At 42.0% G+C, this 106,117-nt stretch overlaps 4 protein-coding genes across 6 annotated transcripts; 2 read left to right on the top strand and 2 right to left on the bottom strand.

Annotated features, from left to right (window-relative positions):
* The first annotated feature begins 2,485 nt into the window (after window positions 1–2,485).
* On the top strand, window positions 2,486–12,099 carry LOC141790516 (hyaluronan and proteoglycan link protein 1-like). The gene is made up of 4 exons (XM_074670415.1): window positions 2,486–2,789; window positions 8,810–9,154; window positions 10,040–10,342; window positions 10,491–12,099. The coding sequence occupies exons 1-4, from the start codon at window positions 2,699–2,701 to the stop codon at window positions 10,778–10,780; spliced, it is 1,029 nt and encodes a 342-aa protein (XP_074526516.1). The 5' UTR covers window positions 2,486–2,698; the 3' UTR covers window positions 10,781–12,099.
* A 3,218-nt stretch (window positions 12,100–15,317) lies between these two features.
* Window positions 15,318–63,280, bottom strand: vcana (versican a). The gene is made up of 12 exons (XM_074669730.1): window positions 63,169–63,280; window positions 61,453–61,818; window positions 60,260–60,434; window positions 60,028–60,155; window positions 57,552–57,845; window positions 22,083–22,196; window positions 21,869–21,982; window positions 19,411–19,569; window positions 19,157–19,239; window positions 16,578–16,722; window positions 16,266–16,448; window positions 15,318–16,174 (listed from the first exon to the last, which is right to left on the bottom strand). The coding sequence occupies exons 1-12, from the start codon at window positions 63,278–63,280 to the stop codon at window positions 16,023–16,025; spliced, it is 2,025 nt and encodes a 674-aa protein (XP_074525831.1). The 3' UTR covers window positions 15,318–16,022.
* A 10,163-nt stretch (window positions 63,281–73,443) lies between these two features.
* LOC141790866 (DNA repair protein XRCC4-like) lies at window positions 73,444–98,421 on the bottom strand. Of its 3 annotated transcripts, none has more exons than XM_074671005.1 (8): window positions 98,294–98,421; window positions 94,484–94,625; window positions 93,529–93,731; window positions 81,257–81,423; window positions 80,429–80,584; window positions 79,189–79,277; window positions 76,424–76,559; window positions 73,444–74,405 (listed from the first exon to the last, which is right to left on the bottom strand). In XM_074671005.1, the coding sequence occupies exons 2-7, from the start codon at window positions 94,620–94,622 to the stop codon at window positions 76,432–76,434; spliced, it is 882 nt and encodes a 293-aa protein (XP_074527106.1). In that variant the 5' UTR covers window positions 94,623–94,625; window positions 98,294–98,421; the 3' UTR covers window positions 73,444–74,405; window positions 76,424–76,431. The 3 variants fall into 3 exon arrangements, with proteins under 3 accessions (XP_074527106.1, XP_074527105.1, XP_074527107.1); XM_074671004.1 differs by having other exon boundaries at window positions 73,445–74,507; window positions 98,294–98,420; XM_074671006.1 differs by lacking the exon at window positions 73,444–74,405 and adding an exon at window positions 75,647–75,970.
* Window positions 98,422–98,434: 13 nt separating this feature from the next.
* On the top strand, window positions 98,435–103,284 carry tmem167a (transmembrane protein 167A). The gene is made up of 4 exons (XM_074671007.1): window positions 98,435–98,544; window positions 100,529–100,638; window positions 101,924–101,958; window positions 102,057–103,284. Exons 1-4 carry the CDS (start codon window positions 98,542–98,544, stop codon window positions 102,125–102,127), a joined length of 219 nt encoding a protein of 72 aa, XP_074527108.1. The 5' UTR covers window positions 98,435–98,541; the 3' UTR covers window positions 102,128–103,284.
* Window positions 103,285–106,117: the final 2,833 nt, after the last annotated feature.

Genomic DNA, 106,117 nt, shown 5'->3' with positions numbered 1-106,117 from the left:
AGGGACACCAGCTGCTTATCTCCATGAACCAACCCTTTGTACTTGCAAAACAGAACAAAATAAAACTGCAAGTAAATTTGTTTTCCTTTTACAATGTCAGTTAAAATGTGCTTCAACTTTGGTCTGCGTTTCAAATTCAGGGTAATTTTTAGTTGGCAAAGGCATAAAACGTAAGTTCTCCAGACAACAACCGAACTCCATTATGTGAGTCAGTAGTATCATGTCATGCTTACAAAACATGACTTGGCTTCTGAGCATGATGTGTCCTTACATGATTCTGATCAAGCAAGGACACGAAAAGAAGAGAAGGACCTGCTCTCCCCCTAATCATCCCTCTATCTATCTATCTATCTATCTATCTATCTATCTATCTATCTATCTATCTATCTATCTATCTATCGATCTATCTATCGATCTATCTATCTATCTATCTATCTATCTGAAATGAACTCTTGTGATACAGTCACACTGCTGTTAGTGCTGTGGGAGTATCCCTTCATGCAGCTGTTAATTACAATAATTACGTAAGATTTCATCATTCACACTGAGCAGAGAACTCTGGGGAGGAGTTTTATGTTGAGCTGCAATCTCACATTGAGTATGAGCCTTGTATTCTCTCCATAGTTGCACCGTTCTTCTCATGTAAACTGCCAAGCTCTTTGAGATCCAGTCGTGTTGCCTAAATAAATATTTAGACTTTTGTAATTCGATACCTACAGATAGATTTGAGACCAGTGTGGTCATGTGATACTCTTTGTTTAAAGCCTGGTTTCTTTTAAGTCTTAACCAATCTTAGACAGCTCATCTTAAGCTTCTGCACCCTGTCCTTTTCTTTTTTGACTTTGGTTGTCAAGCAGGTCTGCATGGGAATATTGTTCCACAAAGGTAGTTTTCTTCAAACACATGTTTACCAGATTTTTCTGTTTGCACAAATGACTGGTTGCTGGGAAGGAAGGAAGCGTCTGCTTTGATGCAGCAATCTTGGCGTTAACAGTTAAATTGCTACAATTGCCTTTGAAATGCTCAGAGTACCTCACAGATGCTGCCATGATGCAGTAGGTGAACGGTTTAAACTCACAGTCCGTGTCAGGAGGCTCCGTGCCCTCACACCGGGGCCATGCATTTTTATAATTTTAGCCTTTGTACCATCTTATGCAATAGTTTTCAGATCTCCAGAGGGTTGGGGGGTTTGAGGGGAAGGGGTAGAGGGGATGTACCCGTTTCAAGCTGGGACTTTAGAGTATACAACAGGGGCCCACCATGTAATCTCTGCAGGGTTTGAGGGATTGATAGACAGGGTAGGGAAGGAAAGGGAGAGACAGAGAGCAAGAAAACTGTTTGGGTTTTCCCAGCTGCAATAACTTCAGTGATGGAGTGGTCCAGGGCAGCATCTGCAGCTTGTCTCTGCACTCCCTGACTTGCTATCCTTCAAAGACAACGGGGACGGCTGAGAAAACGTTTAGAGGAGACCACACAGGCCCCCTCTGCTCATAACTGGTCGCACATACATGTCCCAATCCCCCAGATCTACTCCTCTATCTGAGCTCTGTCACAGAATGAAGAAAGACAGTGAGTAACGTGCACGCCCAGTTTACGGTGACTCTGCAAGAATCAAGCTGTGGAAAGGATGGGGAGGGTGGGGTTATGCTGACTCGGTTACAGATGTTGAGAATGTTCGAATAAGATGAGAACAAAATTGTATGAGGAGAACAAATGCTGTGGGGGATAAAGGAGAAAAGGAGCAGAGTAATAAATAAAAGAAGCAAAGAAGTACAAGCTGCTGTACAACCTGAAGGCAGACTCTCTATATACATCATTTTTATGACCCTTATATATATGTAATGGCATTACATCAAACACATGTTTAAGCCAACAAGGCTGCAGAGTGAGTGCAGTTGTGGGTGTGTGTGGATGGCAAAAAGAGTTCATACTACTTGGGAATTTGGTTTTATGTACTATAGAAAGATTTAATGATGAGTGTATTTTTTTTTTTTTTGTTTTTGTTTTTTATTTTTTATTCTGACAACTGGAGCGGAGACCATAAAAAAGACAAGTTATAGGTTGTTAAACCAAAATACATGTTGGAGAATGAGAAATTCCTTAAGCCATGAAACAGAAGATGATGAGTGTCATGCAATTTGATTTATTCAAGTTAAGATCATATATCAGTCACAGCCTTCATTAAGAATAAAGGTAAAACTGATTGATTAAAGTTTTATCAAAAGTTGTGTCATCTTTTACCATCCTCTTAACATTAGTCATCGCAGTTTTAATTCAGTCTGATTTTTTTTTCCAGAAAAAATATCTGCAAGCTAATTGCCTGGAGTGTAACTCCATCATACATTCTCCCAAGAGAGAGGAGGGAGTTTTTCAAGATAATGTGGCAGAGGGGAGCCAGTATAGAGCTATGCATGGTGATGAGGGGAGGGGGAGTGGTCTGAACCGTGCTAAGCTTCAATAAAAGGCACTTGTCTGGACCACTGAAGAGCCCAAACTTTCCAGTAGCACCACCGGCGGTTGCTGCACAAAGACAGAAGAAAGGACAGCTTGATGAATAAAACTTGATAGAAAATTCAGTTTGTTCAAAACTAAAATTTAGCTCTTCTGAATTATTATTTAAAACTTTGATTACATAGTTCTTCAAGTTTTATATTTCCACTTTTTAAAGAGGGCCCCGTGTGTGTGAAAAAAAGAGAAAATGACAAGTCTGCTGTGCATCACAATATTCATGCTGACTGTTGCTGGCAGTGCATACAGCATGTCGATGAACCCTCCCTTCTCACTATCAGGTAAGATTACATTTATGCAAAAATAGATTGAATGTCTAGAGGTATGTGCATGCTATCTTATTTTGTAGATGCATATAATGTGACTGTGCATGAGGGAAAAGAAGCTTATTAAAATTAGGTGTTTTAAAAGTGTAACCATTGCTCAGGGCTCTGTAACAACAGGGTAATTGTAGAAGTGGGTAACATAGTTGTCTCAGGGGTAAAACACACACACACATGCACGCACACACACATACATAGACAAACACACACACAGACAGTGAGTCACCACTGACTCACTGACCCGCTGCATACAGACCAGCACAGCATTGACTGGCTGTTGAAAACTCTAAATCATCCTGTCATTCACTGGGGCTCACACAGCCAACTGTACTGAATGATGGCACACCACTGGTGCTTCTGGTTTTACCCTTAAAAATAAACTCAATATATAACACTGGGACAGCAGAGTTTTCAACTTTGTAAAAATTAAGTCTAACATGGGTACAATAATGGTCAAGAACTTCACACGGTTAAGACTTTGGCCTTTGTATTTTTGTTCTGAGTTTTTTTTTTTTAATCAGCTCTCTGTCGTCTTCTTTCTGAAGCAGAAAATTGAAACATAAAAAGATTCCCTATCTAAAGGCACCTGTACTCCATCACGAGCCTGTAAAATTCGAAATCACACCTGCATCAGCATGAAACACTGAAATAGCACGTTTTTTCTGCTGTGGTGAAAGGCAAAAAAAATCATCCAGCTGCAGAGGAAGCTCTCATGCTGTACGAGTGATATTTGATGTGCTTTCAGCAGCCTTGAAGGCGGACTCATTAGATGTCAAATTAGGGATTTCTCAGCCCTATTGCGTCTGAGAGGAGAGAAAGTAGCTCAGAGTTAGGGGAGAAACATTCACTGTGAGTGGGGGAAGTCTTTTTTTTAATCAAAACACAAAGTTTCATCCTATTGGCCGGTGAAGCCACACGTGTTTTTGTGTATACTCTATACGTATGTTTATATATGACCTCACTGTCTGCGTTACGTAAAAGCTTTGGCTCAGCCTAATCATTGTTCCATACAGTATATCTTTTAATAGCCATATGTGGAGTGTATTCTCTGTCTGTTCTTTGGGCGTGGGCTGTCCTTATACCTACTGACTCACCCTGGCACTGAGAGATTTTGGACATCTGCCATGGTAACAGGCAGCCTGACAGGAGCAAAGTTAAGATTAACGACCCGCAGCCAAACATATAGAGCCCCATGCTGTACACTGGCCAAATGACTCTATTTTTCCCTGTGAGGTAATAGTCTGTTCAGTCTAATGCCCACTGTGGTTGTTGGTTACTGAAGCTTGCCCTGGTTGCTAAGGGCTGGGTGGGAAAGAGAGCTTGACTGAAAATGAGGTTGGGGGCTGAGTTTAAAAGTATTTAGGCCAAAAGATGCTGTGTTACGATTTCATATATGTGGATTCACAATCACTGATTTTTTTTTTTGCCAGGAATTCTCTATTAAATATACCCATCTGAAAGATACACACATCCTTTGCTGTTTGTGCTTGTATTGTATGACAGAAATGTAAAATAAAAGAGATCAGAGGGATCAGCATGGAGGGCTGGCTGGCTGCCTTTGTCCCAGCTGTGCTTGTTAATTCCTCCTCCAGACTGACACAAGCAGGCCAGCAGCAGAAGAAGAAAATACAGCTATGGGATATGGAAAAGCATCATCTCAGGCTGCTCTGTAAAAGGGTGTGGCATAATGTGCACAAGCTGGCTAAAAGCATGCAGTGAGTGCTTTGCTTACTTGTATAATTTTATGGAAGAGGGATGTGAGTCAGTTCACCAGCATTTTGCTTTTTCAATAACCTAAAGCGCAAATTACACCTAGGGATTTAAGAGCATAATTAGACTCGTGTAGTTTTAGAAAATGTAGGTCACTGAGCAGACTTGGACCACTGTATTGTTGTTAATTTACAATTCAGTGTTGCAAAGGAGCAGATGGTTCCAATCACTCCCCAGCACAACTCTTAGGAGAGTGAAAGAGGATTGTGCTTGGTCATAAAATTGCAGTAGGTCTTGGCTTGAGATGCAGAGTTTTTTATTGTCATGCACATGTGTTCATTTACGTATTTGCTGCAGTAAAAAATTCAGATAGAAACCATTCAGATTGATCTGATGAGCCATTTTTATGCAAAACGCATCAATTTAGGACCACCTTTGACCTCAGGGAGTCTTACATAAATAGGATGTGGTGTGAGGTGTGACAAAGAAAAGAAAGGCTTCCTTCTCTTCCTCAAAGGCTAAGTACACACAACAGGCTGTTACTTTATGAGTGTAGAGAGCCCCACACGGTTGGGGCCACATTCTCCTGTGGGACATATGTCTGCAGCAGCAGGAAGAGAGTGTGGAATTACTTTCAACATGCCTGTTCCTCTGTCTGCGACTACCGTCTCACAGCTATGATTACCTTTAATGTCTTCCAGAGTACAACATAGGTCTGCAGAGGTTTTTGTGTTGGGGTTTACGTAGTGTAAGTTAGAACACACTTGTGACATAAAGCCTATTAAGCAGTTAAACATCACTTTTGCAAATCAGCACTAGATATGTTAGTCAGCTTAAATAATTATTAATATTCTTAGTATTGTGGGCAAGAAATGCCAGTTATATGTTGTGTTGAAGTTGTAGCGCAGCTATTGCCACTAGCTGGGGCTGTAGTTCCACTTTGGGCCCATTTATACTCCCTTCATATTCAAAAAATGTATATGTTTGTTTTAAAATGATGTTACTGTCACTGCTCACATATTTCCATGCATCCTTACATTGGCATTGTTGTTAATTAGTGACGGGCAATTACTTGTATTGGCATTAGGTATTGGGCTAATTATCTTAAGGTTTTGGTACTTGCAATGACTGCGATACCAGCAGCTGATACTTAAGACAAAAAAATCTTACATCCTGTTAGTCTTCCTCGCCAGTAGGTGGCACTATATTGCTGTGGTTTAACACCACAGCAAATGTGTGTCAGGTCCCATTCAGATAACATGAATGAGTCAGAGGAGCGTTAACGGTTAAACAGTTTTATTTTGCTCTTCAGTTTATTTTAAAAATTACTAAAACTCTGACAGTTGTTAGTTTAATTCCGCAAATGATTTAATTGCGGAGTGACTGTGCTGTCTTTTTTCAAAATGATCTGGCACTGTTCACTAAAATGTATCAAAAGTACCAGTGGTATTGATACTTGGTATTGGTGAGTACTTAAGAAGGAACACTCATACTGTTATTGGACTGAAAAAAGTGACACTGAACAACCTTACTTTTAACCAATAGATCCACTAGGGGGCAGCCAAGAGTCAAAAGTTTATGACAACAGCAAACTCAAAAACAAACATGGCGGCTGTGGAGGAGGTATTGTTAATGTTCCTCTAGCTTAGAAGACTAAAACAGAGATGGTGGTCAGTGAGGCTGTGACTCGCAAAGTTTTTCTTCAAAAAGCTTTTCCATTGTTATTTCTTGTAAGTGTCTCACTAGACCCACGTATTGAGTAGTAAAAGCAACACTTCCCATGGTTTTTGGTGGTACTGTTCTGTTTGGCTCGTATCTGAAAGCCTTATGCAGAGCATGGACAGAAGGCTCTGTCCAGATCCAGATCCTCATTGAGCAATGAGCATAAATGGACCTTTGATGGTTACTGGCATAATGCCAAAATGCTCTACTACCCAGATGTAGAAAAGCACAGACAACAGATGACAGCGTGCAGTTTGGCAGTAATTTAAGCAAGAACATGGAACTAAAGTTGTAATTAGGCTGTACATGGTTAAACACTCAACTGAATAATACCCACCATAGTCATGTGGTTGTTACAAGAAGTATGGGAAGCTGGTCATATCAGCTTAGCTAACATTAGCAACACGCAACAGGCCAAATCAGCATGGCTTACCCCAAGACTCAGTGATCCCACTTTTAATGAGTTGTATTCGGTTTTGACAATTTCTTATTTTTAGACTTATTATTAGATTATTAGATTTCTGTTCAAATGACAAGAAAATTATTTACTTTGGAAATCCCTGTTGAATACAGTAGTTCATCTAAAGATAGTTTGAAGGCGTTATGCTGTAATGACTCATCAGTTGCTTCCTTACATCTTACATAAAAATTGTTTCCATAAGACCGCACAATGCACTTTTATTCTGGTTTCAAGGAAAGATGCTGGGCGTCAGTGTTGGGTGGTATGCCATCCAGTGAGCTAACATTGACGTCACTGTCGCCCTCTCCTTTGCCAGGACATTTGATGAGCAGTTTAATCATTCTGGACCCCTCAGGTTCAATCACACTTTATCCAACTGCTACCCATGCTGAGAGTTTATGAGGCACAGGGAGCTGTGAGTCATTCTTCTGTGACAGAACTGGCATTGAGGAATTGCGGCTGCTTTCGAGGACATAACTAGCAGTGGTAATAGGGTGTTTCTCAGCACATAAAATACCTGGCAACTTATTGACCAGCCAACAGGCAAGTGAAGCTACTGGGTGGCACGATTGGGTAATAGAGGTAGTCTTTGCCACATTGGACTGCAGAAGTACTGCAGTCTAAAAAAAAGATGGAAGAAAAAACTGGCATGATGTTAGACTGAAGGGTAGATTAGGTCTGTCAGCAGTGCTTCTGCTAATTAAATCCCTCTGAAGGAAAGCTCAATATTAATGATCTGTGCAATGCTGAACAGAGCCCAGGCAGGCTTCTGCTGTGGGTTTAGACTGGAGGACTGGGACAGTGTTAACACTGACAGTTTGATAAAAGTTGGGGGGTACTTCTGGGTTCAGGGGCAGGTTATGGGTTGATTAAAGTGAAATCCAGCAGACCAGTGGCTGCTTTTTTAAAAAAAATTTTTACTGTACTTCTATGCTGTCATTGTGTAGGACTGCAAAAATGAACACACTATTTTTATTTATAGACTGACTGGTTTGGACAGATTATTCACATTGAGCAAGAGGGTATGAATAAATCTGAAAATGAGCAGCTCAGGGGTTCTTACTGACCATGGAAATGCCAACAGAAACTCAAGAGACTAAATCAAAATCAAGCCAAAAACTGCTTGGTTGCATAACACTGTCATTTCTGTCTGCTGACTAATCTATGCTCATTGGTGTAATAACTATATTATCTTACAACTCCTGTGCACAGCATAATCTGAGTCGACTTCCAAGGTTGGTTTTTCCAAGCCCTACCTGTGGGGGGATGGGTGTCAGAGATCACGTCCATCCGTCCATCTGGTGCTTATTATTGCTTGGCACAGGCCACCCCTCGCTGGCCAGGGTCTTCTTAACTAAGCAAGCCCTGTGAGGTCTAAACATAAGGGTCAAGGAGATTGTGGGAACCCACGGCGAGACACAAATGACCTGCTGTTTTGATTTAAAGGGTGGTCCAGCTTAGACAGAAAGGATAGAATGAAAGTGCACAGAGCAAATACACAAAAGAAAAAAAATAATGACAACAGCTGAACCCTGTTTGTCATTAACACTGCTTTATGATTACTTTCCTGTTATCCACTTGGTGCATGACATACCTAATAAAAATCAGATGGAGCAGATGAGAGATAAGTACTTTATTTTGAGGTTAAATGCTGTTGAATTGATGGTATGAAGTGCCAGCGGTGAGAGGAGCAGGAAGGAGACTGAAAAGGCAGACTGGCTCTGGGGGCTTAAGGCTGGCTGTTGTCCAAAGCTGTATCTAATAAACCAAACAGGATACACCCAGACTCTTTGATAGCATCTGTGACCAAATGCTTTCACCAGAATTGCATATGTGAAGTACATGCATTACACGCATGCCAGAACAAACTGTGAAGCAAACATACAAATATGTAAGGCCAAACCGTGGGAACAAAAAGCAGAAAGTGGGTACTCTTCCATTTTTGGTTTTATCTTAAACTGCCTCACTTTGCTTTCTATGGGATCAGTACTTTCAGTACCATACTAGTATGTGCAACTTTGAAACACTTATAAACAATTCACCACCAAGCCCCTGTTAAGTTGTATCTTGTTTCCCTTTTTTCCAGTTAAGGTCATAGCTGACATTGGCGCCAATGTCACCCTGCCCTGTCGGTTCTCGATCAAGCAGGATTCACCCTTCGGTAACACTGGTTTCAAAGTCAAATGGACAAAGGTGGCAGATGACGAGTCCCAGAATGAAGACGTGTTGAAGTCGATGGGCTTCCACAAGATGACCTATGGGAGCTTCTCAGACCGAGTTTTTCTGCAGGAGCAAGACCCTGAAGATGCCTCTCTGATAATCACTGAAGTTTCCAAGGAGGACACAGGAAAATACCGCTGTGAGATCATCAATGGGGAGGAAGACATCGTGCAAGACGTAGACTTAGAAGTTGGAGCTATTTTCAATGATGGTAAATCCTTTTCTTTACATGTGTTACAGGCGTAGCTTAGGGATGGGCCAAAAAGTGAAAGCTACAATGTGAGTGTGGATCGCATTGGAGCCTTCACACCAGGAATTTAATATTTCCTTTCTCGGGATTGAAAACATGCACAGTTGATCATCTCCCATGGCACTTTTCTTGTCTCTAGTTATTGAAAGCATTCACATTTCCTTTTTAGCGGATTAAAAGAAAAGGGAAAGCAGACAGCTTGTGCTGATTTATCTAAACCACTGTGATGACTCAGTCATGACTATATTTGAACTTTGATCAAGGCTAAAAAAAAAAAAGAGCAGAAACACTTCTTTCTTCTTTTCTGGCCTATATCCTGAAACCCCAGACTTACATATCAGAATAATAATGTTTAACCTGTCTACTTCTATGAGAGATTAACAAACACAAATGTCTTAAACCTTGCACGATAACACAATGAATCGGTGACATTTGAGTAGCTCTTTTTCAGCCCAGGGGCAGTGCCCATCCACTTTGACTGGTTCTTTTTCACATGTGACGGCTCACCTGGACACTCCAATGCAGTTTTAGAGGAAAGCAGTGTAGACAAAATCCTCCTCTGCCACTGATAGAGCTTCCAAAACTCCTTTGTAATTCTAAAAAACAGTTAACGATGTATTAAATCTAGGAGTATTTTAACCAGCAGAGCTTGTCTGATAAATACTTAGCCATCACGGACATACTGGCCCTGAATAACATCACACTGACGTTCATGTTCAGTTTTAAGAATGGATCACACACATTACCAAGACTATTAGGCCTATTTAACTAACATTGTACTGACCATTTACTGATAAGAAGGTCAACATACCGTCATATCCATGCCATCTTTTCTGCCTGACACAGGTGTTGTGTTCCCATACTCCCCCAATGGTGGCCGTTACAGCCTGAACTACGCTGAGGCTGTCCAGGCCTGTGAAGATCAAAATGCTACTATTGCCACCCACGAACAGCTTCACGAAGCCTGGAGGAACGGTCTAGACTGGTGCAATGCTGGCTGGCTGGCTGATGGCACAGTGCAGTATCCCATCATCAAGCCCAGAGGTCCTTGTGGCGGAGCCAACAGTGTGCCTGGAGTTAGAAACTATGGCATCCGTGACAAATTACTGGGCCGCTTTGATGTGTTCTGCTTTGCTTCTGCACTTCAAGGTGAGTATAACATGTGAATGATGTTAAGTAAAAAAAAAAGAAAGATGGATTGATTTTGTGAAAAAAAAATGAATATACCAAATGCATCTTGAATTTCCATCACCAGAAACATCAGTTGACAGTCTGTTTCATTTTTTTTTATTGGTAGGACGTTTCTATTGGCTGGTTCAACCTGACAGGCTGACCTTTGATGAGGCTGTTCAAGCTTGCGTAGATGATGGTGCAGAGATCGCCAAGGTGGGCCACATGTATGCCGCCTGGAAGTTAGAGGGCTATGACCGCTGCGACGCTGGATGGGTGGCCGATGGAAGTGTTCGTTACCCAATCAACAGGCCTCGCAAGAATTGCAGCCCAACAGAAGCTGCAGTGCGCTTCCACGGATTCCCTGACAAAGACGTCAAGTCTTTTGGTGTCTACTGCTACAAAGACGAGCAGTGAGGGGGTAGTTAGAGGTAGGGAAACCATAACCACCAAAGAGCTCCAGCAAACACATCCAGTAACATCAGCTATAAAGCTTACAAGCTTTGGATCGTAACTAGCATGAACTCCATACTTTCCTGAAACTGTGATAACCATTGTAACTCCTAAAAAGCCAATACTGTACATCTTACACCCATACGCAATGAATGACAAAGTATTTTGTAGCTATTAAGTTTTGTTTTTCACTAACTGTGCATCCATTAATTTTAAAGAAAGACTGTTGAGGAAAAGGCATCAGTGCCAATGTGTGAGTGACATGACAGAGACAAGAACTTGATGGTTGTTGAACACCATGTAAGTTTGGTTTGTCCACAGAATAATTAGACATGTGAAGTTCAGGGTTGGGAGTATTTTTCGCTCATGTGCAGATAAAATTTGTTGCTTGGGAATCAAGACCTTGGGATGATTCAAGTCATGAACAAAGCTTAACTCCCACTGTCAAGCTTTGGGTTTGAAACTGCCATTGGTTTTCTACTCAATTGCTTTCTCAGGCACCGGTGAAATAATTTTTCACCTCTTGAAGAAGAAAGTAGGATGCAGAGAGTTTGTTCAACCTGGGTAGCTGTGATCAAATCTAACATTTAATAAGAAAATGAATGTAAATGGCTCACTGGGCTGTGACTTTATTCTGCACCATTAGTCGAACTCCCAACATCATTATGAAATTCTTTAGTGTTAGTTTTAACCTTCTTTTTTATTTTTGACAAATAGATAGTGTCTTTATTTTCTACATGTTAATATTTTTTCTTTATTTTTCAGACAACAGGTTCTGCTAATTAAGTGTTTTTTTGGAAAAACTTATAACAGGCACATATTAAAAACAACAGCTACTCAAGAGGTCAGCGCAGAACGAGCACCAATCCCTGGAGGTGATACACTTTCATTTTTTTAAAAGACCAGAGGAATGCTTATAATCACTTCCACTTCCACATAAAGATTAACCAACAGTCGAGGTGTAGTGAAGGGATCAGAATGACTGTTGTCAAACATGCCAAAACAGGAAGACCACAGCCACTTAGGTGTATGTTGGAAAACATAACAACAGAGCAGAAAAGACATAGTCCCTTATTTTTACTTTTCCTAACCCTTGGCACTGACAACGATATTTACTGCAGGCAACATGTGGTAACATGATGATGCATTGTTTGTAAAAGCAAAACTTAAAAAAAAAAACGTCTGTTATATTTGTGCATTTGTACACACTTGTGCATGAAAAAAGGTGAAGGTATTTTTGTATCCTGTTGCCGTGTACCTTTTTCAACAAGCAGTTTGAAATAAAAAATACATCTTTTGAATAAATTTTGCATGTTTCATCCTCACTATGTTTTATCTATGATGAAAAAAAACATGTGAAGAGGTTTACAGCGGTATTTAAATTGTATTGTTTAAGCTGCCGTGGCGGGGGGGGGGGGGGGGGGGGGGGCGGGGGGGGGGGGGGGGTGGGGGGGGGGGGGGTGGGCATGTGTCTGGCATTCTGCTGAGGGGATTTAAGATTGGACTCCCACCCAGTTTATTTATTCACAGCCTTTTTTTCAGCCTAATACCAGGCTGCCAGCCCACTACCCAGTTGGACAAAAGGGAACAGTGCCCCAGTCTTTAAGGGTGCTTGTAGGAATGCATGGGAATTGGGTCAGATGTAGGGTGATGTAGCAGTGCAGTGGTAGATGAATGTAAATGTCTGTGATAGTGAAACGTCCTTTGATGCAGGGTGTCTGTGAACAGGAACCCTTTCGACCTAAAAGAGAAAAGGAGAGGCTGCACAGGACATTTTGTACTTTGTTCAACATAGACCATGAAATATAACTGTAGGGAAAATCTGGGTAGAACACTATACAATTATAAACTTGAGGTAAGCTGAAAAACGTATATATTTTACCAAATCTGTGGTTTGTTTCTGGGTTTAGTGAAACTGAAGCAAAAGTAAACATGCAGTTGCTTGAGTGGATGACCACTGCTGTAGGAATTATCAATTTTGCATATGTGATGATAAACATTCACTTCAGTTGGCTGCTCCTTCTTAACCACTGAAAAGCTGAGCTGACTTCTCGCAAGTCTAATGACGCTACATCCCATAAACCTGCCACTCACAAGGATCCAGATTGAGTTACTTGACAAGGAAATAGCAGGGTAAAGGCTGAATGATAGACACATTGTGCAGACTACATGGAGTCTGAGGTGCCTGTCAAGCCCAAGAAGCTATCAGGAAGAGACAGGGTGCCTTTCATTTCCAAAACAAACCATAGAAAGCTTGTTAAATCCACCGGTGGAGTGGTCTAGGTTTTTCTGCTGATTACCAAGGAGACATCTGAATTTCATGAGACAAAAACTTAGGTTTTACTCTCACAGGGGCATCCAGAGGCTGCCTCTCATCACAAGCCAAGTCTTTTGTAATGACAGAGTGGGCAGTCAAAGTGAAAACCACATCAACCCTTGCCTCCATAAAGATTGCATAGACAAACTTGTTGTTATTACCCTGATAATGGTGCTTTGTGATATTAGACCAAGTCAATGCAAACTTCAAGTCACCAACATACAGAGGCCTGCTGGGAATTGTAGAGATTTAATGCACTAGAGGAGTCTGTGTGTTTCTTTTATTGGTACAGCCATGCAGGCTAAAAAGTATTTGACATTCAAAAGAAGCCACCTGCAGCTCTGCAATAAACCAAACAAACGGTAGAGCGGTATACTAATGCAGCATCAGCCGTTTCAGCATATGCATCACTTTCCCCTCCTCCTGGATCGTGGGCTCAGTGCTTACTGTGATTCACATTACCATTCCCTATCTGCTCCTCCTGAATAAAACGTTTGTCTGCCAACACTGGTAAAGCTGGTCTGATATGAGTTTTAGAGGTCTGATTTATGTACCACACAGTGAGTCACTTCAAAAAATGTAGATGTTTATATGATGAATAACAGTAAAGCATGTAAGTCTGTGCATTATGTGCAGAGGAAAATAAACCCCTAAACCCCTAAACCCCTAAACCCCGTACCCTGCTTAAGCAGGCAGAGAAGTCTGGCTCATAGTTTATAGTCTGATAGCACAACCTGCTGGACAAACTACTGCACTACCTCCTGGGTACAAAATCACTTCTCGTATGGGAGGGGATACTTACAGAGCATGCAATAAGGATATGCTTGTTACTGGACACCCCCCCCCCCCCCCCCCCCCCCCCCAAAAAAAAAAAATAAATAAATAAATAAATAAATAAATAAATAAATAAATAAATAAATAAATAAATAAAATAAAATAAAATAAAATAAAATAAATAAATAAATAATTAAATGAATACAAATAAAATTAAGTAAATAAATAAATAAATATACAAAAATAAATAAATAATATGCTCAAAAACCAAATACCTTTTAGTGTTTTCGATGCTTTTTGTAAAACTTCTCTGTAACAAATGCAAATCCTGTTTCTATGTAATATCAATATATTTATTTTATTTCTTTGGTGGTTTAAAGCAGGAAAATACAGTTTGATCTCATTAAAAAAACATCCCAGACATTCACATTGTAAAATTAAAACAAACTGTTATAAATATAAAAAGATACTTTATGCACATTGAGGCAAAACACAGACAGACAGACAGACAGACAGACAGACAGAGCACATTTTTCCATTTAAAACATGCCGGAGACACACAAAACCATCCACATGTCAAAAACAAAAATGTTAAAGTTACGGGCTGTTATTGCAGCTCAATGTTCTTTGGTCCACTGTTAGCATTGAAGGTGTGTAACCCCACTTATCATTGTCTCATCTTCCCTTTTAAACAGTTTGTGACTGTGGCCTGTCTCTTGTTTTACACACAATAAAAACATGTAGAGCACTGCTGGGCTAGTCGTCAGCATCATATTTAACATGTAAGTATAAACCAAGTGAGTAGATCAAGAGCAGCTTGAAAATAAATTATATGCATCTCTTCCTTACGTTCAAGTCATTTTGTTTCATAAAATACATTCTCTCATTGCTTGATTCCAATTGACTGGAACAACAGGTACCTAAAGTTTACAGAGGACAGGAAATCATCTTAGGCTACAGCGAAAGCACATTAAAAGCAAAAGTCTTTGGTTTGTTGCTATGTACAGCATTACAGTTATTGTAAACATGCTGTAGTATGTTGTTGAAGGTTATGCAATTAAAAAAAAAAAAAAAAAAACACATAAGCAGAAACTACAGACCACATGACATGCAGCGCATCCCTTCTTTCATTTAAAAATGACAGATATCCGAGTCCATCAGCGGATAAAAGCCTGTCAATGCTTGGAAAGCTCTCTTATAACAAAATTCTCTATGGTATATAAAACTATATCTTTTTTTTTCAGTTCTCCATAGGTAAATAAAGTGAGTTTATCCACAAGCAACAACTGTACCTAACAAGACATCAAAGATCCAGTGACAGCTGGAGCTTATGAAGTTATCTATACTTTGAGAGCTGCCACCACAAGAGCAATCTGCTTTAGTAAACACAGGCAATTAGATGAAGGCGTTTCTTGAAGGCGACTTGTATTTTTGCTGATTAGGCTTGAAGACTAGAGAAAGATTTGAAGGATCATTTTCAAAGGCATAAATGTAAACGTTTTTTTTTTTTTTTTTTTTATCCATTTTTACCAATGATGCCCGGCCTGTGCTCCAGTAAGCTAATTTTGAATATCTTGACAGAGTTATCAGTAAGATATTTGAGGACTTCATCACTTGTATGATATCAAAGTCCAACTGAAAGAAACAGGACAACATCAACATAAGCGCTTTAATTTAATTTTTTTTTCTCTCTAGAATAAGGGACACTTACGGTGATTTGAAAATAGCACATTCAGTGCAGAAGGGCATGAGACAACAGTCATGAGTGAATTATCCATCAAGCTAAGGACAGAAAAGAAGCCTTTCTGCAGTTAAAAAGAGCAATTTGTGTATTTCTTTCATTTTCCAGTAGCCAGCTGAAAGTATCTGATCTTCCTTGGCATTGTTATAAAAAAAACAGCGCCCTTTGGTAATAAAAGTCATTTATTTATAAATCTCTACTCAAAGGCACTTCATAAGGCTCCATCGTTGTCCAAAATGCAAGAAAAATGCAGGTTATCCTCTTGATTTCTTTCACAAGTTTCCTCTTGTGCCTTCCTGTGAATCCTTTTCATCTCTCCAAACACACATTAACTATGTGTCCGCGACGCAGAGAAGTTTTGCCTTGTTCGGCAATCACTTTCTTTTCCACTTATGTCCAGTCCTGTCTCTCCTTGACCTGTAAAGCTGTAAGCGGAAGGCCTCATTCGGCCATCTCTTGAAGTTGTTGATGCTGTAGAGACTGTTGTGTTGATGTCGTCTCAAAAAGGTCCTCTGATAATTTGATGCTGTTAAAGAAAAATCAGCCATTAGATTTATAACAGCAATGTTGCTGTTTAAGGCAGAGGATGGGGATGATCAAAGTGTTTGTGTACTTACGGTTCAAGCAGCTTATTTTAGGAACGTCCCATTGTCCATTCCCGCGACAACGGATAGTTGGGACATGCCTTTGAATGAAGCCTGTCCGGCACTGGTATCTCACCAGTGAGTTGATCTCATATCTCTCACGCATCTTTCCAAATGTGCGTGCATTCTCCACCAGAGGGGGCTGGCTACAGGCAACTGGAAAAAAGAAGTGATAATAACACAAGAGTGAGAATTTCTCTGGTAACAGAAAATTCTTTCACATGTGTAGTTTTTCCCTGAAATACATGCATGAAATTTTGTAAGAAACAAGCTGTTTTTTTTTACTTGTGCCCTTCTTGCAGGTGTAGGTGAGATGGTAGTTGCAAGGAACGTCATTCCATTGACCATCTTCATGCCAAATCATCACTACACAGTCCTCGCCAGAGGAGAAGAAGCTGTCAGGCTGGCTGGGCCTCCAGTTTTCATATTGCTGAAATGAGAGCAGAGGAAGACATCATGATGGATTTTGCAATCTTACGAAGATATTTGTCTTTAAAATAAATGTGCATCTTTAAAAATATATTTTAAAAAAACAAAACACAAAATGCGATATTACAACAATGTGAAATGAGCACTTAAAACACGTTAAACTATAAGGAGGACCAAGGCAGATGGTGCCAGCTCTGCTCATGTTTTCACACTTGGCAAAACTAACATTGCTTCCTCACAAACTCTGTGGTCCTGTTTTTAGCCGTGTTAAACACAATGTTGTCTGATACCCCTTTCTCCATCAAAACAACCAGGTGCTCTTTCAGTGCTAGTGCTAGCGCTTAGTTGGTTCTAACCTTGTTCTTCCTAAGAACCACTTTTGTTTTCTGTTGGCAAGGAACCAAGTTGGAGTTTGAAACATACCATACAGAAGTCCACAAAGCAATAACGAAGGAGCTCAATGAATGCATGCACTGCTGCCTCAATTTTGCCGACAACTTAAGTTTTGAACGAAAAACTCCAAGACAATAACATACAACTTGCTTAGCAGTTGTTGTTTTTTTAATGGCTGTTTTTTTTTTACCCCCAATCATTAGTCACAGTATAACCCTGCCCCTGGCCCCTGATGTATTTGGGGCTAGACTCTTGCCCAGCAGTTTTTGGCATCTGGAACTGGTGCTTTGTCGGTGAAAACACAAAGAACCAGTGATAAGTCAGGCTCTGGCCTGGAGCCAGCACTTGCACCAACTCTGTCGAAAAGGGGTATGTTTTCATTGTGCTTTCTCACCTTCAGAAAAGTTGTTTTTTGGGAAACGAAATACTAGTACAGTAGTAGCTTACTAACATCGCAAGTAATTGTTTTGTGCCTGATCTCACACTGGTTATGAATGTAAGACTTACTGAGTCAACACAGGTATTGTTACCACAACATACAGCCTTCTGAAGAGGTGATCTAAGACCCTGAATCACTTTACTCTGATTAACGTGATGAATTAAAAGGGAGCACAAGCAATACTGTAGCCACCAAGTTCATTTTAGCAAGGTGTTAAATCACCCTGCCATTGATCATTATGGATGACACACTTACTTTTGATTTCTTCACTCATAATTGGTAAAACGCTTGTAAGTATTACAAATTCTAGACCAGAAGACTTTATGTCAGAAGTTTAATACTATTGGTCTTTATCCCTAGCAAAAACATGAAGTTGTTCAAGCACAAAAATCTGTTTACACAAAAATGCAGATTTACACATTGTATACACACAGCTGTCCTGCTGTGGGGCTTTTGACCAGGAACTGATGCTACCTGCAGTCTTTCAGCGCACTCTTGGTTCAAACAGGCGCTTCAAAGCTGTGACCCCCCCCCTTCACTCAACCAATCATGCCCCAAGGCCCTGCTACTCTGTCATTATGGTTAACAAATACACAACTACTTCCTGCTGACTCCAAGTTAACAAATGAGTGACCTTTCAACTACACAGCAGGTCTGCATCCTCCTCAAAATAATCAAACCAACTTTGATCGCCAACACAAAATCCAAAACACAACTTCTGTGTTTCAGTGCCCTGATGTGATTAGTTTTAACAGTTTTTCTTAGAAAAATTCAAAAGGTAAATGTTTCATAGTTGTTAAAAATAGTTTCATTAAGTAATTAAAAAATTATTGCTACATCTTAATTCACTGGAGGTGACCACCCACTCAGGCCTGCTCAGCTTCTTCTATCAACATTTTTTCAAAGCACAGGTGTTGTCCATCTGTGTGTCAGCCTGCCTGGTGGCCCTGCCCCCCCCCCCCCCCCCCCCCCCCCCGGGTGGCCCTGCTGGCTGGACTCTGTGGTACTTGTGGGGGTGGTCAGAGGATCATACCTGTCTACGCCTGTCCCCTCAACAAAGTGTCACTCAAACAATCATCCACGCTCAAGCTCCTAGAGAAGCAGGGGTCTCCAACCCTCTGGCAGTCTTTATAACTTACCCTTATCTCTGCTCCTGGTGTGTTATCTATGATGTGAGGATATCAGACTTCACAACACACAGTTGTATAGCACATGGTCAGAATTTGCCACTTTTGTCAAGTGAGGAAGCTCTCAAGCAGACAATCACTATATCACACAAAGGTTGACTTCTGCGCTGTTTTTCAAACTGAATTTAACAGAATGATACAATACGTGTATTGTACCGAGCCTGTTGATGTTTTTTGTCTTAATCTGCTAATGACTGAAAAGTATGTTCCCTATCAAATTTATGACCAGAGCAGTCATTCACTAGGGTGTAGGGATATGAGGTAGGGTTAGTACGTCATGTGAAAGTCACTACAGGCAGGAAAAGAATCACTCTCCCTGAATGACCTTGTTTGTAAACTGCATCTCTTTATGAATATTTTTATATCTTTGCCATATTTGTCAAGATAAAAATGTAGGACAAAGCAACCTATCTTACCATGGGCTTGCCATCAGTCCAGCGGAAATCACTATCGTACATCTTGTCATTCAGGCCGATCCACTGGTAATCCTGTCCAAGACCTACCAAGCAGAGTGAAACATAACAAATCAAGTTTCTCTATTGTCATGTGTCCTTTTTAAGTTCTGCTAAAGAAAGTGCAAGATGAAAACAGAGAGACTCATTTCTGGAAATCAATACTACTTACAACACACTCCCACTCTTAAGATTGACTTTCTACAAGTCTAACTTACGGTTAACAAACTGTTGCTCCTCATGGGAGAGAATGCTGGTGAGATGAGCCCCATGGATGCGGCACTCTCTCTCTGCTGAGTCCCAGTTCTTTCGATGAGGGAAATGCTTGTAGCAGTGGCCCTGAAACTTGTGCCAGCCATAGTCGCATGTCTCTGTATCTGATGGAACAGAAACACAAGACAAATCAAATGATTGGAAACTAAAAAAATAAATAAATTATGATGTATTTATTTCATTAATGACATCCTAATCGCACAATAAACTTTAATTTACAATCTGACTGTATCACCCATTCAGGCCTGTTTTTATCTCTGACCAATGACAATGCACAAGATAAACTAACAACAAGTAATTGATTTATTATGGAGAAGAAGTCACCCCAGCACTTTAGAAATGTGGAGGTAAACAATGAGACATTGGGTGAAAACCCCAAGAACAACTTAAATCTGCTAATTTCCTGCTAAGCTGACTTCTGTTTTCTGTGTTACTTGTCTTTTTATCAGCTTTTGAGGCATCAATGAGATGCAGCCTTGCAGCTGTAAAAAGAAAATACAAATTCAAATCTCTTGATAAAAGAGATGGTGGCAGTTGAAAAGAGGCGTTGGTGAGGTATTTTGGTCAAATAATAATTCAAGCCACATCCGCAGCAAATATGTCAATAATCCTATCAAATATATTTAAGTTTTCTTTAGTATCAAATCATTATTAAATGTTCATAATGATTAATTTAATAATTCCACACTTTTTGAAAAATGACTTCTTATATATATATATATATATATATATATATATATATATATATATATATATATATATATATATATATATATATATATATATATATATATATATATATATATATATTTATTTATTTATAAAGATTCATAAAGTCAGTTTTTATTCCATGCTGTCCTTTTCCAATTTTATTTTCATTTTATTTTTTTCAGCATTATATTTTGGTCTGTCAACCAAAGCTTAAAGGAGGAGCCAGTTGGGTGAGTAGCTTATCCTTCACACAGACATTGCAGCAGCACTTGCAGTATTGATTCAGACATGGAGACTTATCACTAATGCTAAGAAAACTGAAAAAGCTGAAAACAGGCGTGACACATTTGAGACAGAATGGCTGCAGGAGAGAAGTCAGTTTCAGAGTTGCTCTTCAAGCAGCTGAGAGTGACGGTCTGTAGTTAGACCCCCCTTAAACTAATTGATTGATAGACCAATTCATTCTGATGAAATAAAAAGGCCATTGTTGAAAAGGTCATCATGAAATAAAAACTGACTTTGTGAAAAATGTTATTTATTTATTTACATTTTTAAAAAGCATGTAGATTAAAAAAAGAAAATATTTTTAAAAGTATAAAATAGTTTAATTGATTATTATTAAATTATTAATTATAATAAGTAGATATTAAAGAGTAATAAAAAGTATTTCATAATCATATTGCCTTATTTTCAATTTAGTTGCCATACGATATTTTTGTCTATTATTTACCAAAATGGTATTTATTTCAAAAAAATTTTTGATTTATTTAATCATGAATATTTTGGGATTCCATACATCTGAACTCAAGTATTATTTTTTGTTTTGTAACATCATTGACTCTCATTTGACTCCCACTTAGCTTCTGAAATGAACAGAAAAAATGACTCCCACTCCCCATGCTGAGCCTCTTTCAGCTACTTTTCCTTTCTCTCTTCTGGCATCATTTTGAAGACAGCAGCTGAGTCTAAGTACACAATCTGGGTGTGATTCACCCATGAGTGATCCTGACCAAATTTAGGGTGTAGACATTGTTCATAAGAAATCCTCCCAGAAACGTGATGCCTGGCTTCACAACAATTGGACTGAAAATGTGGCACAAGAGGGAAACTTGGGTTAAAGCACAGGCGTATGGGGGCTTGTGAAGAAATGTATATATTTATACTTGGAGAGCCCTAAATAAAAACACATTGCTTTGGAATACCTTTGTGTTCTCTACTTTTCTGTGCTCAAGATAAAAAGTGATTTACAGTCTGGCATATATGTTGTGAATAACTGATTGTCTAAAACAGTTCACATGAAAAATATGTGACTGTCTCTGTGTCTTTAACTCATTTAAATTAAAAGAGGAGTATGTTTTAAGTAACACAGCATTAAAGATGACATCCAAGGGGTTCAGGTGAGTGATTACATGAAACGTCATGTCAACGTTGAAGTCTCAGCTTCTACTGTGGTAACATTATGTCATCCAGCCCATGAGTGCTAATGTTTGATGGTTCTTAATACTGCTGTCCTATAACTACTGTCACTATTTAGCATAATCCTTACCTAACACAATGAGACGACTAAAGAGTGGTATTTATAAGTGCACTGTGCAAGTAACAACATGAATGAAATTAAAAGTATTAGTCAATCTGATGTTCAGAAACTTAGAAAAAATAATGAAGAATTTGAGACATAAATCACAAACTTACCCTCCTCACAGTACACCCCAGCATAGCTTGGAAGACACACACATGTGATGGAAGCCAGCCCATCAACACATGTACCTCCATTGCGGCAAGGATTTGACTGACACTCATCAATATCTGTAAAAAAAAAAAAAAAAGAGAAGTCAGAATTAATTAAATGGAAGTGCAATAAAACTAGAGAGATTTCATTAGGATATCTTATAACACAGTGGCCTACCTGTTTCACAGCGATCGCCACTGTACCCAGGAGCACATTTACATTTATAGAGGCTTCCTCTCTGGTAGCAAGATCCTCCGTTCAGACAAATGTTTTCTGTACATGGGTTACCTTCTGTATATAAACAAAAATAATACAGAAAGAAAAAAAAATATATTTTTTAGGACTAAAATACTCTTACGCCTTCTTAATTGGTAGTATTCTTATCAAAGCATTTCAAAGAAAAGTACCTGGAATTTCAACAGCCTCGCCAATGATAGTGTGACCAAAGTCTAAGCTGGGAAGCACAGTTGTTTCATCTGCCTTCTGTGATGTTTCTCCTTCAGTAAATGGTTGAAGTGTAGATAAGTCGCCGGGTTTAGTATTCTCCTCAGGAAGTGATGACACAGTAGGAGCTGTGGTTGTAACAAACACTGGCTGGTCGTGTTCCTGGGTTGTTGTCGTAGTGAACTCTGTATGGTCCCTTACAGGTAACACAGGGGGAGGAGAACCATCTTCCATACTAACAGACTCTATTTTCGAAGCTGTGGTAGTATCTACCTTGTACACAGTCTTGATTTCATCCAGGGCAAGGGACTGATTCTCTATGCCACTGAAATGTGATTCCTCTGAAGATGTTGTTTCTCCAGACAAACTTTCAGAGCTGACAGACTCACTCTCAGAGCTGATGGATCCATTTTCACCCTTGGTGCTCATAATGAGTGGTGACTTAGTTGTAACAGATAAATGTTCAGAAGTTGTGTTCTCAACCTCATCACCATGGAGTTTAACAGTGCCAACAGTGGACGTGCTTTCTTCTGAGCTGCTAATGCTATCTAAACCCCTGTCAGAACTAGAGGATGTGACATCGAAAGGAGCGGAGGGAGAGGGCAAGACAGTGATAGCTTCTCTTGACACTTCAGGCAACACTGTTTTATTTTCTTCTGAGCTACTCTCACCACTGCTCACTGAGTCAGCAGGATGACCCTCAGATGTTGAAGAAGCAGCAGGTGGTATTGTTGTGAAAATAGTCACTCCTTTCAGTGTTGTACTTTCAATGAGTTGTGGAGCTCCTTCTACCACTTTAGGGTTTAGTGCATCATAATCTGGGGGATAATCTGTACCATAATCTCTATACTCCATTTCTGTATCTGGAGTTGGTTCAGTCTTCTCGCCACTTGGTGTCTGATCAACCCTGGGCTTATCTTTTCCATCTTCCTCTGATATAGTTTCGGTTCCAGATGAGCTTGCATCTGTAGTGAAATTCATCACTGGGCTTCCAGTGCTGAACAGTGAAGACTCAACTGGAGTTGGATTTTTTTTTGTTTGCATTGAAAATGAAGTTGTTGTTACCGGAGTTGGTTCAAATGAACTATCTGCTGGGGATTCAGTCACAACAGCAGCAGTCTGTTCTTCTCCAGATCTTGAAGAGTCGAAAGCCTCGAATTTTGGAGTTGTGTTTTGAGCCCCGGGATGCTGTGTCCCTGTGGAGAACTCTGATTCATCTGTCTTGTGGGAACTTAAAGCATGAGTTGTAACTTCTATCATTATAGCTGATTGGCCTGGTAATATCTCTGTCTTTTTTTCTTGTGGCAAGGTACCAACTCCAATCGAGGTTGTCAGCTCATCAGAATCCATGTGTTTAGTTATTTCCTCTCCAGGTAACATTGGGCTGGTTGTTGACAAGACAGTTTTCTCAGAGATGTCAGCGTTGGGATGATGAGTGAATGTAATCTCTGATCTGGCCTGCTGAAACGACAAATCAGATGGCGTTGTATCTGGCTCTGGAACAGAGGTGGTGACAAACTTGACCATGACTCCAGGCTTCATTGTACTTTGTACAGGAGGCACTGGTGATGTAAAAGTGTATATTTGTGGAGACATGGATTTGATGTGATCTCTAGTGTTAATTTCATGTGCAGAGGCTGAGGTTTCTTCATCGGTAAGTGATGAAACTGTTACAGTCAATGATGCATTCTGTACCTCTGAGGTTATTGCTTTTTCATGGGCAATAGTAGGGCTCACAGAACTTAAGATTGAAGAAACAGTAGTTGTTACTTGTTTTCCAGTTTCCGTCCATTCATCTGAAGATAAAACTGAGATGTTCTCTGTGATTTCAATGACAGAGCTTTCATCATCAGTTGGTTTCACTTTGACAGGTTGAGTTGGCTCAAGGTATTGTGATGTGACAGACGCTGGAGGTACAGTAGATTGGGTGGAAATAATTACACCTAAGTTTTCCTCTGTTGTACTATAACCTGTGGACTTATCGGCTGTAATTGGAGAGAAGGTGGTTTCTCCTTTTTCCTTAGCTGTGCTGACCATGTACTCCTCACTGGACACCAGAGTGACTGAGCTTGTATCAGATTTTGCAGTCAATGTTTCAGATGGGAAAGATGAGGAAGTGGTGAGCTCATCAGCAGACTTTTCAACAGCATCAGTGTCCTCACCTGATAAATCATCTCCAATGAGATCTGGAGTTGTTTTGGTACTAGTCTCAATGGGAAAGAGCGTATGCAGTGTAGTAGAATAATATAAATTTTCAGAGCTTGACTTAGTGGACACAGCAGTTGCTAGGGCGGCCTCTGGTGTGACTGGTTCTTCACTGGATGTCCCTCTACCAGATGTACCTTCAAGAGTGGATGTTTTTGAGGTGGAAAAGTAATAAGGGGATGCTGGTGTTAATGTTGGCGCTAATGATAAATCTTTGGCTGAGGTTGCATTCAAAGTCAATGGGGAAGATGTCGCACCATCTGTCCCTGACCCCTCTAAATCTTCTGTCACTACAAAATTTTGTGTCATTGTAACTGCTGTGGCGCCTCCAGCTTCCTCTGTCTGGATAGTTGGGTAAAAGGAAGAAGAGGATACCATAGAGATGGTATCTACATCAATAATAGTGTTGTCTTTAATGAGAAGCTCTGTGGTGGAGCCACCTTCCCTTAAACTTTCTGTAACTGTAGAAAACAGGTCATCTTCATTGTTTGTTTCCTCTGTAAATATAATTGTTTTGCTTGTTGATGGCTTAGAAGTGTGTAGGACCATCGTAGGTGTAAGTTCAGTTAAGTCCGTATTTGCTTGGCTACCACTCGAAGTGACAATCACAACCTGTTGGTCTGTTACACTATGATAAAGAATTGAGGGAAAGGGGGTTGGCAGTGTCATGAAATCGTCACTTTTTTGTTTACTACTGGAACTTGTTGTGACAAAGTCTCCTGTAGTGTGTTGTCCAACTGATGCTTCAGTTGAAAGGGGGGATACCTCGGTATGGGAAGATTCCATTATGTGCTCAGCCACAGTAACAATAGTATCAGCAGGTTTCAAATCAGGAGTCTCTGTGGATTCATCAATGGTAGGGCTTTCTGTGTGGATAGAACTTTCAACCTCTTGAGAGGAAATAATATCCAAGGTTGGTGTATTTGAAACAAAAGTTTCTGTTTCACCTGTTGCCTCTCCAAAAGAGGTACTCTCAATCCCTGGTGGTTTTGAGGTAGTCATCTCAGCGGTTGAGTGACCAGAAAGTTTGTCCTCTGTGAATGTAGGGGCTGGTCGTGTTGTTGATGTTTCATTAGTAGAATCAAAGTTTATTTTTGTTGTTGCTGGTAAAGTGCTGGTTATGATGGGAGAACTTGTGACTGGAAAAAATGAAGATGAGGATGACTGAGAATCAATTTTAACATCATCATCGTCAACCGTTCCATCGTCCTTGAAGGCCCCACTGCCCTGTGGTGTTTGAGATGGGATGATATATTGCTCAGTAAAAACTGTACTTGACGGAGTCGAAAATACAGTGCTAAGAGTATCAATTGATCTAAAGGAGTCATCTATTTCAGTCTCGTCTGTGAAAGAAGTGAATTCACCTGAAGAAGTGCGACTAAATTCAGTTGATCCTTCAAAACCAGATCCATCTGAACTTGACTCCAAATCATTTTCATTGCTTGAAGAACCAGAACCTTCCATGTCAATGTAGGTTGAATCATCCTTTGGAGAAATATAAGCTACACTAGGAATGTTCAGGGGTGAAGACATATGAAAGTAAGAAGTAGTGAAAGTGGACCCAGTAGATGATACCCCTTGGGACACTGTTGTAGCTGGTTTGCTAGTGCTGGAGACTGATGATTCAGCTGTGACAGGGGGGGTTTCAGTGAACATGGTTTGGGTCTGGAGCCCTGAGCCTTCTTCCTCTGCTGGAGTCAGGAGATAACTTGGCTCCGCTTTGCCAGTCAAGGGTGATGTGGAGGAACCTTGTGTACCCTCTGTGACAGTGCTGTCTAGTTCAGTGACTGGCAATGTTGTAGGTTTCTCTGTGCTAACCAGTGAGGAGGCAGTAGGACCTATGCTGGCCTTGGTCAGGACTTCTGTTGTCTGCCCTCCAGTCCGATCCTCTTCTGCTGGAGGTGAAGCTGAACTTGCCATTTGTGTAGATGGGAAAATCTCTTCCTCACTTGTGCTTGCAGTCTTGTCTGTTCCAGTTGATGCTGAGGTTGGTTTCTCCGTACTGTAGAGTGAGGAAGCTGCTGTTGCTGCTGTCTTTGGAGACTCACTTGCTTCAGTTTCAAGTGAACCTGTGACTGAGGGTGACTCTGTGCTTGCACTCACTGCACCAGCACTTGCTGGGATAAGCGACTCATCAGTGATATCAGAAGTGCTGTCTGTGGAATCATCCAAATCATCTGTCATGGGGAAAGATGTACCTTCAGCTCTTGTGCTGGACTCACTGAATGAAGCACTGGTCTGCACTGTTTCAGTTTCCCCACTGACACTTCTAACATCATCATCTGAAGCAGTGGATGAAGCCCCTGGGGCCACTGTTGTAGCTGCTTTGCTAGTGCTGGAGACTGATGATTCAGCTGTGACAGGGGGGGTTTCAGTGAACATGGTTTGGGTCTGGAGCCCTGAGCCTTCTTCCTCTGCTGGAGTCAGGAGATAACTTGGCTCCGCTTTGCCAGTCAAGGGTGATGTGGAGGAACCTTGTGTACCCTCTGTGACAGTGCTGTCTAGTTCAGTGACTGGCAATGTTGTAGGTTTCTCTGTGCTAACCAGTGAGGAGGCAGTAGGACCTATGCTGGCCTTGGTCAGGACTTCTGTTGTCTGCCCTCCAGTCCTATCCTCCTCTGCTGGAGGTGAAGCTGAACTTGTCATTTGTGTAGATGGGAAAATCTCTTCCTCACTTGTGCTTGCAGTCTTGTCTGTTCCAGTTGATGCTGAGGTTGGTTTCTCCGTGCTGTAGAGTGAGGAAGCTGCTGTTGCTGCTGTCTTTGGAGACTCACTTGCTTCAGTTTCAAGTGAACCTGTGACTGAGGGTGACTCTGTGCTTGCACTCACTGCACCAGCACTTGCTGGGATAAGCGACTCATCAGTGATATCAGAAGTGCTGTCTGTGGAATCATCCAAATCATCTGTCATGGGGAAAGATGTACCTTCAGCTCTTGTGCTGGACTCACTGAATGAAGCACTGGTCTGCACTGTTTCAGTTTCCCCACTGACACTTCTAACATCATCATCTGAAGCAGTGGATGAAGCCCCTGGGGACACTGTTGTAGCTGCTTTGCTAGTGCTGGAGACTGATGATTCAGCTGTGACAGGGGGGGTTTCAGTGAACATGGTTTGGGTCTGGAGCCCTGAGCCTTCTTCCTCTGCTGGAGTCAGGAGATAACTTGGCTCCGCTTTGCCAGTCAAGGGTGATGTGGAGGAACCTTGTGTACCCTCTGTGACAGTGCTGTCTAGTTCAGTGACTGGCAATGTTGTAGGTTTCTCTGTGCTAACCAGTGAGGAGGCAGTAGGACCTATGCTGGCCTTGGTCAGGACTTCTGTTGTCTGCCCTCCAGTCCTATCCTCTTCTGCTGGAGGTGAAGCTGAACTTGCCATTTGTGTAGATGGGAAAATCTCTTCCTCACTTGTGCTTGCAGTCTTGTCTGTTCCAGTTGATGCTGAGGTTGGTTTCTCCGTACTGTAGAGTGAGGAAGCTGCTGTTGCTGCTGTCTTTGGAGACTCACTTGCTTCAGTTTCAAGTGAACCTGTGACTGAGGGTGACTCTGTGCTTGCACTCACTGCACCAGCACTTGCTGGGATAAGCGACTCATCAGTGATATCAGAAGTGCTGTCTGTGGAATCATCCAAATCATCTGTCATGGGGAAAGATGTACCTTCAGCTCTTGTGCTGGACTCACTGAATGAAGCACTGGTCTGCACTGTTTCAGTTTCCCCACTGACACTTCTAACATCATCATCTGAAGCAGTGGATGAAGCCCCTGGGGACACTGTTGTAGCTGCTTTGCTTGTGCTGGAGACTGATGATTCAGCTGTGACAGGGGGGGTTTCAGTGAACATGGTTTGGGTCCGGAGCCCTGAGCCTTCTTCCTCTGCTGGAGTCAGGAGATAACTTGGCTCCGCTTTGCCAGTCAAGGGTGATGTGGAGGAACCTTGTGTACCCTCTGTGACAGTGCTGTCTAGTTCAGTGACTGGCAATGTTGTAGGTTTCTCTGTGCTAACCAGTGAGGAGGCAGTAGGACCTATGCTGGCCTTGGTCAGGACTTCTGTTGTCTGCCCTCCAGTCCTATCCTCTTCTGCTGGAGGTGAAGCTGAACTTGCCATTTGTGTAGATGGGAAAATCTCTTCCTCGCTTGTGCTTGCAGTCTTGTCTGTTCCAGTTGATGCTGAGGTTGGTTTCTCCGTACTGTAGAGTGAGGAAGCTGCTGTTGCTGCTGTCTTTGGAGACTCACTTGCTTCAGTTTCAAGTGAACCTGTGACTGAGGGTGACTCTGTGCTTGCACTCACTGCACCAGCACTTGCTGGGATAAGCAACTCATCAGTGATATCAGAAGTGCTGTCTGTGGAATCATCCAAATCATCTGTCATGGGGAAAGATGTACCTTCAGCTCTTGTGCTGGACTCACTGAATGAAGCACTGGTCTGCACTGTTTCAGTTTCCCCACTGACACTTCTAACATTATCATCTGAAGCAGTGGATGAAGCCCCTGGGGACACTGTTGTAGCTGCTTTGCTTGTGCTGGAGACTGATGATTCAGCTGTGACAGGGGGGGTTTCAGTGAACATGGTTTGGGTCTGGAGCCCTGAGCCTTCTTCCTCTGCTGGAGTCAGGAGATAACTTGGCTCCGCTTTGCCAGTCAAGGGTGATGTGGAGGAACCTTGTGTACCCTCTGTGACAGTGCTGTCTAGTTCAGTGACTGGCAATGTTGTAGGTTTCTCTGTGCTAACCAGTGAGGAGGCAGTAGGACCTATGCTGGCCTTGGTCAGGACTTCTAATGTCTGCCCTCCAGTCCTATCCTCTTCTGCTGGAGGTGAAGCTGAACTTGCCATTTGTGTAGATGGGAAAATCTCTTCCTCACTTGTGCTTGCAGTCTTGTCTGTTCCAGTTGATGCTGAGGTTGGTTTCTCCGTACTGTAGAGTGAGGAAGCTGCTGTTGCTGCTGTCTTTGGAGACTCACTTGCTTCAGTTTCAAGTGAACCTGTGACTGAGGGTGACTCTGTGCTTGCACTCACTGCACCAGCACTTGCTGGGATAAGCGACTCATCAGTGATATCAGAAGTGCTGTCTGTGGAATCATCCAAATCATCTGTCATGGGGAAAGATGTACCTTCAGCTCTTGTGCTGGACTCACTGAATGAAGCACTGGTCTGCACTGTTTCAGTTTCCCCACTGACACTTCTAACATCATCATCTGAAGCAGTGGATGAAGCCCCTGGGGACACTGTTGTAGCTGCTTTGCTTGTGCTGGAGACTGATGATTCAGCTGTGACAGGGGGGGTTTCAGTGAACATGGTTTGGGTCTGGAGCCCTGAGCCTTCTTCCTCTGCTGGAGTCAGGAGATAACTTGGCTCCGCTTTGCCAGTCAAGGGTGATGTGGAGGAACCTTGTGTACCCTCTGTGACAGTGCTGTCTAGTTCAGTGACTGGCAATGTTGTAGGTTTCTCTGTGCTAACCAGTGAGGAGGCAGTAGGACCTATGCTGGCCTTGGTCAGGACTTCTGTTGTCTGCCCTCCAGTCCTATCCTCTTCTGCTGGAGGTGAAGCTGAACTTGCCATTTGTGTAGATGGGAAAATCTCTTCCTCGCTTGTGCTTGCAGTCTTGTCTGTTCCAGTTGATGCTGAGGTTGGTTTCTCGGTACTGTAGAGTGAGGAAGCTGCTGTTGCTGCTGTCTTTGGAGACTCACTTGCTTCAGTTTCAAGTGAACCTGTGACTGAGGGTGACTCTGTGCTTGCACTCACTGCACCAGCACTTGCTGGGATAAGCGACTCATCAGTGATATCAGAAGTGCTGTCTGTGGAATCATCCAAATCATCTGTCATGGGGAAAGATGTACCTTCAGCTCTTGTGCTGGACTCACTGAATGAAGCACTGGTCTGCACTGTTTCAGTTTCCCCACTGACACTTCTAACATCATCATCTGAAGCAGTGGATGAAGCCCCTGGGGACACTGTTGTAGCTGCTTTGCTTGTGCTGGAGACTGATGATTCAGCTGTGACAGGGGGGGTTTCAGTGAACATGGTTTGGGTCTGGAGCCCTGAGCCTTCTTCCTCTGCTGGAGTCAGGAGATAACTTGGCTCCGCTTTGCCAGTCAAGGGTGATGTGGAGGAACCTTGTGTACCCTCTGTGACAGTGCTGTCTAGTTCAGTGACTGGCAATGTTGTAGGTTTCTCTGTGCTAACCAGTGAGGAGGCAGTAGGACCTATGCTGGCCTTGGTCAGGACTTCTGTTGTCTGCCCTCCAGTCCTATCCTCCTCTGCTGGAGGTGAAGCTGAACTTGTCATTTGTGTAGATGGGAAAATCTCTTCCTCACTTGTGCTTGCAGTCTTGTCTGTTCCAGATGATGCTGAGGTTAGTTTCTCGGTACTGTAGAGTGAGGAAGCTGCTGTTGCTGCTGTCTTTGGAGACTCACTTGCTTCAGTTTCAAGTGAACCTGTGACTGAGGGTGACTCTGTGCTTGCACTCACTGCACCAGCACTTGCTGGGATAAGCGACTCATCAGTGATATCAGAAGTGCTGTCTGTGGAATCATCCAAATCATCTGTCATGGGGAAAGATGTACCTTCAGCTCTTGTGCTGGACTCACTGAATGAAGCACTGGTCTGCACTGTTTCAGTTTCCCCACTGACACTTCTAACATCATCATCTGAAGCAGTGGATGAAGCCCCTGGGGACACTGTTGTAGCTGCTTTGCTTGTGCTGGAGACTGATGATTCAGCTGTGACAGGGGGGGTTTCAGTGAACATGGTTTGGGTCTGGAGCCCTGAGCCTTCTTCCTCTGCTGGAGTCAGGAGATAACTTGGCTCCGCTTTGCCAGTCAAGGGTGATGTGGAGGAACCTTGTGTACCCTCTGTGACAGTGCTGTCTAGTTCAGTGACTGGCAATGTTGTAGGTTTCTCTGTGCTAACCAGTGAGGAGGCAGTAGGACCTATGCTGGCCTTGGTCAGGACTTCTGTTGTCTGCCCTCCAGTCCTATCCTCCTCTGCTGGAGGTGAAGCTGAACTTGCCATTTGTGTAGATGGGAAAATCTCTTCCTCGCTTGTGCTTGCAGTCTTGTCTGTTCCAGTTGATGCTGAGGTTGGTTTCTCGGTACTGTAGAGTGAGGAAGCTGCTGTTGCTGCTGTCTTTGGAGACTCACTTGCTTCAGTTTCAAGTGAACCTGTGACTGAGGGTGACTCTGTGCTTGCACTCACTGCACCAGCACTTGCTGGGATAAGCGACTCATCAGTGATATCAGAAGTGCTGTCTGTGGAATCATCCAAATCATCTGTCATGGGGAAAGATGTAACTTCAGCTCTTGTGCTGGACTCACTGAATGAAGCACTGGTCTGCACTGTTTCAGTTTCCCCACTGACACTTCTAACATCATCATCTGAAGCAGTGGATGAAGCCCCTGGGGACACTGTTGTAGCTGCTTTGCTTGTGCTGGAGACTGATGATTCAGCTGTGACAGGGGGGGTTTCAGTGAACATGGTTTGGGTCTGGAGCCCTGAGCCTTCTTCCTCTGCTGGAGTCAGGAGATAACTTGGCTCCGCTTTGCCAGTCAAGGGTGATGTGGAGGAACCTTGTGTACCCTCTGTGACAGTGCTGTCTAGTTCAGTGACTGGCAATGTTGTAGGTTTCTCTGTGCTAACCAGTGAGGAGGCAGTAGGACCTATGCTGGCCTTGGTCAGGACTTCTGTTGTCTGCCCTCCAGTCCTATCCTCTTCTGCTGGAGGTGAAGCTGAACTTGCCATTTGTGTAGATGGGAAAATCTCTTCCTCGCTTGTGCTTGCAGTCTTGTCTGTTCCAGTTGACGCTGAGGTTGGTTTCTCGGTACTGTAGAGTGAGGAAGCTGCTGTTGCTGCTGTCTTTGGAGACTCACTTGCTTCAGTTTCAAGTGAACCTGTGACTGAGGGTGACTCTGTGCTTGCACTCACTGCACCAGCACTTGCTGGGATAAGCGACTCATCAGTGATATCAGAAGTGCTGTCTGTGGAATCATCCAAATCATCTGTCATGGGGAAAGATGTACCTTCAGCTCTTGTGCTGGACTCACTGAATGAAGCACTGGTCTGCACTGTTTCAGTTTCCCCACTGACACTTCTAACATCATCATCTGAAGCAGTGGATGAAGCCCCTGGGGACACTGTTGTAGCTGCTTTGCTTGTGCTGGAGACTGATGATTCAGCTGTGACAGGGGGGGTTTCAGTGAACATGGTTTGGGTCTGGAGCCCTGAGCCTTCTTCCTCTGCTGGAGTCAGGAGATAACTTGGCTCCGCTTTGCCAGTCAAGGGTGATGTGGAGGAACCTTGTGTACCCTCTGTGACAGTGCTGTCTAGTTCAGTGACTGGCAATGTTGTAGGTTTCTCTGTGCTAACCAGTGAGGAGGCAGTAGGACCTATGCTGGCCTTGGTCAGGACTTCTGTTGTCTGCCCTCCAGTCCTATCCTCCTCTGCTGGAGGTGAAGCTGAACTTGTCATTTGTGTAGATGGGAAAATCTCTTCCTCACTTGTGCTTGCAGTCTTGTCTGTTCCAGTTGATGCTGAGGTTGGTTTCTCGGTACTGTAGAGTGAGGAAGCTGCTGTTGCTGCTGTCTTTGGAGACTCACTTGCTTCAGTTTCAAGTGAACCTGTGACTGAGGGTGACTCTGTGCTTGCACTCACTGCACCAGCACTTGCTGGGATAAGCGACTCATCAGTGATATCAGAAGTGCTGTCTGTGGAATCATCCAAATCATCTGTCATGGGGAAAGATGTACCTTCAGCTCTTGTGCTGGACTCACTGAATGAAGCACTGGTCTGCACTGTTTCAGTTTCCCCACTGACACTTCTAACATCATCATCTGAAGCAGTGGATGAAGCCCCTGGGGACACTGTTGTAGCTGCTTTGCTTGTGCTGGAGACTGATGATTCAGCTGTGACAGGGGGGGTTTCAGTGAACATGGTTTGGGTCTGGAGCCCTGAGCCTTCTTCCTCTGCTGGAGTCAGGAGATAACTTGGCTCCGCTTTGCCAGTCAAGGGTGATGTGGAGGAACCTTGTGTACCCTCTGTGACAGTGCTGTCTAGTTCAGTGACTGGCAATGTTGTAGGTTTCTCTGTGCTAACCAGTGAGGAGGCAGTAGGACCTATGCTGGCCTTGGTCAGGACTTCTGTTGTCTGCCCTCCAGTCCTATCCTCTTCTGCTGGAGGTGAAGCTGAACTTGCCATTTGTGTAGATGGGAAAATCTCTTCCTCACTTGTGCTTGCAGTCTTGTCTGTTCCAGTTGATGCTGAGGTTGGTTTCTCGGTACTGTAGAGTGAGGAAGCTGCTGTTGCTGCTGTCTTTGGAGACTCACTTGCTTCAGTTTCAAGTGAACCTGTGACTGAGGGTGACTCTGTGCTTGCACTCACTGCACCAGCACTTGCTGGGATAAGCGACTCATCAGTGATATCAGAAGTGCTGTCTGTGGAATCATCCAAATCATCTGTCATGGGGAAAGATGTACCTTCAGCTCTTGTGCTGGACTCACTGAATGAAGCACTGGTCTGCACTGTTTCAGTTTCCCCACTGACACTTCTAACATCATCATCTGAAGCAGTGGATGAAGCCCCTGGGGACACTGTTGTAGCTGCTTTGCTTGTGCTGGAGACTGATGATTCAGCTGTGACAGGGGGGGTTTCAGTGAACATGGTTTGGGTCTGGAGCCCTGAGCCTTCTTCCTCTGCTGGAGTCAGGAGATAACTTGGCTCCGCTTTGCCAGTCAAGGGTGATGTGGAGGAACCTTGTGTACCCTCTGTGACAGTGCTGTCTAGTTCAGTGACTGGCAATGTTGTAGGTTTCTCTGTGCTAACCAGTGAGGAGGCAGTAGGACCTATGCTGGCCTTGGTCAGGACTTCTGTTGTCTGCCCTCCAGTCCTATCCTCTTCTGCTGGAGGTGAAGCTGAACTTGCCATTTGTGTAGATGGGAAAATCTCTTCCTCGCTTGTGCTTGCAGTCTTGTCTGTTCCAGTTGATGCTGAGGTTGGTTTCTCCGTACTGTAGAGTGAGGAAGCTGCTGTTGCTGCTGTCTTTGGAGACTCACTTGCTTCAGTTTCAAGTGAACCTGTGACTGAGGGTGACTCTGTGCTTGCACTCACTGCACCAGCACTTGCTGGGATAAGCGACTCATCAGTGATATCAGAAGTGCTGTCTGTGGAATCATCCAAATCATCTGTCATGGGGAAAGATGTACCTTCAGCTCTTGTGCTGGACTCACTGAATGAAGCACTGGTCTGCACTGTTTCAGTTTCCCCACTGACACTTCTAACATCATCATCTGAAGCAGTGGATGAAGCCCCTGGGGACACTGTTGTAGCTGCTTTGCTTGTGCTGGAGACTGATGATTCAGCTGTGACAGGGGGGGTTTCAGTGAACATGGTTTGGGTCTGGAGCCCTGAGCCTTCTTCCTCTGCTGGAGTCAGGAGATAACTTGGCTCCGCTTTGCCAGTCAAGGGTGATGTGGAGGAACCTTGTGTACCCTCTGTGACAGTGCTGTCTAGTTCAGTGACTGGCAATGTTGTAGGTTTCTCTGTGCTAACCAGTGAGGAGGCAGTAGGACCTATGCTGGCCTTGGTCAGGACTTCTGTTGTCTGCCCTCCAGTCCTATCCTCCTCTGCTGGAGGTGAAGCTGAACTTGCCATTTGTGTAAATGGGAAAATCTCTTCCTCGCTTGTGCTTGCAGTCTTGTCTGTTCCAGTTGACGCTGAGGTTGGTTTCTCCGTACTGTAGAGTGAGGAAGCTGCTGTTGCTGCTGTCTTTGGAGACTCACTTGCTTCAGTTTCAAGTGAACCTGTGACTGAGGGTGACTCTGTGCTTGCACTCACTGCACCAGCACTTGCTGGGATAAGCGACTCATCAGTGATATCAGAAGTGCTGTCTGTGGAATCATCCAAATCATCTGTCATGGGGAAAGATGTACCTTCAGCTCTTGTGCTGGACTCACTGAATGAAGCACTGGTCTGCACTGTTTCAGTTTCCCCACTGACACTTCTAACATCATCATCTGAAGCAGTGGATGAAGCCCCTGGGGACACTGTTGTAGCTGCTTTGCTTGTGCTGGAGACTGATGATTCAGCTGTGACAGGGGGGGTTTCAGTGAACATGGTTTGGGTCTGGAGCCCTGAGCCTTCTTCCTCTGCTGGAGTCAGGAGATAACTTGGCTCCGCTTTGCCAGTCAAGGGTGATGTGGAGGAACCTTGTGTACCCTCTGTGACAGTGCTGTCTAGTTCAGTGACTGGCAATGTTGTAGGTTTCTCTGTGCTAACCAGTGAGGAGGCAGTAGGACCTATGCTGGCCTTGGTCAGGACTTCTGTTGTCTGCCCTCCAGTCCTATCCTCTTCTGCTGGAGGTGAAGCTGAACTTGCCATTTGTGTAGATGGGAAAATCTCTTCCTCGCTTGTGCTTGCAGTCTTGTCTGTTCCAGTTGATGCTGAGGTTGGTTTCTCGGTACTGTAGAGTGAGGAAGCTGCTGTTGCTGCTGTCTTTGGAGACTCACTTGCTTCAGTTTCAAGTGAACCTGTGACTGAGGGTGACTCTGTGCTTGCACTCACTGCACCAGCACTTGCTGGGATAAGCGACTCATCAGTGATATCAGAAGTGCTGTCTGTGGAATCATCCAAATCATCTGTCATGGGGAAAGATGTACCTTCAGCTCTTGTGCTGGACTCACTGAATGAAGCACTGGTCTGCACTGTTTCAGTTTCCCCACTGACACTTCTAACATCATCATCTGAAGCAGTGGATGAAGCCCCTGGGGACACTGTTGTAGCTGCTTTGCTTGTGCTGGAGACTGATGATTCAGCTGTGACAGGGGGGGTTTCAGTGAACATGGTTTGGGTCTGGAGCCCTGAGCCTTCTTCCTCTGCTGGAGTCAGGAGATAACTTGGCTCCGCTTTGCCAGTCAAGGGTGATGTGGAGGAACCTTGTGTACCCTCTGTGACAGTGCTGTCTAGTTCAGTGACTGGCAATGTTGTAGGTTTCTCTGTGCTAACCAGTGAGGAGGCAGTAGGACCTATGCTGGCCTTGGTCAGGACTTCTGTTGTCTGCCCTCCAGTCCTATCCTCTTCTGCTGGAGGTGAAGCTGAACTTGCCATTTGTGTAAATGGGAAAATCTCTTCCTCGCTTGTGCTTGCAGTCTTGTCTGTTCCAGTTGATGCTGAGGTTGGTTTCTCCGTACTGTAGAGTGAGGAAGCTGCTGTTGCTGCTGTCTTTGGAGACTCACTTGCTTCAGTTTCAAGTGAACCTGTGACTGAGGGTGACTCTGTGCTTGCACTCACTGCACCAGCACTTGCTGGGATAAGCGACTCATCAGTGATATCAGAAGTGCTGTCTGTGGAATCATCCAAATCATCTGTCATGGGGAAAGATGTACCTTCAGCTCTTGTGCTGGACTCACTGAATGAAGCACTGGTCTGCACTGTTTCAGTTTCCCCACTGACACTTCTAACATCATCATCTGAAGCAGTGGATGAAGCCCCTGGGGACACTGTTGTAGCTGCTTTGCTTGTGCTGGAGACTGATGATTCAGCTGTGACAGGGGGGGTTTCAGTGAACATGGTTTGGGTCTGGAGCCCTGAGCCTTCTTCCTCTGCTGGAGTCAGGAGATAACTTGGCTCCGCTTTGCCAGTCAAGGGTGATGTGGAGGAACCTTGTGTACCCTCTGTGACAGTGCTGTCTAGTTCAGTGACTGGCAATGTTGTAGGTTTCTCTGTGCTAACCAGTGAGGAGGCAGTAGGACCTATGCTGGCCTTGGTCAGGACTTCTGTTGTCTGCCCTCCAGTCCTATCCTCTTCTGCTGGAGGTGAAGCTGAACTTGCCATTTGTGTAAATGGGAAAATCTCTTCCTCGCTTGTGCTTGCAGTCTTGTCTGTTCCAGTTGATGCTGAGGTTGGTTTCTCCGTACTGTAGAGTGAGGAAGCTGCTGTTGCTGCTGTCTTTGGAGACTCACTTGCTTCAGTTTCAAGTGAACCTGTGACTGAGGGTGACTCTGTGCTTGCACTCACTGCACCAGCACTTGCTGGGATAAGCGACTCATCAGTGATATCAGAAGTGCTGTCTGTGGAATCATCCAAATCATCTGTCATGGGGAAAGATGTACCTTCAGCTCTTGTGCTGGACTCACTGAATGAAGCACTGGTCTGCACTGTTTCAGTTTCCCCACTGACACTTCTAACATCATCATCTGAAGCAGTGGATGAAGCCCCTGGGGACACTGTTGTAGCTGCTTTGCTTGTGCTGGAGACTGATGATTCAGCTGTGACAGGGGGGGTTTCAGTGAACATGGTTTGGGTCTGGAGCCCTGAGCCTTCTTCCTCTGCTGGAGTCAGGAGATAACTTGGCTCCGCTTTGCCAGTCAAGGGTGATGTGGAGGAACCTTGTGTACCCTCTGTGACAGTGCTGTCTAGTTCAGTGACTGGCAATGTTGTAGGTTTCTCTGTGCTAACCAGTGAGGAGGCAGTAGGACCTATGCTGGCCTTGGTCAGGACTTCTGTTGTCTGCCCTCCAGTCCTATCCTCTTCTGCTGGAGGTGAAGCTGAACTTGCCATTTGTGTAAATGGGAAAATCTCTTCCTCGCTTGTGCTTGCAGTCTTGTCTGTTCCAGTTGACGCTGAGGTTGGTTTCTCGGTACTGTAGAGTGAGGAAGCTGCTGTTGCTGCTGTCTTTGGAGACTCACTTGCTTCAGTTTCAAGTGAACCTGTGACTGAGGGTGACTCTGTGCTTGCACTCACTGCACCAGCACTTGCTGGGATAAGCGACTCATCAGTGATATCAGAAGTGCTGTCTGTGGAATCATCCAAATCATCTGTCATGGGGAAAGATGTACCTTCAGCTCTTGTGCTGGACTCACTGAATGAAGCACTGGTCTGCACTGTTTCAGTTTCCCCACTGACACTTCTAACATCATCATCTGAAGCAGTGGATGAAGCCCCTGGGGACACTGTTGTAGCTGCTTTGCTTGTGCTGGAGACTGATGATTCAGCTGTGACAGGGGGGGTTTCAGTGAACATGGTTTGGGTCTGGAGCCCTGAGCCTTCTTCCTCTGCTGGAGTCAGGAGATAACTTGGCTCCGCTTTGCCAGTCAAGGGTGATGTGGAGGAACCTTGTGTACCCTCTGTGACAGTGCTGTCTAGTTCAGTGACTGGCAATGTTGTAGGTTTCTCTGTGCTAACCAGTGAGGAGGCAGTAGGACCTATGCTGGCCTTGGTCAGGACTTCTGTTGTCTGCCCTCCAGTCCTATCCTCTTCTGCTGGAGGTGAAGCTGAACTTGCCATTTGTGTAGATGGGAAAATCTCTTCCTCGCTTGTGCTTGCAGTCTTGTCTGTTCCAGTTGATGCTGAGGTTAGTTTCTCGGTACTGTAGAGTGAGGAAGCTGCTGTTGCTGCTGTCTTTGGAGACTCACTTGCTTCAGTTTCAAGTGAACCTGTGACTGAGGGTGACTCTGTGCTTGCACTCACTGCACCAGCACTTGCTGGGATAAGCGACTCATCAGTGATATCAGAAGTGCTGTCTGTGGAATCATCCAAATCATCTGTCATGGGGAAAGATGTACCTTCAGCTCTTGTGCTGGACTCACTGAATGAAGCACTGGTCTGCACTGTTTCAGTTTCCCCACTGACACTTCTAACATCATCATCTGAAGCAGTGGATGAAGCCCCTGGGGACACTGTTGTAGCTGCTTTGCTTGTGCTGGAGACTGATGATTCAGCTGTGACAGGGGGGGTTTCAGTGAACATGGTTTGGGTCTGGAGCCCTGAGCCTTCTTCCTCTGCTGGAGTCAGGAGATAACTTGGCTCCGCTTTGCCAGTCAAGGGTGATGTGGAGGAACCTTGTGTACCCTCTGTGACAGTGCTGTCTAGTTCAGTGACTGGCAATGTTGTAGGTTTCTCTGTGCTAACCAGTGAGGAGGCAGTAGGACCTATGCTGGCCTTGGTCAGGACTTCTGTTGTCTGCCCTCCAGTCCTATCCTCTTCTGCTGGAGGTGAAGCTGAACTTGCCATTTGTGTAGATGGGAAAATCTCTTCCTCACTTGTGCTTGCAGTCTTGTCTGTTCCAGTTGATGCTGAGGTTGGTTTCTCGGTACTGTAGAGTGAGGAAGCTGCTGTTGCTGCTGTCTTTGGAGACTCACTTGCTTCAGTTTCAAGTGAACCTGTGACTGAGGGTGACTCTGTGCTTGCACTCACTGCACCAGCACTTGCTGGGATAAGCGACTCATCAGTGATATCAGAAGTGCTGTCTGTGGAATCATCCAAATCATCTGTCATGGGGAAAGATGTACCTTCAGCTCTTGTGCTGGACTCACTGAATGAAGCACTGGTCTGCACTGTTTCAGTTTCCCCACTGACACTTCTAACATCATCATCTGAAGCAGTGGATGAAGCCCCTGGGGACACTGTTGTAGCTGCTTTGCTTGTGCTGGAGACTGATGATTCAGCTGTGACAGGGGGGGTTTCAGTGAACATGGTTTGGGTCTGGAGCCCTGAGCCTTCTTCCTCTGCTGGAGTCAGGAGATAACTTGGCTCCGCTTTGCCAGTCAAGGGTGATGTGGAGGAACCTTGTGTACCCTCTGTGACAGTGCTGTCTAGTTCAGTGACTGGCAATGTTGTAGGTTTCTCTGTGCTAACCAGTGAGGAGGCAGTAGGACCTATGCTGGCCTTGGTCAGGACTTCTGTTGTCTGCCCTCCAGTCCTATCCTCTTCTGCTGGAGGTGAAGCTGAACTTGCCATTTGTGTAGATGGGAAAATCTCTTCCTCGCTTGTGCTTGCAGTCTTGTCTGTTCCAGTTGATGCTGAGGTTGGTTTCTCCGTGCTGTAGAGTGAGGAAGCTGCTGTTGCTGCTGTCTTTGGAGACTCACTTGCTTCAGTTTCAAGTGAACCTGTGACTGAGGGTGACTCTGTGCTTGCACTCACTGCACCAGCACTTGCTGGGATAAGCGACTCATCAGTGATATCAGAAGTGCTGTCTGTGGAATCATCCAAATCATCTGTCATGGGGAAAGATGTACCTTCAGCTCTTGTGCTGGACTCACTGAATGAAGCACTGGTCTGCACTGTTTCAGTTTCCCCACTGACACTTCTAACATCATCATCTGAAGCAGTGGATGAAGCCCCTGGGGACACTGTTGTAGCTGCTTTGCTTGTGCTGGAGACTGATGATTCAGCTGTGACAGGGGGGGTTTCAGTGAACATGGTTTGGGTCTGGAGCCCTGAGCCTTCTTCCTCTGCTGGAGTCAGGAGATAACTTGGCTCCGCTTTGCCAGTCAAGGGTGATGTGGAGGAACCTTGTGTACCCTCTGTGACAGTGCTGTCTAGTTCAGTGACTGGCAATGTTGTAGGTTTCTCTGTGCTAACCAGTGAGGAGGCAGTAGGACCTATGCTGGCCTTGGTCAGGACTTCTGTTGTCTGCCCTCCAGTCCTATCCTCTTCTGCTGGAGGTGAAGCTGAACTTGCCATTTGTGTAGATGGGAAAATCTCTTCCTCGCTTGTGCTTGCAGTCTTGTCTGTTCCAGTTGACGCTGAGGTTGGTTTCTCGGTACTGTAGAGTGAGGAAGCTGCTGTTGCTGCTGTCTTTGGAGACTCACTTGCTTCAGTTTCAAGTGAACCTGTGACTGAGGGTGACTCTGTGCTTGCACTCACTGCACCAGCACTTGCTGGGATAAGCGACTCATCAGTGATATCAGAAGTGCTGTCTGTGGAATCATCCAAATCATCTGTCATGGGGAAAGATGTACCTTCAGCTCTTGTGCTGGACTCACTGAATGAAGCACTGGTCTGCACTGTTTCAGTTTCCCCACTGACACTTCTAACATCATCATCTGAAGCAGTGGATGAAGCCCCTGGGGACACTGTTGTAGCTGCTTTGCTTGTGCTGGAGACTGATGATTCAGCTGTGACAGGGGGGGTTTCAGTGAACATGGTTTGGGTCTGGAGCCCTGAGCCTTCTTCCTCTGCGGGTGTCAGGAGATAACTTGGCTCCGCTTTGCCAGTCAAGGGTGATGTGGAGGAACCTTGTGTACCCTCTGTGACAGTGCTGTCTAGTTCAGTGACTGGCAATGTTGTAGGTTTCTCTGTGCTAACCAGTGAGGAGGCAGTAGGACCTATGCTGGCCTTGGTCAGGACTTCTGTTGTCTGCCCTCCAGTCCTATCCTCTTCTGCTGGAGGTGAAGCTGAACTTGCCATTTGTGTAGATGGGAAAATCTCTTCCTCGCTTGTGCTTGCAGTCTTGTCTGTTCCAGTTGATGCTGAGGTTGGTTTCTCCGTACTGTAGAGTGAGGAAGCTGCTGTTGCTGCTGTCTTTGGAGACTCACTTGCTTCAGTTTCAAGTGAACCTGTGACTGAGGGTGACTCTGTGCTTGCACTCACTGCACCAGCACTTGCTGGGATAAGCGACTCATCAGTGATATCAGAAGTGCTGTCTGTGGAATCATCCAAATCATCTGTCATGGGGAAAGATGTACCTTCAGCTCTTGTGCTGGACTCACTGAATGAAGCACTGGTCTGCACTGTTTCAGTTTCCCCACTGACACTTCTAACATCATCATCTGAAGCAGTGGATGAAGCCCCTGGGGACACTGTTGTAGCTGCTTTGCTTGTGCTGGAGACTGATGATTCAGCTGTGACAGGGGGGGTTTCAGTGAACATGGTTTGGGTCTGGAGCCCTGAGCCTTCTTCCTCTGCTGGAGTCAGGAGATAACTTGGCTCCGCTTTGCCAGTCAAGGGTGATGTGGAGGAACCTTGTGTACCCTCTGTGACAGTGCTGTCTAGTTCAGTGACTGGCAATGTTGTAGGTTTCTCTGTGCTAACCAGTGAGGAGGCAGTAGGACCTATGCTGGCCTTGGTCAGGACTTCTGTTGTCTGCCCTCCAGTCCTATCCTCTTCTGCTGGAGGTGAAGCTGAACTTGCCATTTGTGTAAATGGGAAAATCTCTTCCTCGCTTGTGCTTGCAGTCTTGTCTGTTCCAGTTGACGCTGAGGTTGGTTTCTCGGTACTGTAGAGTGAGGAAGCTGCTGTTGCTGCTGTCTTTGGAGACTCACTTGCTTCAGTTTCAAGTGAACCTGTGACTGAGGGTGACTCTGTGCTTGCACTCACTGCACCAGCACTTGCTGGGATAAGCGACTCATCAGTGATATCAGAAGTGCTGTCTGTGGAATCATCCAAATCATCTGTCATGGGGAAAGATGTACCTTCAGCTCTTGTGCTGGACTCACTGAATGAAGCACTGGTCTGCACTGTTTCAGTTTCCCCACTGACACTTCTAACATCATCATCTGAAGCAGTGGATGAAGCCCCTGGGGACACTGTTGTAGCTGCTTTGCTTGTGCTGGAGACTGATGATTCAGCTGTGACAGGGGGGGTTTCAGTGAACATGGTTTGGGTCTGGAGCCCTGAGCCTTCTTCCTCTGCTGGAGTCAGGAGATAACTTGGCTCCGCTTTGCCAGTCAAGGGTGATGTGGAGGAACCTTGTGTACCCTCTGTGACAGTGCTGTCTAGTTCAGTGACTGGCAATGTTGTAGGTTTCTCTGTGCTAACCAGTGAGGAGGCAGTAGGACCTATGCTGGCCTTGGTCAGGACTTCTGTTGTCTGCCCTCCAGTCCTATCCTCTTGTGCTGGAGGTGAAGCTGAACTTGCCATTTGTGTAAATGGGAAAATCTCTTCCTCGCTTGTGCTTGCAGTCTTGTCTGTTCCAGTTGACGCTGAGGTTGGTTTCTCGGTACTGTAGAGTGAGGAAGCTGCTGTTGCTGCTGTCTTTGGAGACTCACTTGCTTCAGTTTCAAGTGAACCTGTGACTGAGGGTGACTCTGTGCTTGCACTCACTGCACCAGCACTTGCTGGGATAAGCGACTCATCAGTGATATCAGAAGTGCTGTCTGTGGAATCATCCAAATCATCTGTCATGGGGAAAGATGTACCTTCAGCTCTTGTGCTGGACTCACTGAATGAAGCACTGGTCTGCACTGTTTCAGTTTCCCCACTGACACTTCTAACATCATCATCTGAAGCAGTGGATGAAGCCCCTGGGGACACTGTTGTAGCTGCTTTGCTTGTGCTGGAGACTGATGATTCAGCTGTGACAGGGGGGGTTTCAGTGAACATGGTTTGGGTCTGGAGCCCTGAGCCTTCTTCCTCTGCTGGAGTCAGGAGATAACTTGGCTCCGCTTTGCCAGTCAAGGGTGATGTGGAGGAACCTTGTGTACCCTCTGTGACAGTGCTGTCTAGTTCAGTGACTGGCAATGTTGTAGGTTTCTCTGTGCTAACCAGTGAGGAGGCAGTAGGACCTATGCTGGCCTTGGTCAGGACTTCTGTTGTCTGCCCTCCAGTCCTATCCTCCTCTGCTGGAGGTGAAGCTGAACTTGCCATTTGTGTAGATGGGAAAATCTCTTCCTCGCTTGTGCTTGCAGTCTTGTCTGTTCCAGTTGATGCTGAGGTTAGTTTCTCGGTACTGTAGAGTGAGGAAGCTGCTGTTGCTGCTGTCTTTGGAGACTCACTTGCTTCAGTTTCAAGTGAACCTGTGACTGAGGGTGACTCTGTGCTTGCACTCACTGCACCAGCACTTGCTGGGATAAGCGACTCATCAGTGATATCAGAAGTGCTGTCTGTGGAATCATCCAAATCATCTGTCATGGGGAAAGATGTACCTTCAGCTCTTGTGCTGGACTCACTGAATGAAGCACTGGTCTGCACTGTTTCAGTTTCCCCACTGACACTTCTAACATCATCATCTGAAGCAGTGGATAAAGCCCCTGGGGACACTGTTGTAGCTGCTTTGCTTGTGCTGGAGACTGATGATTCAGCTGTGACAGGGGGGGGTTCAGTGAACATGGTTTGGGTCTGGAGCCCTGAGCTTTCTTCTTCTGCTGGAGTCAGGAGATAACTTGGCTCCGCTTTGCCAGTCAAGGGTGATGTGGAGGAACCTTGTGTACCCTCTGTGACAGTGCTGTCTAGTTCAGTGACTGGCAATGTTGTAGGTTTCTCTGTGCTAACCAGTGAGGAGGCAGTAGGACCTATGCTGGCCTTGGTCAGGACTTCTGTTGTCTGCCCTCCAGTCCTATCCTCTTCTGCTGGAGGTGAAGCTGAACTTGCCATTTGTGTAGATGGGAAAATCTCTTCCTCACTTGTGCTTGCAGTCTTGTCTGTTCCAGTTGATGCTGAGGTTGGTTTCTCGGTACTGTAGAGTGAGGAAGCTGCTGTTGCTGCTGTCTTTGGAGACTCACTTGCTTCAGTTTCAAGTGAACCTGTGACTGAGGGTGACTCTGTGCTTGCACTCACTGCACCAGCACTTGCTGGGATAAGCGACTCATCAGTGATATCAGAAGTGCTGTCTGTGGAATCATCCAAATCATCTGTCATGGGGAAAGATGTACCTTCAGCTCTTGTGCTGGACTCACTGAATGAAGCACTGGTCTGCACTGTTTCAGTTTCCCCACTGACACTTCTAACATCATCATCTGAAGCAGTGGATAAAGCCCCTGGGGACACTGTTGTAGCTGCTTTGCTTGTGCTGGAGACTGATGATTCAGCTGTGACAGGGGGGGTTTCAGTGAACATGGTTTGGGTCTGGAGCCCTGAGCCTTCTTCCTCTGCTGGAGTCAGGAGATAACTTGGCTCCGCTTTGCCAGTCAAGGGTGATGTGGAGGAACCTTGTGTACCCTCTGTGACAGTGCTGTCTAGTTCAGTGACTGGCAATGTTGTAGGTTTCTCTGTGCTAACCAGTGAGGAGGCAGTAGGACCTATGCTGGCCTTGGTCAGGACTTCTGTTGTCTGCCCTCCAGTCCTATCCTCTTCTGCTGGAGGTGAAGCTGAACTTGCCATTTGTGTAGATGGGAAAATCTCTTCCTCACTTGTGCTTGCAGTCTTGTCTGTTCCAGTTGATGCTGAGGTTGGTTTCCCGGTACTGTAGAGTGAGGAAGCTGCTGTTGCTGCTGTCTTTGGAGACTCACTTGCTTCAGTTTCAAGTGAACCTGTGACTGAGGGTGACTCTGTGCTTGCACTCACTGCACCAGCACTTGCTGGGATAAGCGACTCATCAGTGATATCAGAAGTGCTGTCTGTGGAATCATCCAAATCATCTGTCATGGGGAAAGATGTACCTTCAGCTCTTGTGCTGGACTCACTGAATGAAGCACTGGTCTGCACTGTTTCAGTTTCCCCACTGACACTTCTAACATCATCATCTGAAGCAGTGGATGAAGCCCCTGGGGACACTGTTGTAGCTGCTTTGCTTGTGCTGGAGACTGATGATTCAGCTGTGACAGGGGGGGTTTCAGTGAACATGGTTTGGGTCTGGAGCCCTGAGCCTTCTTCCTCTGCTGGAGTCAGGAGATAACTTGGCTCCGCTTTGCCAGTCAAGGGTGATGTGGAGGAACCTTGTGTACCCTCTGTGACAGTGCTGTCTAGTTCAGTGACTGGCAATGTTGTAGGTTTCTCTGTGCTAACCAGTGAGGAGGCAGTAGGACCTATGCTGGCCTTGGTCAGGACTTCTGTTGTCTGCCCTCCAGTCCTATCCTCTTCTGCTGGAGGTGAAGCTGAACTTGCCATTTGTGTAGATGGGAAAATCTCTTCCTCACTTGTGCTTGCAGTCTTGTCTGTTCCAGTTGATGCTGAGGTTGGTTTCTCCGTACTGTAGAGTGAGGAAGCTGCTGTTGCTGCTGTCTTTGGAGACTCACTTGCTTCAGTTTCAAGTGAACCTGTGACTGAGGGTGACTCTGTGCTTGCACTCACTGCACCAGCACTTGCTGGGATAAGCGACTCATCAGTGATATCAGAAGTGCTGTCTGTGGAATCATCCAAATCATCTGTCATGGGGAAAGATGTACCTTCAGCTCTTGTGCTGGACTCACTGAATGAAGCACTGGTCTGCACTGTTTCAGTTTCCCCACTGACACTTCTAACATCATCATCTGAAGCAGTGGATGAAGCCCCTGGGGACACTGTTGTAGCTGCTTTGCTTGTGCTGGAGACTGATGATTCAGCTGTGACAGGGGGGGTTTCAGTGAACATGGTTTGGGTCTGGAGCCCTGAGCCTTCTTCCTCTGCTGGAGTCAGGAGATAACTTGGCTCCGCTTTGCCAGTCAAGGGTGATGTGGAGGAACCTTGTGAACCCTCTGTGACAGTGCTGTCTAGTTCAGTGACTGGCAATGTTGTAGGTTTCTCTGTGCTAACCAGTGAGGAGGCAGTAGGACCTATGCTGGCCTTGGTCAGGACATCACTATCTGAGGTCAATGCTGTTGTCATCACAACAGAAATATGACTGAAGTATTCAGTGAATGATGACATTGTAGTTTTTATCTTTTCAATTGCACTGTATAAAGGAGAGGCAGTTGTTGAAATCGAATCATAAAAAACAGTCATTTTCTCTTTTTTTTCCTCTTTTAAAGTTGATGTTAAATCATGTTCAGGTTTTGTTGTTGTTTGTTTTTGGATACTTCTATTGGTGTGAATTTCAATGTCGCTCTCTGATGTAGCTGTATCTGTTACCATCAATTTTGTTCTCGATTCCTCAGTCCCTTCAGTTGTATATGATCGAGGGCTGGTCATTATATTCATTGTCTGAGCAGCTGAAGTCTCCTCCTTAGTTGTAGTGGTATCATCAGTTATGACATCCTCTGTTGGTAATATGGATGGCAATTGTCCTTCTGTATCATCTTTATGACTTACGACTGTTGCATCTGAACTTTCTAATGTGGTAAATGCTTTAGATGTTACTGATTCAGTGCTGCCCTCATCTATAGCTAGGGTTACTTTAGTCTCTTTTGTTGTTTCTGCAGAGAAAGAAACACTTGATACCGAAGGAGCTGTTGTACCGAAGGGTAGTTCTTTTGGGTCTTGGGTCTCTTTCCTCCCCTCTAAATCTTGAGTGACGCTCTGTGAGTCACTTGCTGTTGCTGTAGCTGTTTTCCCATCAGCGTCATCAGAGGAGGGAGGGTACTTAGTCTGTAACATAGACAAAGTGCTATCTTCAGCAGCTGGAGTAGCAGATGTGCTCTTTGCTTCCCCTGTGGTTTCAACCTCATCTCTGTCTGAGTAAAGTTTGGTTGAAAAAGTAACAGGGGATTGGTCCTCAGCCAAATTTGTCTGAGTCACTTCTGACTCACTTTCTTCATATGTGGGAGTCTTCTCTGACTCGCTTACCTCTTCTTGTACAGATGTGCTTATGAAAGTGGTAGTTTCCTTAGTTTCTTTTGTTTGGGTTTCTGTGGTAGATTTTGTCATCTTTGGCCCAGCTGGAGTAGCAGTACGAACAAAGTCAGCTGAAGCAGTGATATCACTCACCCTCTTAGTTGAATCAGCAATTAGACCAGCATCAGTAGCCTCCATTCGTGAAGTTGATACAGGGGTTATGTCTTTCTGTGTTGGGCTTTTTGTGGTCAGCTCATCTACCTCAGGAGCAAAGTGAGGAGTGGATTCAACAATTCGAATCATATCTGTCTCATATTCATCAACATCTGGGCTTTCTGTAGATGTCATAGTATCCATTGTTTCAGTGGGGCTAACAACAGGAAGATTTGTAAAACTATAATCAATGACTGTAGTTGTTTCATTACTTGCTCCCAATGCAGTCACATTTATCAAAATCTGTGTACCTTGGACCTCCTTATCATCAAGACTCTTTGGCTCCAGTATGATCTCACTTGTAGCATTAATAAAGCTAACATTTGGGGTGATAGTTGCAGCAGTTTGGGAGTACACATCTGGGTCTCTGCTATGCAGGATTGGCCCATCAGCTTTGGAGGGAACTGAATCATCAACTGGTGTGGTAGAAGTCTGGGAAACTTGTGGAAGTTGTTCAACTGAAAAGAAAAAATAATAAAATAAAATAAAATAAATTAAACACTGTAATTGGATTGCAAAACAATAATCCATATACTGAAGCCATTAGATATCTGTGTGATATTTTTTGTGGTACACAAAGAGCTGATGCATCATGAAGAAGATTCACAGTTCTAAACAGTACATGCAAGTTCATTTAAAAATGCTTAATCGAAAATAGTTCTCAAGAACGGAAATTGCTATATGCTAAAAGCAATCTCTTATAAACATTATTTTAATAGCTCAAAAGAGCAGCCATGTGGAAATGGTGTTGTTTATGTTTAAAAATAACACATTTTAGCATTTAAACATCAAGTACTCTACAGTACATTGACATGTCAGCAACAAAGTGTTTTCATGTGAATAACAAGTGACAGTGTATCGTATTCACTCTTTAAGCCCAGGCCTCTTATGTGGGTCTCTGCTTGAAAAATGACAAACCCAAAATTAAAAATACATCTCTGTATCTACAAGGTTTCTCTGGTGTCATAATTAAGGGAACACTCAGAAATTTTGTTCAACGATGTCAGTATTGGTGTTTATGTCACAGGCTCAGAATAATAACTCAAGTTTTTGTTTTGTTTTTCTTTGCCTTTTGTTGTGGAACGACCGCAAAGTCCCCCAATGGGAGGACTTTCGAATTTAAAGGATTTGAAGGGTTAACACTCCTAGCAATTGAAGACCATATCCTGATGTACAAGATTTATACTTCAACAAATTCAAAACACCATATCAATTCCAAACACTAGAAAATGGGCACCAGTTGGGCCAAGTGTTTAAAATAGCACATCCCATCCACAGAGGCTAAAGTCTTTGTAGAAGGCCTCGCAGGTCCAATCTTACCTTTGGCCCTTGACCTTGACCATGTCATTACCATCTCTTTTGCCCCAGTTTCCGACTCAAATTACTGTCTTAACCTTTCCAAAGAGGCATACAAGCCTCAAAATTAACTTAAAAAAATAAGATACCACAATGATTTTCATCTCCAAAGTAGCTTGGCGGCTATTACATTGTTTTAAATGTGAAATATTTGAATCGCAATAGTTATACAGCAATAACAAATGAGATTAACACACATCAGCAAACATAATACTGGGATCAATTGAGCATACTGCATCTGTGCATAATGACACTGCGGCCAAAATACATCTTTCATCAGCTTCAACTTAGTAAACACTTAGTAAAAATGCTTTTGTCTGTTAAAATCAAATTGGTAATAATGTGGCAAATATGTTTACTTCAATTGGTGGCATGGCCAATGCTGTCCGCTCAGTATGCCAACTTTGGCTGCTGTAAAAGACAGCACACAATACAGAATTCATTCACTGTCTCTGAGGTGACCCACCCTCACATTCTCATTCATGAGTTGAAAATGGAGCCATTCACGTCACTGCTCGGCAAAATGTGAGTGCACTCCTTTCACACATTCACAGACCACCATTGTTGTACATTTTCTCCAGAATATTTGAGTACATGTCTAACTTGTTTCAGATACTGGCATCTGTCTGCCTTTTAGTCAGACAAAAGTAGATTTTATTTTCTTTAGCAACATACAGTCTTCCGATATTATTGGTTTATTGCCTGTAGTACATGCCAGACAACACAGGATTACTGGCATTATTTTAAGTTGAGCACTGTGGATGCATAGGCAGGGCATTGTAATTTGGCTGCTTAAATGCGGTTCTCTCAAAGTGTATCAATATCAATTAAGATGTATGCTGTGTTCACATATTTATTTTTCGACTGCTTCACCCTGCTTACAGTCCTTTCTCGACAGGATATTTTAAACAGTTAAAAGTCCTCCTTCCATCACATGCAACCAGAATCTGCAAGCTGCAGTTTCTTATTAATAGAAAAAATATCTTTGCATTTATATGATTTCTATTTTGATAACAATGGCGTATATGAAAGATCAAACATCAAGCAGATAAAAATGAATGATTCTGACAAAATGGTAAAATTCCATAACCACTGAAGATAAGGTAAAGGCTGGCATGGTAAACTGCTAAACTCTGATAAGTACCAAGCACAACAGAGTTTCAAAAAGTAAAAGATCATTTTAGACTGACAGAAGAACAAACCTTCATCATCCAAAACAACACTCTTTTTCCCTCTCTTCCACAGACTCATGCAAGGCCAGTCCCCACAACATGCAATTTATTTTTCTTTTTGCCTTTGTTATTAAAAGTATTAATATTGAGCCATATCATCAAGCTAATGTATAAGGAATATAAACCAAAGAAAAGTGCAAAAAGTTGTTTTGAAGATAAACTGTTTGGTCCATTGTGCACCTCTCTCTTTCCTCCTTCTTCACCACTTGTTCCTTTTTCTCTGTGTTTCCCACAAACGGTGATCTGGAAAGATTATTGGTTACAAATAGGAACACCTGCACTAGCTCAGCTGTGTAGAAAGACATCTGTTTCAACCCCAAGCCCTGCATGGGAACTCCAGCAATACATGGACCCCATCTGACTAAACCACAGTCCAAACTCCAGCATTAGTTCATCTCTCTTTCTCTCTATCTCTCTTCCTCTCAAACATAATTACTCTGCCCATGCAGGTCGTCTTTTTTGTGGTTGTTTGGCTGTCTTAAAAGTCTTGAAGTCAAATTAAACAAGATTCCAATAAACAAAGTAAAGCAGAAAGGCTAGTCTAAGCTTATGTAAGTTTATTTATTTATGACTTAACCCAATACTGGGTGCATACATTTGCAGTAATAGGCTTTTTCCACCCACTGTTAAAAAATTGGATATCCTTTTGTATATCAAAAATTGAAATAATGGTTCAGTTCATTGACGATGCCTAGTTGTTGACTCCTTTTTCAATTTAACAAGTTTGAAAGTTGGTGGTTGTAGTTTCAACAATGTCAACTATGCCATCAAGTAACCATAAAGCTTCAGTAAAATAAATGTTCAACAAAAGTATTTTGATAGCAGTAATGTATTGTTGCTGGTTCTGTGAGATTTTTTGTGGACACAGCTGAAAATTTCAAGTCAAATTTAAATAAAAACATCAGGTTTTATAAACAGTTTGTGAAAAGTGAATGTAAATGTTTTAATCAGCAACATGTGACTAAGAGGTTTTTAGTCATCCTCTTATTCTGCATTGTTTTGCAATGCAGACAAACACTCTACTCTCTGCTCTACTTTTACTCTACTGTCTGCTCTACTATAATTTTCACGTACTCGACCCACACAAGCTGGAAGGACAAAAAGAGACCCAGGTGTCTCAGCTGAGCCACATCCCATGATGTAGCAGTAAAAGTAGCTATAATCACTCACTTCAGTCAGGCAGCCTCCAGCTGTCCTCACAGTGAGGGGAGACTTTGTGTTAGAAATGACATCACTGTTTGAGGTGGTGTCCAGTCTATGCTGAACACAGCCATGCTTACTCAGGTCGTCTGCCAACATAACTCTTTTATTGCCAGCCTGGCTGTCAGTAAGCTGGTGCAGGCACACACACAAGGAGAGGAATAGTTCTAATGAAGAGGGATTTGCAGAAGAAACATATGCCATATACAAAGAAACAGTGATTTTGTACAGCTGTCTATTCTACAAACGTTGTGGCTGATGTGAACACAAACACAATACACACAACACACAACATAATAATAAACGCTGATCAACACCTATAGTTTTAGTTCTCATCATCTGAAATGCCTAACAAGAGTCAGACAACATTAAAAAGCTGCAAAATGACATTTGTACACATAAGTATCTTATCAAATTCCCGCTCCGTCATGAGTCTGTCTTCACAGAGAAGTTATGAGCTGCAGCTCTCAGCTCCGACAGTGTTCATTAGGGGATAAATCTAAAACTAAATTCTTAAACAAATATCACTCTAACTGTACTGGTCTTAATGCCTGATTGTATCAACAGCCTGTGATTCAAAGCTTTGGAAGAAAGCTTTGTCTTTGTGTAATTTGAAAGAACAACATTTGCTTCAAGTGCTCATCTTTAGTTCCACATTAACTTAGAGTATGAAAACTCTGCAGTCACTTTAAGGACATCTGCTCAGCTGGACTGACTGAGGAGGCCCCAAGGCAAATAAGTCTTTCAGCATCAGTTCATACACAGAACACACACAAACACAGGCCGCAGGGAACAGGAAGATGAATCACTCAAATTTGCTTCATTGTGGAGGACCTTTACAAATGACTCTACATGTATACACTAGCAGTCTCACAAAGTCTCAGCTTGTTTCTATAAAAATTAGATAGTTACTTAATATCATATTCACTTTGAAAGCCAGCCATCTCATCTTAACACAGATTTAAACAGCTGAGGAACAATGGTGTTTTAACACCTGGTGTGGGCTGTCTGGATGTACATTTTAAGAAATGACACCAGAAAAAGGTGCAATGAATTGCTTACATTTACCACTTTGACAAATGCACTTGAGAAAGCAGTCTGCTGTTTGCAAAGCGCTTAATCATAAATCTCACAGCATTAATTTGTCCCTTTTTATGGGATGGAAGGGTTTTAAAGGAGGCCAAGTTGACATTAAAGCAAAGCTGAACATGTCAGTTTTTAAAACAAGAAACTCAAGATAGCAGGGGAAAGAGAGTCTGACAGTTTGATGGGAAGATGAGTTCCTATATCATCGCTATGTGTAACTTGCATTCATTGTAACAACAGACATTTCAAAAAAGATTGTGTTGGTAAAACATGCAAAGGGATTGTACTGTTTTCATAATATATACACCTCATCAGCCTACATCTTTGATTGTGCTGATTATACCTATGAATTTTACCCCCTACATTCACATATAGGCTCACACCAGCTTATAGCAGGAACTTTACCAGAGGACTAGCAGCAATGAGTCAGTGTAAAGTTGAGTTGAAAAACACTTGTTTGGATTCATACACACCACTAAAAAAAATTCAAGAGTCTAACATATGTCCATTAACTTCCACAGCTCTACATTGTTGTTGGCAGCGGCTCAAAATCTCTTTTTCAAATCACTTCAGCACCCTGGATAGCACCTCCTTCCCCCTCAACTTATATGGCTCTACTTTCAAACTCAACATAAACCAACTTAAAACTTAAGCATCTGAGTGTTTACAAAACAACTATCATGACATCTCTCACACCTATTTCCTTTTAATGCAGCAACCACATCAAATCTAGAACTGGCTCTTCCTATTTCCAGTATCATATTTACATTTGCTTTTCTGCATCTTATAAAAGATATCACATGATCTTCAAAAATCTGAAGTATAATTTTTTTTTCTTACCTGATGCATTTTGTGCTGCAATCACAGTCGTCCCCTCCATTGACATTGTATCTGGTCCCCTTGTTCCTGTAGCAGTGGTCTTTTTAGTCACAGTTGAAATCCCAGGAGCAGATGTGAAGTACTCTTTTCCTTTTTCTGCTGTGGTGGTTTCCTCTGTCAGGTTATCCATACCATGCATTGGCAGCTGAGTGGCGGACTCGTCAAAGACGTGTGCACTTGTTGATGATGTCAAATCTTCAGATGAGGTTTCACTGTCAACCAGTGCGGTGGTCATTGCTATCTCAACAGCTTGCATCTGAGGTGTGGTTTTTGCCGTCATACTGATATTCCTTGGTAGTCCTGTGGTAGTTATCCCCACCTCACTGCCAGGCTGGGTGTCCAACATAAAGGTGGTTTCAGCTACCTCAGTAAAATCCGTGCTGTCTGTGGTTCTTGGTAAAAGGTCTCGTTCAAAAGGCGGAGAAGGTGGCAGAGCCTCTAACTTATAATCAATGTCAATATCATCAATGTTGGAATCATAGCCAGGAAATAGGTCAGTCGGTAAGGGTGTGAGCTCTGAGGAGCTGAACACTTCCTCGCTGGTTAGTTCAGTTGATTCTGTTGGTGTGTCAGTGAAGTCAGAGGCCATTTCTGTGGTATTCCCAGAACCAGGAATAGTTTCCTCTGTCTTCCCCTCGGCAAACATTGGCTCCGTAATGACAGACTCATCTGGTTTGGGGACATCAGGTTGGATTGTGTTGATCTCAATTACAGAGTGATCGTCTGGCTCCTCGACGTCAGACTTGGACACAGGCTCTGTGGGATAGCTGCTTTCTGTTGTACTTTGGGGTTTTGGAAATGTGTCACCGCGAAAAACTTCCATATCAGTTACATTTGCATTTACAAAGTCATCAATGTCTAAGTCTGGAGTAGCTGTGACATCATCAACATCCTCGTGTTCCTCTTTGATGGTGGGTGCAACTGTGGTGATTAATTCTTCTTCCTGGCCTGTGGGAGTGGGACGTGGTGGAGCCATACTGGTAGAAAACATGGATGAAACTGAGGAATCTGGAGAGTCTGGAGAGTCTTCTGCCTCTGATTCTGCTCTCAGTGTTGGGCTGAGCACAGTAGTGCTACTCTCCAGCAGTGGGATGGAGGTAGTGGATCTGATGATGGTGGTGGTAGTCGTTTCTGCCATGGACACATCAATGAATGAAGTCTGATTGAATGTCCAGCTTCTTCCTAGGATGAATATAAAAGCACAAGCATTAAAATCATGTTCATCTGCTATATATTTCACTTAGTTGTGTCAACCTTTTATGAAAACACAAGTTTGATACAGTTGAGTGAATATCTAGCCATATGCTAATGGTAATTATAAAAAGGCTGTATTTTCGTTTGTATTAAAACAAAGTGCTCCTCGACCCTTCGTGCTATTTCTTTGAGAGCTGCCCTGACAATGTCTGATCTCTCCTGTACTCTAAGTAAAGTCTTTCATCTCATAGCTCTCCTGAGCACTAACTTGTCCTCTGTCCAAAGCAGCTAGGGACGTGTACCGAATTAGGTAATTTTATTGGCATTGACCGAGTGTCATCTGTAGTACTGAGTACCGGTTCACATAAAATCAAACGGCACCATGTTTCAATACCTAAACGCATCCTTGTGACTGTGAGGGAGTGGAAGAGTAGGTGATATTCCATGCTGGACTTGAATACAGCATAGAAAGTTTATATACAGTATGGAGAAACTGTATGTAAAATTGAAAGCTTTGAGGTTTTATTGTTAAACAAATTGATATTTATTACCACACAGACACACACAAAGGTACTAAAAATTGGTACCGTTTAAGTACCAATAACGATTGCCAGGTACCAGGCAGCTGTACCATATTGTTTAAAATGTGAAAAGTACCCATCCCTAAGAGCAGCAGCCCCTGGTTTTATCATGTAATATGTCAGTGGTGGCCTTTGAACGCCTTCTGATGAAGTTCTCCCTAATTTTTCATTAATAAATTAATCCCTTCAAAGTGTGTTAGGTTTTCTCTTGAATGTGCCTTTTCATCCCCGCCCCTCTGTCCTCACATGACTCACTTTTACTCACACCCATAAAAAGCAGCACGCTCTCCTCACTGCTGCAAATAGATTGTTTAAAGCCAGCTGCTGACCATTACGCGCTAACCCTCAATCTTCATGAAACTACCTCTGATGTGAGGTGTTGCACATGTCTTTTTTTTTTTTTTCAAACAGGAAAAGTAGGTCCTGCACTCAGAGGGAGTATTGTCTCTCTGATGGGTTTGAGCTGCTGCTGGTACCAAAGCCTTGTTTCCTTCAGGCCAAATCAGAGACCATCAGAAACCAATGACCCCTCTTTTCCCCTTGCATCAACTTCCTGTCTTCCTTTATTTCTGTGCAGTTTATTTTACTGTATTTTGCACTAGAGAGGAGGAGTCAGAAATCCAAATAAGATGGATTAAGCTCAAACAAATCAGGGTACTTAAAAGGCACTTAGACATGGATGTAAATACAACAGGACTAAGAGAGCTGACATGGATTACACAGAGCAGGAGGTGAGGGTGGCCTGTTTGTGTGGCCTTTGAACTCCATGTGGACTTATCACTGCGAGAGTTAGCATTGCTCAGGGGCAGTAAATGGCCAGTCAGGGGCTGGCTTATCAGTCCAACCCCTCATTTGTGAAGATGGAAAGGCCAGGTCAGAGGTCAGAAAGGATGACTGATTTAGAAGTCCAGCAGTAGCTTTGTCCATTATCCAAACGTCTGCTCTGATAAGTACAAGTGAGAATGACAGAGGGCAAACTCTGGCGGCGGAAATTAGATGTGAAAGGAAAAGAGAGTTAGATAGTGAGACCAAAAAGGCTGACAGGTGTGGTATTAGCTACTTTCGCTGCTTCTCTAAATGGCAACTGTCAACTGTCAGATGGTTTTGCCCTTTGCACATTGATTGGTTAAGAACATTCACATTTTTAAGGATTAGACTAATTCTACTGACTCCAAGTCAAGCATGAAGCGTCACGATTTGAAGGATCCAAAGCTCTGTTTTTGCTTTCTTACTTTTAACAGTGATCAGCATGATTGGCAATGAAGAGTCTCTCCAATGCACATCTCATGCATACTTGTGTTGAAAGTTTGCAGGATGAATGCAGATGAAAGAAATGATCAGTTTTAAACAACCCTAACACCTTTTCAACTTGGGATTATTAAAAATGATGAATATTTATATAATCTAGAATGATAAACCTGGAAATTTTGAACTGCTCTCAAGTTTATAAACTGTTTTAGTTTCACATCAAAACTGAGGTTGAATGAGGATACATCTTAAGGAGCCATAATTAGCCCAGCTGTTAGTAATAAAGAGGAAAATAACACAGATACTGACAGTTCACAAACTGTCCAGCAACTTTGGTCGTTAATCTCCCCATTAGACTAAGATCTGCCATGCCCATTACTTTCAAAGTAAACAGAGTTTACCACTTTTATTTTTTCTCTCCTTTTGGCTAATTGTGTTGCCACAGAAAAGGGTGGGTAACTCAGTGAGGTGAGCCATAGATGCTGCAATCAATTTGACTTTTCCAACACACAACATACACTACTAACAAGATAATTATTCCTCTGCTTGACTTGTGTTGTTTTTGTCATTGAAAATATGCAATCAAGAAGCCAACAACAGACACAAAGTAAACACAAAAATGGACAAAGATAGGACAGGTTGTAAACATTTAAAATACAGCTCAGGTTCACGTGTAGGTAGTGAGTACAATGGAGTTAAAAAGTAGAAAATCAAAGGGCGGAGGAGCCGAGGGGAATAGATGATGAGATCATTGCTCTTTCCAGAAAAGCCCTGGGTTTGACAGGGATTAGTCTGAGTCTTCAATTCACATCTGAAACTTTCAAACCAATTTATAAACATACAGTATTTACTGTTACAGCATGCTGTATGCAGCTAGCCCCTGCAGTACTGTGCTATGAACTTACCTTTAAAGCAGTAAGCTCCAAGCTTCTTAGTTGGCTCTGGGAAACCGGTCTGGTTTCTGAAACGATACATGGTCCTGACACCTATCAGGCCTCCACCACACTGCATTCTTGGAACTGCTACAGGATGTCGCACACTGCCATCTGAGAGCCACCCATAGTCACACTTGTCCAAACCAAGTCGCCAAGCAGCATGGAGCTGACCTGGGCTTGCCAGGACTGCCCCCCTCTTCTTACACTCTTCACCTGCCTCCTCAAAAGTCATCTTGTGGGTCACAGGAGCATAGAACACCTCACCTGAAACACAAAGAGCAGCAACCACTTAACAATATGCACAGGTATCAGTTTCCATGGTGAATAAAAATATTACACGTCACAGAGGGTTCAGTACCCGTGTTAGCCAATTCCGAAGCACTGGCATGAGTTGATGTTAGATCTCTAACAGATGGATGGTCACAACACATTCCATTTTAAATGATTTGCCCTGAAAGATGATCTAAACAGCCTGTCATTTGGTGTAATCTTAAGCAGATTTGTACATCATTTTGACCTTTCACAAAATGCTTGGCACATAACCAGCTGACAAAAGTCACAGCTGTGCAAGGCTCAGACCCAAATCATCTCCCACCAGTCATATTTAGGACAACAGTAGTTCATTCATTTTCTTATCCTGAGGTGGGATAGCAATGCAGACAATGTGCCTGAGCAGTCAATAAATGTGTCTGTTCTTTTCCCTCAAGCTAGATTATACCTTCTGCATTTCCTCCATCATTTTGTTCCTGAAGGAACTTACCATCAGAAAAGGTTACAGCAAGATCACAGCTAAGACCATTTGTATTTGTGTACGGGGGAATGTGACTGAAAAGGACACAGAGAATGATCCTAACTAAAACCATACAAACAAATCAAAAAGAGAATGAGTGACTGACTGCATGTTTTCACTTAGGCTTGGGCGTAACGTTTCATGTATCCCATGCTGGTTTGATCCAATTGATTAACTATGACATTTAGATGAGGAGATACTTTCCACCCAGTTCAATGACAAGGTCAGCCACTTGCAACCACTGAAATTCCCTAATTTACATGGTATTTTCATCTGGAGAGTTCAGCTATTTGAAATAAACCAATATTAACAACATTTTTTTTATTCGTAATCAATCAAGTTTATATAAATGTTGTTTATTTTTTGTACCAACAGCTCACACTTCTCTGGACTCTGCATTTGTATATGCCAAAACATACCAATGATATGTGCCAATAATTCAATTATAGATCGCTGAAAAGTAGAGATACCACTTTTTTCAGACTTATACCTGTACAAGTACTCTCTCTTAACTACTCACCGATACCAAGTACCGATACCACTAGTACTTTTTATACATAACATTTCAATTAACAGTGACAGATAATTTTGAGCAAAGACAGCTCAGTCACTCTGCTATTAAGTCCAAAATAAAACACAAAGATCTCTCTGAGTTTATGGTTTGTATGATAAATGAACAAAAATGCAAAATAAAACTAACAACTGTCAGAGTTTTATTTGTTTCTTTAAAACAAACTGAAGTGCAAAATAAAACAGTTAAACTGTTAACTCTCCCTGGTTCATTCATGTTGTCTGAAAAAAAGTCCTGATTCACATTTGTCATGGAGTCAAAATGCAGCAATATAGCCCCAATTACTGGTGAGGAGGACTTCCTCCATGTAAGATTTTTTTGCCTTAAGTCTTAGCAGCCTTCAGAAATACTGATACCTTGAAATAAGGCTGGATAGCAACCTGATACCAGTACCAGAACTCGCCCTTCCATACTAAAAAGCTATATGCATACTATATGCACAAACAAGCCAATTACATTAACAGCTACGATGTGAATTGTGTTTATATGCTTTAATATAACAGGTGTACTTCTACAAGATGAGGTGATGTACTGTAATTAAAACCATTCTCAAATAAAGCCATGATAGGGGTAACTCTATAGAGCTAACTGAAGTTAGGATGTCAAGAGGGACATTATTGCTCATAAAACACCAAGTAAAGTGGAGCCTATCTGCAATAAAAGCCTGAATAGAAAACAGACAGGCTACTGGCTCAAAGTGGAGGATTTCCTAAAAGCTATGCCAGAGACATTTAAACCCCAATTATCACATTTTTTTTGGCTACTTCTTCAAAAACCACGAGAATGAGGATGAATTTTGATTCCTGCGTCAGTGTCAAAATTCTCAGATTGACTTCTTGCCTTCAAATCCTGTCTACAACTCCAGAAACTGTTTTATGGAACAAAAAAAGATCACACATTGTCACCATAACAGTGTTCAATAAAACAGTGAGTGCATTTTCACAGTTGCGTTAAAAGCTGCAAAAGCAATTTGCTCTGGGCACTGCAATAATTTGGAGGTTTCATCATTTCAGCCAAAGGGTGTGCCTTCTAAATGACACCTCATTACTTAGAACTAGCAGAGCCTAATTTTGTGGCTGACTTACCATCCAGTCTGTCTACATAACAGTAAACATCATAGGTGTCTGTGGGTTTCCTGGTCCCATACGACCTTACGCCAGGTTTGCTCTTAAGGTTGCCAAAGCAGCCCTGCCTTGGCCTTGTGATTGGGTATCTGTGCAAACAGACAAAGAGCTGTTATGTAAGTCATATTATATTGTTATAAATGCAGTATGTATCCCTGTGTTTCTGTTTCAGGAGAATAACACCCAGCCTCACCTCACAGTCTGATCTGCAATCCAGCCAGCATCACATTGATCAAAGCCATCTTCATAGGCCGCTTTCAGCTGATCCGATGTAGCAATGGAGGCGTCAATACTTTGGCAAGTCTGGACGGCCTTCTGGTAGTCAAGAGTATACCTGCTTGTTTTCGCCCGGTAATGGAAAACCACACCTGGACAACAAGCAAACAAATATTAGGGGGAAAAATGACCATCCAAACATAACAAAGTTCAGTATCTAATCATGAACACACTTATCTGGGACTCATCAGTGTAATTTCAGAGTTATAAATTACCGCAAATGTCTTATAAAGCACACACCATGACTGACTAATTGGGTCTCTCAGCTTCTTTGGGAAGGATGAACTTTGCAATAAACCCAAAGGATAAACGAAATACTCAATGCAGCTCACCGCAAAAGAACAAGATAACTGCAGATGATGCCATGGCCCTTGAATCTCCATATTTGTGGACAGTAAACATACGCAGAGGACATGATTGATGGTTGTAATTAACATTGCAGATAGTTGGAAAAGAGGTTGTGCAGATTGTAAACTAGAGAAAACCAAAACTATCCCAGCATCCCCCCACCCCACCCATGTTTTCTACATCCCCAAAACATGAGTTATAGCTCCCAGAATACTTCCCAAGTGAAACATCTCCCAAACCCACCCCCCAAGGAGACTATAACTTTCGGCCTGGGAAGTTCAGAGGTAATTTGCATTTTCAGACACAGAGTTTAGCACTTGTGTACATCTGATGAAGGCTGTTGGGGAACACTGTTGACAGAAAGTAGGACATAAGTTGATGGTAACCTCGGAGTGACCTACCAATAGAAAAATCCCCACTGACAAGGTGGCACCTTAGATGACAGTGATGGATGAGGTTACAACATAAATTTGTTTTGTCTACACTAATGCAGGAACACCATCTTTGTTTTGGCTCTAATGGTAGACAAAGTTAGATTAAAGAACAGCCAAACTACCTCATTGCAGAAGATGGTATGGACAGGACCTTAAGTCACATGTGACTCTTTTTAAAGGCCTGTGGTTAGTCTGCATAACTACAAAGTGAGCAGAAAGGCACCCAAAGCGCTCTTATACAGTTTACATTTCTATCACCACTTGTGTTACATTTCACTGTTATTAAGTCCATGCACCAGCCCCCTCTACACCCAGAGATGTCTCTTACCATTGACATCAAGGTTAACTGTATCTTTGGTTGCATCGATGCCATACATGACTTCACAGCGATAAGTGCCAGCATCACTGGCACGCAGCTTCACCATCGTCAGTGAGGCGTCGCCCACATCCTCAGGGTGACTGGGCACTGATACTCGATTCCTGTAGCTTGAGCCTATCTTGATAACTCCATTCTGTGCCACCAGCACTGTGGATTCAACTCCTCCCACTATTTTGGTCCATTTGATCCTCAAGTAGTCCCCACTGGGACTGATGGCTGGTGCAGAGGTTGGGATGATGGAGAAGAAGCAGGGAAGGTTTGCCTTCCCTGAGAGGGATCCAGTGACTGGTTTGATTATTGATAATGAGTTGAGGGCTGAAAGGCAAAACAGAAAGATTTAATGCATAATTAATCTATGCTAATTTTGATTTTTTTTTTTTTTTTTTTTTGTGGTTTTATCATTCTACACAGAAACATGTTGTCCCTGTAGACACTCTAAATGAGGGGTGGCCAACCAGTCAGAGACCAAGACCCACAAAAATTACTGTGGTACTACAAAGAGTTACATCACACGTGGTCTTGCAAACTCACTTCCTCTCACAGATAAAAAAAAAAAAAAAAACGACATAAAAAGAAAATCAAAATTCCCATTTACCTATCTGTCTATTTATCTAGATAGATAGCTATGAGCTATAATTGAGAGGAGCACATGTAGAGAAGAGAAGAGAAACCGAAACTTAAGTATACATCTCATCACCCAAGTTTTGATTAATACTGATCCAAATGTAGGCATCAATATATCAATATTTTAGATTGACCAGCACACCACTACTCATAACAATATATAGATCTATAAATATATATATTTTTTTAGGAATGGATCAAAGAGCCACATGAGGCTCGTGAGCCACAGGTTGGCCACCCCTGCTCTAAACTGTCTGCCTCATTTACATTGACAGGGTGTGACAACTACAACCAGCCTAATAAAAAATAACATGCATTACAGCCTCAAAACAGCTCTTGGAAAGTCAAACCTTATGTTTAAAACGCTGGGTGAGGGAACATATTCCACACTGAATGTAGTGTATGTGAGTTAAAGATAATTGCATAAACTGTAGTCATGGGTTGCATTACTTCACACACCTGCCTATATGCATGCTGTTTTTCCCCTTTAAAATGATCTCTACCTTACCTACATCCACCTAAGTGATGGTGACAGGTTAAAAAAAAGAGACTAATGTGTGAGCATAAATACTTTATCAGCAGCTGCATGTCTGACTCTATTCTCTGAATGTTTCACACTTAAATTGAAGTGCAGTGTAGCAGTATTTTACATATTCTTACATCTTGAAAGAGAAAACAGAAAACATCAAAACCCAATCAGAAAGGGCCGACTGTTGTAGTTTGTTTGCTTCACTTCACATGCAAAGAAAAGTAGGATCAGACAGGTTGCCAGACACAAATGAATTTCAACAGGCTGAATCACATGTAGCTCTTGTGGAGAGGAAGATGATTAAGCGTTTGTCCTTTTTCTGCGTTTGTGTGTGTGTAGGGGAGTGGGTATGGGGGTAGGGGTTCACAGGGAACAATGTGGGGAATGCTCTGGAAACAGTGGTGGGACAGCCCCAGAGGCATGAGTGGTTGTGCTTTCACAGAGGACCTTATTAGGATGAGGGGTGAAACCAGCTGTTGTTTCCTGACTAATTGAAAGGTGTCCATCCATACCCAGAGACAAGGCCAAGGGACAAGGGGCCGGGAGAGCCTGGGGCCAGGAGCGCCGGGGGCTGGAGGGGCCCAAAGGGGAGGGGAGAGGGGGCAACACTGTTACCTTCACCATTGAGTAAAGGTGGAAGCTGGAAGGTTCTTATCACAGTTTGCTACTTTCAGAGCAGTGTGAAGACTTAATGCTGTGAGGCACCACTGACATATGAGTCAGTTTGCTGCTGATAAGCTTGAGAGAACAGACACCAGTTAAATGTGAATACTTAGAGAAGTTGTGAATGGCCGCAGCGCAGAAGGATGAACAGAGGAAGAGAGGAGCGCAAGGCAGGGAGAAAGTGAGATAATGAAAAAAAAGGTTGAAGGTTGAAACATGGGAAAGAAGTACAAAGGAGGGAAGATAAAGAGGTTAAAGTGTTTCCTCATTCAAACTTACTTGTTGCAGTCGCAGCTTCACAGAGACAGTATAACCACAGGATGTGCTTTATATTTAGAATCATCTGTTGGACAAAAAAGTGCATCATCATCAAAGTTTTTCAACATATCCACAATTTCTGGGGGGTCATGTATTGGCTCAGATACAGAGGATAACTTTACGTTAATCATGTATGGGTCTCAGATGCTCATGATTTTAAAGTAAAATCTATTTTCACTTACAAATAGATAAGATAATCAAGCATTATTCAGTAAACATGCATAAAGTATCCAGACAGCAGCAACATGACATCCTATTTTGACACTTTGGACACACTTAAAATTGTTTCTGATAGATAGAGCATGAAAGTAAATAATAAAAACTTTCAACAAACAAGTCATCTGTTTTCTTTGAACTGTTTGGGGGGCAGAGCTGAGATAAAAAAGCTTCCTGGGGGTTTTCAGAGACAGACAGCAGCAGTGAGCCCTCTGTCCTCATGTCCAACCTGCTGTATAAACACAAGTGGTGGGTCACCGTGGGAGCAGCAAATTGCACTCTATAAAAACGACACACTCATTTTTTAATGGGAATTGGCAAAGAAAAGAGGTCTTCGTCCGGAATATATCAGGGTGGATTTAATCGTGACTTAATGCCAACACTCCCAAAATTCATCCTCAACTGACCCACCCCAGTGGAAACTAATGAAACTTTGAGGAGTCAGAGGGAGAAATAATCCGAGGACTCAATATTTCGAACTGCTTTGAACACAGGTTTCAAATATATGAGTAGCGTAGATGAGCAGTCGTGGAAGGGTTTCGAGGAATTTTGGGGAAAAAAAAAACACTTGCACTTCAAACAAGCGTTTAATTTCTGGGGAATTCTTCTTATTGAACAAAATTTTCATCTGAGCAGTTAAAAAGATGCCCCGTGCTCATGATAACACCTAATCTACCGCCTAAATCTGATATTTTCAGAGGGAAATCGTTTCGGTGAAGTTTCTGTTATTTGACACAAAACACCTGTTGCTTATGATTGTTCGACAAATGTCTTCCGAAAAAATATCGTAAACTTATGTTTTTGTCATTTCAACTTAAAAACCGTGGGTTGAAGTGAAGTTAACTCTGATTCTGAATTCTGGCTTTAAAATTCACTTGCCCCGCTCGGGAGCGGGACACAGAGTAGGTTATCTGAGGACAACGCGGCATCACTGTCTGGGTGCGTTCGAGTTAAACAGCTCGCAGACTGAGAAGTTTCAACAAATTTCTTAAAACTCTGACAGTTTCTTACTTTGTATCCATAAATGTGCGCTATTGTTAAAAAAAAGAGAGAGAGAAAATCTGCATCAACAAACATCCGATTGGGAGCAATTTTGTGAGAATATTGTGAACTGTTCAACATAAAAAAGACAAAATACTTACATTTATAGTTGTTTTAGTCCATCAAATGCACAAAAGTCGATTTGAGTTCTTAACTCCAAGTAGTCCCAGTGCGTATCATGCGTGCGTAAAAAGTGCCCTAATATGCCCTCTCCAAATCGGCACGGGAGCGCTTATCTCCCCGATGCACCTTCCCCTCTTTGATGCTCCAGAGTTGCAGAGTCCCACTCCGGGATGGTCCTGGCTCTGGAGAGGACGACAGAAACAGCGAAGTGCTGGCAAGCAATAATTTCAATTTTGCCTAACGCACCCTGTTATTCCGTCAGTGTGAGAGAGGAGGGGCAGAGTGCCCATCCGAAAAGTGAATGAGACACCTTGGGGAGGAGGAGAAATTTTCAATTTGGCCCTGTGCCTGAGAGGTACATCCTCCTCCAATCAGACTGTCCTACAACCACGTGAGTCGTTCGTACAGGTAACACATCTGTCCGTTCGGTGTGAGTGCAGCTGCACCTCTGAGCGCCAAGTCTAGGGAGCAGTTGTAAGCATACACCAACCAAAAATATATTTAGAGAAAAATCAAAACGTTTACGTCAGGTGTGTGATATTACCTCACTCACTATGGCAACGTTTATAATCAACTATCCTTTTGAGTTTCTAGTTGATGCCCTGTGGAGAGCGCACCAGACATTTCCAAGGGTGCGCAATGGAAACGGGGTGGTGCAAATATGTCTCTGGTTGAGATTTTGAGTCACAACCTTCTGTTTGTTCCAACAGCACAGCTCTGTTAATATTGTGGGGGAGTTCCCTTTCTCAGACCATTATTGGAGTTTCAGGTCTTATCCTGATTTGATCTCCTGTCGGGCAGACAAAAAAAATAATAATTCTTACCTTAGAGAGAATAAGCTTCTTTTATTTTAGTTATATTCTTAATGCAGTGTGATTTGTGCTTTTAATATAAAGTCTGTGTTTAGAGGAAAATCTCATAAACAACCTTAGGTAATGGGCCATGTCATCTTAAAATTTTATGTCTTTAATTAAAAAAATGACTCATTAATGCAGAGGAAGGGAATCTTCTAACAGGGGACAACTGGGACCTCTGTGCTGAGCTTTTCCACAGTGGAGGGAGGCTGGATCACTTTATCAGCTCTCTACTAATAATCACCAAGATTGGCTACTGTCAGATAGGAAGGAGGGTTAAGCCTTGTGAGCTGGAGTTGTGTGTGTGCCTGTGTGTGTGTGCGCGCCTCTGGCTGTCTGTGGTGGGGCTGGTAATCTTCTGTCTGGCAGTGATTATAACTCCCAGTTGTGTGGGATAGGACACATGTCTTTCGATTTGTGTTAACAGGACACCAAGTTATCTGAATATGTGCAATACACTTAACATAAAATGTGATATGCTGAAAACTTAAATTACTTTTTGTGGGTTACATTGGACAGTATACATCCTGAGGGGTGGAGCCACTATGATTTACTTGTAGCCAGGGATAGGGTTTGGTCTCTGCAAAGGGAATCCCATTTAGGCCTCTGATATTTTCTTCATTTTGAAAGAAAGCTATTTCAGGGGAGCTTGTGATGTTGGTTCATGTGAAACATCTCTTCAAGCTACACAGAATATCTCTTTTCCTTATCATACTTGAAATGAAAGATTTTTTTTTTTTACTACGTTCAGAGCATTCTTTGAAGATAGCCCTTGAAAGACAAGTGTCTTCACATAAATCAGAGCTGACAGGTAGGTCTGGTTGCTGACTCTAGTTGGCCAGGCTAATTGTTGTAAGATCATGGTGTTTCCTCCTTGCACCAGCTGAGAGCAGGAGCAGAGATGATAAGCCTCTGACAGAGGAGATTGCCCATGAAGCCCGAGGACCCTTGTAAAAAAAAATAGAGGTGCCTTTTCCCTACCTGCATGCGCTGTTATCATTTCAGGCTTCAGCACCCCTTACCCACAGTGCATCTTTCCTCTGCAAGGCTGGACTGGCCTGGACAGCCAGACTCTGAGAGAGAGACAAAGTGGAAAAGCAAAGATTAGAAGGACATGGAAAGCCAAAATTTACTTGTTTCCTTTTCACAAGTGTAACCCATCAGTTGGCTTGTATTGAAGAGAACTTAAAGAAAAACAAACATTATTTGAAAGCATGATCTCCAGCATTACCATTCTGGTTTTATGTTCAAACTCTGAGCATAAAGAGGAAAATTCATGTGCTGCAGTCAATAATAGACAAAGACAAATCACATGTCGAAACTCTGATTTCACTGAAAAGTTTGACAAAGAGTTCACACTGACCCGATTCTGGAGGCCACCTGACCCCCAAAAAAATTAACAACTGGGTTGTAGAGATTTGGGAAATGTAAAATCATTTTGGTGCTTAACCTTCTAAACTGAGTCATCATTATGTTAAAAGTTGTAAGTCACTGACTGCTGTGTAAAATGTTTGTACTGTATATGTAACTGTGGAGGTCATGCTGCCTTTCAGTGCCCATAAATCAGTGAGTCAAAGAACCAGTCAAAGAGCGTTTGATCCTGGTGATCTGCTGTGCAGGCCCCAAGATGATCCACGTATCACATGACCTATAAAGGGGGTCTACCTCCGGACCCATGCCACCTCAGACAACGTAAAACAGGTGTTGAATTTCTTTGACCTCAAGGGATCTATCCTGTAGAAACCCAGGCACTCTAACACACTCATAGACAACATCCAGTAAGTAAGAACAAGCATATTTTCAAAAAATATCTTTATGGCCTTGGTAAAATAACACTTTAATTTGGAGTACATGTTTCTTAGAGATCTTCTTTGTTTAATGTAGAGACTATGAGAAAAAAACCAAAGACATCCCCACCAGACAGACATGAATCTCCTTTGGGGCCCAGCATGGATGCTCTAAACCACCGAAGCTGATCCCTGTTAGCAAGAGGTCATGAGAGGTAAATAACAACACAGAAACAAAGTTTTATTACGTTTGTGCAGACTTAAACAAGGTTAATGCATAATTCACTTGTTTTATATAGAACATAAACAGACATACTGTATAAAGAAACAAGAAGGTTGCATATGCTTCAGGTGTTCAGGGTAAATTAATACATCATTAGTACAATCCTTTATCAATTTGTGTCACATTTCTGGCATTCAGCACTTACATTCATTACACAGTTATCTATAACTGAATGGTTAACAGCAGGAAAAACTTGACAGTGAAATAATAAACCACACACATATGATAAACGCTGTTATAATGTAAAAATGATTGGAACATTTTGAAAGTTAACTGGTTATAAAAATGTTGGGAGGCAGTTTAAATGTGTAAAAACAAAAACTGGTGGTTTGCAAATCATTTAACCCTTTGTTTGGTTTAAATATTGCAAAACATATCAAATGTATAAAATGCTGAAACTATAGCATTTCATTGTTGTAGGAAATATTAACCCATCACATTGTCTAATAGCACTATTTTTCAGAATTTGAAAGAGAAGCGTTCCTCCATTCTTGACTAATATTTGGTTTTAACCACTTCAAGCTGAGATCTCCTTTTTTGTGGTTTTTGTCATAATGAATCAAATGTTCTACATGAGCGAAGCGCTCAGACCGCAGACGGGCCAGTTTGGCACCCAGCCTTTTTTAACTACATAACTATGCGATTGTAATATATGCAGTGATGAGGTAGTGTCTTCCTGGATCTTGTTCATTCTCCCCTTTGCATGGTAGACTTTTAAACTGCATTAGGAGATGCAGCAACAAACCATTTCACAGAGGTGTGTTTTTAAGCAGAGCAGTGAGTTCTACTACAGATCTATGTGTGTTTTAATGCAGTACAGCCTGAGGGCCCAATCATCGTCATACATTATTTTTTTTACAGACTTGTCCACCTTGTATTGAGATGTCTTCAGATTCCCTTAATCTCTTGATAATATAATTTACAGAGGTTGATGACATCCCTAAATTCCTGGTAATTTGATGCTGTGGAAAACATTACCCTGAGAGTGTCGAACTGGATGCTTATGCAGAATCATGGTGAATCGTGGTGAACCTCTTCCCTTGTTTACTGCTGGGAACCTCAGCCTCTCTGGAGTGCATTTTTATACCCAATCATGTTGCATAACCTGTTGCAAGTTAACCTAATTAGCTAGAAGATGTCCCTCCTAGTTTTTCTTAGTTTGATTGGTTGTTGTTCTGTTTATCAGTACATAACTCCTCTGCTGTCCCTATGTTTTAAAACCTTTTGCTGACAAGTTTAAAATAACCTTATTCTTTTCATAAAACAATGCAATTTTAAATATTTTGAGTGTTCCACATTTTGCATGTCATATTTACACAATTTGCAATTAAATTTAAGGATTAACTAATTTGAAAACCATCAAAACCCATTTGATGAATATCTCACACCATGTAAAGTGTCAAATAAAGTTGGAATTTGGTTGTAAAACATGTTTAAATATATGAGTTTCTCAGTAAAGTGGTTATTGTTCTGATGTTTTGTGATGTGAGTGTAGTTATTTTTGTAAATCAAAGTAAGTGTTTTGGATGCAGTCTTGCAGGACAAAAACACAAGCAGCAGCAGCAGCAGCATGGTTTCCCAGCCAAACCATGCATTTGTTTCTATGACTTCCGAAGAGCATAAAAATAATTGGAAGGAACCAGAAAGACAGAAAAAAAACAAAGAAAAAAAGAAAGAAAGAAAAATTTCCCACTGTCATTGCAAAGCAGTGTGGACCAGTGGCAGGATTGTCTGAGGACCTCAGTCCCAGGTGTCAATCAGGTAGGCACCAGGTGTCAACCTACAGGCAGCTGTCAGTCATGGCAGTGACATCTGGTGGACTGTCAGTCACCGCAGGAGTTTGCTCTGCCGTCTCTTAATTGGTGCCTCTACTGAGAGCCATCAACATGCCTTAGTTATGTCATAATTCACAGAGTGCCGCTTTTTTTCTTTCTCACTTCTGTCTTTTTAATTTGAAGTCTTCCTTTGACAAAAGGATGTCTCTTATACTACGGATCTCAAGAGAAAGCATGCTGGATCCAGCTGAGGATCACAATGCAAGTTATCAAGTGTCTCCATCTGTGTCTGCAGGTCAGTTTAAAAGAAGCAGGTATCATGAGTAATTTATTGAGCAGATTTTTTATTTTAATGACAATGACTCTCTGATTCTTAATGTAATGTTATGTGAAGACATGTTCTGTAAAACTTGCACATGGTCCCATTGATTACAAGATTTCATCAGACTGTAATTTGTCCAAACCTTGGCGTCAAAGCCCTTGCTTCAGGATCTACTTCCAGTGGTAACTTTATGAATCACTGCTTGGCCACCTTCTTGAAAACCACTTTAATCCGAGAGAATGGCAAAGGAACAAAGACGGAGGAAGTGAGTGAGAGAGAGGGGGAGAAACTGGTTTGATAACCAGAAACAGACAGATCCCACGTCACAGAGCTTTGCCAATTGCTTGATTGTGGGAAGCATTTCATTCTGTAACCAGCCTATACATGACCTCTGGGGGCTGAATGGCAATATTTCAAATTTGGTCTGGGTAAGTGACATAAATGACACATTTCATTTATTTCCTATAGCACAATTCCCAAGAGAGTCATGCCTCCTCACTGTAATTCAACCAAAATGGGTGTGGGACAGTCAGTTATCAAGCCTCTCAACTATGAGGCCAACACAGCAGACAGAAATGTGGACAGCTCGCTGATTCTTTGGTCTCTGACCAAGAGGAAGTCCAGATAATCACGTTACACATTCCCAGACATGGGAGAAAGTCAAGTCAACTGTAGAAAGTCATTTTGGTTTCTTTGGTTCCAATTACCATTATAAATGATGTTTCTGCATTAAAATTCTTCTTTGGTCATCCATCAAGATGCTTGGGTGGCACACTCAGCTTCTACAGTTGGAGGGTGGCTACTGTACATTATCTTTCAGTTCGGCAGCTTTTCTAGTCGCGTTAAAGCACGAAACATGACAAAGTGGCACAAGCCAACACACTCGTTAAGATCATGTTACCAAGCCTGAATGTTAAGTTTCAACTCTCTTGTACTGAAATGGACTAATTACAATTGAAAACACTGTTATCAAATCTTTTTAAATACACTAACCCACTGGTGAGTAACTATGAGAAAGGGATTAATGATAAATTTCTCCTGGAAATTAAAAAGAAATAGAAAGTTTCGTTGCAGCCAGTGTGCAGTAGGTCATCATTATCACACAGTTACTGTTCTGTCTACCCCTTAAAAATCTGCAGGGCATTTGCTTTAAACCAAATAACAAGGCTAATTAGTTTCACAGCAGCATCTCAAAGAGAAACCACAGATTATTCATGGCGATCAAACGGTTGTTTTAATGACTGGTCTGAAACAAAGCGCATACTCTTTGCCACTGGCAAAATTTGCAGACAAGGCCCCATGACTAGACAGCAGTAAATGTGGAGTGGTTGTAAAGTGGTGATTGTAGTTTTCTTGTTTTGTTGTTGGTCTGTTATGGCTGACAGTATACGGCTGCAGTAAAATCATCTCCTACAAAGAAGAACTGATATCTCTGTAAGCTCTTAACACTGTTTTTTAACACCACCAAGGAAGACCCAGCATCTAAAACTTTGATGTCTTTAAAAACAAGAAATGGCTTTTAGTCTATATACTTAGAAAACTGATCAAAATTTAAGGACCTGTTGATAAATTGCAAGAATTCCCTTTTTGCACTGTTGGATCTTTAAAAAGTTCTAAGTAGAGCTTCAAACCACAGAGACGAGGGCCCTCAGTCATGATGGATGCTCTCTGCAGCATCTTCAAACAGCCAGCCACTAGCTGATGCCCCTGCATAACCTGAAGCTCCATTGTTTCTTTGAAGGAAAAAGCCCCAGATCATGATTCTACATGATCCCATATCACAAATGGGATCTCCAGCTCCTGATAGAAACATTGGAAGCCATCAGGACAGTCAAAAGTTTCTTTCTTTCCATCAGAGAATTTAACTTTCTTCCTTTTTTCAATGCCCCATGTTTGGTGCTCTCTTGTAAAGTCCCATTATTTTATGACCTTGAAGGAGACGAGGCCTTTGAAGACATTTTCTGTTATGATAGCCCTTCTCTTTGTTAATGGTCTGCAGTCAGCAGCAAAAACAGCCTAAATTTGGGTAAAGAATTGTCCCATGTTTTGACGGACAATCAGATCCTCTGACTCAGCGCTGGCGAATTTTGGGGGGGTCTACCACTTAAGGATTTTGTTGTATAACCCCAAGGATCTTAAAAAACGCCAAATCATTGTCTGACTGCATCCAACTGAGCAGCAATGGTGCGTTGAGAGGCCTTGCTTATGAAGCTCTTTGCCATCAGGAGGTCATGCCAGTGTGAATACCTGACAGAAAATGACATTAAATCCACAATTTTGTGCAGTTTTGACTTTTAAAGGCTGTGGTCTTAAACATATGATCTGTTTCAGCCTAATAATTGTTTGCAACAATTAACATAAATAAATAAAATTAAATTTTAAAAAAGGGTGAGCAATTGTCCCTTTTGCACTTTGCATTTTGAAGCATCACTTAGAACCTTCCCAAGATCCAATAGTGCAAAATTAAAGTTTGTGCTATTTTTCAATTGGTCTTACAATTTTGATCAGGAGTGCATACAATCGACGCTGTGCTAAAGCCATATGTGTGGACGTGTTTGCCAATTTTTCGATTCCTTGTTTTCTGACACACAAGGTTCAAACAGAGCAGAAACTCGATGAGTGCTGTGGGAGGACTTGCTGGTTTTGGACTCTTAAATATGTTTCCTGAGTGACTTATAGCCTTCTCACTGCTTTACTTCTACATGTGTGCAGCCCCTTCCATAAAGTCTGGTACTCCCTGTATAGGTAATAGAAGATGCTTTTTGCACCACTGATCATAATGCGAGGTTACAGCATCCCAAACTTTGGTTGGTTCACAGAGAAAGATTGTGGGTAAAGCATCACACATTAAAGGATGCTTCATGAGTTGAATTATAAAGTTAAAATCCTTAGTTTTCAGCCATTACAGTAAAAGATGGAGAGCATAGAGAGCAGAGCCCAGCCAAACATCACACAAAGACCACTCTATCTCCCAGCAGCTCTGCAGCGGGAAAGCAGGAAGACTCCTGTCATTTCCCTCCATGATGGGAACTCTACAGGTGCAGGTAGTAAGTGAATGACGATGATTAGCAAGTGACTGAACATTTAATTTCATTCAGGCTCAGCCATCAACGCTCTCTCACAAGCAGGTATTGACCCTTCCAGATGCAAAGGCTGCTTCACATCCAGGTGATCGAGACCCCATGAAGGAAACTTCCCAGCTTGAGTGAAAATATTGAGGAATTCAACAGAGAAATCGGATTTAACAAGCAAGAGCAAAACTGTTGATTAAAGTTGACAAAAATCATATTAAAACTTAACCAGCTATTAAACTAAAATGAATTCTTGCCTTGCTGGAGATTTGATCCTTATACAGTAAAGAATTAAAAATAAACTGACTTAAGTGTATATTCAGATTTTATTGATCTAAGGTGTCAACTGTTTGGCTTGTGAAAGATACAGAAATTTCCTTCTCTCATCTTAATTTCCTTTAATGACTTAATATTTTCCAGTGGTGCCAGACCTTCAGCTACAGAGTCATATAATGTGAAAAATTGTTGATCCATGTTACAGTCACTTATCATTTATCCAATTCTTATTGCCAGAATAAGTGCTTTTAAGTTTGTTTGTTTGTTTGTTTGTTTGTTTGTTTGTTTGATGTTAGTAAAAATAGAAAGGCTTGATGCAAAAAGATAGAAAAAAAACACAGATTTAAACGTATAATGTTTTATGAGTCAAGATGAATGTAACGTGACTGCCTCAAAGGCATTTAACAAAAAACAGCCATTTTAATTTTTCTTAAATAAATTATTGTTTTCTTTTCCATGTATTTAAAATACATTTTTGCCAACATGTTTAACATTTAGCAACAAATTAAACCAATTTCATTCACAAAAACGTCTGTGTCATTACATTAGCATCAACCTACTGGAGGTTAAGACATTTAAGTGCCTCTAAAATAAGAAAATATAATCACGTTTCATTCTAAATAAAATATAAAAACACAAACAGGTAAGCTGTAGAATGTTCTGTCATGCTCAGTATTGACGCCTCGTCTCACACAGTTGGTCTCTTCATCCATCACTTGTTGCCATGCACTTGTCTGTAAACTATCTCGTGAGATGACTCCTGTTGTCCCTTTAAAAATGTCTTGTGTAAAAGAGAACGTGTGACATTCCTGTGGGGATTACTAAACCAGCAAGCGCGTGTTGTGGGATTATCCTGGCAGCCACCCGTGGTCCTCAGCAGACATACAGGTATCATCAAAATCATACAAGACAGCAGGAAGGTCCAGAAGTCAAAGGTAGAATGGTCAGATGAGGAGCCTGAATAGGTCTCCATGGGTTCATTACTGTCAGTGTGAAGACACACTGTGATGACCTCAGGACCTAAAAGTGGTAGCAGAGGTAGAGGAAGAGGTGAGGAGGTGAAGACGCAATCCTATTAACCCCGTGTGAAACACCCCTCGGGTGGTTTGGTCCACAGAACATCTACAAAATAAAAGGACAGCCAAAAGTAAGGAACAACAAGGGAAGTCAAATGATTGTACAAAAATGCCTGTTTAGAAAGCGGGGATGAAATAGCAGCCTTTAGTTTGTATTCATAATGAAAAGAGTGAGGAAAACACAAGAAAGACATGATGAGTAAGCAGCAACTGAGCGATTTCAGTTCTCTGGTGGTGACACCCTTTTTTCTGGGTGTAACCTGTCGTCTTTCAGTAGATTTTACTTTTTAATGTCGCAAAAAGAGCAAATTCCCCCTGATTCAGATCCTCTACAGTGATCCCATAGTCATCAACAGCAATAACATCAGATCATGAGGAAGAACTGCAGAGTGTTAAGAGCCACCCCATAACCACATAACCACAGCAAAATTTTGGCTGCAGCATCTTTGCTGCAGTGTCTGAGGAAAAAAGCATCATCAAACTCTGTTTATTCATCAAACATGAGAGAAAAGCAGCGAGGCTCTTATTGTGGCTCTTGCAGGTAATTATCACAGTTAAAACAAAACAGAAGGCACCAACTTGCTCCAGCTTTCTGGAAATTGTTTTCACAATCTGGAACAAAATCTGGCATCCAATCTGCCGACCCCTCCAGGACTCTGTTGCCTGGTTGTCACTGTTATGATGTTGTGTGTGGAGGTGAGGGTTGACAAGCTGAAAGAAGTTTGCCACACAGCTGTAGAGAATCTGAAAAAACAAACCCTGTTCATCCTAAGAGCCTACAATTTAGGGCTCTAATCATGAACATCACAATGAAGGATGTCATCTATCCACTGAGGAGGAGGATAGAGACAAGACAAGACGACAAGAAGCAAAAACAGAAATAAGCAAACAGACAGTGGAGTGAAGAGGGTTCAAAAAGATAACAGTTTTATAAACTTTAGCTTCATTTCTTATCATATGTCCTATCTTATGTCTAGAAATAAACTTATATATTGTTTAAGAAATGGATGTGCAAACTAAATCTTAATAACACAGAGCAATAAATCTGTTAGCCAGAACAAAATCAAGTTTAGTTATAATGCATTCGTGCAATAAAAAAATATCTTTTTTACTCATTTGGACAGAGGGACTGCAGACATTTCCAGTTTTGTTTATTCAACAACCAACACCAAGATGTGAGCCGTGGGATGATGTTATGATGTTTTAAGATTCAAAGGAAGTGTCACTTCAACAAATGTAGGAGAGGTGATCAAACATGATGACATCTGAAGGTGGATGATACCATCACGATGCCTCCAGTCAAACTACACATGTTATTCCTGGCAGAGGTTTTAAAAGATACTAAGATGCAGCACAGTTTGATAAATGTTGCTCTGTGGGCTCTTGTTGCAGAACCAGCATTAAAACAAGATGCTGTGAAAGTCTGAGCCCATTTCAGTGAGTCATGAAAACTCGTGCAGCTGCTGAACGTCACATCGTATGTTTGAGCCAGATGCTCAGGACACACCTCTGCAAAGCCAAACATGAACAGAAGCTGATCTTTTCTTTTACTGAGAGATGTAACAGAAATAAAAACAATATCTGTGCAATAAAAACTGATGAAAACAACCTTCTTTGATGGGGGCAGGAGAGGAAACATTTATTGGGGAGCCCCACATCTGTTACTGCTGAGTGCAGTACAAAACTAATGAATGAAAGTTTGTAAAAAGTGTTTGCCAGGGTCATAAAACTGATCTTTGAATGATTTTTTACATGGTGTGGAACCATGATTCACATCTGCATGGAGCAGTGTTTTTGTTGACACTAGTTTATTACGGGCTCCTTATAAACAACTTTTTCTTGTTTTGTTCTTATATCGATTCTGCATGTGAAGACAGGCTCCACTAAAAAGCCTCATGATTTGAAAAATATAAGTAATACCAAATATGGCGATGTGAGGATTGCTCTGTTTATATGACTAACCTGTGATGTCACTGTGGTATAGAAGAAGGCTCCAAGCTTGGTGTGTGGGTAAACCTCTGCTTCCTTCTTGGCTGTTCATCTTCATCATCAGAAAAGGTGCGGTCCAGAGAGATGCCCTGGCACACTAGGTTACGACCTGCACCCCAGATGGTTCACATGCACGGACAGAGGTAAACACAAACACAGAACTGTCAATAAAACCTCCTCTGATACTCTTGATCCATAAAAATGTGTTCACAAAATAACTGGTGCTCTGTTACTCAAAGGAACCAGATGATTGTTCCTGTCCTAAACAGCAACCTCTGAATGTTGGACAAGTCCCTCAAATGCCTGCAGGCACCTCCACACATCCCAGATTTTTGCCTGTTCCCAAATGTTTGGGCTCTTTTAGTGGTTTCATTAAAGAAGACACAATTCTCCATCAGTGTCAGTTGTGACACACTTGTGTCAGTCCTGGAGCTGCCTGAGATAACCTTTGCTAACCTGACACCTCCACACCATAAGTCCTGTACGCTTTATCGCGAGTACTGATCTTACATTCCACGCAGGCCTTTTCCCCTCGGATACAATCGATTACGCACAGACAGGTGAACTTACACACCTGTTTGCCCTTTAACACTGCTGCTAACCTCTTTCAATTCAAAGATCTAAAGATTGAGCAGATGCAGTAAATACCTGATTAGCTGTATGATAAGGAGATAACATTTCCAAGGCAGATGCTACATTAACTCTAACACTGATAACCACAATAACACTGAAATGACGTAAAGTGGGCCTGATGGTGTGATCATTTGGGGGATTAAAATGCCAGTTTTCTCTGACTGATTGATTATCAACCAAACACCCCTGAAATTCAGTCTCTTATCTTGTCATCCCCCAGTGACTGATCTGCTTCCTTTTTACAATCAGGTGGAAAACCGCTGGGGGAAGGGGGGGTCCAGAAAGAGAGTTTCTTCTTTTGTCTTTGATTCCTCTCTGTCATTACTCTTCCTTATCAAGCCTACTCTCTATGAAAACACACCCTAAGGCACGAGGGTTAACTGGGGCTAAGCATGTCAAAGGGGGATTGAGTAAACCTGCAGCGTGAGGAGAGATTGGAATGATTTCTACATGCAAATAAAACTCAATTTGTTGTGCGGACACAGTTTCTGAAAAGGGTCAAACTTCGTAAAAGTCAAACGGGTGTGGACTGGAAATGAAGACAATACATGTCAGCGAGGCCTACGATACACTGGGGTTAACTTGATTTGGTTCCTGTATGTGTTTACTGAACGTCCAAACACCAAGATTTTCTGCATGTTTAATGTCTTTCTGATGTGAAAGTGGATATAAGTTAATTAGTTGCTAGGGTTACAAAGCTAAAGCTGCATAACATAAATAAGAAGGAGTAATGATCCATTAGATTATGATAACAGCCAGAGACATCAGGCTTGTTCTTAGAAACCACCAGGACTTTCTGTGTGTTAGATGACTCAGTGAGTAAATACAACAACTTTGGAAAACACACCTATCGTGTTTGGAGGCTTAGAATATGGAGGACACATGGGAGAAATTCATCAAGGCCTGACGATAAGAGATGTGTGCCAGGTGATTTTCATGCAGGCTTTAAAACACAATAAAGCGCTGTAAAACTCTCCTGGGCTGCAAACAGTGAGGTGTGAGCCAGGACTCGCACTGAGCAATCTACAACTTTCATCCATCTTCACTGGGGCCAGGATGGGAGCACGGAGGGCAGGGTGTGTGTGTGTGTGATAGAGAAGAACAGAGAAAGTGCAGATGTCCAGAGCCAAACCAGAGAGCCTGATGAAGCCACTGCAACGTGTTCGGCAACTGTATTATTCTATCCGGGGGTCTTGAGCTTGGCTGTGAACACAAACAGGACTGTTGAGCGAGCGACCGGTGGGTTACCCCAGCAGATTGCAGATTGCTATTACTCAGCAGATGTGACATCACGCCTGCTCTGCATAACGCAGGAAAAGAAGACCACCTCATGGACGGCCGTGCTGAAGCAATCACAGCAGACGTCTCAGGGTGGGTTTATGACTCACACAAGTGTTTCCCAGAACCTGGCTACCCGAGGGTATACACTCTGCTTGTGAGTGCTTTTAAAGTTGATGTTTGAACCCCCTGCTTACATAATCAATTACATTCAACTGTCAGCTTTATTAGACAGTAAAATCAGTTCAAGGAAAGCTAGAACTTAAGGGTTACACTTAAGAGTCTGCATCAATACTGAGTCACATCTTGACCTATGAAGTCACCAGGAGTACCAGGAATGGGCGAAAATTTGCCAGATTCAATGCATTCACACCCTACTCCTCTAAAACGTGTAGCATATGCATGGAAGTAGAGTGATGTATGTGTTTGTAACTCATATACAGGAATACTAGAGTGAAACTGAAGCTTACACCACCATCAAAATCACACACATTTGTTTGGTTAACTCAGCAATACAGAGCTAGCTGCCAATTCTCATTATCTTTTGAAGCCCGTTGTTGGGTCCTGCCTTCCCTCTGGAGAAAATCCTTTGTTATTTTATTCTGCGAAATTATGGATGTTTCAATCTGGTTTTTATAACTAATATTGCTGTTGCAACATATCAGCTAGGCAGGATGAAAACCCTTACTCCTCTTTTTGCATTGTTCCTTTGTTTTTCCAAATTATTTATTTTATGTCTTTTAAATAGGTTTGAATTTTAGTGGTTTAACTCTCATGAAACACAGAATATAAAAAAGCAGCTCCCCCAAATACCTTAACATACAGACCTGTGATGAGGACAGTCTCCTCCAGAGATGGATGAATTCTCTCAGCTGACGCTGCTGCTCTGTCCTCATCCTCATCAGGATCATTGTCACTGAAGGGACAGAGCATTTGATGCAGAAAATCAGTGTGTGAAGAACGTTAAGTTTAATCAGATTCATCGTGAGGCAGAAGTCATTTCAAAGGGAATATACTGTTGATGTCAATATCATAACCCGTTCCACCAGACCAAGAAGTTCTTGTTATGACCACACATACACTGCCGGCCAAAAAAAAGGTCACACACTCTAATATTTTGTTGGACCACCTTTAGCTTTGTTGGGGCATGTATTCACTGGGGCATTGCTCCGATAAGCCTCTCCAATGTCACAAGATTTGTTTCCATCCAGTGTTGCATTCATTTTTCACAAAGATCTTGCATTGATGATGGTAGAGTCTGACCGCTGTCAGTCAGCCATCAGTGAGGCTAACCAGAAAAAAAGGCTTCAATTTTCTAAAAAATGGACTCTGGAGCAATGGAAGAAGGTCATGTGGTCTGATGAGTCCAGATTGACCCTGTTCCAGAGTGATGGGCTATCAGGGTAAGAAGAGAGGCAGATGAAGTGATCACCCATCATACCTAGTGCCTACTGTCCAAGCCTGTGGGGGCAGTGCTATGATCTGGGGTTGCTGCAGTTGGTCAGGTCTAGGTTCAGCAACAGTCTGTGCTCAAAGAATGAGGTCAGCTGACTACCTGAAGATACTGAATGACCAGGTTATTCCATCAATGGATGGAATAACTGCCAATATGGCACGGCCATATTCCATGCCAGGGTTCATTAGGCTCAAATTGTAAAAACAGTGGTTTAGGGAGCACAAGACATCATTTTCACACATGGATTGGCCTCCACAGAGTCCAGACCTTAACCCCATTGAGAATCTTTGGGATGTGCTGGAGAAGGCTTTGCTCAGCGGTCAAACTCTACCATCATCAATGCAAGGTCTTGGAGAAAAATTAATGCAACACTGGATGAAAAAAAATCTTGTGACATTGCAGAAGCTTATTGAAACAGTTGCTCCAATGAAAGATAACAGTGCTTGACCTTTTTTTTGGCGGTGACTTTTTTGGGGGGGCAGGCAATGTATTTCATCAACTTTGTGTATGATAAGAAATTTTCCCATAGTTGCAGCTAAAAACAAGCAAGTTTAACACATCATGCCAAAGCATGACAGCATTTGATGAGGCTTTTCAGGTCAGTGTCTGACCTTCGTCCTCCCTCCTGTAAGCCATCAGCTTGTCGGAGGTGCTGGAGGGTGTCCTGCAGGCCTCTGATTTTGGACTTCTTCTCATTCAGAACTTTGACAAAGCGTGAGTAAAGCTCTCTTTCCAGTGCCTCCTTCTCCTGAACCTGCTGCTCCAACCTGGAGAGAAAAACACAACAGTGAGTGAAGCATACACAGGTAGGGCAAAGGACTACAGTATACAGACACTTAAACACAGACATGCACGCAGACAACACAACATAGAGACAAATCCTGTAAAAATGTTGAAAATGCTTTAAACACTATGTTCTTGTTTGCTTTCTCTTCTCGGAGTAAATTGCTGAGAATGATGCTGAAGCCTCCACCCTGCGCAAACTACAGTCACCCTCCTCCTCCTCAGTCTCTTGCCAAGCACCATTCATTAGACATGGACGAACAATCCTGTTCAGACGGAGGCCAAGCATCAGGGATGTATAAAATGAAAGACATGGAAGCAAAGCATCTGATGTTAGTTCTCAGAAATCACAAGCCTACTTTGCAACACTGGGTGGAACCCTGAAAACTCTCAGACCAGTGGTGATGTCATACTGGGTGACTGCTGAGCATATAAACAGCTGGCAGCGCAACTTAAACGCAAAGAGAGTTTGCATGCAAACAAGATGATCAACAAACAAAAAACAGCGCTAAACATCTTGAGGAAATAATTAAATCCCATCGAGGTATTTTCCGTAGGAACTTGACATTTGCTCCCTGCCACATGTTTTTTTTCCTAAACACAGATTATGATCCATCTGAACAAAACACAGGGCGGGTGTCCTCCCTCATTCTTACTCTCTAAGAATCCTCTTGTGCTCCCGTTTCAGTCGACGATTCTCCTCCAGCAGCTGGCAGTTATCCGACTCTAGCTTTGCGCTGTGCTTCAGGGACTGGCCAATCATCTCCTGGTTCAGCTGTAAAGAGTCTGGAGCTGGCTGGAGCACCACAGAACCCAAATGCACCTGAAGAAGAAAGGAGGAGGGGGAGAAAGAGAGCAGAAAAAGAAATGAGCAGATTCAGGGATGAAGAGGGGCTATGCTTGGTGGACTAAGGTTTTATCTGTAGACTGGCTAGCTTCAAAATATGTTAACCATGGTCGCAGTGCAGCAGAGAAAGGCATGATTTTTTTTTTTTTTTTGATGCAAACTTTGTGACTCATTCACCTCATGCCTAGAGATCAACAGTAGAGGAAAAGGTGCCCTTGTTTTTCATATCTGATCTCATATCCTCAGGATCCATGTCTCTGGTTGCTGAATCACATGAAATTATATGAAATAATGAGGTGTACCATGAAATAGCATGTGTGAAACCACAGCAATCTGATCATGAGTGGATTTTGATTTAACATGTTATACTTCTACATTTGCTCTCTCTTCTTCTTGGCAATGCAACTGCTCATCACCTGCTCTCAGGATAAATAAAGTTACATCTTATCATCATTTGAGGAACCAAGTGATATGACAGATGACAGTTGGTTCATGACAGCATAGCTTCTGGGTGCTTTCCTTTGAGCTTGACATACCAGGGAAAAAACACGTTCTAGCTGCCCCAAGAGTACCTTGAGATCCTCTTAAAAAGCAGACATGACTAAGGAGCAAGGAAATTGGTACAATACCAAAGGTAATGAGTCAAAACTCAGCTCTCAACCACTTTTCTCTAAACCCGTTTTCAGTAAATAATGAGTAAGATTTCACACCTCCACTTCAGCCCCTGAACTCTGCAGTGTATAGGTGCAACTTTATTACATCATATCTTCTTTGAAGCAGGAGACTTTTTCTTTGTAGATGCCAAACGGGATAAATTCATTGGTCACCAGTAAACTATGCAGGTGAGCACACAGTTTCCTCCTTGTTGCTTCTGGTCTGTGACTTTTTGGAATCACAAGCAGGCTTCAGGTGTGATTAAACATTCCTCACTCGGTTTGTACTTTGGCAGAAAACTACTGAGAAAACCTGAGGCAGGCAGTAGATAACACAAAACAGAAGACTTTCTACTGATATTAAACTTATGTGTAAAATTTTCAAAGTCCCACCATAAACCCTTCAAGGATCACAAGACTCCATCTTCAGCAAACAACAACACAGAAATACAAAACACGAGAAAGCAGAAAACACCTTTCAACCTTGAGTGTGTGTTTGCTTATCAGAGCTGTCACACCAAACATATTTCCAAAAACAGGACAATCTTTGTTTGCATGTTGCCTGGGAGACTACACGCACTCACACACTAACACACACACAAGCATGCAGGTACTGTGCTCTAATACACTGGGAAACCAGAAGGTGATGTGGTGCTAAATCTTCACTGGCCTTCTCAGAGGTCACAGACCCACTGTAATAAAGCCGCCATCTTCAAAAGCTCTCATAAAATACTTGTCATTTTTGGCCGAGGCTGATGCTGTCCTGGCAGGCCACACAGCTGTTTCTTCCTCTGGTGAACCTGAGCATGTTTCAATGAGCGGACATTCGCTTCACATCACTCCCACAGCTGACTGCCTCAGCCTGTCCGTCTGTTTCCATCAATCCTCTCTTCTTTACAGTCCTCTTTCTCTCGTTTCAAATTCTGCTCTCCCACTTTTTTAAGTACGAGTCATCAAAGACCTGACCGATAAATCTGTGATCACCCTTTTAGAGATTACGACACCATCCAGCATCATTCAAACATTACAAAAACAATTTTGGAAAATCAGTGTCAGTGCTGCTGATAGCTCTGAACTGGATCACAGCACGGAAATTGACGATTAAACAAAAGTCCACTTCACAGCATTAAGACACAGAGAGGACCACCCTGAATACAAAGAGGATGAGTTTCCTGAGAACTCATAAAAGTCCAAAGCAACAATTAGGATGTCACAGTGATACAGTGCAGGCTTGTCTTGTGGATTTTAAGGGACACTGAGCCACGTAAGTCACTGACGAGTTGACAATGGTGTAGTTGGTTGTTTAGGTAAGACAGCCCACCATTCATAAAGACATTTCCGTCAGTCAGCTCATGTCGAGTTGATCACTTTATTTTAGCAGTATAACATCACTGTCAACATCTTTACCCCAAATGTTCTTACTACTATCTAACTACTACTTTACAAAGAGCGAGGAGTGATGACATTATCTTAAACCCCTTTCATCAATTGGCCTTTAAAAAGTGCTCTACAAAAACCATTAACACACCTTGACTGCCTAATGTTAAATCACCAACGAAGTCCCAACATCAAATCAAGATAATGTGTCTTATTTTATCTTGAACTATCATAACAGAGCACTTGGCAGCATTAAGCACAAAGACTTTCTTCTAACGGGCAGAAAATTTGATCAAGATCAGACATCTGCTGGGACCAAGTCAGGGTATGAGTGGGATAGAGGAAGATACAACTATGATAATAGACTAATCTAAATACTTAAGGCACTTACAATAGTACAATGTAGAAAGTAGTCACAGCCTATAGGTGGATACCGGGGAGCACAGCACTTATGCAAGGCAGCAGTGCTAGGGATGGGTACCTTTCACATTTAAAATGATACGGTAATGACGCTGGTACCTGGCAACCAGTATCGGTACTCAACGGTACCAATTTTTTATAACTTTGTGTGTGTTTATGAGGTAATAAATATTCATTTGTATAATAATAAAATCTATTTTTTAATTTAACATATTTATTTCTCAACATATAAACTTGCAATGCTGTGTTCATGTCCAGTATGGAAAATCGCCTTCTCTTCCACTCCCTCACAGTCACAAGGATGCATTTAGGTATTGAAACATGGTACTGTTTGATTTTACATGAACTGGTACTCAGTACCACAGACAGAATTTGGTCGGTGCCTGTAAAAGAACCTAATTCAGTACCCATCCCTAAGCAGTGGCACTGGTAAGGCAAAGGGAGAGACTGGAAATCCTGCAGCTTTAAAAGAACACCTAATTGGGAGGAAACTTTGTCAGGTGATTGTAACAAGGAGACATTGCAAATCGGGAAGTGGGCCACCTCAAGTTGCCTAAACTAGCTTGCATGCGTCACTCCATTAGTGGGACTAGCCTATAGGCAGAGTTAAGCAAGAATGGATGATGCTCGGCTTGGCCATCATACAAACGTACAAGGTAGTAAAATGCACGTTTTTATCTGTTTGCACACGTGGAGAGTTAAACAATGATGGTGTGTTAAGTGTAAAAGCTTTGATGTCTTCCTAAAAACTCTTCTCTTACTTTTCTGTGCCAAAGTCACCTCTGTTCTCCCACAGGAAAGTCCTCCAGCAATAAATCAGCCATGTGAGGGAGTATAATATGAAGGCACTCTTGTTGACACTCTTGACATGCAGACGATAAAGACTACACTAATATTTGCACACTTTAAAGAATAAAACCTTGAACATTTGCCCCACAGGTTTCGACCCATTTTAATGACCAAGACTTTGACATGAATATTTTACCTGCTGACTCGTTTGACACCATAATTCATCCTGAGCACCGGTTCAAAAACCAGTGATCCCAAGAGCTGAGGAGACAACCGTTATTTACTGGATCAGTGTTGGAAATGACACCCTGCAGCTGTTTATTTCTGCTACTCCCACTTTTATAAGTTGGTGTGTTTCACCGTCTTTACTTTCACAGTTTCTGAGAAGACTCGCTGCAGTAAACATATAAATTCCAGCTCACCAAAAGTTTACATTTACTTTACAGCGCAGCATGGAAAGAGGAAGGACATGCTAAACAAGATATAAATTGAAGAATTCAAACAGTCGACGACTATTTCCAACTGCTGTAAAAGTTGAAAAAGCTGGATTTTCTTGAGCTTCTGTTTCCCTCCTGAGACTCAGAGATAAAGTGAAAGGTCAGCCTCCAAACGTCTGCCAGCCTTTGCCAAGGTGTGGGAGGTCAGACTGTTTGTCTGTGGTGCTCAACCCACTTCCACATTTTTCTATCTGACTTGTCTAAAAGAGAAATAAAACCAGCAAACTGTTTATATCTCTTTTTTCTTCAAACGGCAGTCAAATGATTTTCATATGACCGGATTGGTTTAGTTAAACAATTAAAAAGATCAAAGCAGCGATCATGACATTAAAAGACAAAGAGGAGGAAGTAAAGGAGCTGAGATTCTTCAATCAGCTCTTTGTCTTCTGAAAGAGAGTTCATAAACTTAAAAAAAAAAAAGAAAAAGATGGTCTATACAGCGTCATGTAGCATCACCAGGAAGCAAAATGTGGGTTTAAAATCTTGGTGTCCATTTAAGTTTGTTTGACATTACTGCAGGGGTTCATATGACACAAAAGCCTCCTTTGACACATCGCTGTAGATCAAACCCCCAGTCCACTCCTGCAGTTTAGGTGACGAGTCTCATTTAACTGTGGGCAGTGATCGATAGTTAAATTAAACATACTTGTGACATTTATTTAACTTTTTCAACTCAGGTGATTGTTGTGTCAGGGAAGTGGTTTAGGGAGCAGTGTGCGCACTACAACAAAGAGACAGTGTTCAAGGGAAGGCAAGGTCCCTCCTTATGGGAAGTGTGGGCACTGTGCAGGGATCAGCTTGTGGCATCAGCCCTTGGGTCCGCCATGCAGAGGCGTGAGGCCAGATAAAGAGCAGGAAGTGAGAGGCGACTGCAAAGAGTCTCTCTGATAACATGAACGTTCCCATAAACATACATCCACATGGGACACAGAAGCAACTTAAGGGCAGATGAAGACAGGGAGCTAGAAAATGGATTTAAGTAGAAGTTGTGATTGATAAATTCAGAGGTTTGAAAACAAGGCAGTAAGAAATTCAGATTAGTCTAGCAAACATCCACCAGAAAGGTAAACACTGGCTCAATAAGAAGCTGCTCTGTGCTTGAACATGTAGGTGATGACAGCAGGAGAAACACGTTGGTGTATAAAACTCTTTAACGCGGTCAGAATGAGAAAATCTGGCAGCCAGTTGTGCAACAATTTTCCAGACACTAACAGCAAAACAAGTGTACTACATTAGCACAGCTGAAGGGAAACTTGTATTCAACTTCTGTCATTTTTCTTCAAAGTCTGAATGAAGAGCAGCTTTCTCTGAAATCTCATCAAATAAATCACCAAAATATATGTTACAGTGTTTCAGGCAATCTTTTTTTGACCTTAAAGAAACTACTATGATAAATGAACAATTGAAAATCTCGAGATAGGTGAGTCTCTTGCATGCAGTGAGCTTTGGAATCAGGTGATAACAGTTAGTGATTGTTTAACACTCGTGTCCAAAATTAATTTTTGATGAACTTCATTATGATCAATTAGCTGGTTATGTCTTTATGCATGTTTTAAACACTGCAGAGGGAGCACTCTCACATTGTTACTACCTTCTTTGAAAGCTGCTCATGCAAAACAGCTCGCAGGAAGCCACAGGTAGACAAGATTCAGTGAAACAGTCACCCACTTCAAAGCTGTTTGAATACAGACAGCATGACTGCCATGTGAGGGTGACACAGCTGTGGTACTGTGACATATGGGACTGAAGGAAACTGTACATCGGCATGTGTCAAAGGGATCTGAGAGGAACAGTTTTGGAAAAATTCAACCAGACTCAGATAGGGATTGGTCGTTTCACATTTGAAATGATACGGTACCAACGCCCAGTAACTGGCAATCAGTATCGGTACTCAACGGTACCAATTTTCGGTACTTTTTTGTCTCTATGAGGCAAAAATGTCAATTTGTTTAATAATAAAATGTAATTATTTTTTTCAATTGAATATATTTATTCTTCAGTCTACCTATACTGTGTTATGCTGTGTTCACATTCAGCATGGAAAATCGCCCACACTTTCACTTCCTCCCAGTCACAAGGATGTATTTAAGTTCCTAAAGATGGTATCTTTTGATCTTAAATGAATCGATACCTGGTACTTTTGACAGAATTCGGTCAATAAATGTACCTAATTCGGTACCCATCCCTAGACTCAGATAAAATACAAGTGTAATCTGGTCAAACTGTCATGAGTTTGGAAAAACTGATGTACGGATAACCAGGTACCCACCAGAAGAAGAGCTATTGCAAGAGACCATTTAAAAAAAAAAAGTGGACTAGTTCCCAGTGACTTCTGAAGAGCATTTCTACCGAGCAACAACCCCCTGGTCAAAAAATGTAAGTCTGTACAGAAGAGGTATAAACCACAGTCCCCCAAGATTCTGCTGCTGGCTGCAAAAACCCTGGAAACCGCATACAAATTAAGTATAAAAGCCTATTTTACCGCAAAAATAATTATGTCTAGCATTTAGGGCATGGCTGACTTGATTGACAGGTGGGCACCCAGTAAGTGTCTGCGAAGCTTCAGGGCCCACCTCTTTGCTTCATCCAAACTCAAACTAATGCGGCACATGATTACTATAGTCTTTAAAACTCTGTATGAGAAACAAATGAGTGACATCACACTATCTCCACAATTTTTTTTTAAATGCTCTTCCCTACTTAAACACTTTTCACCTCTTGTCCCATCTTTTTTTCATCAGCCTCAACTACAGCTAAACAGAGACCAAACTTTTACCACAATACCAGAGTAACTGCTGAAACAATACACTACATCGTATATTAACAATAGTCATGTTTTACTCCAAGTCCACATATGGCCTGAATTAAGTTTTGAATTGTGTATTATGAGTTTGTACAACCAATGTAACATTTGATATGTGATCACTAAACATGGCCCAGAAAGAAATGATCAACTGTCAGAAGTTGTTGGTTGCATGAAAATAAGATCAAAAATTAGAACTGAAGCCTGTTCAGCAAAGCCTTGAGATGGACCCCACACTCTGAGGTGGGAAGACCCAGATAAAGAGAGAGTTCTCTCTTTTTATTCAAACAGATGTGGACTAAAAATTAAGTCAAACACGGATAAAACAACACAGCTTTGCTTCCCTGAGAGGATAGAGACAATAACAGGCCAATGAATTATAAATGTTTGTTGGCATCATTCCAGGTCTTACGTTTTGGGCTTTAGTCAAAGTATTCACTCATGCGTTTTATTTAAAGTCCGAAACTCCTCCCACTTTAATTTATTTTTCCATGTTTCTCAAATATTACTTTTAGAACATAGTGAAATTTCATGCTTCAAAACTTGCGATGATTTAATCTAAAAAAGAAAACATGAACTACTCCAGTGAAATTTGCGGCTGGCGTCACAGTGCGCAGCTGAAAACCCCAGTGACCGATAACACCGGTTCATTTTGGCAACAAAAAACCTGGAAACAATCAGTGTCACATTAATCCACCAAGTCTCATCCAGTATCCCATGGTTTCTTTAACCACAACTGTCTGAAATCAGAGCCTCAATCTCCCTGGTCTGAAGACAGAACTGAGCCATGAGAGCAATTCAAACACAGATTGGTATAAAATGTGAAAAAGTCTCTGGATAACTGGTCTCACCTAGCCAGAACCAGTGCTAGAGAAAGTTCTGGCTAAACCCATCACAGTTCATTATCAAGAGGAAAAAAATTTCTGGGTTGCTTGTTTTTCTCTCAACAGATCTCAATCTTATTGGCCGCTTCCGAGCAAAGGGGAAATTCAATTTTGGTGTGACCTTTACGCTTGAAATCAGTGAAGGAACAAAGCTGGCCATCCTTAACGCAAAATGCACTTCTAAGTTTCTGGAAATAGAGACACACTCAGTCCACATCTGCTGCATTCAAGAATTTAATAAAAAGGAATGAATGGCAACAAAGGCAGTGATTGATTTACCTCAAATTTGGTTGTACAAATCTACAAATCAGAGAAGACAGTGAAATAACATTTCCTGCTTTCATTTAGGTCTTTTGACTGAAAAAACTAGTTTAAAACGTGGGTCAGCTTGTAGTAGTCATGAACAGACCACAACAAGTGTCTCTTAGTTATCAAAATAGAGACTGCTTTTGCCAATTGATTCATGGTTTTAGGGTATTTGAAATGTGAAAATCTTTAAAATAACAGAATTGGCGCTCTTAATGTGAGAATCTGAATCATTTATTTATTGTTTTTTACATGGAGTAAAGAGTCTTAAAAATGGACTGCTGCTGTGATAATGTCAGACATTTAAAGACTTCACTTTGGATTCAGGAAGTGTTTGATTAGCATTTTTATTATTTGACAGTGAACAAAAATAAATATGAATGGCGTTACAATGAAAGACTATCTGCAAGATTTTTTGATTGTTGGAAAAAATAATCTCATGCTGCAACCCTAAAACCAATGCTCCTAAACACACCACTGCTCCTCTTCAAGAACAAGAAGTGTCTTCCCTGACACGTGCCCATACTGAAATTTACCTTTCATTCTGCTGTTGACAGATTGGTACTTAAACAGACATTAAGGTGGAGATAATCCTTGACTCAGCCATGTAAGACACCTGCTTAGTAATTTCTTTTTACAATAAAGATGAAAATTACAACCATCATTACAACTTCTGGGGTCATATTCATAAAATATGAATGTCAGGTTAAGTTCAACACCTGTTTTGTCACCAGCCTCCTTTCTCCTACTCCAGAAGGAAACCTGCCTCATATTTGCTCATTTCTGCACCCTTAAATTATCCCTCAGAGAAAATATGTTCCACTTCTTAACCTTTGTGACATGCTGGAGGAAAAGAAAGAAGAGCAAAAAAAAAAAAAGAAAAGGAGAAAAAAGAAAAGAAGCAGGTGTTAGACAAGTGTGGAAATCTGCACTTCTTGTAAAAAGTCCCAGAGGATCATGAGATTTGTTTCTACCACACACACAGAGTGCAGAGCACAGACTGATGAACACTGTCAGCCACAGTGCGAGAATGGACCGAGTTTTCGAAATGCACTCTTGGGTCTCGACATATTGGACCACTGTCAATCAATATGTGTGGTCTATGCTCTCCCTCAGGCTAACACTTCTGGATGCACAAAATACAAAACAAGTCAAACGCCGCCTTCGCAAAAAAAAAAAAAAAATAGTGTTTGACAAATAAAGAATGCCGTGTCTATCCTTGTATTTGTTGCAGTTTATTCTTGAATGACGCAATGACTCAGAGTCAGGTTTAGTGAAAGTTTCTATGCCAGTGTCAGATACCTGATAGACTTAATTCGCAATGTGTCCTATGAAGTTTATGTTCTTTCTATATTAGTTATCATCATAATTATACTGAAAGAAGCCACATAAGACAGTGTGTCAAAACAAATCTTCATTTACAGCACCAATAACTCATAGCCTCTAAACTCAAGAGTTTGTCTTCATGAGTCCTGACACTGATACACACACACATACACACACACACACACAGGCAAAGGAAGAGCTGGTGAGACAAAGTGGGAAAAGAAAGGGAAGGCTCTAATCAGCTGTTGTTTAGCATTTTAAGATGGGAAAGGTCTTGTCCATAAATCTAGTTTTATTGTCTCCAAAGTGATCCTAACCCTCTGGCCTTCTCCCTCTGGTCTCCTCTACCTGGTCAGCAGTCCCAGGACCTCAAGTGACCTGCTCCCTGGAGGCAACAGCATCCTCCATTAGTTAAGGAATAACACCATAATCCACTCAAAGCACTACACTCCATCAAACCTGTCAGCTGTGGTAAACTATGTGAGAAAAGCCGAGTACAGCGTGTTTCAAACACATTTGCATCTCAACGTTTGTAGTTTGTGTACATCACTGTGGTAATAATGCAATACACCAAGGTAAAAGTGATTGTTAGCATTAACACAAGCAATCTCCTTCTTACCCAGAAGGAAAACTTTTTCCCAAAGTGTTTACGAGCCGTGGCCTCTGAACAAATACCTTTTGCTGTAGCTATTAGATGACAGGTTAGCAATGATTCCTATCTCAAGCAGCCTTAGGGCACCTGAGGCTTTTGAATTCTGCTATAATGTAAGGAGACTATAAAGCTTATCTGCTAAACAGCCCCCTGTAAAATATAAGACTTCCTTTTTATTTGTGTGTATGTTGTTAGATGGATCCATCCTCAGGGGACAGCGACCTAAGAGAAGAGCAACATTCATGTATGAACCACTGATGTATGGTTACTGACAACTAAAAAACTCAACCTTGAAAAAATTCCTCATTAAAAAAAATCTATCTAGTTTGGAAGTTTGGTTTTTAAGGTTCATTTTCTTGTCCTACAACAATGAAACAACAGTTTTTATATTTGTGTGACTGCCCTGTTTCAGTTTATGTTTGTGATAGGGATGTCCCGATATTACATTTTCACTTCCGATATGATACCGATACTGCAGCATTGAGTATTGGCCGATACCAATATCAATCCAATATGATATCAGCATTAAACATGCATACTTTTATTACTTATTTTGTAGTATGTCTGTCATGTTAGAAAAGGCTTGATTAAGTGATATTATTCTAACAAAGAACAGTAATCAGCAACAGAAGGTATGAGGAAAAACTGACCCATTTATTATTAACCAATGGGTAACAGAAACTGCTTATATCTGAGATTTTAGATGCATTCTGATACGATACTTGTTTTTTTGCTGATATCGGACCGATATCCAATATCAATATCGGACTGGGACACCTCTAGTTTGTGTTAGGTTTCTCAAATATATGTGTAATATAATGGCAAACTGGTCAACACGTTCATGTGCTTCAATTTACAGTAAGGTGTAGGGCTGAACCATTAATCGAATTAAAACAGGCATCGCAATGCAATATAATGCAATTTTCAAATCCCAAGGGCTGCATTTAAAAAAAAAAAAAAAGAAAGAAATTTTGAAGTACAATTATTCTAGTTTCTGTTTCGTTACTGATAAAAGATCAGTAAGACTTTCATACTATTAGTATTGATATTTTTGCTCACCAGTGTTTCTTTTTCATTTTACAAAAAAGTGCATTCCACATTTTGACATATTTCTCTCATTATCTCTGATTTTATCGAAGTAATTAATGAAAGATACATTACACATCTACAAGGCTTGAAGTTAAATCAATCAGTCAATATGATACCATGAACTTAATAGTTAAATAAAGATATGTTACTCCTATCAATTCATACTTCAATCCATCTCATTTCATCACGACACGTAGGCCTGGCCGACAGGAAAGAATTGTTTATATGTTGACAGTATCCTTTGTTGTGTTGGTCATACTATTAAACGGTTTATTGCTTGTGTTCAGTGAACAATGAAAAAGATAAACACCCCCCTCAAAAACCGCATGCTCAATTGCAATTTCAATACTGGCAAGAAAAAAAAACACTATTAGATTATTTTCCAAAATTGTTTAGCCCAAGTAAGGTGATTAAATACAATCTGACTGGTCTGAAGAAGACATTCCTGAGTTTAAAGTTTTTTTCAAACAGCAAAACTTTCAGGAGCATGCTAATCCTCTGTGACAACAATGGCACACAAGAAATATGACTTTCAGGAAGAGAAAGGCCTACTGTCTAAAAACTATAATCTGATTATGTCAAAGGATTTGGCAATACATACACTGAAACGTATGGAGACACGATGTGCAGCAAGACATCGATGAAATAGACTGGAATAAGGCCTGTCTGAAGCCCAAAAACAAACCATAAAACACAACTTAAGTTCCTACAGTATAAATGGTTAATTAGGTTTTATAAAACCCCTGAAAAACTCTATCATATGTCAAGTGATATTCCTGATACATGAACTAAGTGCCAAGATGATAAATATAAATATATAAGGTATTTATGTCATTTGGTGCAAATGTACTTGGTGTGAATAGGTGTGTGTTGATGTTAGTATTTTGATCTATGTTTTTTTATGTATGTTATCATTTGCCTTCATTTGTTTATCTTTTATGATAAAACTTGAAAATTGTGGAAAAAAAGAAATATGACTTTCAGATTATGATTTTACCATAAATGTATAAAATATGTGCTTTGGTGTCACTGGTTTGACTGGTTGGTGTTGCACAAACTTACATTAAAAGTTGTGCCAGGATCAACTTGTTTTGTGTCCTTTTACAATTAAAGACTGGGTCATATTTTGTTTCTACTGTTATTGTCTGCTTGTGCTACAATTAAAATTTGATTTAATTGTCTTTAAATATAAACAAACTATGATTATGTTCCTTTGATATGAATGGAAACAAAGATTTTCCTACAGTTAACACAAAAATATAGTCAGCTGAAATCTTTAGCTCACCCAGATATCATTACAGATCTTCTGGTACGAGAGATGGCAGTGATCTGGAGTGAGGCTGAAAGAACATGCATCCTTGTCACCTTCTTTCCTTCCTTCTCCTCTAACTCCTTTATCTCCTGTTAGCACTCGAAGAAGATCCTCCACATATTTTTCTCTGGTGACTCCCAAATCATTTGCCTCCTTCATCACCTCGTCTTCTGAAACTGGACACAAAGAGGGCATTTTTATAATTTCTGAACCATTTTTAATTGCACAGCTGAGTGAAACATAAAGGAGGTGATGGCAGAGAAAAAAACACAAACATTAATTTAGTAGTAATGTATGGATGCATGTGACAGCTGATTTAAAAGCAAGCATGCAGAGAAACCAAGGGGAATGTCATCAGCTGTTGCACAGCTGCTAACACCGGTTGAGGGTCCCAATTAGCACATCAAACACAGGAACACTGACGACCCAGAAGCCCGCACATAGCTGTCACAGCCTCATCTCTGCCTGTCAGCTGTGCAGATGGACAGCAATAGAAAACTAAGGAGCTGTTATGTTCCAGGTGTCCTTCCAGGTAAATGGGCTCATGTGCATATGTCACACACACACACATACACACACTACACACACTACACACTGACAAGTGCATACAAAGACAAGCCTTGTCGAATCTAATCTACGTAATACACCTGTAAGCTGCAGCACAGTAGCAACAGTAGAACAAGGTCACTGCTGTCCCTCTGGTTAAAGGACCAACAGTTATCATATAATGAGGGGGGGTTCAGCCAGGTGCCTACACAGTTTGGAGTCTGATGGTAGAGCTGATGACCAACCTGCCTCATATGGGGTCAAAGATGTTGGATTTTGTAAGACAGTATCAAGTTATGAATATTGCCTCAAATAATAGGTTATGAATGATGGAAAAGGCTCTTTGTTTGGCTCATTTGTTTTCATGTTTCAGAATATTTACCCTCTCCAATCCATGCCGAGTCGCCATCAGTGAGAGCCACAGTGAAACCAGCACCCAGGTCTTCAGCCCAGTCCACTCGCAGGAAGTAGGGAGTGTCTGGATCAGTGGTTAGAGTAATCTGTTGGACTGTCCCACTCATGATCTGCAGAAAAACAAACATATAGCTTCTTAAGTGCCAATACTATTTATTTTGCCTTTAACAGAACCCTTTCCAGCTGATCCAGTTGGGTGTAGTAAAGCTGTGTGGATCTTCCACTTTCATCAACGTGCCTCGTAGTTTCACTGCTTGGATTTGGTAATAAACACCCCAGTGAGTGTCTCTAATGGGGGTCTCTCTGAGTCAGTGGAGCCACAAAGAGATTAACAGGTTTTGACAGGTTTTTGTGAGGAAATGTGGCCTCTCGACCACCAGCAAGGTAATTACACGCTGTTAAAGATAATACAAGAACATTACCAAACAGCCTCGGTTGTTGACTAGTTTCTCCAGTCTCTACATCTTGTCCAAGATTAACAATACATTTGTTTCTTAGTGCATGTCTGAGTGTCATGTGTAAGTCTATGTTAAGAGTTTTAAAAAGGAGAAGAAGTTTTAAAGAAAGTTTAAATTTTTAATTTATCTCTGGTTCTGCAGCCATGTGTCCAATTCCTCATCTCATACTAATCCAGATTTTTGATGGAGGACAGTTTGTAAAAAAGTTGACAAAAAGAAGCAAGAACAGCCACAATATTTGAAAATAGGAAGCCAGCGATGATGAGAGCCCTATGGTTTAAAAAAGAGTTATCAATCACTTACTGCTACAGCCTAACACTTAAAACTGCTTCAGTCAAGGCCAGACCACAATAAATAGGAAAACCCTGTAGGTTTCAGGCTGTCAGAATCACTTTAACCCAGGAGACAAAATCATGTTTTGCCAAAATGACACTTTTCTGTGGTTGAGCTGAGAAAGATATCTGGTAATGTCGCCTTGCCCTCAGGCGAATGTCTTGGTTAAATGACTCACTCACTGCTGCAGTTGAAGTTTAGTCTGCTGCCAAAAAGAGTCTCCATTCAACAGATCAGTTACAAAAGATGTTGATGTAAGGATTACAATATGAAAGGCTATTTAGGTTAACTAGCTACAAATGGTTTTCTATCTTTCCTTTTGGGCCTTGAGAAACTTTTACTTGATTACGGATGTCCAGGCCAGAACGTATGATTACTGCTTCCACGTGAAGTGAGAGGTGAGTTGGATATCTCCCCTGCTTAACTACAGGGCAAAGTGTGTGGAGATGGAGGGAAAAGGACAGCTAAATTGGCAGTTAGCCAAACTGGACATGTTGAAAAAATGAAAATGACGGCCTTCGGACACAGTGCTATAAGTCAGAATGTGACAGAACTTTTTTGTGTGCTCCTTCTTGGTATTGACAGAACAGGTGGTCAAGGTCATTGAAAATAAGACATACAGCAGAAATCTGAAAGACAGCCCTCTCCACAGATGCGCACGTGCACAAAGAGCCTTGCAGAGTATTAAAGGTGAACCTTTGTGTTTTAAGCAAGGGCGTGGCTGGACGAAGGGGCCAAGCAAGATGAGGGGGCAGAAGGGTTCAACTTTAACCTCATAAAGTTAGCCCAGCTACTCATTAGTAACTGTAACATCTGTTGTGCAGGGACGATGACCCTCTGGTACTGAGAGAAGAACCATCCAATTAAATGAACATTGCTGTCTTTCAGGAATGGAGAGCTGTGAACAACCTTCAGAAGTCTTCCCGTTCAGTCACTTGATCAGCAGAATCAATCACAGGCTTAAATCACCAAGCAAAGCACCACTACAGCAGCCACACAGCTTCATCCTCTCTTTTAACTCCCTCTGTATTCTTACACAACCTTTTCATTGTCATCTCTTCAAGCTGATGTGAATAAAACCGTATAACATTACTGTGTGAAGGCCATTCTATACAAGTTAGTCACAAAGGGAGTCTATAATTATGGATGTAGGTTCTTAAAAGGAGACTTCATACAGAGAAGGGCAATTAACCATTTCTCTAATAGGCCCTGGCAATTAGGCCAGTCTACTCACTGTCCTTTCTCTGGACTTTCTCCTCATGCTCTCTCCAACTCTGCACCTCAAGATCAAACTCTCTGGGAATTTCAGTGTCACTCACTTAACAGCAGCAGGCTCTGCCACAGCCATCCATTCATTATTCATTCAAAGTAATGTCTATCTCAGACTACTTGACAAATAGGAACAAATTACAACTCATGCATCAATAAAGAAAGGCCTCAAGGCCAGACAATCTGTCTTAACTTATACCAACATCACGTCAGAGGAAAAATAAGTTGTGTCAGCATAACTTGACAGATACTGGCCTTGGCATTAAAACAAGGTTTGAAAGGCCACAGCTGAGAAGCAGTTCACACTTTTCACCCTTAGAATCCTGCTCCCGGAGGAGACAGGGGTGTTACAGCATTTTTAAACACTTTAAAGGTTTTTTTTATTTTTAAATCTTTTTAAATCAGATGACTTCTTCAGCTTTTCCAACTGCCTTTATCGCTTCTTTATGATTTTGTCCATAACATCTTGCTAACTGAAATTAGCAGCACAATAACAGGTCATTTTTTTTGCACACTATCCATGCTGGGAGAGTTACTACTGTCTGAATAGAGAACATTGAAACCTCAGCACATTTCAACCAGTGGCAGCACAAATCTGAATGTACAATTAGAATCAGTTCTGTAAGCGTCAAAATAGCACTAAAACAAGTAACCTGTCATTGCAGTTCATTTGGCATTGCTTTACTGTCCATAAGATGTTCAACTAAAGTACAAACAAGACCTATCTTAAGGATTAGACATGCAAAAAGAAGCCTTAATGGGTCAGTGAGCCAAATTTCCTCAAATTCATTCCATTAAGTTAAATATGTGTCTATCATCCACTCTTCTTTTGCTGTTTGGAACTAGACTCTTCTCCCGAGACCTGTTTATTTACACCAAGTTTCTACCCACTCTCATGTAATAAAATATGCAGAACATTATTTATGTGTGGTTTACAATGTGACAGATTTCTTCTTACATGAAGGGCTCGCTTGGAGCGTCTGGGAAGGAAGGGTCGACGGGGATTTCTGTAACATGGTTTAAATGCAATCAAGATGCTGCCGTGGCTGGTTGGAGGGAGGGGACTTCATTGTGAAAACTCTGAGAGAGAAGTGGACCACAAAAATGTTTATCTTACATCACACAAACAGGAGAGGACCCATTTGACTATTGACAGATTAGTAACAGTTCACTGCAGGATGTACAGAATTGAGTAATGCATTATTGATAATATTGTTAGTTTTTAAGTCTGAAATACATATGAAAAGTGGACAAATGCCTTGCCAATCATTGAACGTTTTGCATAATCTGACCAACACTGAAGGCAATGTAGTTTTTTAGGTGATATCTCAGTGGTTATTTAAGTTTTCTCATTTTTAAAGCTATGGTATATCCTTTCATCAACATATTTTACCTGATCTCATTCATAATGACGTGTTTACTCCAATAAAGACATGTTTTTATCCTTCTCTAGCCCACAATACCTAAGGTTTAAGCACTGTTCGCAGCCCAACTGAGACAGATTTCATCAATCCGTCCTTTCTGGAGGAGCTATATGACTAGCTTATTAGCTATCCTTGTGCTTGTAGGTTTCTGCAAGACGACTCTTGGGCGTGCTACAGCTGTGTGTCGGCCCAGCCCACATATAACAGTGTCCTCTTACCACAAGCGGTCTCCATACATTTCTGCTTTAGAAAGGATACAACAATTTACATCTGTAATCTCTTTAAAAGACTTACGGTATTGCACAGGCAAACTACCGCGTTGATCGGACGACGTGTTATTTTGTTTGACACTCAAATCATTGCCGCTCTCTGCTGACAGGTTTCCTGACAGACGATTCAACTTTCAACTCCGGAGCTCCTGAACCAATCAGCACACGAGATTTGGAAGCGCAGTGCGTGCTTACGTTTTGTAAACGTCATTGGGTACGTAACGTAAGTTCCAGAGAGCAGGAAGTGTGATGTGGCTTTGACTCACAACAATAATGGTAAGGTTTTCCTCATATGGCGATTGTACGGGTGTACAGTGTGTTTAAGTGTGATATTAGCATGCGTTATGCGAGTAATCTTCGTTGGTAGCATACTGGAATAACATATAATCTCATCGCTGCGTAAGGAATGACGTAAAAGGAATGCTACGCTACAAAGCTAGCATTAACTAGCTCTTACGGGCTAAAAGTTTAGCCAGTTCTGTCTGAACATTAAGTTACTGTTATAAATGTGACTGAATTCTGAAGCTCTTCAACTGTTAGTCGCGTTTATTCATTAGTAGCAGACGTTTGACCTCAATCAGAAGTGGTATCACGGGGTGCGGATCACGATCGCTGCAAGAATCGCAATGTTTTGGGGTGTGTGCCACGTAGCTGCCCCGTAGTTCAAGGAGCGTGCATTCATAGGTGTGAATGAGCCACATGGCTGATATATTTATATACTGCCCACAGGATGTAGTGGTATGCCATTCAGATTATATCACAAACCGTAAACTCGCAAGAAGGTCATCCACTAAGTCAAGAGTTAATAGTTTAAATCAGAATTAAAAAATAAATGAAAGTGTTCAATTGACCTCATCTTAATCAAAGAATGTGCACACTGTAAACTCAGCTGAGAAGAGTTGCTGAGGATACAGGCAGAACTTGTCCTTTATTAATGTGATAATGTAATCCAATGTGTAGATTTAAATTTTAAATTGTTTACTTAATTTCCTGACTGCCCTAGTTTATTCGAACTACTTTGTCAGTCAGAAGTGTCAGTGTTGGTGCCCTAAATACAAGATCAACTAATGGCTAAATGTTTCAAGTGCAAAATTTACCATGTCTCTGCTATTTCTTAGATGATATGATAATGTTAATTGTTGCTAGGCTATATTTGAATCATTTTAGATGTAAATTATCTTGGTTTAGTATAGATTTTCAACAGCTTATGTCAAAGCAGGTTAGTGGATGACCTGATGAATGATTGCCCAATTATAAAGCTGGTATAGTATTTTTTTGTTTGTTTGTTTTTTTCTCATATGGCTGTTGTTATTGATTTTTATTGAATACACCAATCTATTTTAACATCTATTGTTTTGTGCAATTCTCATTCTATTACATGTTATCGAAGCCAGTTGATGTTTTGCATGGATTTAAATCATTAGGTTAGGGTTAGTTTTTCACAGCACAAGGCTGCTTAGTTGTACTTTTTTGTGGTGTACCCAAGTTGCTAATGAGACTATTCCAGACTGTACCAGCCAGCTAAGCCACAGTTTAAGTTTGCTGTTTTTGGCATTTCCCTAAGTTCCCTCAACATGTCTGGTAAACAACCAACCTGCTTATTTAAACCCAGACAGAGAACAGCTAACTCATCCTATCCTACAGGAGAACTGTGGCTCATTTTCATCTTCATTTTAAGTGCTAACTGTGTCACAAGCATTAGCAGACACACACTGTGGTTTAAAGCTGAAATTTATGTCCTTAAACACTAAAATACATCCCCTTTGACATGCTATGACTTATTGTAAGTGAAGTGATATGAGGTCCCAATTTTTGTTTTGGCATCAAGTACTTAGCTTGAAGCCAATGAGGCTTGGATTTTTCGGTGGAGGGGCACTATGGTTTGAAATATACCTATACACGTAACTTTTGCTGTGCTGCATACTTTTGCTGTAGCTTGTATACTCATGTATGAGCCTTAATGTAAACACTTGAGATAAGATGACAACTTGGCTACAAGTCTGAATATGAATATCATCCTTCTAATTTGGCATAAAGCCCTCTGACAACCATGCAACTTAATCTAGGTCAAGGCAAACAGACTTTTTTCCAAACTGAGAGAGACCAGCTGGTACAACAGCATTACATAGTACAAGTTTCTGAACATAACTGTTTGCTGAAAATAAACTACTGTAAAATCACTCTTTCTTATTTGCAAGAATTAACAGTGATGAGAAGCACAAACTCATGCTTGTACTCATTTTTTTTTTTTGTCTTGTAGTCGGCCATTTTCAACTTCCAGTCACTGCTGACAGTGATCCTCCTTCTGATCTGTACCTGTGCCTATATCAGAGCAATGGCTCCCAGCCTGCTGGACAAGAACAAGACCGGGTAAGAGCTGACCCCACTCATGGTATTTAAAGAATGATGCTGTTTTAAGAGCTTTAAGTGATAATAGTCTCCCAAAATGCCTCTTTCTCTTTTATTTATTGTGAATATTATTTGTAACAAAACTAGAAGACCACACTCTGAATCAGCAGCATGCTGTGCTGAATACATCATTACATGGACATGGAAGCAAAAAACAATCAGCTGTTTCAATAATTTTAGGAAATACTTTTAATGTCAAACTTCCATAAGTATTACTTTTAGTTAATAAACTTGATGTAAAGCTCATTATTTTGATTTTATCCATTTTGCATTTAGATATTAAGTTATTGGGGTTTTTTGTCTGGAAGCTTCAGGTGCAAACAGGACATTAACAATCTCACAGCTAAACCTGTTTCTCTAAAATGTTCAGTCAGTGTGTGCATCTTTCTCCTTTAGCTTTATGCTACAATACGAAACATTCTGATTTTATATTTTTATAAGATGCTCTTCCTTTAAGCAAGTGAAATAGCCTACATTTTCATCAGTTAGTGGATCATTATTATTCTTGGATGTACAAACTCTGATTCACTTTTAACAAGTCTGGCACAGCCCTGGAAATGCTGCACACATTCTCACACACTTGCTCACACACATTTCGCACACACACTCCATCAGGGCAGGGAGGGACATCCTCTCCAGACAAACACATGAGACTGAGGATGGCAGATGGGATGATTTAATACTTTTTCCCTCTTGATTGATTTGTTGACTGAGCATGAGGCATAATTTCTGTTGATTTGGTTTGTTTGTGCGGTGGGGATGTGCCTTCAATCTGAGGAGAATAATGACTCCAGGCGAATTCTGAGAGTGTGTGATTCTCACAGGAAAACATGGCGACATTATTTGAGAATATAAATTTGCCCATCGTGTTGATATATAACTTTGAACAAGGGTTAGTCAAGGTCAATAAAAATATAATTCCCAATGGGATGCTGACACCATCTGGTCACTTTGAGAGCTTCGTATCTATCACAACTATCACAAGCCCTCACCCAGGCCGACAGACGCAGCAGAAAAGTGAAGGTCTGGGATGCCACATTTTCCTCAGCTGTCACCAGAGATAATAAGACCTGCCTGCTGTCCCCATTTCTTCCACTTAGCACACTCCTTACATGGTCATCTGATGACTCCCTGGGTTTTGTGGAGCACTTTTCTCAGTTCTCATGCAAATTTGAAAGTGGTGTGACGATTAGGGAAAAATGAAGGCATACAGCTGTTTTAACTTTTTTTATTGTGTCTTTCCCAGGCTTCTAGGAATATTCTGGAAGTGTGCAAGAATAGGTATGTCTGTGATAGCTGTAATGCTAAAGCAAATATGAAGTGTAGTATCAGAAAGATATGGTGCAATGAACTTACATGTGCATATTTGTCTTCTTCAGGTGAGCGGAAGAGTCCCTGGGTGGCGGCCTGTTGTGTCATCATGGCTTTTAGTATACTGTTTCTACAGTAGCAGTCCAAAGTGAACCACTCATGGAAACATTGGAGGAATGAATGGACAACAAAACATGGACAGTACGATCCTTGAAGCACAACAGGAGCTCCAGTGGTTGTCACTTTGATAATGTAAAAACAGAGAGCCGTCATCACTCACTGAAGCCATGGAGAAAGAAAACGTGTCGGCTCAGGGGGGGAAGGGTTAGCTGATAGCCCCTGGAGTGTGGCGTGATCCCTCCTTGGACTCCCGAAGTCTGTCCCTGTGTTTGCTTATATGGAATGTTTACTCCGGATGTATGTGTGTGGGGGGCCAATGCTTTCTGTTATCTGACACTTAGTCTGAAGGAAGGGAGTCAGATTGTGGCATCGTTTCTGGGATCAAATGATACATTGTTTGTCCAGCATTTCAAATACACTTCTCCCCCTTTTGAGTTTGTCACTGTTTCATCAAATTCTTCACCAAAAGAACCTTCGTTGATTGCCTCTTCTCAAGTCTCACCTGTCATACCCAGAGGGACATTTCTGTAAACTGAGGTAAAAAGAGCTTTGTATCATCTCAGTGTTTTGTAACATGCACCCTGCTTGGTGACTAGATCTCACATTGAACAAATTGATAGGTGTCTCATGATCATACAGGTTTGTCTCAAAGAGCTGCTGATGTTTTTAAAATCAGTCAGGATTTTGCTATTTATTAAAGAACCATTTTTGAAAATTGAAGAAGGCTGATTTGTCATTTAAAACCAACTGTTTAAAACGGCTGACACATGTTTATGTCTGCAGTGATTATTCATGTCTTCAAACTTGCTACATACAGTTTGATGGATCTGTAAACCCTTTATCTATGTCTTCTTGGTAAGGAGAAGTTTAATAGCACACTTTGTGTTGAAGAATGTTGTTATTGCAGCAACTACAGAGACAAAAAAAAAGGCTTGGTTGAGAGGAAACTATGACCAGTAGTTCACATCTAAAGTGCAGTGCTCGGGATGAACAGTGAAGAGTTTGCGATAACCTGCTCCATAACCCTTCAGTCAGCACTCGTCTTCACAGGGTTCACTGCATAGAGCTGTCAGCTGATCGCTCCACACAACACCGTGAAGTAAAACATCTGTCCAATGTTTAATTTCAGACATGTTTTAGTGTAAAAAGTATCAAAATAAAGTCACACTGAAATAATCTTTAAAGAAATTCCTTGATGTTTTGCTTCAAGATATTGGATGAAATTATGAAGACTCCAGAGGATATTCTGAATGTTTTGGGAAAAGTTACGACCGTGTTTTTGTGCTGACTTAGACGACTGATCCATTAAATTTCATCTGTGAGTTGTGGCAGCATGACAGCACAAGCAGAGCAAATAAATTCCAAATAGTTTGACTTTATTCTTGACATAATTTATGCTGTCAGAAATGAAAATAACCAAAGACTAATATATAAAACCCTTAAAAATCTTAAGGAAAAAGAATAATTTTATTAGGTTTGGGTGTATAAATCTAAAGTTAGTTCTGATGGATTGGAAATGACGCCTCCCACCCACAGTCTCTCCTCTTGGTGGTACTGAGGATTACACTGAAGGAGGAGACTTGCTGACACACTCACCTTTGATACTCGGATCAGTGTTGAGTGTCCAGATCCCAACGCCTCCATGCACAGACCCTTGTTAGGAAGCATGGATCCCATATTGGTGCGCATCCGTTTTGGCACACCCCAGCTGAGATAACGCATCAAGTGAAGGCTGCCGGTAAAGTCATGATTATCAGGCAGTGACGCAGATACAGGAGACACAGAGGAGCAGGAGGCTCTCAGTCATCCTCTCCTATCTTGGGAAAAAGAGATACTGGAGAGACATCACTGGGTCAATGAGCCGAACTAATGTCCTGGGTGATGATGAAAGGAGCACGATATGAAGGACCTGAAGTCCCTGACTCCAGCCGGTGATGGCAGCTGGATCATTATCAGTCCCATTCCAGCGATTCAACACAAACCTATGAGGAGAGTGAGCAGTCGCTTGTAATAACTTTACTAGCATCAAGAAAGTCAACAGATGGTTCCTGGGACTGGCTTCAGGCCTTTTAAGGACAGAGTCGAGCCATTCTTCTATTTTACTTTTCAAATCAAAATGATTACTCTTAATCGCCCTTAAATTGTGGGCACAGTAGAGACAACTAAGAACAATATCTGGCAGCGAATCAGTGACCGGACACCAAATGAAAACAACATTTGGAAGGTCTCTGTTGTTTCTAAATGACTTAATGCAATCCCTGATTTCTGTGTTTGAGTTGGCGGATCAAGGTTTACTCATGAGGTTGCCAAATGGCTTAGGGACCTTATTGTGTCAGAACTCAGCTTTATATGCAAATGTTGACGTCATCGTCAAAGTTTTTGTTTCTTGGGTCTCAGGGCAAGGTTGGTAGAAACACACGGAGCTTTATGTGTTTCTTAAAATCTGAATTAGTAATCAAATGTTTTGTGTTTTTCCACCAAAATTGAATTCAAAGGCTTTGGAAACATCCTCAAAACTCAGGATTTAACACATTAAAGTAATAAACCTTGTTTGGCAGAGAAGGGTTTAGCCTTTAATTTAATTAAAGGACGTGACACTCACCAGAGGAAATTTCTTCATCTCCCGTCTTACCTTGTATTCCAGGGATTGAAAGAGCAGCCAAAAAACGTGACAGCATGAAGTGGCATAAAAAGTGGACATCTTATCCAAAACAGCTCATTAAACAGGGCGTGGTGTCTCATACGACATCAATTCACAAGGACAATCGCAGCAAATGTCAGCTGTGTTGTTACAGGCTGTGTGTGATTGATGAAAGTAGTCAGGGGTCATATTAATCCAGCTGATTGGCACTGTACTGACCTCATTTAGTTTCATTTCCACATTAATACCGTTTGTATTTCATCCTCCTGTGAAAGTAGAAAATTGTTCTCAGATGAATGATCCTGATTTTTCCACTGAGGTGAAATCATATACCCCTGATATGTTTTTTGATGATATGAGATGTGTGATATTCCTTCATAAACTCAACTCAGAACATCATCATTTGCAGATATCCAGCAGAGGAGAAGCCAAAGCACATCATTCCTATTTCCTTGTCCCTCTCTTTCGCTCCTTTGATCAGGAGGTTGAGTTTCTTGCAGCCGTTTGAGGACTTCAAAGGCAATCAGGCTAATAAAGTCTCTAGCATCTCCTGCTGAGCGGACCAGAAGTGGACAAACAGACCTTGACCTTTAAAATGATCAGTGGAGCCTGAGTGAATCACAACATAGGCTGCTGCTCTAGGAGGGAATGAAAGATGAATGGAGGGAAAGACAACTGCAGAAAAGATGCCTCAAGGGAAATATTAAGAAGTAGATTGAGAAGGCAGGCTGAAAACTCTGTGAATATGATGGAACAGCCATTATTATTATCCCACTTGAATATCTCAGAGATCAGCCTCCCGATGACCCCGTGCTTTGCTCCTTGATTATTTATTTATCCAAAAGCTCGCGGCTGCTCAGTTACAGAGCAGAGCAAGTCCTCTCTTGTGACTCAAACTCCTCTTAAAGCACAGGGGCTTACAAAGGGCGCAGTATGAGAGATTCAAAGTGCCTGACATCACATTCATACGGTAAAGCCTTTGTTCTGTCCTCACTTCCTCATTAGGAGTGTGTAAGCTCTGTCTTCTGTCTTTCAGGAAGAAATTACAGGAACAAAGTTGCCAGCTGAAAGAAACCAATATCCTCAAAAGTTCTGGGTTAGCTCGCCAGTATACAGAGTGTGTAAGTTAGTGTGATAAAACACACTGTAAGCATTAACATTTACATGAGTTTCTACATCTCTAACCTCCAAACCAGGCCTTCTAGGTCACCCTAACTCCTTCCACGTGTAATCTTTACCAGATATTTTATGGTAACAAGAGAAATTTTTAAACTGCATGGTGGCAGACAGCTCCCTGTGGCCACTGAAACTGGGGCACTGCACGTCTCCTTTGAAGGTGGCATTTGCAGTTTGTTCAGAGGACAACTC

This window comes from Halichoeres trimaculatus, unplaced genomic scaffold (genome assembly GCF_033239565.1).
Source record: "Halichoeres trimaculatus isolate MK-OKI-2021-1 unplaced genomic scaffold, fHalTri1.1 fHalTri1_scaffold_5, whole genome shotgun sequence".
NCBI lineage: Eukaryota > Metazoa > Chordata > Actinopteri > Labriformes > Labridae > Halichoeres > Halichoeres trimaculatus.
This window is presented reverse-complemented; position numbering and strand designations above follow the sequence as displayed.

What these genes read in the sequence shown, in the direction of transcription:
- LOC141790516 (XM_074670415.1), top strand. Translation starts at nt 2,699, where the DNA reads ATGACAAGTCTGCTGTGCATCACAATATTCATGCTGACTGTTGCTGGC. An exon ending in CCCTCCCTTCTCACTATCAG is followed by an intron (nt 2,790 to 8,809) that starts GTAAGATTACAT and finishes CCTTTTTTCCAG; the next exon opens with TTAAGGTCATAGCTGACATT. An exon ending in CTTTGCTTCTGCACTTCAAG is followed by an intron (nt 10,343 to 10,490) that starts GTGAGTATAACA and finishes TTTTATTGGTAG; the next exon opens with GACGTTTCTATTGGCTGGTT.
- vcana (XM_074669730.1), bottom strand. Translation starts at nt 63,280, where the DNA reads ATGGTGAAGGTAACAGTGTTGCCCCCTCTCCCCTCCCCTTTGGGCCCC. An exon ending in TTATGTAGACAGACTGGATG is followed by an intron (nt 57,846 to 60,027) that starts GTAAGTCAGCCA and finishes TTTGTGTTTCAG; the next exon opens with GTGAGGTGTTCTATGCTCCT. An exon ending in TAAAATAAGCTGCTTGAACC is followed by an intron (nt 16,175 to 16,265) that starts GTAAGTACACAA and finishes TTTCTTTAACAG; the next exon opens with CATCAAATTATCAGAGGACC.
- LOC141790866 (XM_074671005.1), bottom strand. Translation starts at nt 94,622, where the DNA reads ATGAGTGGGACAGTCCAACAGATTACTCTAACCACTGATCCAGACACT. An exon ending in TTACAGGAGGGAGGACGAAG is followed by an intron (nt 79,278 to 80,428) that starts GTCAGACACTGA and finishes CTGTCCCTTCAG; the next exon opens with TGACAATGATCCTGATGAGG. An exon ending in GGAGACTGTCCTCATCACAG is followed by an intron (nt 76,560 to 79,188) that starts GTCTGTATGTTA and finishes TCTGGGGTGCAG; the next exon opens with GTCGTAACCTAGTGTGCCAG.
- tmem167a (XM_074671007.1), top strand. An exon ending in CTGGACAAGAACAAGACCGG is followed by an intron (nt 100,639 to 101,923) that starts GTAAGAGCTGAC and finishes TGTCTTTCCCAG; the next exon opens with GCTTCTAGGAATATTCTGGA. An exon ending in CTGGAAGTGTGCAAGAATAG is followed by an intron (nt 101,959 to 102,056) that starts GTATGTCTGTGA and finishes TGTCTTCTTCAG; the next exon opens with GTGAGCGGAAGAGTCCCTGG.